This window comes from Phyllobates terribilis, unplaced genomic scaffold (assembly GCF_046119375.1).
Source record: "Phyllobates terribilis strain yellow unplaced genomic scaffold, ASM4611937v1 Scaffold_3__8_contigs__length_932513732, whole genome shotgun sequence".
NCBI lineage: Eukaryota > Metazoa > Chordata > Amphibia > Anura > Dendrobatidae > Phyllobates > Phyllobates terribilis.
Window position 1 is genome coordinate 682,436,255 of NW_027362763.1, and position 144,179 is coordinate 682,580,433.

Consider the following 144,179-nt stretch of genomic DNA (forward strand, 5'->3'; position numbering starts at 1 on the left):
GTACTATAGTAGTTATATTCTTGTACATAGGGACAATATTATAGTAGTTATATTCTTGTACATAGGAGCAGTATTATAGTAGTTATATTCTTGTACATAGGAGCAGTATTATAGTAATTATATTCTTGTACATAGGAGCAGTATTATAGTAGTTATATTCTTGTACATTGGAGCATTATTATAGTAGTTATATTCTTGACATAGGAGCAGTATTATAGTAGTTATATTCTTGCACATAGGGGCAGTATTATAGTAGTTATATTCTTGTACATAGGGGGCAGTATTATAGTAGTTATATTCTTGTACATAGGGGCAGTATTATAGTAGTTATATTCTTGTACATGGGGCAATATTATAGTAGTTATATTCTTGTACATGGGGGGCAGTATTATAGTAGTTATATTCTTGTATATAGGAGCAGTATTATAGTAGTTCTATTCTTGTACATATGGGCAGTATTATAATAGTTATATTCTTGTACATAGGGGGCAGTATTATAGTAGTTATATTCTTGTACATAGGAGCAGTATTATAGTAGTTATATTCTTGTACATAGGGGCAGTATTATAGTAGTTATATTCTAGTACATAGGGGCAGTATTATAGTAGTTATATTCTTGTACACAGGAGCAGTATTATAGTAGTTATATTCTTGTACATAGGAGCAGTATTATAGTAGTTATATTCTTGTACATAGGGGGCAGTATTATAGTAGTTATATTCTTGTACACAGGAGCAGTATTATAGTAGTTATATTCTTGTACATAGGAGCGGTATTATAGTAGAGATTTTCATGTACATAACCGTGCTTCCTCAATAGGTTCCTAGACTATCTCCCACCTCTTGCCCGGATTCTACTTCTACTCTTCAGTTAAAAAAAGGCCCCTAAACCTCGCTATGCCGCTGTACACACCATGATGTGTCGCTGTTGTAGTAAATCCTGCTCTCTGGCATTGACATCACAAAGATGTTGGGGGAAAGAATTTGAGGGTGTATGTGTTTGGGGGAGGTAATCAGGAGTAATAGGAGGGAGCTGACAGCCATTTAAGGTGTGCGGCCACCACTATAGTCTGTAGTTGCCCTGGCTAGTTTCTTCGGTCCTTTCCTTGCTTCTTTCATCCTCCTGGCACACCGATCAGGTGTAAATGTATTTTTTAGTGTCGGCCACTACATTTTAATAGCAGCTTGTGTTGTGAGAGGCGGCACAGTAATTGCTGGGTAATAAGGAGACCTCTTTGATTTTCTCAGGAGGATTCTCTCAGCTTTGAAATAGGATAAATTAATGAGACTCTGAGAAGGAAAACAAAATTAGAAGAGGAACATTATGATGAGTCTTCCTCCATGATGAGCGCTGGCTCCTCCGGCTCCGTGGGTCCAGACTTAAACAGTTTGGCAGCAGCGGTACCGCTGTCTCCTAACATTAGACGTATAAGAGGGGCTGGTTAATGGGGCGGGTAATGAACCAGGGCTGACGCTTTCTCAGAACCCTCCATAGTAGAAACTCCAACAGCAAACTGAGACCACACAGTATTAATCATCAGTGGGATATAAAGAGCGGTATTATATGGGATCCATATGGCAGTTTTATATGCACTCAGATATAATTTATATGCTGCGTATTACTTGGGCAATATATGTTAGTATTATTTGAGCACTTAATATGTTACAATTATTTTACCTCTATATGGCTGTATTATCTTAACACTATATAACAGTATCATCTTAGCACTATATGGCGGTTTATATTAACACGTTATGGTAGTATTATCCTAGCAATAAGTGGCGTTCTTATCTCAGCACTGTATGGTGGTATTATCTTAATACTATATGACAGCATGATCTTAACACTTCGTGGTAGGATTATCTTAGAAATACACTCATGGCTGAAAGTGTTGGCACTCTTGAAATTGTCCCAGAAAATAAAGTATTTCTCGCAGAAAATTACTGCAATTCCACATGTTTTGTTATACACATGTTTATTTCCTTTGTGTGTATTGGTACAACACAAAAAAAAAACAGAGAAAAAATGGCAAATTGGACGTAATTTCACACAAAACTCCAAAAATGGTCAGGACAAAATTGTTAACACCTTTCCAAAAATGTGGGTTTCAAGCAGGGTGTGAGGCAGTGGTGGAAGCTATATACGAGGATCGTTATCTGTCCCCCCAGGATGTGTCTGGAAACATACTGAACCCTCTGGAGAGCGTTGTAGTCACAGCCACAGCTGTGGTTACAACTCAAAATAAACGTAAGTGTGGACTGGGTCAAGTTATTTGACCACGTCAGATTTAGGTAAACCTGATATGGGCTTTTATTTTTGGAAAGATCTGTAGGAAGGTAGTGGGATGGATCTTTCCCTCCAGTTAGAGTATTGCTAGTGGCGCATGGGCACGATTCACATTTAAACCTGCAGGTAAGGGTTGGGTGTGTCAGTGTTGTTTTCCTGTGCAGCAGAGCTGGAGGTTCTGTCTGTGAGTCTGGCTGTGTGAGGTTGAACACAGACCAGAGCCAGAGATTTGGACAAAGCCGTTACACACCCGAGATTCCTACGATGGTGCAGGCGCCCACAGCATCAAACTGGATACAGACGTTCTGGATGCGATCCGGGTGATAAAGCTTTGAGTTTATTTTGTAAGTTGGCAAATAAAGCCCTTCATGGTGAACTTACTTGGGTCACTGCCTCGTTATCATGCTAGTGTGAAATCCTTACACATGTGATGCTCATTCAAACTCACGCGTAGCAAGTAACAGGTGTGGAAAATATTAAAATCACTCCTCAAACCAGATAAAAAGGATAGAAGTCCACTCAGCCTTTGCATTGTTTGTCGGTGGTGTGCCACACTAAGCATGGAGAACAGAAAGAGGAGAAGAAAACTGTCTGAGGACAATTTTTGGACAAACAAAATTGTTGAAAAATATCAACAATCTCAAGGTTACAAGTCCATCTCTAGACATCTTGATGTCTTGATGTTAATTTGTCCCCGGTGTGCAATATAATCAAGAAGATTAGCTACAGTGCCGTGGGTTGTAATCTCCCTGGAAGTGGATGGTAGAGAAAAATTGATGAGAGGTTGCAACGCAGGATAGTCCGGATGGTGGATAAGCAGCCTCAATCAAGTTCCAAAGAAATTCAAGCTGTCCTGCAGGCTCAGGGTGCATCAGTGTCAGCGCGAACTATCCGTCCACATGTGAATGAAATGAAACGCTATGGCAGGAGACCCAGGAGGACCTCACTGCTGACTCAGAGACATAAAAAAGATAGACTGCAGTTTGCCAAAATTCTTCTGGGAAAGCGTCTTGTGGACAGATGAGACCAAGATAGAGCTTTTTGGTAAAGCACATCATTCTACTGTTTACCGAAAACGGAATGAGGCCTACAAAGAAAAGAACACAGTACCTACAGTCAAATACGGTGGAGGTTCAAAGATGTTTATTGGTTGTTTTACTGCCTCTGGCACTGGGTGCCTTGACTGTGTGCAAGGCATCAGGAAACCTCTAGACTACCAATGGATTTTGGGTGGCACTGTAGTGCCCAGTGTCAGAAAGCTTAGTTTGCATCCTAGGTCATGGGTCTTCCAGCAGGACAATGACCCCAAACATACGTCAAGAAGCCCCCAGAAATGGATGGAAAAAAAGCACTGGAGAGTTCTGAAGTGGCAGCAATGAGTCCGGATCTATATCCCATAGAACACATTGAGAGATCTTAAAATTGCTGTTGGGAGAAGGAACCTTCACAAAAGAGAGACCTAAAGCCGTTTGTAAGAAGAGTCCAAGATCCCAGCTGAGAAGTGGAAGAAGCTGATGGTTAGAGGAAGCGATTGATTGCAGTTATTTATTCCAAAGGGCGCAACCAAATATGAAGTTGAGGGGGACAACAGTTTTGTCAGGCCCATTTTTGGGATTTTGTTTGTCCAATTTGCATTTTTTTCCTCTTTTTCTTAATACCATATGTCTGCATTCTTTTGACACTACATGGCTTTATTATCTTTACATTATATGGTGGTATTCTTTTAAAGCTATAAGGCTGTGCTATTTATCTGCTATACGACTGTATTATATTAGCACTATATGGTTGGACGATCTATACCCTGTATGATCTTTCCTTTTTGTAGCGGTATTATCTTAAAGGGGTTGTCAGAAACCTATCTCTATGACTTACCCTCCCCGGCTCCAGAGACGACTCTCCGCTGCTGTCCTGGTCTCTGTTGTTTGTCTTAATATTATTTAGCATTATTTTGTACTATATGGCTACATTAGCTTAGCACTATATGGCGGTAGTATCTTAACACTGAATGGAAGTATTGTCTTAGCATTATACGGCTGTATTATCTTAGCACTATATGGCTATTTTCTTAATATTACATGGCAGTATTATTACAACGCCATAAGTCTGTATTATCTCAGCACTATATGGCTATATCATGTTAACTACATGTCGGTATTATCTTAGTTTAAATTCCCAGTAAAACTGTTCAAAAATTGCTTTACTTTGATTGTTTCCTGTGGCTAAAACCGAGGACAATAAACAGCCCCCTTGCATCCCCTCTTCACCTTGCGCTGCTGTGCTGACCCCAGGGTTTTTCTGTTTGTTCAACTTTGAGTAAAGTAGTAATAAAAATATCTACTTTTTTCCCCCCTGGAAACCATCAACAAGCAGCTGATGTCCGATGTATAATTCTGTTTTACAGGGAAATGTCGGCCATCTTCTTCCCGGCGTCCATCTAGGAGTCCAGGATGCTTAATAATCAGGGATTTGTGCCGCCTTGGAAGACCCCAATATTTTATACCACCGCTGCGATGAATGATGCGACCGCTGCTCTGGCTGGATCCGTGGATTTCTCGCCATTTACAACAGACGCAATGAAATATCACAGAAACGATTTATTAAATACAAAAGAAAAGTTTCCACATTCAGGATTCAGTTTAAAAACATTAAAAATCACAAATCCCATGCGCTACTGACGTGAGGGCCGTACAAAACGCTATATACAGTTATATGTACACCGGGCAGCTTGGATACAGTACCACCGTACAGCTGAGAGCTTAGATACACTGACATAGTACAGCTGAGAGATTAGATGCACTGACATAGTACTTCTGACAGCTTTGATACACTGACATAGTACAGCTGACAGCTTAGATACACTGACATAGTACAGCTGACAGCTTAGATACACTGATTTAGTACAGCTGACAGCTTAGATACACTGACATGGTATAGCTGAGAGCTTAGCTACACTCCTGTAATACAGTTGACTGCTTAGATACAATGCCATAGTGCAACTGATAGCTTAGATACATCAACATAGTTCAGCTGTGAATTAGATGCACTGGCTATAATATACATATGAATTTAGATACACTGCTGTAATACAAGTGACAGCTTAGATACATTAAAATTGTATATCTAACTGTTTAGATACACTACCATAGTAAAGCTGACAGTTTAGGACACTGCTATAGTCTATTTTACAGCTTAGATACAATGCCATAGACTATCTGACAGCTTGTATACAGTGTCATAGTAAAGCTGTCAGCTTAGATACAGAGCCATAGTCTATTTGGCAGTTTAGATACAATGCCATAGTCTATATGACAACTTGGATACAGTGCCATAGTACAGCTGTAGGCTTAGATAGACTATGGCAGTGTATCTAATCTGTCAGCTGTACTATGGCACTGTATCCAAGCTGTCAGACTATGGCATTGCATCTAAAATGCCATATAGACTATAGCAGTGTAGACAAGCTATCATATCCCAGCTGTCAGATAGGCTATGACACTGTATCCAACTTGTCAGATAGACTATGACATTGTATCTAAACTCTCAGACTATGGAAGTGTACCTAAACTGTCATATAGACTATGACCATGTATATGACAGCTTAGATACACTGCCATAGTCTGAGAGCTTAGATACAATGTCATAGTCTGACAGCTTGGATAGTGTCATAATTTATATGACAGCTGGGATACGATAGCTTGGCTACACTGCTATAGTCTATATGGCATCTTAGATGCAATACCATAGTCTGACAGCTTGGATACAGTGCCATAGTACAGTTGACAGATTAGATACACTGCCATAGTCTATATGACAGCTTGGATACACTTCCATAGTACAGCTGACCGATTAGATACACTGCCATAGTCTGAGAGCTTAGATAGAATGCCATAGTCTATATGACAGCTTGGATACAGTGACATAGTACAGCTGTCAGCTTTGATAGACTATGGCAGTGTACCTAAACTGACAGCTGTACTATGGTACTGTATCCAATCTGTCAGACTATGACATTGTATCTAAGCTCTCAGACTATGGCAGTGTACCTAAGCTGTCATATAGACTATGACCGGTGTATCTGACAGTTTATATACACTGCCATAGTCTGAGAGCTTAGATACAATGTCATAGTCTGACAGCTTGGATACAGTGTCATAGCCTATCTGACAGCTGGGATATGATAGCTTGGCTACACTGCTATAGTCTATATGGCATCTAAGGTGCAATACCATAGTCTGACAGTTTGTATACAGTGCCATAGTACAGCTGACCGATTAGATACACTGCCAAAGTCTGAGAGCTTAGATACAACGCCATAGTCTATATGGCATCTTGGATACAATGCCATAGTTTGACAGCTTGGATACATTGCCATAGTACAGCTGACAGATTAGATACACTGCCATAGTCTGACAGCTGGGATCTGATAGTTTGGATACAGTGCCATAGTACAGCAGACAGCTTAGATACACTAAATGTTCCTTAAACTACAGAAATATAATAGAAAACCAGAATTGTAATGGGGAAAAACTGCAAAATCCATGTTATAAAAAACCCTCAGAAATTTCATTACAATCCTGTCAAATCTGCACTTTTTCACTGTGTGAATTCGGCCTTAGATGCGGATAGATTTGCCTTAGATACACGGCTATAGATCCCATGATGACTATTGGTCACGGGACGATCCCACATATCCACCATTATATTTGGGAATGTTGGGCAGTACTGTGAACCAGCAACCAATCACAGCGCAGCTTTCATTTTGTTAAAGCAACATAAGGAGTGAAAGCTGCGCTGTAATTGGTTGCTTTGAAGCCATGGTGACGCCCAGGACATTGTGCTCGCATTGTTCCCGGCCTTCCCCACATCTCGCCGCCTGGTACCAGACCTGACACATCCGCCATTGTGTCCGCAAGGGACATTCACTCCACGCAAAGCTCATGGGAAAGCGACTGCTCCCCACCGTCACCCAGTGACAGGAGCCGCCGCCTCCGCCATGACCTCAGTCCAAAATATACACCCAGAGCAGAGGAGCGAAGAGAGGGAGAGACTGCATCTAATGTAGACACAGGATGGGATTAGATACACGGCTCAGCAGGCAGTATCACACAGGATGGGATTAGATACACGGCTCAGCAGGCAGTATCACACAGGATAGGATTAGATACATAACTCACCAGCCAGTATCACACATGATAGGATTAGATACATAACTCACCAGACAGTATCACACATGATAGGATTAGATACACAGCTCAGTAGACAGTATCACACATCATAGGATTAGATACACTGCTCAGTAAACAGTATCACATAGAAATTGCTAAAAGGCTACTGAGCTATGTATCTAATCCTATCCTGTGTGATACTGTTTCTTTAGCTGGTGTATCTAAGCCTCTCAAGTGCGATACTGTCATCTTAGCTATCCAAGCCAATAATTTGTGATACTGCCTGCTGAGCTATGTATCTAATCCTATCCTGTGTAATGCTGTGCCCTAAGCTGGTGTATCTATGCCTCTCATGTGCGATACAGTCATGTCAGCAGGTGCATCTGATCCTCTTATGTGTTATACTGTCTGCTGAGCTGTGTATCTACACCTCTCATTTGATTCTATTTGCTGTATCTAAACCTTTTGTGTGCTGCTATCTGCTGTATCTAAACCTCTCCTGTGCTGCTATCTGCTGTATCTAAACCTCTCGTGTGTTACTATCTGCTGTATCTAAACCTCTCGTGTGCTACTATCTGCTGTATATAAACCTCTCGTGTGTTACTATCTGCTGTATCTAAACCTCTCGTGTGTTACTATCTGCTGTATCTATCTCTCGTGTGTTACTATCTGCTGTATCTAAACCTCTCGTGTGCTACTATCTGCTGTATCTAAACCTCTCGTGTGTTACTATCTGCTGTATCTAAACCTCTCGTGTGCTACTATCTGCTGTATCTAAACCTCTCGTGTGTTACTATCTGCTGTATCTAAACCTCTCGTGTGTTACTATCTGCTGTATCTATCTCTCGTGTGTTACTATCTGCTGTATCTAAACCTCTCGTGTGCTACTATCTGCTGTATCTAAACCTCTCGTGTGTTACTATCTGCTGTATCTATCTCTCGTGTGTTACTATCTGCTGTATCTAAACCTCTCGTGTGCTACTATCTGCTGTATCTAAACCTCTCGTGTGTTACTATCTGCTGTATCTAAACCTCTCGTGTGCTACTATCTGCTGTATCTAAACCTCTCGTGTGTTACTATCTGCTGTATCTAAACCTCTCGTGTGCTACTATCTGCTGTATCTAAACCTCTCATTTGATTCTATTTGCTGTATCTAAACCTTTTGTGTGCTGCTATCTGCTGTATCTAAACCTCTCCTGTGCTGCTATCTGCTGTATCTAAACCTCTCGTGTGTTACTATCTGCTGTATCTAAACCTCTCGTGTGCTACTATCTGCTGTATCTAAACCTCTCGTGTGTTACTATCTGCTGTATCTAAACCTCTTGTGTGTTACTATCTGCTGTATCTATCTCTCGTGTGTTACTATCTGCTGTATCTAAACCTCTCGTGTGCTACTATCTGCTGTATCTAAACCTCTCGTGTGTTACTATCTGCTGTATCTAAACCTCTCGTGTGCTACTATCTGCTGTATCTAAACCTCTCGTGTGTTACTATCTGCTGTATCTAAACCTCTCGTGTGTTACTATCTGCTGTATCTATCTCTCGTGCGCTGCTATCTGCTGTATCTAAACCTCTCGTGTGCTGCTATCTGCTGTATCTAAACCTCTCGTGTGTTACTATCTGCTGTATCTATCTCTCGTGCGCTGCTATCTGCTGTATCTAAACCTCTCGTGTGCTGCTATCTGCTGTATCTAAACCTCTCGCGTGTTACTATCTGCTGTATCTAAACCTCTCATGTACTGCTATCTGCTGTATCTAAACTTCTCGTGTGCTACTATCTACTGTATCTAAACCTCTCGTGTGCTACTATCTGCTGTATCTAAGCCTCTCATTTGTGATACCGTTTCCTAAACTGATGTAGAACTAACTTTAGTTCTTATATTGCGTTTAATCATCTTTTTTTTTGAACAACCTGGAGATGAGGCCCCGGTCGCTCCATGACTCGGGTACGACTATTCTGGGTGTCACCTCACCTGCACGTCTTGTACATTGTTACGCGGGTCGTTACATTATTATGACCGCCATCTTTAAGTTACAACGTTGCCCTCTGATTGGTTGAGATGCATCTCGGCTGTACATCACACCAAAAAGACCGTGCCCATTGGAGAGAGAGGATGTGCCTGTATACACAGGGCCGGCTCCAGGTGTCTGGGGGTCTTTGGATGCCTTTGGGTCCTGCGTCACAGACCATCAACTGCCCCGGTTTGTTATAATGTCATAATAAAAATGTACACTTGAAATTTTTGCTAAATTTTTAACAAAAGTCTGTTTGACAGCAAATAGAATTAACCTACGGGTTTTATGGCCAAACCGAGAGCGATGTTCTGTCCTGTACCCCAGGGACGTACAAATATCTCATATTTACAAGAAAAAACAATAAAAATTCCGGATCTTTACTATAGAAAGTTCTTTTGGAAACACAGAACATTCCAATATATTGGCTCCGAGGTCCATGTGAATAATGGCTGATGGACGTTTCCTTTGTGTCCTAAGGTTTGAGGATTCAATAAATGCCGAGGGCCATCACGACCCAAATGATACCGAGCCACACTCCAAATCATCATTGAATTTCTATCTCTTTCACCAATTAGTCCATACACAATCATGGAGTACAAGGAATGGACGTCTTGTGGGGGGAGGGGAATGGACGGCACCAAAATGTTTCCGAAAGTGAGTAGTGATACTGAGGCTACAATGACTGTGGGGGCAGCACGGAAAGTTCCTCCATGGTTGTTGTAGGTTCCAAGCGACCAACCTGGTATCTGTCAGCACAATACTGGTCTCCGGTATGGACATCCGCCATTGTGAGCGTCCTGCTCCGTGTTTTCTCCATTAATTTACAACTGTTCTAGAAAAAGACGTACGCATGGAAAAATGTCTCTGACCGATCCGACATGATGGATGTCGTGGTTACAGCTGCTGGGGAATGCCTTGTTCCTTATAGCCTGAAAATAAGAATATAAGAGGATTACTTTGGAAATGGTATAGATAGATACACTAGATAGATAGATAGATAGATAGATAGACAGACGGATAGATAGATAGATGATAGATAGACAGACGGATAGATAGATAGATAGATAGATAGATAGATAGATAGATAGATAGATGTCCTCAGGACACAGATATAGCTGAATATAATGGTGGAGCAGGGAACCAACAGGTCCTTCCTCTACCATTGAGTCTGTGTAAAGACAGAAAGTCCTGCAGGGACTTTTGGCCTCCTGACTGGCAGTGGAGAATAGGAGCAGAACACAAGCAAGGTGTGCTGGGTGAAGCTATGGTACTGGTTTAACATAAAATAAAAATTGCCATGTGTGTTCCTTTTTCTTATCATTCACAGTTACGAGGTAAGACAAAAACCATTGCCATTGCTCTTGGGCCCGCTGATAATCGGATCCACCTCTTTGTATACAGGATAACCCCCTATATAAGACTCTGGCCACCTACCTTGAGAGACTGTGAAAGAAGTGAAGCAGGGATATCATCAGAGACAAGCATGAAAAAGAGGAGAAAATATGGAAATTAAGAATACAAGCAAGGGAAATCAATCACTTACTCATGTAAGTCTATAAACTGGGGACCATGCTGCTAAGTGTCTTGTCCCAGGACCCATCTCCGGTTGATCACACAGGCCTTCAGTCACTTCTCTCTGTCTATTCAGGATCACACTATCCACTGCCTCTGTCTTCACTCACGTCAGGGACACCCACGTCACGTGGCTCTACTGACTAGGGTCTGCTTCTGTCACAGGCTGGGCCCTGTCTAACTTCCTGACAGGAAATTGTCTCTGTCCCTTCACTTTAGCCCCTCCCACTCTAGGCTAGTCCCAAACATTGACACTAACTCTCCATACTGTTGGGCAGAACATAATACCAACACTAATAACGCATATCACAATCCACAATATAAGATAAGATAAGATATACTTTATTTATCCCGGAGGAAATTGCGGTATCACAGCAGCAGAACACAGATCTCGAACATGACACATATGATAACATAACATTTGGAATGCTTTAGACATTGCTTTTCAGACATTTGTTAAACACCCCCATAGCTGTTGGAACAAACGATCTCCTGTATTTTTCCTTTTTACACCTTAGTTGTATTAGGCGATTGCTGAATGTGCTCTTCTGTTTCGCAAACAGTTCATAAAGCGGGTGTGTGTTGTTGCCCATTATAGCTCTGCACTTCTTCTTAATCCTATCCTCTACCACCTCTTCAAAAGTCCCAAGCTGTAGGCCCACCGTCGCGCTAGCCTTCTTGATAAGTTTGTTGAGCTTGTTGGCGTCAGCAACACGCACACTGTTACCCCAGCAAATTATTGCCGCAAAGGTGGCACTAGCCACAATGGATTGGTAGAACACCTCAAGCATTTTGCCACACACATTAAAAGACCTTAACTTCCTTAGGAAGTACAATCTACTCATCCCCTTCTTGTAGACCTTCTCCTTGTGGCACTTCCAGTCTAGCTTGCTATCCAGGTAAATCCCCAAATATTTGAAACTGTCCACCATCTCCACATCCTGACCGTCAATGGTAACAGGTAGGCATACCTTCTTGCACCTTCCATAGCTCATCACCAACTCCCTGGTTTTCTTAACATTTAGTTCTAGATGGTTAGCCTGGCACCATACTACAAAGTCCGCAACCACCCTTCACCATATATATACCATAACAGTATTCGTGTTCACGATGGGGAACGTGGGCAGTATGTCCATCTCCTTACATTTCCCCCTTCTTTAATGATGGCCGTCCTCGGCCGTCTGGAATCTGAAAGGCACCAATACATTTTACCGCACACAACATATGTTAGACATTATTGAGTCCTTTTTTTTTTCCAATAGCAACACAGACCCGGTCCTACTTGGTTAGGACCCTGGAACCGCGACCATCCAAGTCTTTTTTCTCTCTAACCCAGCACCTGTCGGGTTGATTTGGCCCGTTTTAGCAAGGGCCCTAAATCCAACACAACACGGCAAAGTCTGTCCCTTTAAGGATAGCCCTTTATGTCAATAGCACCGTCCATTGTCCCCCCATCAGTCCTTAGGATGGGGAAACTGTTCTTTTACTTCACTCCTGTCTACGAGACAGGCACACAGTCTCTTAGGGGCAACATTCATCCTGGATTGGGCTCAGTCCTTAACAGAGAGGGGTAGAACCCTCACGCGGCTTCAACGTCTCTCAATCCAGTAGGTGGAAGGAAGCACACAACTAACACTAATTAACAGACAACTCCAGCCATCCATGGCCATTACTGCAGGGAGTCCCAGACACGTGGGTCATAGATCCGCTAGAACTTTAGTCCTCCATCAACGTTAAGCTGCTCTCGTTAAAGGTAAAACTTGCACAACATGGGCTTTACCAACTTCTGACTCCGTTTCTTCTGTCTTTAACTGGTCCTCTGCCGACCTTGCTCAGACCAAGGTCTTCCCTGGCCCTGTTTTCTGCACGTACACCACCGAATGATTATCTTGGGCCACATAAACTGTGGTTGGGTTTGTCACAGTGACCGGCAGTCCCGTAGTCACTCTATCCGCAGCTCCTAACCCCTTGTCAGAACTGTGGAAGCTTCAGGCTGTCTCCTTGCCCTCATCCTCTATATGTGCCCTCGGACATGATGGAATAAGGGTTCTCACGCTGGTCACCTTTGTTCTTCAGTCCTGAGCTGCGCTGTCACTGACTGTTCCTCTGCTTCTGGCCCCATCCTTACTCGGGAGACAGTCACCGCATACCATCCCCGTGGACCATCTGTGAGCAGGTGACTTGAATGCAACAGCGGAGACACCAGGAGGAACAACAATCTACTGTTATTTAACAGATTAATGTGAACTAAAATTGTTGTTGGAGGAAGATTATCCAGAAACAGTATTCGCAAAATCAGATAATGAAGCAAATAATTATATATATATATATATATATATATATATATATATATATAAACTGAGAAAGATAATGAACAAAATACAATGAGGGATATGTAATGCACACAGGGGACTACAGTCCCATCTTATCCTAGCAGGGAGGTAGAGTGTTAACTACTATACTGGACAGTGGCAGTCTCTAGTCTCTAGGAATCTGGGCGGCTTTCTGGCCCCATCAGAAACTGCTGCTCTGACTTTTTGGGAAAGTCTATCAACTCTTTCTGTGCTGCCCTGGCTTCGGCTGGGCCCCCTCTGCTCGTGCCCGGTACCGTATGTCTCTGCCGGTAGTGACAGCTGGCCGATCCAGGTGTGAATCCCTGGCCGAGTATCCTCAGGGCTCCTGTGGCACTTGATCGCTGAAGCTCTTCTCTTGGGCCTGTATCGACAGGAGCTGATCCTTGGCCGCTGACCCGCGTCATCTGGGCTGGGAATCTTGATTGGTGTTGTTCGTCTGGGTCCCACTGATACACACGGCTGGGGACAGCTATCACAGCTACAGGGGCTGCAGCAGCACTCGCAGTCTCTTCCTCCAGCGCATGCTGGCTTTTTATCACCAGGGAGGGCTTCGTTACTATCACCTGACCTGGAGCACTGACTGAATTCGTCCCCCCTGCAACTTCTCTCTCCCTGATCAGTTCCACAGGGTTCTGTTCTGGTCTGGAAACCGCATGGTATGGCAGCGTTTTATCTCCGGTGTTCCGTACTCCTACACGTCTTCCTTGAGGAACTGAACCCACTCTCTGGGCTGTAAGCTTTGGACGTGGGAGGGGACCGCACCAGACGGAACGAGCATTCACATAAATGGTGTGTTTAGTGCGCTTCTCCTCCAGGAAGCCGTACCCTCTTCCTCAAAGAACAGGACTATTCCTCTTGTCATGACCAAATCCTCACCTCCAGGACCGTCCAGCCAGGCCTCCACCCATTCATCTCTTTTTTCTTATCTTGGATCACGCTCGCGATCGACTGTGCTTCACCTATATTAACTGTCTTCGCAGGAATAGGCGTTGTTTTGGGGGGCAGTAGGAGACTGGAGACCGGAATTTGGGCCTTTAGGGCTTACAGTTGCTTGGCCCTGCCATGGGGCGCAAGCCAAGTCGGGGTAAGGGGCCCGGCCTCTGACTTCCATCCTGCAGGATGGATGTCCCTCCACAGAGGGCTTGGTGACCTTCTCCGCCGAGCCACCCGGACTTTCCTCTCCTTCAGACCACAAGCCTCGAGCTCTTCTGTCCCAGCTGTAATCAAGGCCAGAAATGGCACCTCCCAGAATGATGCCTTCTCGTGTGACACCATCAATCTACTGTATAAGGAAGGAAGCGATCGCTCCCTCCATGGAGTCATCCTTCAACCTCTGCCTCACGACGCCCATCAAGTCCCGCAGCCAACCATGGCTTCTTCCTCCATTGGACATTGGACTGAGCATCAGATCTTCTCTCGCCATCACAACTCTTCACTCTGTCACCGTGCTGCTCTCTCAACTCACAGTAGACTAATGGTGCCGTCGTTCTCACTGCTCGGCGTCCTATGTCACTGCTTTGCCTTTCACTGGGTGGGGTTCTCTTCGGCTCACCATCCTGTTTGGTCTACACCTCTGCCCGTTTTCCTGGGTCACACCTCACTGGGCGGGCCTTTTCCTTCTACTTCACTTTATTGAGGCACGTCCTGCTGCGCGCTGGCACTTCCAGATACGACAATCCCCTCGGTAGAGGGCTGGATGGTTCTTGGCACCCTTTCGCACCTTCCATGCCCTCGATGGGCAGGACCTTCTTGTACTACTGCGCCAATATCCGCCATTTTAAAATTCATACAGACAGCGTAACGGTTGCCATTCTTCATGCAACTAGAGTCTTCCCCGCATCCCTTCATTCTTCCTGGTGCGAGACTTGATCCTGCTGACTACGCCAAATGTAACATGGCACGGGGTGGTAACCATGGTAGCCATCCATCTCCTTATAAGTGCACAAGGTCCATACATACATGGGGGGGTGGGGGGGAAGACCAAGACAGGCTGCACAGAGCCCGGACTCCAACCCCATCCATCACCTAGACCGGAGGTAGTGAGCCTGACCTCCCCTAACATCAGGGTCTGACCTCACAAATGCTCTTATGGATGAAGGGGAAAAAATGCCCAGACACCTCCAAAATCTTGTTGACTCAAACATTCAGCTCCCGCTCTTGTGGAAGGGATTTCTACAAGTTGTTAAAGTTGAATAGGAATTGATAAATAGTGACAACCAATATGGCCGCTATCGCAGGTACCTGGGAATATAGATATATGGCGGCTGCCTTGAGCCTCCAAGTTCTCAATCGCTGCGCTGCTCATATCATATGCGTTGCGGAGAGAGCGCTGTTTGTGCTTCGTCTGACAGAGATAATTACTTGAAGACTCCTTGTAATTAGCGGTAATCCGGTTATCAGCAGCATTAAGGAAAGTGCTGTCACATCACCGCGTGTTAATTGCCTTTTTTCCTTTGCAGGAAAGTCGCGCACATTACAGGACCGGATCTCGGTTTACAGCGTTCATTTACTCCAAATCCGAGCGATCATGAGCGGACGCAGCGAGAAACAGCAAAACGTATCCGAGAGTGAATGTTGTGATGCTTCATCGACTTTTAGGAGAGAATCTATGGGAAGACGTGCCGTGCCTCTGGGGGGCGCTGTGACAGGGAGGACCTTTATAAATGGACTCTCAGGGATGATGGCCATTGCTTTGGCCCTTTTAGTAGATTCGAGGAGGAGTGCACACATTGAGATCTGGGATACATTTACTTTGGGGTCCAGTCTGAATTTCTATGTGTTTTTTAACTTATTTTGGGTGGTTCCATTTTGATTTTGAGGTTTGGGGTCTTCTTTTTTGTTAGGGTTTAATCAAATTTATTTTGGGGTCTGAGTGTAAGGTATTTATCCATTTTGGGATCTGTATTTATTGAGGTCTGGGGTCCATTTATTTCAGGGTCTGGTCTAGAGTCTATATTTGTATCTCTGGTTTGGGGTCTGTATTCATATTTGGATTTTGCATTTTAGAATTTGGGGGTCTGTGTTTATTCGGGGCCCTACTTTGATGTCTTTACTGATTTTGGGGGTTTAATTTCTAGGGGCTTTTTTAGGGACTGCTCTGAATTTATTATGGGGTCTACTCTGATGTCTGAATTTATTTGAGTCTGTACTCATTTTGGGGTCTACAGATATTTTGATGTCTGGGTTTTATTTCTTTTGTAGTCTGGTCCATATTCTGAACTTACTTGGTGGTCTGGAATCTGTGTTTATTTGGGGGCCTGCATTTTGGAGTTTGGGGGTCTGCTTTTATATTGCGGCCATAGTATGAGGTTTGTTCTTTCGTGGTTTGGGGTCTTTTTTTTAGGATCTGATCTGAGTTTAATTTGGGAGTATAGGACATGTGTTCATTTTGGGCTCTAGGGTCTATTTGTATTCTGTGGCTCTTGTTTGGCGGTCCATTTCAGAGTTATATCGAGCGTCTTTTTTTGGGGGGGGATCTTAATTTATTTTAGGGTCTGGCAGCCAAATTTACTCAGAGTTCTGCAATTCAGAGTTTGGGGTCTGTACCTATTCTGGGTTGTTGCTTGTATTTATTTTGAGGTCCAAATTTACTTTGGGATCTGGGGTCTGTAATTCATTATTTGGGGTCAGTATCTGTTTCGGGTCAGCATTTACTTTGGGCTCTATACTTATTCTGGAGTCTGAATTTTCTTTGGCTTCTGTATATATTTTGGATTCTAGGATGTAAATACTTTGGTTGGAGGTCTGTGTATTGTTTTGGGGTCTCGTCTGATCCTATTTCTATTTTGGGGTCTAGAGTTCATATTTATTCTGGGGTCTATATCTTTTCGGAGTCTGAAACAACTTAGGTCTGTATTTATTCTGTGATGTGCAATTCGGGGTCTGGGAACCGTATCACCTATTGAGGGAATTCCGTTTTTATTTTGTGGTCTGGGGGTCCATATGTTGGATTATATTTTGGCTCTGGTCTGGGGTCTGCATACCTTTTGGTGTCTTTATATATTTAGGGCTGTGATCTATATCAATCTTTTCCCACTTATAACCGGCTTCTCAGAATCTCCCTCAAATTAAGTAATATTTTAGTTTATTGGGAACAACAGCTCTGGAGCACAAACTGCTGATCTAATGAGCTTTATATCGTGCATGCCAACAGGATAATCTAGGAGTTTCTGGTATCTTTAACATTTATCACAGGACTACAAGTCCCAGAATTCTCTTCCCAGGGCACGCTGGGACTTGTGCTCTTTTCGCAGTAGAGATGCCCGTAATCTGCCAAAAGACAAGATGCTGGAAAACATTTTTTTTTTTAAAAGAATTAATCTCCTGCCGTACCTTCTCTTAGATTTATTGTCATGACAACCAACATGGATGAAACAGTGTAAAATTAGATCTCTATGTTTGGTGGATCGCGTCCCCCCCCCGCTCCGGCGCTGGGCGGCAGCGAATAATTCCCAGCATTGATGTCAGAGACGGGATGTTACTGAATCCGCAGGAATGAGAAATAAAAAAAAAAATAAAGTCGAGGCCAAATACCAAGATTTACCCCCAACTAGACTACGATATGTCCCAACTCATCAATTTATTGCGGGGAGGGTCTGACTACTGAGGACCCCAAGCAACCTCAAGAAATGCCTTGCTAGAATGCAGCGGGGGTGGCACATGTTCACCCCTTTAATTACTGCCAACCCAGCAGCCTCTGATCATGCACTGCAGTGGTCTACCATTTCTTATGGTCGTGTTCATCCTGAGCCACCTGATTCACGAAGAGCAATATTGGACAGCGTTTAGTTATTAAAGTCTAGGCATAACTGGCTGCAATTATAGGGCCCAACAGCCGAGTGACAAGGGCAGGGCAAGGATTATTAAGGGTATTATTCCACAGGGTTCAGGTCTCATTGTTTGTGCATTTAATCAATTTACATAGTGGGTATAGCAGGGGAGACTCTTTTAATCAACATCTAATTGACTTTAGTACAATAGGCAATTAGCATAGTAACAAACACCATTGTTTTACCTGGAGTCACTGTCCTTCCCAGCCGAAGAAACACATACATTCACAAGTCAACGCAAACAGTTGAAGATCGCGAGCCCCAATGCAAAATCTCCAACAGGTCCCCCTACTATTACGGGTCTTTGGTTTTTTTGATTATGGGCCAAAATAACCTTCTTGAACTCTAGGGCTCTTCTGCACCCATTATAGTTACACCCCTGGGCCTTATAAATTCCTGCACCAGTCCCCAAAATTGCCAGCTGCAATGTCGTTATCAAAACCCACAAAACTGTCCCCACAAATGTCAGATAAATTATCCCTCCAAACCCTGTGCCCCCGCAAGTGCCAGTGTGTATACACATAACTACAGACTGGAGCAGCTGGCATAGGAACACAATGAGCCCTAGAATCCTATACAAATAATATAAATAAAACAAAAAGAATTCTTATTACGAAAACAAAGCAAAAAATAAATAAATAGAACCTCCCACAGAAAAAAAACTGGAGTAATATTATTGAAACAGGAACAAATAGAATAAATGAATCAATAAACAAAATACAATATATTTTTTATTAAAAATATAGTTATGAATATTACAACCATTCCTGCCAGCAGCCACCACTAAGGGGAGCTCCAACCTACATATTTATAAATCTAGCATTAAGTGCAATGGAAACTGTATTAATTTGTATGTAGTGAGCTCCCCCTAGTGGTGGCTGTATAAATCTGTATGTAGTGAGCTCCTCCTAGTGGTGGCTGTATAAATCTGTATGTAGTGAGCTCCCCCTAGTGGTGGCTGTATACATCTGTATGTAGTGAGCTCCCCCTAGTGGTAACTGCATAAATATGTATCTAATGAGCCCCCTTAGTGGTGGCTGTATAAATGTGTATGTAGTGAGCTCCACCTAGTGGTGGCTGTATAAATCAGTATGTAGTGAGCTCCCCCTAGTGGTGGCTGTATAAATCTGTAGGTAGTGAGCTCTTCCTAGTGGTAACTGCATAAATATGTATCTAATGAGCCCCCTTAGTGGTGGCTGTATAAATCTGTATGTAGTGAGTTCTCCCTAGTGGTGGCTGCTTAAATCTGTATATAGGGAGATCCACCTAATGGTGACTGTATAAATGTATGTAGTGAACTCCCTCTAGTGGTGTCTGTATAAATGTGTATGTAATGATCTCCCCCTAGTGGTGGCTGTATAAATCTGTATGTAATGAGCTCCCCTTAGAGGTGGTTGAATAAATCTGTATATAGTACGTGTGAAGACCCGGGGTCTTTCGTGGACGTAATACTACTCAGACAACACAGGGTGAGGGTAAAACAGCGTGGCAATACTTTATTGAACCATCAAACAAACAAGAAAAACATAGAACAGTCCCAGCAAATACCCAAGATGGTACAACATTACAGTCTCACCCTTCCGCTGGCCCGCCGGGAATAGAACAGTTGTGACTTTGGGACTTCCAAGGCTAACTACCTCAACCAGTGGCGGGTCCCCACAGACAGGAGGTAGCAGCAAGCTTAGGAAGCTGACAGTCCATCGAGATACAAGGCCAGGAGACCCAATGGTCCCACCTTGGCATCTCCAAGAGTTTCCATGGGGCCAGATGATCGGCTGGTCCCAATCTGGCTTCTCCGAATGTCTCCATGGGTTCTAGGTGACTGGAGGGTCCGACCTGGCAACCCCAAATAACATCCATGGGGCCAGGTGACTTCATCGTCCCAACCTGGTCTCCCCAAATGTATCCATGGGTTCTCTAATAGTTAATGGAGCAGATACATATCCTTCCAGTCAGGGTCTTGTACCCTTAGGCTGGAATCATGTAGAATCCAAATCTGTGTCTCTTTGGATGAAGCCATGCTACCAAGCTGATGGTCTGAAGAGAGTCTGATCTTTGATTCTCCTTGTAAAGTCTGCCCGCCACAGAGGCCTTGTTCCTTAAATAGTTCATATTTGTTCTTTCAAGTACACATCCACAGGGCAAGAATTAGGGAGGGTATTATTCCACAGAGTTCAGGTCTCATTGTTTGTGCATTTAATCAATTTACATAGTGGGTATAGCAGGGGGAGGGCTCTTTTAATCAACATCCAATTGGCTTTAGTGCAATAGGCAATTAGCATAGTAACAAACATCATTGTTTCACCTGGAGTGTCCTTCCCAGCCGAAAAAAAACACATACATTCACAAGTCAACACAAACACAATAGTGTATTTCTCTTGGCTTAACAAATCTAGACGTCTGGCTGATTAAGATTACAAGCTGTTTTGTCACAGTGAGCTCCACCTAGTGGTGGCTGTATAAATCTGTATGTAGTGAGCTTCCCTAGTGGTGGCTGTATAAATCTGTATGTAGTGAGCTCCCCCTAGTGGTGGCTGTATAAATCTATATGTTGTGAGCTCCACCTAGTGGTGGCTGTATAAATCTGTATACTGAGCTCCCGGTAGTGGTGACTGTATAAATTTATGTGCAGTGAGCTTCCCCTAGCGGTGACTGTATACATCTGTACGGAGTGAGCTCTCCCTAGTGGTGACTGTGTAAATCTATGTAGTGAGCTCTCTCCAGTGGTGTCTGTATAAATTTGTATGCAATGATCTCCCCCTAGTGGTGGCTGTATAAATCTGTATGTAATGAGCTCCCCTAGTGGTGACTGTATTAATTTGTGTGTAGTGAGCTCCCCCTAGTGGTGACTGTATACATCTGTATGTAGTGAGCTCTCTCCAGTGGTGTCTGTATAAATTTGTATGTAATGAGCTCCACCTAGTGGTGGCTGTATAAATCTGTATTTAGTTAGCTCCTCCTAGTGGTGGAGCTATAAATTATTGAGAGTGGCAAAAGCAGTATAGAGTGAGCAGATGGCCACATTCTGATAGGTATAACCTGCATGCAAAGTTAGGAAGGAAAATTGTTGGGTATCTGACACCGTCGTGTGGGATCGGTGATTTTTTTGAATATGCTTAAACAGCAGCTATGAAAAGACTTAGTTGTCTTTCCTTATTAGACAAATGTCCTGAGCCCCGTCGTATCCCTGTGGGGGGTAAACTAGAAGAGATCTTAGTAATGGGACACTCGGGGCTAATTAAAGGAGAAGTCTCTATTCAGACAGAAGGAAATGAGGCTCTGGGGAGAGAGATTTATCCATCTGCCTACGGCCTGCCCGTCTTTAGGGCACTATCGCTCTGTGTCTTGGGTAAAGGTAAAACACCAGATAGATGGAAAATAGGTCAACTTTATTTTCAGGAATGTAGAAATTATTCACTCCGCTGCAGCTCAGCATGGAACGAGTCTATGCCAGGCGAGCGAACCCCAGAGAGGGAATCTGTTACCCTCATGTTGACAAATAACAGGAAACAGCTTAAATTATGGAGACATTTTTTTCTTTCTATTTTTGCAATTTCTCCAAAAATCAGAAAATCTCATATATATGCTTTATAGAATGCAAATTTGGATTTTATATCTATCTATCTATGCAATCAAAATTATAAAAAAACAACATTGTAAATTAGATTTAATAGAAAAATGTATAAACTTGTTGCTGAGCCTAGCTGCTGTCCTAGAGATACAGAGATACAGCTAGAGTTCACATAGAAACACTGGCTACTCTACCTGGATGTGGCAGAAATAGGAAACTGTCACAGGCTGCAATCAAATCCCTGATGATGCAGGTGGTGAAAAACTCTTGGTGATGGATACAGTGAAGCATGGTGGTGGCTTTGTGATATCTTCAGTAAAGTATTCTGGAGGCATGGTGATGTCTACATTTAAGCATGGTGATGACTTCACGATGTTTACAGGGAAGCATGGTGGTGGCTCTTTGATCTCTACAGTGAAGCATGGTGGTGGCTTGGTCATGCCTATATTAAAACATGGTTGTGGCTCAGCGATACCTACAGTGAAGCATGGTGGTGGCTTGGTCATGTCTACAGCGAAGCACGGTGGTGGCTTGGCGATGCCTTTTTTTAAGTATGGTGGTGGCTCGGAGATGCCTACAGCGAAGCAGGATGGTGGCTCGGTGATGCCTACAGTGAAGTACGGTGTTGGCTTGGTCTTGTCTACAGTGAAGCATGGTGGTGGCTTGGTGATGTCTACAGTGAAGCATAGTAGGGGCTCAGCGATGCCTACAATGAAGCATGGTGGTGGCATGGCGATGTCTACAGTGAAGCATGGTGGTGGGTCAGTGATGTTCTGGGGCTACTTTGCTCCCTCTGGTGCTGGAAACCTGCTGCATGTAGAGGGTAAGATGGATTCAATCACATATCAGGAAATCCTTTAAGAAAACATCATGTCTTCTGTGAGGAGCTAAAGCTCAGGCGTCATTGACCTCCCAACAGGACCAAGATCCCCAGGATAATCCACAGTTCATAAACTTTTTTCTGGAAGGGGGCAAGTGTTTCTATTCTAGATGTGCCCACTATAAGGGGGCAGGTGGTTCATGTTTTTCCAGTTTATATATATTTTTTCTTTGGTCAGCCTTCCAATCAGGAATCAGGATCCTCATTGCCAAGCAAGAACTGAGATCATCTACAAAGAGTAATTCTCACTCTGGAGGACCCACTGTGTCCACATATTCCCTATTTCTCCTGTGGAGGCGCTGCAGAATAATTCAATACTTGCTGCAGTTTTCCTTCAGTAATTACCATGGATCGCTGGAGGTGACCGCAGGGAGACACCCTGAGATCAGCTCACTAGAAGTGGAAAGTAATAAAACTGCATTGTAAAAAAAGACAGAGAACCCCTTTAACTAGTCTGGAATATGTTAAGCACATTTTTTTGCAGACTCCCTCATGGTATCTGTGTTGTGACTCAACTGTCCAAACATATCCATGTCGGCCTGTCCCATAATATCCCTGCCACAGTGTATATAGTCCGTATACAATTCATACGTCCTGCCTGTGTAAATACTTCTGCCTCCAGCAGCTCCTGTATCTGACATGTTTACAGGACGGAGCCCGAGAGATCTAGAGGGTTTATAGAAAAGCTCAGCGAGCAATTATCCCGGACGCATTCTTCTAATAGGACACATAACTTCCCTATAGTAACCGACACAGCGCTCGATGCCAGATAAGTGCACTTAGTCTGGTCGTCTTGCATCTCGTTGATGGTTACATGTCTGGAAATCTTGCAAATTAGAGTCAAAATGATAAAACTTCATCTCCAGTGTGCTCCAGACCGCCTCACTTTCTGGGACAGGAAGCAGCTGTCTGATATATATTACTGTCAGCCGTATTACCTGCCATGTGTGGCTTTTACTGTCACCTGGTCACCCTCTCTCAAGACTCCCACTATGTGAGAACCCTCCTGTCCCTCTCGTTTTTTAGAGCATGGACAACAATCTGTTATCACTGCCGGGGTCAGAACCTTCATCAGTGAGGCAGGAAGTAGCTAACTTCTTCTCTCACCTAACTTTCAATATACAGTTTTCTAGCTGATGGCTTGACCAATGCAGAACAAGCTCTGAGTGACCAAAGCAGATTTCAAGATTGTTTACCCCCAACTGCTTTAGTTCCTAAAGTTCAGCACGATTGCCCCCTGATCGCCCCCAGATCACCACCAGCCATAACAGTCACATATGTCCAGATGGCTGGTCCTCCTATTGTATGGGATCCATCAACTCCTCTCGCCGCTCCATCCCTCCTGCTCACCTCTCTCTTATATATTATCAGCACCCCTGTTCATCCTGAGCCACCTGGTTCATGACTAGAATATCAGAACTGCTACAGAGAATAATTTCTTCTGTACTTACTTGCCAAAATGACCATGTCCATCCCCCAGAATATACTCATGATCCATCCGACCATAACAATCGCTGTGAGGATTTGGATGAGGGCTGCAGCTATATTCAGCCAGAACACGCAGCATATGTGACGGTCGGGGAGGTCGGTCCTGGCTCCGCATAACACAGTGAACGCCGAGACAAATGTCCCTGAAAGAGAAGAGAGAGAAGATCCCATATCACATACAGGGAATTACAAAGCGCCCCTTCACCTGCCATATTAGAAACAGTTTTTCTTGTCATTTCAGTTGCCACATAATACTACCATATATTTCCCACATAATACTGCCATATATTTCCCACATAATACTGCCATACATTTCTCACATAATACTGCCATATATTTCCCACATAATACTACCTTATAGTTTCCACATATTACCATATAGTTTCCACATACTACCATTCAGTTCCCATATAATACTTCTATATATTTCTTTCATAATAGTACCATTCACATAATACTGCTATAAAGTTTCCACATAATACTGCCACATAGTTTTCACATAATACTGCCATATAGTTCCTATATAATATTTCCATATGGCTTGAATATAATATTGCCATATAGTCCCTTCATAAAACTGCCATAGAGAAGAAAATAATCCGACCATAAAGTCCCAATACGTCAAATTAGGTGAAAAAATAATCACTTTTATTAAATTTATTAAAAATAATCAGTGGGACAGTCGGTAGAAGACGAAGAGAAGGAGAGAAGAAAATAATTCCGACCATAAAGTCCCAATATGTCAAGTTAGGTGACAAAATAATCACTTTTATTAAATACAGGTGACAACAAATGGATGACAAAACAATGACATAAAGGTGATTAAAAAGATATAAAAACAAGAGGCGCACACCCAGGGAGTATGCTGATATCTAGAAGGGAGAAATATAACCAGATGGATTGACTGAGTCTATGTGTGTAGAGCTGGAATGGAGTATGCAGACATATACAGTATCCGTACAAGAAGGGCTAGTGTATAGGACTAGAGGGCATAGGATCCAAATGTAGGAGTAGTGGTCTCATACTAAGCCAGAATATATAAAATGCTAGTGCATATATGTATAGGATCTCATGCATAATGGATGTACACGGCAAGACAAGCAATTATATTGTCAAATATGTGTCACAGTGATAGTAAAAAAGGCATGTTTTTTACTATCACTGTGACACATATTTGACAATATATTTGCTTGCCTTGCCATGTACATCCATTAGGCATGAGATCCTATACATATATGCACTAGCATTTTATATATTCTGGCTTAGTATGAGACTACTACTCTTACATTTGGATCCTATACCCTCTAGTCCTATACACTACCCCATCTTATACTATAAAGTTCCTACATTATACTGCCATATTGCCAACATAATACTACCAAACTAGAGATGATTCAGTAAATATTTGTCCAATGGCCAGGTTAGTATTCCATGACTGCTGGACAGGAGCCCTGCGGACCACCTTTTACCTGCCGGTATCCCTGGCTCTGCCTTTGATTAGCAGGGCTGGCACAACATCGCGTGAGGCACATACGATATCATGCCAGGTTGACTAATCAAAAGAGGAGCAGCGGATGCAGCAGGTAGGAGGCGGATCTCAGGGTTCAGTCCAGCGGCCACAGAGTACTGACTGCTGCACCAGGGTCCTGTGAATTTATTCGCTCATCTCTAGTGCTGTCATAATACCGCCATATAGTTTCTATATAAAATGCCATATAGTTCCCACATAATATTGCCAAAAATCTCTTCTCATAACTGGTGGCCATGCGGGATCAAAATGGCAATTATAGAACGTTTTATAACCTGCAGCTATAAAAGAAAGAAACCGACTAGTGACACCCGACGTTACAAACAGCTCCCCATATCTCAGCCTCCTGTAATCCCAAGTGTGTTAAATGCAGAGTCTGCAGCAGGTCCCACTCCTGCCATGAGCCATATATAAAACTGGTTACTTATTATATAGCCGAGACCCCCTCAGGCACCAGAGTCCAGGTGTGACCCCCAATAACAATGTCCCTGTGCCTTACTGTAAAAGTAGAACACGACCCATCAAATTAAATGGCGGACATGTCCACGTTTAGTTACTCACAGAAATCACGGCACATTCCTGGGGACCACATCTTATTTATTCCAAGCAGCTGCTAACGTCTCAGTTCATGGACTCAACTAACAATATTTCCAATTTACATGACTTAAAGGGGCTCGTCAGTGAACTACAGGGCTATCTGTGGGTGGAACTACTGGGCCATCTGTGGGTGGAACTACAGGGCCATCTGTGGGTAGTACTATAGAGGCATCCCCAACTGGAAACACATGGGGCAGGAACTATAGGGAATTTTGGGAAGCACTATAGGGGGTATTTATGGCTGGAAAAGAGAGACCTTTGGTTATAACAATGGGGGAATTTGTGGCTAGTACTATAGGGGCATCTGCAGTTGGAACTGTAGGGGTATAGTTCTATTATAGGTGCATCTATGGCAAAATCTATAGGGACATCTCTGTCTGGGGCATCTATGCCTGGAATAGAGGTATTTGTGGCTGGAACTATAGAGGCATCTGTGGCTGGAAAATAAATATCAATGGCTAGCACTATAGAGGCATTTGCAACTGAAACTTAGGGGCATCAGTGTCTGGAACTTTAAGGGCATCTGAGGCTAGTACTATAGGGTCATCTGTGGATGGAACTATAGGGGCCTTTGTGGCTAGTCCTATAAGGTCTTATGCAGCTGGAACTATAGGGGCATCTGCAGCTGAAACCATAGGGGAAACTATGGCTAGTACAATAGGGGCATCTTTGGGTAGCACTATTGGGATATTTATGGCAGGAAAAGAGGTACCAATGGTGCGAACTACAGGGGCATCTGTGGCCAGAAAAGACGTATCTATGGCTAGTACTACAGGGACATTTGTGGCTGGAAAAGATGTATCTATGGCTAGTACTATAGGGACATCTGTGGCTGGAAAATACATATCTATGGCTAGTATTATAGGGGCATCTGTGGCTGTAAAAAACGTATCTATGGCTAGTACTATAGGTGTATCTGTGGCTGGAAAAGATGTATCTATGGCTAGTACTAAAGGGGCATCTGTGGCTGGAAAAGAAGTATCTATGACTAGTACTATAGGGGCATCTATGGCTGGAAAAGATGTATCTATGGCTAGTACTATAGGGACATCTGTGGCTGGAAAAGACGTATCTATGGCTAGTACTATAGGGACATCTGTGGCTGGAAAAGACGTATCCATGGCTAGTACTATAGGGTCATCTGTGGCTGGAAAAGACGTATCTATGGCTAGAACTACAGGGACATTTGTGGCTGGAAAAGACGTATCTATAGCTAGTACTATAGGGACATCTGTGGCTGGAAAAGACGTATCTATGGCTAGTACTATAGGGGCATCTGTGGCTGCAAAAGATGTATCTATGGCTAGTACTATAGGGACATCTGAGGATGGAAAAAACTTATCTATGGCTAGTACCATATGTGCATCTGTGGCTGGAAAAGATGTATCTATGGCTAGTATTATAGGGGCATCTGTGTCTGGAAAAGAAGTATCTATGACTAGTACTATAGGGGCATCTATGGCTGGAAAAGATGTATCTATGGCTAGTACTAAAGGGACATCTGTGGCTGGAAAAGAAGTATCCATGGCTAGTACTATAGGGACATCTGTGGCTGGAAAAGACGTATCTATGGCTAGTACTATAGGGAGATCTGTGGCTGGAAAAGACGTATCTATGGCGAGTACTACAGGGACATTTGTGGCTGGAAAAGACGTATCTATGGCTAGTACTATAGGGGCATCTGTGGCTGGAAAAGACGTATCTATGGCTAGTACTATAGGGACATCTGTGGCTGGAAAAGATGTATCTATGGCTAGTACTATAGGGGCATCTGTGGCTGGAAAAGACGTATCTATGGCTAGTACTATAGGGGCATCTGTGGCTGGAAAAGACGTATCTATGGCTAGTACTATAGGAGCATCTGTGGCTGGAAAAGACGTATCTATGGCTAGTACTATAGGGGCATCTGTGGCTGAAAAAAAAGACGTATCTATGGCTAGTACTATAGGGACATGTATGGCTGGAAAAGATGTATCTATGGCTAGTACTATAGGGACATGTATGGCTGGAAAAGATGTATGTATGGCTAGTACTATAGGGACATCTGTGGCTGGAAAAGGCTTATCTATGGCTAGTACTATAGGGGCATCTGTGGCTGGAAAGTACGTATCTATGGCTAGTACTATAGGGACATGTATGGCTGGAAAAGATGTATCTATGGCTAGTACTATAGGGGCATCTGTGGCTGGAAAAGACATATCTATGGCTAGTATTATAGGGGCATCTGTGGCTGGAAAAGACAAATTGGTATAGAGGCTTCTGAAGCTGCAACTATAGAAGCAAAGTACTATAAGGGCACCTGCGGCTATGGTTCATCATTTTCGGAATTTCAAGATTTTCCTTTTATGTTTTGTGTTATTTGATTACGTTATTTTTTGTGCCAAATTCAAAATGACACATGTAGTGTTGAGGAATTTTGTGCAAATATTTTTTTGTCTCTCTGGTACCTTTTAGAGTAAAAACTTACACATAAAAGTAAGATTTGTACAAAAATTTCTGACAAGCATAAAATCCCTCCGGTTGTCGCCAATGATGAATTAACTGCAAACATTTGGATAACAAAAATGACGCCCACAATGGTGAACAAACGAAAGAACAGACAATCAAGTAGATAATAAACTAAAATAAGTGCAACTTAAAAAAAGAATTTGTTGAAACTCCCCCCCAAAAAACAGTCTCTTTTCCTTGCCCTCCAAAATCATTGCGTTCTTCTCTCGGACCATCGGCGTGTTAGTGTAAAGGATCCCACCCTGCGTGTCCGAGGTGTTACACACGGGGGCCGCGCATTTCTATATTTCAGTCTCACTGTGTGTAAAACACTGAATAATTAAATTAGTCAGAACTTTATTTGCATCAGTAATCCGCTACAACAAATTAATTACTGCAAATTAATTGGCAGAGAGATAGCAGAATATGATGGAAAAGCGACGCAATGAGCTGTAAATCACAGAAAGTACTGTGCCAGGGGAATGGGTAACACCGGACTGATGATTTCTATAGTAATGCCGGAGAAAACTCACTCCAGATGTTAGATAGTCGGCTATTAAAGGGGAACGCCACCTCTAGTTCTGATCTCATATCACAGAGAGAGGTGAGAATATAACGCCGGGTCATTAGCTGATTATGCAGCTCTTGGGGTCCCTGATCCCTTTTATAGTTTATATTATATGTCAATGGGCTCCAACCTGTGACTTTCCAGCTGTTGCAAAGCTACAACTCCCAATATGTCTTGCATGCTAGGAGTTGTAGTTTTGCAACACCTGTAAAGCCAGAGGCTGCAGACTACAGTCATAAGCGAATGAGAGAAGACAGGTGAATTAAGCAGCCACCGATTCCAGGACTTTTTACCTTTAAACTTTTGCTCTCAGTTCCTTTATTTTTAGGTTGTGGGTGGAGGTGCCCTTTAATACCCACCGGGATCGGGGATTGTAAATCTCTGTCTGCCGAGGCCTCTTTGTGCCCGGCTCCTTATATAAATATTTATCCGTATCTGCGCTGCTCTGCTTAACTATAACAAATCCTGACAAGCCTCGCACATCATCGGGGGGCTCCCGGACCTCTGCCCAGAAATATACCCAGATGAGACAATGCTCAGAATCCAAGCCACATCCTCAATGCAAATATACAGAGGGCACATGCGGGGGGGGTCACGCCCTGTCTGCATAGGGGACATGGGATACAATCTGCATATTATCCTTTTATTATAGGGGGTCACCCATATGGGAAAACGTTTCCCCTATAGAACGGTCCATGGAGAAATTTGTGACAAATCCCCAGTGCATTCACTTCACTCCATATTTATCAAATGCCGCATCTCAATGATACATTTGGGTTATATTACGCTGATGCAACTTTTTAACCATGTTTAGTACACAGTGTCAGATAATAAAGGGGAGACAAAGTGTCCAATGTCGCTCGTTCATGTAGAATATTTTTAGCCCAAATGACGACTTTTTTATACATGTTAAAATGGTTGCAACATAAATGTTTTAGTTCCACTTTTTTTTCTTAAAGACCGCGAAGACCTGTCTGTGACTTTGATATAGAATTTATAAATATGTGGTAGTTTACATCAAAAGTTTAACCATGTTCCCATTTTCCCTGCATTTTTAAGTTTTGGTTGTGGGGACAAACAAAGATGCCGTATCGAATGGCACAAAACAGTGATACCTGTGGAGTCCGCGTCTACAAAAAGGAAATGTCAGGAACTGTGCAAAATTTCGATTGTCCAAATGCAAAGATTAATGTCCCCAAATGTCTCTTTTAGACTTTTTTATAAATGAAGTTTCTGTGACGTCTCAATATTCCCAGCGCTGCCCCTTATTCTCCAGACTTCTGCCCCTTATTCTCCAGACTCCAGCCAATTTTTGTGGATTGACCACAGGTTCTCAATGGGACTGAGATCTGGGGTGTTTCCTGGACGTGGATCCAAAATGTCAATGTTTTGTTCACCGAGCCACTTACTTATCACATTCGTCCTGAGATATGGAGCTCAATGCTGGAAAATGCATCATTACCACATTGTCCTGGATGATTGGAGAAGTTGCTCTTGGAGGAGGTTTAGATCTTGTTATTTATTCATAGCCATGTTCTTTTTTTTTAAAAACTATTTTTTATTTGATGAAAACAGAAACACTTATATTCCATATCACCTTTCAATGTATCAGTTGCTTAAAAGTTTACAATGGTATACATCACATACATCTCGGAAAATAGCAAGTGAGCCCCTACATGGATGAGAAGCCCCCACACATGAATGGTCTCAGGAGGCTTTACTGCTGGCAGACACAAGACTCAGGGTAGTGTCACCTTTTCTTCTCTGGACAATCATTCCTCCAGATGCCCAAAACAATCTAAAGGGGCTTCATCACAGAAAATAACTTTACCCCCATCCTCTACAGTCCAATCCCTGAAGAATATCAGTCTGTCCTTGATGTTTTTCTTCGAGAGAAGTTACTTTTTTTGCTGCCCTTTTTGACACCAGAGGAGCCTCCAAAAGCCTTGGCTACCATGATTCCTGTGTCTACCAACAGTAAAGCATCCAGAGACCACTCATGTGTGGGGGCTTCACATCCATAGAGGGGGTCACTCAATATTGCCTAAGAACATGGCCATAAATAAAGAACGAGATTTAAATATCCTCCAAGAGCAACTTCTCCCATCATCCAGGACAATGTGGTGATGATGCTTTTTCCAGCACAATGGAGACCATGTCACAAGGCAAAAGTTATAACTCGGTGGCTCGGTGAACAAAACATTGATATTTTGGGTCCACAGCTGTGAAACTTTTGAGATCTCAGTCCCATTGAGAACCTATGGTCAATGCTCAAAAAGCAACAAACAAAACCAAGAAATTATGATAATCTCTGAACTCTGATGAGTAATGATGAGTGAGCACTAAAATGCTTGAGTGTTCGGTACTCGACACTCGGCCGGGTTTGAATCGAGTACCGAGTATAATGGAAGTCAATGGGAAACGAGCATTTTTCTGGAAGACCCTAAAAGGAGGGCTGGAGGGGGGGCAGGAAAATCGCTGAAATGGATGGAAGCAGCACTCAAATGGAATAGGAACAGCATGGGGAAGACGTCTGGATGCATCTCTGACTCCCAGGTCGCTGCTGGGATTTAAATAAATAATTTAAAAAAATCATGTGGGGTCCCCCCATTTTTGATAACCAGCCATGGTAAAGCAGACAGCTGGAGGCTGATATTATCAGGTTGGGAAGGTCCATGGATATTTGCCCCCTCCCAGCCTAAAAATATCAGCCCACAGCCGCCCCAGAATTGGTGCCTCCTTTAGCTGCGCCAATTCTGATGAATTGCTCGGCTCTTCCTGATTGCTCTAATGCGGTGGAAATTGGGGTAATATTTTTTGACATGATGTCAGCTGTATAGTATTAGCTGGCATCAAGCTAATTTTTCTTCAGAGCCGCTGGCTCATCGCTCGGCTCCATGAGACCCGGCGAGAGCGGTGATGACGTCAGTAATGTTAGTGCAGCCTGACCGAGAGTGACCTATGAAGCTTCATTCTCAGAACAAGGCTCCATAGGTTGTACTAGAGAATTGGTAGACGTCATGGGAAGGCCATACGTCAGAGCTGCGGAGTTAATGAATTAGTCAAGACTGCCTCTTGTCTTTATTTAATTCTCTCTTTAAATGTCTTTCAAGTTGCCATTTGTGGACTATGTTGGAATTCTTGGACTACTTCGGACCAGCATGGCATTTTTTTATTAATAAATTGGTAAACCAGGGAGTCGGGGAGTTTTTTCTTTTTTCAAATAAAATATTTTTGTGTGTGTGTTTTTTTTATTTTAACTTACTGGGTTAGTAATTGGGGTGTCTGATACACCCCTCTCTACTACTAACCCCTGGGCTTGATGCCAGCTGACACTACACAGCTGACATCAACCCCAAAAAATATTACCCCGATTGCCAACGCACCAGGGAAAATGGGAGGAGCCGGGCAAAGTGCCAGAACTGGCGCATCTAATGTGATGTGCCAATTCTGGGGTGGCTGAGAGCTGATATTTTTAGTCTGGGAAGGGACCAATTACCAAAGACCTTCCCAGCCTGTTAATATCAGCCCCCAGCTGTCTTCTTTACCTTGGCTGGTTATTATTATTTTCTAGAACAGTAATGCAATTCAAATTTCATATGTTTAATGTTTACATGTTTTAGCGTTAAAAAACTACAGAGTGCAACTTTATTTGTTAGTTATATACTGAGATGGCTACGCTTAGTATGCATCTGTTCAGACCAGTGTTCTGTTTGGAAGTGACGGTCAGTCTTTTGTTAGTTATCAAAAATAAGGGGTCCCCGTGTCATTTTTAAAAATTATTTATTTAATAGGTTTAAAAAAGTTATAAAGTTTATAATATTTAGGGGGGCGCAGACATTAATCTAAGCTCTCCCTCCTAGATCAACTCTCCCTGAACTGCTTCCTGGACACAGTGTGTCGAGCATCGCGTCACCGGTTCTTCTATAAGATCCGATCATGTGATGTGGCCGGCTAATTACAGTAATCACAGTAGCCAACATGGCTATGGCATTACCGTGTATAGCAGGCAATCCCCGCATATTTATTAGCTAACAGCTGCGAAACATGCGGGTCAGGGCCTCGATCTTGGCGCTCGAGCACCCGCAATACTTGATCGATAGTATTAATACATTATGGCGGCATTTTTAATGACAGTATTGTGCGGAAGAATTATTAATACAGTATGGTGGGATTATTTCTGACAGTATTGTGTGGATGAATTATTACCACAGTATGACAGCATTATTTATGACAGCATTGTGTGGAAGTATTATTAATACAGCATGGCGGCATTACTGATGACAGTATTGCGTGGATGTATTATTACCATAGCATGACCGCATTATTTATGACAGTACTGTGTGGTACTATTATTATTACAGTATGGCCGCATTATTTATGATAGTATTGTGTGGAAGTATTATTCATACAGTATGGCGGCATACACCAAGTAAGAAACTCTTCATCTCTCCCTCTATTCTCCCCATTCATCTCACCTCCTCCTCCAAATTATTCCTCAACATTCAATCCTGGATCTCCAAACACAGACAGCCACCTCATGCTCTCTCTTCCTCCCACCTGCTAACACTTTCTCTGCTCCTCCTCACTGCTGGAGATATCTCTCCAAATCCTGATCCTCCTCGCCATATCCCCACAGTCACTTCTACCTCCTATCCACGACCTTCCTCAAACTGTCGCAACCCTTCTAACCTCATACCCATCCAACTAATACCCACCTCCTCAGCTATACTAACAGGAGCTCTATGGAACGCTCGCTCTGTCTGCAACAAACTTTCCTTCATCCACGATCTTTTCATTACAAACAAACTCTCCTTCCTCGCCATCACCGAAACCTGGCTCACCCCCTCTGACACAGCCTCCCCAGCTGCCCTTTCATATGGCGGATTCCACCTTTCCCACACCCCCCGCCCCAATGGCAAACATGGTGGAGGCGTAGGTTTCCTCCTATCAGAACTCTGCGCTTTCACCAAAATCCCACTGCCACCCTCCGTTACACTCCCCTCTTTTGAGGTGCACTGTGTGCGCATCTATTCCCCCTCCAACCTCCAACTGGCCGTCGTTTACCGACCCCCAGGGCAAGCCACCACCTTCTTAGACCATTTCACTACCTGGCTGCTTCACTTCCTTTCCACTGACATCCCCACTATCATAATGGGTGACTTCAACATCCCCATTGACACTCCCCACTCGTCTGTCTCTAAGCTCCTATCCCTCACTTCCTCCTTTGGACTCACTCAATGGTCTTCCACACCCACCCACAAAGATGACCACACACTGGACCTCATCTTCACCCGCCTCTGTTCCCTATCTAACCTCTCTAACTCACCACTCCCTCTCTCTGACCATAACCTCCTCACATTCTCTACCCTCTCCTCTCCGGGTGCACAATCCCCACTCCACAAACTCACACACCCTCGCAGAAATCTCAAACACCTTGACCTACACTCTCTCTCTGAATCCCTCCTTCCTCTCACAGACATAAATTCCTTACACGATGCAGACGTTGCTGCTGCTTCATATAACACCACAATAGCTTCAGCTCTAGACTCGATCGCCCCTCTCACACACACCACACCTCGCACATTCAACAGGCAACCCTGGCACACTAAACTTACCAAAGAACTGCGCCGGGCCTCCAGGGTTGCGGAGCGGAGATGGAAAAGGTCTCACTCCATCGAGCACTTCATCGCATTCAAGCAATCCCTCACTAATTTCAAGTCCGCACTCACTACAGCAAAACAAACCTACTTCTCATCTCTCATATCCTCCCTATCTCACAACCCTAAACAGCTATTTAACACTTTCAACTCTCTCCTTCGTCCCCCAGCACCTCCTCCCTCTTCTCTCATCTCAGCCGACGACTTTGCCTCATTCTTCAAACAGAAGATTGACACCATCAGACAAAACTTTGGCCTAAAGTCCACGCAACCCCTCCTCATATCTACTCAACCCTCCTCCTCCAAACCCCACTTCTCCAACATTACAGAAGGTCAAGTCTCCTCTTTACTCTCCAAATCACACCTCACCACCTGCGAACTTGACCCAATCCCATCCCACCTCATCACTAACCTCACCACAGTCTTCATCCCAACCCTAACCCACCTCTTCAATCTATCACTAACAACCGGAGTCTTCCCCTCATGTTTCAAACATGCCGCAATCACACCCATCCTCAAAAAGCCCTCCCTTGACCCTTCCTCTCTGACCAGCTACCGCCCCATATCACTCCTCCCCTTTGCCTCAAAACTTCTAGAACAACATGTCCACCTTGAACTGTCCTCCCACCTCTCCTCCTGCTCCCTCTTCGACCGTCTACAATCTGGCTTCCGACCACATCACTCGACTGAAACTGCCCTGACCAAAGTCACCAATGACCTACTAAATGCCAAATCCAAGCAACACTACTCCATCCTCCTCCTTCTGGACCTGTCATCTGCCTTTGACACAGTGGACCATTCCCTCTTACTCCAGATTCTCTCATCTCTTGGCATCACGGACTTGGCTCTATCTTGGATCTCCTCATACTTAACAGACAGGACATTCAGCGTCTCCCACTCACGCACCACCTCCTCATCTCGCCCCCTATCTGTCGGTGTCCCCCAAGGTTCAGCTCTAGGACCTCTGCTCTTCTCCATCTACACCTTCGGCCTGGGACAGCTCATAGAGTCTCACGGCTTTCAGTATCACCTCTATGCTGACGACACACAGATCTACCTCTCTGGACCCGATATCTCCTCCCTACTAACCAGAATCCCACAATGTCTGTCCGCCATCTCATCCTTCTTCTCCGACAGGTTTCTAAAACTCAACATGGATAAAACAGAGTTCATCATCTTTCCACCCTCTCATTCACATCCCCCATCCGACCTATCCATCAACGTCAATGGCTGTTCACTCTCCCCAGTCCCACAAGCTCGCTGCCTTGGGGTAACCCTGGACTCTGATCTCTCCTTCAAGCCACATATCCAAGCCCTTTCCACCTCCTGCCGACTCCAACTCAAAAACATCTCCCGGATCCGTGCATTCCTCAGCAAAGACTCTGCAAAAACACTAGTGCATGCCCTCATCATATCCCGCCTCGACTACTGCAACCTCCTGCTCCGTGGCATCCCTTCCAACACTCTTGCACCTCTCCAATCTATCCTAAACTCTGCTGCTCGACTAATCCACCTGTCCCCCCGCTATTCCCCGGCCTCTCCTCTCTGTCAATCCCTTCACTGGCTCCCCATTGCCCAGAGAATTCAGTTCAAAACTCTAACCATGGCATACAAAGCCATCCACAACCTGTCTCCCCCATACATCTGTGACCTAGTCTCCCGGTACTTACCTGCACGCAACCTCCGATCCTCACAAGATCTCCTGCTCTACTCCCCTCTTATCTCCTCCTCCCACAATCGTATACAAGATTTCTCCCGTGCTTCCCCCCTACTCTGGAACTCTCTACCCCAACATATCAGACTCTCGCCGACCGTGGAAACCTTCAAAAGGAACCTGAAGACCCACCTCTTCCGACAAGCCTACAACCTGCAGTAAACACCACTGCACGACCAGCTCTACCCTCACCTACTGTATCCTCACCCATCCCTTGTAGACTGTGAGCCCTCGCGGGCAGGGTCCTCGCTCCTCCTGTACCAGTCGCTGACTCGTTTTGTTAAGACTATGTAAATGCTTTTGTTATGTATATCCCTATCACATGTAAAGCGCCATGAAATAAATGGCGCTATAATAATAAATAATAATAATAATAATACTGTGTGGTACTATTATTATTACAGTATGGCGGCATTATTTATGATAGTATTGTGTGGAAGTATTATTCATACAGTATGGCGGCATTATTGATGACAGTATTGTGTGGAAGTATTATTACCATAGTATGACAGCATTATTTATGATAGTATTGTATGGAAGTATTATTACCACAGTATGGTGACATTATTTATGATAGTATTGTGTGGAAGTATTATTACCATAGTATGACAGCATTATTTATGACAGTATTGTGTGGATGTATTTCTATTACAATATGGCAGCATTATTTATGACAGTATTGGGTGGAAGTATTATTACAGTATATCGGCATTATTTATGACGGTATTGTGTGGAAGTATTATTACCATAGTATGGCGGAATTATTTCTGACAGTATTGGGTGGAAGTATTATTATTACAGTATAGCGGCATTATTTCTGACAGTATTGTGTGGCAGTATTATTACAGTATGGCGGAGTTTTTTCTGACAGTATTGTGTGGAAGTATTGTTACCATAGTATGGCAGAATTATTTATGACAGTATTGTGTGGAAGTATTTCTATTACAATATGACAGCATTATTTATGACAGTATTATGTGAAAGTATTTCTATTACAATATGACAGCATTATTTCTGACAGTATTGTGTGAAAATATTGTTATTACAGTTTAGCGGCAGAATTTATGGCAGTATTGTGTGGGCATAGTGTGGAAGCATTTCTAACATCATACGATAAAGTGCACATATATCTTTAGAAGAGCAGCTGCCCATAGCAACAGATCACTTTTTAATATAAAATAATAACTTCACTGGTTGCTATGGGCGACTGCTCCACTTTTCTTTTTCTCCGGTTCTGGTACATCTCCCTGAGCGATTCTTCTTCTCCTCACTTTTTTTTGCACCGTTTGGATAATCGATATAAAGCGTTAATGCGGAACATAACAAATACATTAAGGAGCGAGGAGACGGGGCGATCCCCGGTGAAGGGGTCGTCCGCTCTGCGTTCTGCAGACTTTATTGCTTTCTCCTGGGCCTTTATGCAAACAGTGAAATAGGCCCCCACCAGCCATGCGCTAAGGGGCCCCTTCTTGCACCAGGACCCAGGTATGACTCCCACCTCTGCACCGCCTATAACTAAACCCCCATACTCACCCTACAATGAAAAATGATGGAGGCCTGTTCCGGATATGGCTGCCACCAGAGAGCAATAGCTTTACGTATAACCTATTTGTAGCGACTCTCTGAGCACAGAACTAAGTATTTCACTTCCTTCTCAGTAAATGGGTCTCTCCGCGCCCCAGTAATTAAGTCCACATATTTCCCAAATGTGTAAATAGCAAGACATTTATATCCGTTATACCAACACCCCGGTAATTTCTATCTGGGCAGCCATTATCCATAATTACATTCATTAGAAGATTAATTCCCCATGGAAATAAAAAAAACAAAACAACTTAGGAGCCTTCAAGGAGTCGCAGAGAAGCAATATTGGATGCAATGACTCCCGAGAGGCAGAAGCTGCAGAGCGGCCGGTGCGGGGTCTGCGCAGGATGATGGACTCTGTGTAATGGGGTCTGCGGCCATCCCGCTCCATCCTGCGATACTGCAACTGACAGGTCATTGCTCCCTCTCCTGAAATACTCTGTGCTCCCTGCTCCTTACAGTATCATGCACTATTGTTCAACCTATGTAATGCCACTATACGGACATATACAGCCCACGTAATACTGTCACTTAGTGCCAAAATAACTGACATACGCTGCACACATTATACTGCCATATAGTGCCAAGTAAATACAGCTCACATAATACTGCCATACAGAGCTAAATGAAAACTGCCACATACAGTCCAGTACTATGGTCATATTGCCATATGCAGCTCATATACTGCCATATAGCGCAAAATCATCACTGCCATATACAACCCATATAGTAACAATACATGGCCAAGATAATATTGCCATATACAGCCAAAATGATACTGTTAGGTAATGCCAAAACAACACTGCCATATACAGCACATACAATGATACCAACACAATGCCAAGATAACATTACTATAAAGAGCCCATATACTAACAAGTAGCAAGATAATACTGCCATATACAGCCCAGATGATACTTCCATGTGGTGACAAGGTGACACTACGATACACCACAGACAAAATACCACTACATAATTACAAGATAACAATGCCATATACAGCCCATATACTAGTACATAGTTAGCCAAGATAACACTGCAACATACAGTACATATAATAATGCTATATGCTGCCAAGATAACACTGCTATATACAGCATACATGATACCGCTATATAATGCCAACATAGCACTGGTACATACAGCACATATAAAACTGCTAGATAATGCCAAGATAACTCTGCCATATACAGCTCACATAATACCGTCGTATACTATCAAGATAACATTGCTATATACCACACACATAATACCAAGATAACATTGCTACGTACACCATATATAATACTAATATATAATGCCAAAAAAGCTCAGCCATATACAGCCCACATACAAATAATACAGTGCCAAGAATACACTGCTACATACAGCCCACATAATACCGCCATATAATGTCAAGTGCTATCTACAGTTTATAGTCAGCTACAGTATATAGTCTTCTCATCTCATGAGCGTGCAGACCTCGGCAGACATTCTCTGTGCGGTGACATCTTTTTCATGATCTGACCGGTTATCCAAGGTTCTTAGAGAAAAATAAAACATTTTTTATATTTTCCATGAAGTTATTTATTTTCCCTGAGGACGGTTTCAGGATCTGCAACTAGAGGCGGCACATTTCCATGTCTGCTCCCGATCAGCATCACGGATATATTCTGTGGACGCGCTACATTATTGGAGAATAATATTTATATTGTGCGGCCACCTGATCCTCTTATATATAATCACACAGTGGATTAACTGCAGAATGCAACAGCGCGTATCTCCATATTCATAACAACACCATTAACTCAGAGGCGCAGAGGATTTATATCACATGTTTAATCCGCACAAAACCATAACATCATCCACAAGATCCGAGTCCAGGTCCACACAAGTGACCGACCTGATCTAAACGTGTCGGCAATAGGAATCACACGTATGAGGGTCAAATGCAAACTACACAGTGATACGATCAATCACAGATACATGGATATATTCCACAGGACAGTATTATAGTAGTTATATTCCTGTACATAGGAGCAGTATTATAGTAGTTATATTCTTGTACATAGGGGGCAGTATCATAGTAGTTATATTCTGTACATAGGAGCAGTATTATAGTAGTTATATTCCTGTACATAGGAGCAGTATTATAGTAGTTATATTCTTGTACATAGGGGGCAGTATTATAGTAGTTATATTCTGTACATAGGAGCAGTATTGTAGTAGTTATATTCCTGTACATAGGGGGCAGTATTGTAGTAGTTATATTCTTGTACATAGGAGCAGTATTATAGTAGTTATATTCTTGTACATAGGGGGCAGTATTATAGTAGTTATATTCTTGTACATAGGGGGCAGTATTATAGTAGTTCTATTCCTGTACATAGGGGCAGTATTATAGCAGTTATATTCTTGCACATAGGGGGCAGTATTATAGTAGTTATATTCTTATACATAGGAGCAGTATTATAGTAGTTATATTCTTGTACATAGGGGACAGTATTATAGTAGTTATATTCTTGCACATAGGGGACAGTATTATAGTAGTTATATTCTTGTACATAGGGGGCAGTATTATAGTAGTTATATTCTTGTACATAGGGGACAGTATTATAGTAGTTATATTCTTTTACATAGGGGCAGTATTATTGTAGTTATATTCTTGTACATAGGGGCAGTATTATAGTAGTTATATTCTTGTACATAGGGGGCAGTATTATAGTAGTTATATTCTTGTATATAGGAGGCAGTATTATAGTAGTTATATTCTTGTACATAGGAGCAGTATTATAGTAGTTATATTCTTGTACTTAGGGAGCAGTATTATAGTAGCTATATTCTTGTACATAGGAGCAGTATTATAGTAGTTATATTCTTGTACATAGGGAGCAGTATTATAGTAGTTATATTCTTGCACATAGGAGCGGTATTATAGTAGTTATATTTTTGTAAATAGGGGGCAGTATTATGGTAGTTATATTCTTGTACATAGGGGACAGTATTATAGTAGTTATATTCTTGTACATAGGGGGCAGTATTATAGTAGTTATATTCTTGTACATAGGGGACAGTATTATAGTAGTTATATTCCTGTACATAGGGGGCAGTATTATAGTAGTTATATTCTTGTACATAGGAGCAGTATTATAGTAGTTATATTCCTGTACATAGGGGGCAGTATTATAGTAGTTATATTCTGTACATAGGAGCAGTATTATAGTAGTTATATTCCTGTACATAGGAGCAGTATTATAGTAGTTATATTCTTGTACATAGGGGGCAGTATTATAGTAGTTATATTCTGTACATAGGAGCAGTATTATAGTAGTTATATTCTTGTACATAGGGGGCAGTATTATAGTAGTTATATTCTTGTACATAGGGAGCAGTATTATAGTAGTTATATTCTTGTACATAGGGGCAGTATTATAGTAGTTATATTCTTGTACATAGGGGGCAGTATTATAGCAGTTATATTCTTGTACATTGGGGGCAGTATTATAGTAGTTATATTCTTGTACATAGGGGGCAGTATTATAGTAGTTCTATTCCTGTACATAGGGGCAGTATTATAGCAGTTATATTCTTGCACATAGGGGGCAGTATTATAGTAGTTATATTCTTATACATAGGAGCAGTATTATAGTAGTTATATTCTTGTACATAGGGGACAGTATTATAGTAGTTATATTCTTGCACATAGGGGACAGTATTATAGTAGTTATATTCTTGTACATAGGGGGCAGTATTATAGTAGTTATATTCTTGTACATAGGGGGCAGTATTATAGTAGTTATATTCTTTTACATAGGGGCAGTATTATTGTAGTTATATTCTTGTACATAGGGGCAGTATTATAGTAGTTATATTCTTGTACATAGGGGGCAGTATTATAGTAGTTATATTCTTGTATATAGGAGGCAGTATTATAGTAGTTATATTCTTGTACATAGGAGCAGTATTATAGTAGTTATATTCTTGTACATAGGGAGCAGTATTATAGTAGCTATATTCTTGTACATAGGAGCAGTATTATAGTAGTTATATTCTTGTACATAGGGAGCAGTATTATAGTAGTTATATTCTTGCACATAGGAGCGGTATTATAGTAGTTATATTTTTGTAAATAGGGGGCAGTATTATGGTAGTTATTTTCTTGTACATAGGGGACAGTATTATAGTAGTTATATTCTTGTACATAGGGGGCAGTATTATAGTAGTTATATTCTTGTACATAGGGGACAGTATTATAGTAGTTATATTCCTGTACATAGGGGGCAGTATTATAGTAGTTATATTCTTGTACATAGGAGCAGTATTATAGTAGTTATATTCCTGTACATAGAGGGCAGTATTATAGTAGTTATATTCTTGTACATAGGGAGCAGTATTAAAGTAGTTATATTCTTGTACATAGGGGCAGTATTATAGCAGTTATATTCTTGTACATTGGGGGCAGTATTATAGTAGTTATATTCTTGTACATAGGGGGCAGTATTATAGTAGTTATATTCCTGTACATAGGGGCAGTATTATAGCAGTTATATTCTTGTACATAGGGGGCAGTATTATAGTAGTTATATTCTTGTACATAGGAGCAGTATTATAGTAGTTATATTCTTGTACATAGGGGACAGTATTATAGTAGTTATATTCTTGTACATAGGGGACAGTATTGTAGTAGTTATATTCTTTTACATAGGGGCAGTATTATTGTAGTTATATTCTTGTACATAGGGGGCAGTATTTTAGTAGTTATATTCTTGTACATAGGGGGCAGTATTATAGTAGTTATATTCTTGTATATAGGAGGCAGTATTATAGTAGTTATATTCTTGTACATAGGAGCAGTATTATAGTAGTTATATTCTTGTACATAGGGAGCAGTATTATAGTAGTTATATTCTTGTACATATGAGCGGTATTATAGTAGTTATATTTTTGTAAATAGGGGCAGTATTATAGTAGTTATATTCTTGTACATAGGGGACAGTATTATAGTAGTTATATTCTTGCACATAGGGGGCAGTATTATAGTAGCTATATTCTTGTACATAGGGGGCAGTATTATAGTAGTTATATTCTTTTACATAGGGGCAGTATTATTGTAGTTATATTCTTGTACATAGGGGGCAGTATTATAGTAGTTATATTCTTGTACATAGGGGGCAGTATTATAGTAGTTATATTCTTGTATATAGGAGGCAGTATTATAGTAGTTATATTCTTGTACATAGGAGCAGTATTATAGTAGTTATATTCTTGTATATAGGAGGCAGTATTATAGTAGTTATATTCTTGTACATGGGGCAGTATTATTGTAGTTATATTCTTGTACATAGGGAGCAGTATTATAGTAGTTATATTCTTGTACATAGGGGGCAGTATTATAGTAGTTATATTCTTGTATATAGGGGCAGTATTATAGTAGTTATATTCTTGTACATAGGGGACAGTATTATAGTAGTTATATTCTTGTACATAGGAGCAGTATTATAGTAGTTATATTCTTGTACATAGGGAGCAGTATTATAGTAGTTATATTCTTGTACATAGGAGCGGTATTATAGTAGTTATATTTTTGTAAATAGGGGGCAGTATTATAGTAGTTATATTGTTGTACATAGGAGCAGTATTATAGTAGTTATATTCTTGTACATAGGAGCAGTATTATAGTAGTTATATTCTTGTACATAGGAGCAGTATTATAGTAGTTCTATTCTTGTCCATAGGAGAGGATAGACGTGTGCTTGTGAGCTCTCAGCAGGGCGGAGGCATGGCTTCTGACCCAGGTGGAGGGGAGGGGAGCTGGGCTGATGATCCAGGGAAAGCCCCTGGTTTGGAGTCTGGCCTGCAGTCTGCATCTGATGGTAATGGAAAGCTGGAGATGGTGGCTGGTGAGTCTTCTAAATCTGCTTGTTATGTTGGAGGATTAAATGCTAAAGTTACAAGGCAAAGTATATTTAAGCTGGAATTGCATATCAGCAAACTAAAAGAAGAAATTAAGAAAGAGACTGATCCTAAGGTAAAACTGATGAAGTGCGAGTGTCTGGATGATTGCAGCCGAGAGCTGCTGATCAGGAAAGAAAAACTGGAGAAAGGTTTAAACTCTGTGCCCAGAAAGGAGACTTGGGCTAAAGAGAAAAAAAAAGAATCCAGAGCCCAGACTGTGAGCAGAAAACGCTTTATTGGGAATAAGGACATTAAATATAAAACTGTGTACAGCATTGTGGAGCAAGGAAGCCCAGTGAGAAGTGCAGCGCTGATATCAGGGGCACAATGTGAGGGGTCCGAGACACCAGAAAGTGCTGCAGAGGAAAGTGTGCCAGCAAACGAGGGGTTAACTGCAGTGACCTCTGTATGCAGCAATGAAGTGAGCTCAGCTGCTGAGAGTGAGAAAGAAAGTGCACCCTGTACTGATACTGTGAGTGAGACCCGCTCACTGGTGCTAGTGAATGTTTGTCTACAGCGGATAATACAAATGTTATAATGGACTCTGAACCATCCATGTCAGTGAATGGAGACAATACTGTGCAGCAATCAGTGGTGATGGACTCTATGTCATGTGTGTCAGCGGATGGAGACCACACTGCAGTGGTAATGGACTCTGACAATACTGTGCAACAATCAGTAGTAGATCTGGGTGTTGTTGCAGCACAGTCAGGTGTCAGTAATCATGGAGCTAGGGAGAGCTCCAGCACTAATCCTCCAGCAGCGATGGAGATCTCCAGCACTGATCCACCTGCGGCTGGTGAAAGCTCCGGCACTGACCCATCTGCGGCTGGTGAAAGCTCCGGCACTGACCCATCTGCTGACCATCAGTTCAGGAGACTGTTCTCTAATGTCACCAGACCAGTGAACCCCCCGCCTCAGAGGAGAAACGCAGTCAGGATAAAATACACAGGACCAGAGGAGAACATCCCATCCAGAATTTACATTGGGAAAGTTCTCCTAAAAGACTTCATGAAGTTCAATGCGTCTGAGGTCTACGCTCTGATCCATATCCCATCCAGCAGGATCTATGACATCAGCTTTAAGCTCCAGTGTGATCTGGAACATCTATAATGACACCAGAGAAGATGAGATCTGGGATCACCTCCATTGTATCCAGCTGTCTAAGCCGCAGGAGATAACTGCCACTGTCCTGTTCCAGTCTGAGGTGGTGGCGGTGGCGGATCTGCAGCACTGGCTGAACCGGCAATGCATAGTGAGAAGTCATCCCGACAAGATCTATGATGAGGAGCAGATATGGAATGGAGGATATACAGTGAAAATCCAGCTGATACAAGAGAGCGGTGTAACCAGACATCTGCCGCACTCCTTCTACCTGGGCTCAGAGAGGGGGATCTGCTACTACCCTGGTCAGCCACGTCTGTGCCATAGATGTGGGGGCCGCCACCTCGCCATAAACTGCTCTCGTATCACATGCTCATTATGTGGACAGTCAGGTCATACAAAGGACAAATGCACAGGACCCGTCATCTGTAATCTGTGCTCAGAACCAGGGCATACGTTCCGGGATTGCCGGCATGCAGAACACAATAAATATAATGGCCAGACCTCCTCAGAAGTTATTCAGGAAGATGTCACCAGAGGTTCTGATGTCCCAGAAGCTGGTATGGATGAGGACAGAAGTGACATTATCAGTGAACCTGCTCCAGAGTCTCATGTATTAACGGATGCTGCACTACTAGGACCACCAGCCACTGAAGAACCACCTAAAGGCCCACCAGCCACTAAAGAAAGACCTAAACCGCCATCAGCCAATATAATAAGACCTAAGCTTCGATCAGCCACTAAAGTAGGGCCTAAAATGCCAGTTGTTAAAGAGAGGCCTAAGGTGTCCAGAAAGCCTGTCACCAAACCAACCAAGCATCAGCCCAGTACATCTGTAGAAGCAGTTAGTCTGCCTGCACTGTCCAGTGTGGATGAGGAAGGCTTTGTGACCGTAAAAAGAAAAAATGCATCTGTGGATCCCACCAGAAAAGTCACAACAGTACAGAAAACCTCTGAGCCTCCAGTGCTGGCGATAAGTCCTGGACCTTACAATGTGCTGGGAGAAGACCAAGATGAAGAGTCACAAATGGAGCAAAGTCCTTCATGCGTCCTCGAAAACGTCTCTGATGAGGGGGATCCTGACCCTCCCGTGTCCACAAAGAGATGGGGCACTACAGGTGACAGCAGTGGAAGGAGGAAGAAGACCAAAAAGTCTTAAGTGATCAGGATGCGGCTGAGAATAAACTCCATTAATGTGAACAGTGTGAGGACTGTGAGCCGGCGGCAGGCGATTTACCAGCGTTTGTCTGACGAGAGATCTGACGTCTTCTTCTTGCAGGAGACGTATTTGAAGAGCAATGCTCATGTGTATGCAGCCAAGAGAGACTGGAGACTTGGGCCGTCATACTGGTCCTTCGGTCTGGAGAGAAATGACGGTGTGGGGGTCCTCTTTAATACCATGAATGTCCAGGTGGACAGAGTCCTGGAGATCTGTCCGGGTCGCTGTCTGATGCTGGACTTTACATTGGACTCCATCCATTATAGAGCGATAAACATTTATGCTCCGCAGACCAGGAAAGAGCGGAGGGAACTATTTGACCACATGAAACCATATTGCTTTACATCTAAAGTATTTATATTGTGTGGGGACTTTAATAATGTGTCCTGTAATGTGGACAGATCCAGCAGTCATAAGCAACTAAGATATGATGAGACGTTCCTTAATAATATAGTCCAGCAGGCCCACCTAGTAGACCCCTATGGGTCTCATCATACCAGTAAGACGTACACTTACCATAAGGGTGGTAATGCCAGTAGGATAGACCGGGTGTATATAAAGAGGGAGGTGAGATGCTCTCAGTACAGGATCAGCCCCCTGGAGTATTCGGACCATTGTATGGTGAGTGTGACGCTGGATCTGGCCCAAGCTGTGGTCTGTGGAAAGGTACTGGAAGGTGAACAGCTCTGTAGTCCAAGATCCTCGGTTCAGAGAGGCCTTCACCACATTCTATAATGAACGTAGGACCACCCAGTGTATGTGTGATGACACAGCCGAGTGGTGGGAGATCATGAAGAGTGACATCAAGCAGTTTATTATACGAGCAGCCAGGAGACGTAGTAATATGGATTATATGAGATACACAGCCCTGAGACTGCACCTCAGCCGGCTATACAGCAGGATGAATGGTGGTGAGGAGGTGGACGGACGGAGCGTCAGCCATATAAAGCAGCGGATGAGGGAGTTGCAGTACGATCGCCTCAAGTCTCTCAAGGCGGAGGGACAGTTTGATAGTTGGGGCGTCCATAACCCAGATCCCTTTATTGCTTGTAAGAACAGGGTTAGTAAGAAGCTGATCACTGGCTTGTTAGATGAGAATGGGGTGGAGCAGTCAGAGCCGGAGAAAGTCCACAGGATCATTGGGGGTTATTATAGAGATCTGTATAAAGGGGCTCATATTGATAAGGATGACATTAAAGCCTATCTGAAGGGGGTGTCCCTACCAACGTTAGACCCGGTGCAGGCAGATAGTATGGCCGATCCCATAACTGAGGAGGAGGTGAAGAGGAGCATTGACTCCTTAAAGTCCAACAAGAGCCCAGGACTGGACGGCCTGACCAGCGAGTTTTACAAAGAGTTCAGGGACTTGTTGGCTCCGGACCTGGTGCAGGTTTATAATGATTGCCTCTCTGCAGGGAAGCTCCTACAGTCCCAGTATAGATCTGTTTTGGTTCTCTTAGCAAAGAAGGGAAATCTAAAAGATGTAAAGAACTGGCGTCCATTGTCTTTGCTAAACACTGACTATAAAATCCTGGCCAAGATCTTGTATTATCGGCTGAGTGAGGTGGCGGGTGAGCTGATCATCGCCAACCAGACGTGTGGTGTGAAGGGTCGGACGATAGAGGACTCATTGCTGCTGGTGAGAGAAGCTGTGACGTACATTAAGCAGCACAATGTGGGGGCGTATATTGTGGGCTTAGACCAGAGTAAAGCCTTTGATAGAGTCCATCATGACTACCTGCAGGGCCGGCCTTAGGGTATATGGCGCCCTGTGCGAAATCCCTCTTGGCGCCCCCCCCCAAAGAAAAAAAATTAAACTCATGTAGGTGAAAACAACAAGTGCATTTTTTATTAATCAAATGATCAAGTAATAACAAGCAACAAAAGTTGAAAAGTTTTAAAGCCGCCACCACGATAAGGTAGACTCTTCTGGCAGGGCCCTACTCTAACCTATTAAAATTTTCTTAAAATATCCAATACTCTTTTTAGATATATTTTTATTTAGTTTTCTTTAAGGGAATGTGTCATATACATTTTTTTTTAAAAATGACCAATAATACCACATACAGGGAATACTGCCACACCATGACCAGACCACATATTACCACAACATAGTGACCGAATAATACCACACAGAAGGGGGAAAAACTGCCACACCATGACCAGACCACATATTACCACCACATTACTAATATTACCACCACATTACTAATATTACCATAAGTGTCATTATGCACGGGAGCTCTATACATGGTATGTATAATGTAAGTGTCCAGGTAATCTAGTGATCACCAGTGACATTATACACAGGAGCTCTGTATATAGTGTCAGTGTACAGGTAATACAGTGATCATCAGTGACATTATACACAGGAGCTCTGTATATAGTGTCAGTGTACAGGTAATACAGTGATCACCAGTGACATTATACACAGGAGCCCGGTACATAGTATATAGTGTAAGTGTACATGTAATACACTGACTCACTGGTGACGTCTCTAGGTGAAGTCCTTCAGCTACGCTTTTCTCCTTCATCCAGCACAGACCGCCATTACGTCTTCCAGCCAGGACTCGTCTCTGCATAAAATAACACAGTTATCTAGAGCACATTCCCCAACTTCTACATTACGCAGCTGAATACAGACGTGTATCCACCATCAATATATGGTTAGTTATTATACAACCTACCATTCCAAATATAAATTGTAATCCACCACGGTGCCCCCATTAACTGTAAATAGGCACTTAATATATAATTTAATTAGAACCTCTACTCTTTCCGCCAATTTGTTACCAGTTACACTCCTGCATCCGCAACGCCCCCTACTCTATACTTCCTGCTCCCCGCATTCATTATTTACATGCACCCCCTGCCCCAATTCATTATATCATGTCCTGCTCTCCCCACCCCATCATCATTTACTGTCCCCCACCCCACATTCATTATGTGCAGCTCATTATCCCCCTACTCCCAATTCCCCCATGTGCAGCTCATTTTCTCCCAATTCCCCCATGTGCAGCTCTCACCCCCCCATGTGCACATCTCTCATCCCCCTCCCCCACATGTGCCCCTCTCTCATCCCCCTCCCCCACATGTGCACCTCTCTCATCCCACTCCCCCACATGTGCACCTCTCTCATCCCCCTCCCCCACATGTGCACCTCTCTCATCCCCCTCCCCCACATGTGCACCTCTCTCATCCCCCCCATGTGCACATCTCTCATCCCCCTCCCCCACATGTGCACCTCTCTCATCCCCCTCCCCCACATGTGCACCTCTCTCATCCCCCTCCCCCACATGTGCACACCTCTCATCCCCCTCCCCCACATGTGCACCTCTCTCATCCCCCTCCCCCACATGTGCACCTCTCTCATTCCCCTCCCCCACATGTGCACCTCCCATTCCCCCCACTCCTAGTAAATTGTATTTAAAAAAAAAAAAAAACTTGTTATACTTACCCCCATGCGATCCCTGCAGAATCCTCGTCCAAATCGATGACACCAGGTTCTCCTGACTTCCGGTCATGTGACGGTGCCGTCACATGACCGGAAGTCAGAGAAATCATGACAGAGATGTTCCGGCCCCGGCGCTTAGCATGGGGCCGGGGGCCCCATGAGGAGAGAGACACACAAGAGGGGGGCCCCCAAGGGGGCCCCTACCGGCCGGGCCCCATACTGGAGTCAGGGCAGTCATGCCCTGATGGCGGCCCTGCTGGAGGCTGAAGGGGCCCCCTCTCCCTCGGGGCCCCCGTTCAATGAACCGGCTGCACGGGCGGTAGTTCCGCCCCTGTGTGTGAGGAGGAGAGAGTGCAGCGCGCCCGGGTCCCGGCCGGACATTTCAGAGCAGAGAGGGGGCGCCGGCGCCTGAGCACAGAAGAAACGCTGGGCGCTCCCTCTCTGCTCTTCCATAAGAAAAATACCGACGGGGAGGGAGCCAGCGCAGCGCCCCCCTTCACTCTCAAGTTTGAGGCGCCCTGTGCAGTTGCACAGCTGGCACGCCCCAAAGGCCGGCCCTGACTACCTGTACCAGGTGTTGTTACACTATGGCCTCCCGGTGCGGTTTGTGCAGTGGCTGCAGGTTCTGTATAAGGAGGCTGTAAGCCTGCCGCTGATTAATGGTCACTTGACCGAGCCCTTCAGGATCATGTCAGGGGTGAGGCAGGGCTGTCCTCTCAGCCCATTGTTGTATGTTTTCAGTCTGGATCCTTTCCTCAGAAAAGTGCAGGATCATAGAGGTTTCACAGGGCTGAGGTGTCGCCTGCAGAGTACAGTGGAGGATGTAAAGTTCTGCGCCTATGCGGATGACGTGTCGGTGGTGGTGTCGTCTAGAGATGACTGTGCGGCTCTACAGCAGGAGATCACAGCCTTCTCCAATGTGTCTAACTCCTCTGTGAACATGGAGAAGAGCGAGGCGTTGTGGTTGGGGGGTGACAGTGATGTCTTCTCTGTGCCCTTCAGAACAGTTCAGGGTCAGATAAAGATTTTGGGAGTAGTGTTTGGAGCTGTAGATGATGGGAAGGTGAACTGGGAGGAGAAGCTGGTGGTGTGTGAGCAGAAGGTGCAGAGCTGGAGACACTGGAAGCTGACGTATCTGGAGAAGGTCCGCCTGCTGAAGACCTTCATGCTCCCACTCTTCCTCTATATCAGTGTGGTGTTCCCGGTGCCCGATGCGTTACTCCCCAGACTTACCAATGTCTTCTTTCACTTCTTGTGGGGTAACAGAGTGAATGTGGTCAGGAGAAACATTGTCTATCTCCCCCATAAGGAGGGTGGTCTCTCCATGCCCTGTCCTGAGCTCTTCTTTAATCTCATGTTTCTTATGAAGAATTTCTCTTTTTGTAAGAATTCAGAGAAGACGCCATGGTCTTGTTTGTTTAAGGGCCAGATCCAGCAGTTTGTGTCCGTGTGGTCGGTAGGGGACCCCATCAAGAGAATCTCAGGCCGACTAAAGAATAATGTTTCTTGGTATGGTGTCCATGTAATAAGTAAGGTTATTAGATGGAGGATCCTCTATGAGGACGTCAGGCAGCTCAGTAGGAAGGAGTTGTATAAGAACGTGCTGTCATCTCACTTTAGTGTCCATGTACAACTGAGGGGTGCCCCAAGTCTAGATGTAAAACAGGCTGCAAAAAACGTCCTAGATCCCAGAGTTCCCACTCATATGAGAGATGTGGCGTGGCTGGGGCTCCATGCTAAGATGTACGTCAGAGACAACCTAAAGTGCAGGAATGTATCAGGCAGATCCTGTCCTAGAGAAGAGTGCCCCCATATACAGGAGACTATGGAGCATCTGCTTCTAGAGTGTCCCTTCAGTATGCAGGTATGGGAGTGTGTGTCCTTGTCCCTAAAGTTACCGCACCTGGTGGGACAGTCGTATGGTCAGCTGCTGTACGGAGACTTCCAGCCTGAGCTCAGGGCGTATAACCGAAGTTCACTATATGTAATAAATGTGGTGACCATCTATCATCTGTGGTGTGCACGGTGCTGCCTGCTCATCAATAAGGAGGTCCTGTCCTGTGATAGTGTCAGGTATAAGATCCTGGAAAGTCTCAAGTCAGTGTATAAGAAGGACATAAAGATTAACTCAGGTAATGTGAACTGGAGGAACATTCATGTGGCGGGATTTATCAATGTTATCTAATATTATTGTGTAAGTGATGTAACAACACAGTATTTATTTTCTTTAATATTTATTATTTTGTGATTTTAATGTAATTATTCTGTAATATTTGGTTGTCAGTTTTAAATAAAAAGATCATTATAGTAGTTATATTCTTGTACATAGGGGGCAGTATTATAGTAGTTATATTCTTGTACATAGGAGCAGTATTATAGTAGTTATATTCTTGTACATAGGGGCAGTATTATAGTAGTTGTATTCTTGTACATAGGGGGCAGTATTATAGTAGTTATATTCTTGTACATAGGAGCAGTATTATAGTAGTTATATTCTTGTACATAGGAGCAGTATTATGGTAGTTATATTCTTGTACATAGGAGCAGTATTATAGTAGTTATATTCTTGTATATAGGGGGCAGTATCACAGTTATATTATTTATAAGGACCAGAATTGTTATTTAGTATCTCAAACATTTAGTTGGTTTGTCAGTTTAAAGATAAATCCATTTTTATTGACAAAGTACAACGTATCTTACTCAATTGTATAGACAGCCTTTATCATGTAATATAGAGATGTTTACTTCTCTGCAGATGTTAATTTCAGTCATTTCTGGAGTTGCCCTTTAATCCATCTGTGTGTGAATTCTCAGCCAAGGAAAAGTAGGCTGCCCAAGATGGATAGAAGGAAGTGCAAGGAGCCGTCCACTCGTCATATCAGTAATATCTCTCCAGGAATAGATTGTGTCGTGAGCCATTTTCAGTGCAACAGATTGTTCTGTAGGAAGCCAACATCCCAGCGAACGCCAAACCAAAAGGCAACGCCATTCACCCACATTAGAAACTGCCCATTTCCAGTATGAGCCCAGCCAGAAGGGTGAGATTCCTGCACCCACCGCACAGAATGGGAACATTTATCCCAATCAGTAAACTATTGGACAAAATGAACATCAGCCATGAAGTGTCACTGATCTGAGAGCGTCCATGGAAAGAGAAGCTGTGGAGCCCGTGCCCAGTTACTCTGCGCATCCAAGCATTCCTAGAAAAGGCCCCACCAAATGTCACAGAGACATTAGTGATGAGGGCAATGCCATATGTTCCATCGTCACTTCATTAAATACAGCTTCTCTTAAAGGGGCATAAAATACAGAACACACCATAGGGATATACAAGAGTGGAAAGATGCAAAGATTAAACTTATAAGTTATTATTTTTCATTTTAAAGTCACTTCCATAAATTTTCAGCTTGCATATGTGACTTTGTATATATTTCTCCCTGTATCCAAAATATAACTACTATATTACTGCTTCCAATATAAGAATATACAGGGCCTTAAAAAGTCTTCATACCCCATGAACTTCTCCACATTTTTTCACATTACACCCACAAACTTAAATGTATTTTATTTGGATTTTCTGTGAATTCAACACAAAGTAACAAGTATTTGTGAAGTGTAAAATAAATGATACATGGTTTTCTAAATATTTTAAAAATATTAATCTAAAAATTGCAATGTGCATTTGTATTCAGCACTCTGTAGTCTGATAACCCTAAATAAAATCCAAAGGGACCAATCGCCTTCAGAAGTCACATAATTTGTAAATTAAGGCCACAAATGTATAATTTATTCTCAGTATAACTACAGCTGTTCTGTTAAGGCCTTGAGGATATTAGGGATCAAACAGCATCATGAAAACCAAGGAGAACACCAGACAGGTCAGGGATAAAGTAGTAGAGTAAAGCAGGGTTAGGTTATAAAAAATAGCCCAAGCTGTGAACATCTCATGGAGCACTGTTCAATCCTTCATCCACAAATGGAAGGAGTATGTCACAACTGGAAACCTACCAAGACATGGCTGTCCACCTAAACCGACATCCCAAGCCAGGAGCGCACTAATTAGAGAAGCAGCCAAGAGGCCCATGGTCACTCTGGAGGAGCTGCAGAGATCCACAGCTCAGGAGAATCTGCCTACAGGACAACTATTAGTCGTATACTCCACAAATCTGGCCTTTATGGATGAGTGGCAAGAAGAAAGACATTTTTGAAAGCCGTAAGAAGTTCTGATTGCAGTTTGCAAAAAGTTGTGTAGGGGACACAGCAAGCATGTGGAAGAAGGATCTCTGGTCAGATGAGACCAAAGGAGAACTTTTTGGGCTAGATGAAAAATGCAATGTGTGGCAGAAAATTGACACTGCACATCACTCTGAAAACACCATCCTCACCGTCACACATGGTGGTGGCAGCATCCTGCTGTGGGGAGGATTTTCTTCAGCAGGGGCAGGAAAGCTGATTATATCTGATGGGAAGATGGATGGAGCTAAACACAGAGCAATCCTGGAGGAAAACCTGGCAGAGAATGCAAAAGCCTTGAGATCGGGGAGTAGGTTCACCTTCAATCAGGACAACGACCCTAAACAGCCTGCCAGAGCTATAATGGATGGTTTATATCAGAAATTTTAGTTTTAGATTAGAAATAGAATCAGTCATCCTTAAAAAAAAAAGGCTCAAGCTCAGAATTTTGAGCAGTTTTTGAATAAAATGTTATTATCTGCTTTCCTACCAGACAGTTAAATTAGCATCACAATAATTTGTCCCGACATTTTGTTGTACATTTTGTCATCTTTTTTAGCTCCTTTGTCCAATTCATCATTCCAGACCTCATTCCAGACAGAGAGTGCAATATTGTTTAATTAATAGAGAATTAATTAATTTGGAGTTTTGACATTATTTAGCAGAGTGTTCCTCTAATTATGACCTGAACGCCTCCTTATTAGTCACTGTTCATATTTTATTTCACAGAAATGAAGTTTGATACAGACGAATGTAATATTTCACTGTATACTTGGGAACACCGATGGATCAGAAAATTAACTTTAGCAACCAGTGTCAGGCAGCTGCTCTAAGCCAAGGGTTTGAAATTTTGGAAAGCCATAGAGGTAGAGGATGAAAAAGTAGCTACACCCTTCCATCCATCTATCTTACATTTACTGGCTGGAAAATATTCAAGTGACTTTTCCAATGGCTTGTAATATGTATGTTCAATGAATCCAGGGGTTATGACATCGTCCGCCTGAGATTTGACAAGGCTACAGAGCATCATATACAATCATATAACTATAACCCTCAGCATCCTCAAATGTTAGATCTATATGTCATTCTGCACTTCATTGCTCTGGTCCTTTATGGCCCCTGATGTCACTATACAATAGACTGATGGTGAGAACAGCCGCAGTGTAGGTGAAGCATAGTCCTATTGACATGGAAAATGACTTAGCAATAGTAGTAATTAAACTTCAGCAGCCAATGCTAGGCAGCTGCCATCAAGCTGCATAAAAAATGGGATGCATCAAAATGTTTCTAATTAAACACGGTAAAATAATAGAATTATCTTTATAAAAATCTTTACTCTGACTGGACGGTATACGCAGTGCACAGCAGCAATTGCAAGTGAACCCTTTAAGAAGGCAGGGAGATGACGAGGATGATTGCCATTTTGTCAGTTGTCAGAAATAGAGAGGCACTGAGTTTGATGGGAGCAGCCTGTGTGCTCAGTTTGGAGGGAGCAGCCTGTGTGCTCAGCCTGGAGGGAACAGCCTGTGTGCCCAGCCTGGAGGGAGCAGCCTGTGTGCCCAGCCTGGAGGGAACAGCCTGTGTGCCCAGCCTGGAGGGAGTAGCCTATGTGCCCAGCCTGGAGGGAGCAGCCTGTGTGCCCAGCCTGAAGGGAGCAGCCTGTGTGCCCAGCCTGGAGGGAGCAGCCTGTGTGCCCAGCCTGGAGGGAGCAGCCTGTGTGCCCAGCCTGGAGGGAGCAGCCGGTGTGCCCAGCCTGGAAGGAACAGCCTGTGTGCCCAGCCTGGAAGGAACAGCCTGTGTGCCCAGCCTGGAAGGAACAGCCTGTGTGCCCAGCCTGGAAGGAACAGCCTGTGTGCCCAGCCTGGAAGGAACAGCCTGTGTGCCCAGCCTGGAAGGAACAGCCTGTGTGCTCAGCCTGGAGGGAACAGCCTGTGTGCCCAGCCTGGAGGGAGCAGCCTGTGTGCCCAGCCTGGAGGGAACAGCCTGTGTGCCCAGCCTGGAGGGAGTAGCCTGTGTGCCCAGCCTGGAGGGAGCAGCCTGTGTGCCCAGCCTGAAGGGAGCAGCCTGTGTGCCCAGCCTGGAGGGAGCAGCCTGTGTGCCCAGCCTGGAGGGAGCAGCCTGTGTGCCCAGCCTGGAGGGAGCAGCCGGTGTGCCCAGCCTGGAGGGAGCAGCCGGTGTGCCCAGCCTGGAAGGAACAGCCTGTGTGCCCAGCCTGGAAGGAACAGCCTGTGTGCCCAGCCTGGAAGGAACAGCCTGTGTGCCCAGCCTGGAAGGAACAGCCTGTGTGCCCAGCCTGGAAGGAACAGCCTGTGTGCCCAGCCTGGAAGGAACAGCCTGTGTGCCCAGCCTGGAAGGAACAGCCTGTGTGCCCAGCCTGGAAGGAACAGCCTGTGTGCCCAGCCTGGAAGGAACAGCCTGTGTGCCCAGCCTGGAAGGAACAGCCTGTGTGCCCAGCCTGGAAGGAACAGCCTGTGTGCCCAGCCTGGAAGGAACAGCCTGTGTGCTCAGCCTGGAGGGAACAGCCTGTGTGCCCAGCCTGGAGGGAGCAGCCTGTGTGCCCAGCCTGGAGGGAGCAGCCTGTGTGCCCAGCCTGGAGGGAGTAGCCTGTGTGCCCAGCCTGGAGGGAGCAGCCTGTGTGCCCAGCCTGAAGGGAGCAGCCTGTGTGCCCAGCCTGGAGGGAGCAGCCTGTGTGCCCAGCCTGGAGGGAGCAGCCTGTGTGCCCAGCCTGGAGGGAGCAGCCGGTGTGCCCAGCCTGGAAGGAACAGCCTGTGTGCCCAGCCTGGAAGGAACAGCCTGTGTGCCCAGCCTGGAAGGAACAGCCCGTGTGCCCAGCCTGGAAGGAACAGCCCGTGTGCCCAGCCTGGAAGGAACAGCCCGTGTGCCCAGCCTGGAAGGAACAGCCCGTGTGCCCAGCCTGGAAGGAACAGCCCGTGTGCCCAGCCTGGAAGGAACAGCCCGTGTGCCCAGCCTGGAAGGAACAGCCCGTGTGCCCAGCCTGGAAGGAACAGCCTGTGTGCCCAGCCTGGAAGGAACAGCCTGTGTGCCCAGCCTGGAAGGAACAGCCTGTGTGCCCAGCCTGGAAGGAACAGCCTGTGTGCCCAGCCTGGAAGGAACAGCCTGTGTGCCCAGCCTGGAAGGAACAGCCTGTGTGCCCAGCCTGGAAGGAACAGCCTGTGTGCCCAGCCTGGAAGGAACAGCCTGTGTGCCCAGCCTGGAAGGAACAGCCTGTGTGCCCAGCCTGGAAGGAACAGCCTGTGTGCCCAGCCTGGAGGGAGCAGCCTGTGTGCCCAGCCTGGAGGGAGAAGCCTGTGTGACCAGGCTGGAGGGAGCAGCCTGTGTGCCCAGCCTGGTGGGAGCAGCCTGTGTGCTAAATCTGTAAGGAGCAGCCTTTGTGCCGAGTCTGAAGGGAGTAGCCAGAATGCTCAGACTAGAGGGAGCAATCTTTGTGCCCAGTTTGATGAGAGCAGCCTGTGTGCCCTGCTGGGAAGGAGCTGTCCTTGTGCCCTGTCTGGAAGAAGCAGTCCTTGTGTTCAGTTTGGAAGGAGCAGCCCTTGTGCCCAATCTGATGGGAGCAGCCAGATTGCCTAGCCTGCAGGAAGAAGCCATAGTTTCCAGCCTGGAGGGAAAAGCTGGTGTGCCAAGCCTGGAGGGAGTAGTAAAAGTGCCCAGCCTGAAAGGAGTGGCCAGAGTGCCCACAATGGTGGGAGCAGCCAGAGTGCCCAGCCTGGAGGGAGCAGATAGAGTACCCAGCCTGGAGGGAGTGGTCAGGGTACCCAGCCCGGAGGGAGCGGCCAGAGTGCCCACAATGGTGGGAGCAGCCAGAGTGCCCAGCCTGGAGGGAGCAGATAGAGTACCCAGCCTGGAGGGAGTGGTCAGAGTACCCAGCCCGGAGGGAGCGGCCAGATTGCCCACAATGGTGGGAGCAGCCTGAGTTCCCAGCCTGGAAGGAGCAGCCTGTGTGCCCAGCCTGAAAGAAGCATCCAGAGTGCCAACAATGGAGGGAGCAACCTGAGTGCCCAACCTGGAGGGAGAGAAGCCAGAGTTCCCGGCCTGGCAGGAGCAGCCTGTGTGCCCAGCCTGGAAGACGCGGCCAGAGCGCCAACAATGGTGGGAGCGGCCTGAGTGCCCAGCATGCATGGAGCAGCCAGACGATCCAGCCTGGTGGGAGTGGTCAGAGTGCCCAGCCTGGATGGAGCAGCCAGAGGATCCAGCCTGGAGGAAGGGTCAGAGTACCCAGCCTGAAAGGAGAAGACAGAGGATCCAGCCTGGAGGAAGGGTCAGAGTACCCAGCCTGGAAGGAGAAGACAGAGGATCCAGCCTGGAGGGAGTGGTCAGAGTACCCAACCTGGAAGGAGAGGACAGAGTGCCATGAGTGCACTGTAGACAGGCTAAATGGGTGCCTTGTTGGGGAGCAGAATGCCATGACAGGTACAGGTGGTGAGGAAGGTACAATGAGTGAGATTATTAAGTCTCTGCAAGGAAACCATCATCTACAGATTTCTGGAGCAAGAGAGGAGACTGTTTAGAGACTGATGTGACTCTGTAAGGATAAAGAACCGACAAGCTGTGCACCTTCCTGTGATACAATGTGATTCTGGACTGTTAATGGACATTCTGTACCTCCACGTGCAGCCGCTCACAGGTCACACAGTGAACCGTGCACCTTGCAGGAGTACAGGAGGGTCCCATCTGTTGTGTTGTCCTTCTATTAATCATGGAGATATGACATCTTGAGACAGGGAGTCTCCAATCACCAACTTCCTACTACTGTCACATCCAGGACACCATCACCGTATGTGCAACGTGAGCATCTGCAGGTTGGCACAGGAGATAATGTGGCACAGCAACCCCAACACAGCAGTCCCAACACAGCAGTCCCAACACAGCAGCCCCAACACAGCAGCCCCAACACAGCAGCCCCAACACAGCAGCCTGAGTATAAGAATCATTTCAGACCTAGAGAAACATGACGAGAGCTCTGTAATCATGGTCCAATCCCAAAAAAACAGTAGACGTTTCGGCCAGTCAGTGGCCTTCATCAATACAATCTATAAGCATAAATGGACACCATAGATTATAATATGAAATTACAAAAATAAAGGAACAGATCAAAATTGTATAGTGATCATGCGCCGGCATTGAGAACATGCATAAAACATAGCATAATAACAATGAGGAAGCTTCAAAAGTGACACATACCAGGTGTGGATTGGAGTGAATCCAGAGAAACAGGCAAGTGTCACTGGGAGTACAGGTAAGTCCTGTGGGAGGATGTAAGTCAAAGTGAGTAACCAGAGCTCACAATACTAATAGGGGGTGCCGCATACTGTCCTATTGGGGTGTACCTGTGCGTCCTGGAAGTGGTCCTACGATTCCAACGCGGAGTCCACCGCTAGTTGTGGGAGGAGTGACCTCATGGGTTCGAAATTGCCGCTATTTATAAACCCTGAGGTTGGGGAGGGCGTGATTGACGTCGCCAGTGAGGTGAGTGGAACGCACCCAGCAACGTTGCTGTATGTGTGTGCGTTCCACAGAGAACCGGAAGTGACGTTTCCGGAAGTGACGTCACCGGATACGCGAAAACCGGAAGTCAAGTGCGTTCCACGTATAAGGACTTGCGTTCCACCAGGGAAAAGGAAGAGGAGGGGAGCTTGAGAAGCGATTTTTTTTCAAAGCAGATATGTGGAGAACAAATCGCTTAGACAGGGTGCATTGTGCTTGGGTGGTCCTGTGTCCAGGTGGCAGGATGAGACATGTGGAGGTGACATCAGAGGAATATACAAAGAATATGTTTATCTGAAACAAAGTACACAATCATTAGAAGAATATCAATGGTGTATCACATAAATAGTATAACCAATCACTGTGTTTCAAATGAAGGATAATAGGTCGTAATCTCTGTTGAGGCCCCTGGGGGTAAGGGATTGTAATTCGTGTATCCAAAACGCCTCCCTCTGTTTGAGAAGGCGTACACGATCTCCGCCCCTACGCGGTGTTGAAACCTGCTCTAGTATTTGGAATTTGAGTTGTGAGATTTGATGACCTGCTGAGTGGAAATGGAATGGAATGGGTAATAACAGGTTCTTGCAGCGGATAGTCGATTTATGTTTAGAGATACGATCTCTAATCGGTTGCGTAGTTTCCCCAACGTAAATAAGACCGCATGGACATTTAATCAGGTAGACAACGAATGACGTGTCACATGTGAAATAGTCCTTGACCTTATATCTCTTCCCAGACAGTGGGTGGTGAACAGTATCACCTTGTAACACATTGTTACATTGTCTACATTGCAGGCAGGGAAAGGTACCGGTTCTGGGGTTCTGGAGGAACCTCTGTCTAGGACCTAAATTCTGGCTTCCTATGTCTGCCCGTATAAGGCTATCTCTCAGGTTTGTGGATCGTTTGAAGCACGGTAAGAATGGTGTCTGAAAAGAGGGGATGTCTGGATAACCTGTACTCAAGATGCCCCAGTGTCGTCTGATAGCTTTATGGATTAAATATGCATATGGGTGATAGGTATGTACAAAAGGGATGCGGTCTCTCATAGGCGGATTAGGACGCTTAGGTTTTTGGAGGTTCGGATTCCAAATGGATGTGGGATATCCCCTTTGTACAAATTTGTCCTTCATCTCCTGTAATCTTGTTTGTTTAAGATGATCGTCAGTGACGATTCTTTCAACCCTTTTGAATTGCGACTGGGGAATGGAGCGTTTCATAGTCATGGGATGATTGCTAGTGAAATGCAATAGGCTATTGCGATCAGTGGATTTAGAGAACAGGTCTGTGGTGAGGTTGCCATATTGATCTTTCATAACCTTGGTGTCCAGGAAGCTCACATGATCCGGGTCATGGGTCAATGTGAAGTTGAGGTTGGGCCAGGCTGTATTGATATCCAAAAAAAATGTCATTAGGGAGTCTTGTGGGCCCACCCATATGCAAAAAATGTCGACTATATATATTTTCCAGACGATTGCAAATTGTTGAAATAGTGCATGGGGATAGACGACATCTTGTTCAAAAGCGGACATATAGCAATTTGCATATGGGGGGGCCACATTTGACCCCATTGCGGTCCCCCTGACTTGGAGGTAATATGTATCTTGGAATAAAAAGAAATTCTGCGTAAGAACTATGTGTAGGAGGTCAATGCAAAGGTTGGAAACCCTGGAGTCGATATGAGAAGATTCTAGTAAGCGTTGGGCCGTAACGATTCCATGTTCATGTGGTATGGAGGTATACAGGTCTTTTACATCCAGAGATACTAGTATTGCTTTGGATGGAACCTGTCCAATGTCGCGTAGGCTCTGTAGAAAAGCCCCTGTGTCAAGGAGGTAAGACGGACTGCGTTGGGTTAACGGTGTCAGGACCTTCTCTAAAAAGATTGAGAGGGGGGAGAGTAATGAGTCCGTTGAGGCTACTATAGGCCTGCCCGGAGGATGTTGAAGATTCTTGTGTATTTTTGGCAGGATATAAAAAACGGGGATGATGGGGAATTTTTTAATCAAAAATGTACTCGTCTTGGAGTCAATTACTCCCGCCCTCTGATAATTCTCTATGGTTGTTCGAATAAGTGTCGTTAAACGTGATGTGGGGTCACATGGTAGGGGACGGTATGTAGTGGTGTCACCCAATTGTCGTTCTACCTCACTAATATAGTCGATTTTATTCATGATGACAATAGCACCGCTCTTATCGGCAGGTTTGATAATTAAGGATTTATTATCTTGGAGATCCCTCAGAGCTTGCTGATCTAATGGTGTAAGATTCCCTGCCTGCAATGTAGACAATGTAACAATGTGTTACGAGGTGATACTGTTCACCACCCACTGTCTGGGAAGAGATATAAGGTCAAGGACTATTTCACATGTGACACGTCATTCGTTGTCTACCTGATTAAATGTCCATGCGGTCTTATTTACGTTGGGGAAACTACGCAACCAATTAGAGATCGTATCTCTAAACATAAATCGACTATCCGCTGCAAGAACCTGTTATTACCCATTCCATTCCATTTCCACTCAGCAGGTCATCAAATCTCACAACTCAAATTCCAAATACTAGAGCAGGTTTCAACACCGCGTAGGGGCGGAGATCGTGTACGCCTTCTCAAACAGAGGGAGGCGTTTTGGATACACGAATTACAATCCCTTACCCCCAGGGGCCTCAACAGAGATTACGACCTATTATCCTTCATTTGAAACACAGTGATTGGTTATACTATTTATGTGATACACCATTGATATTCTTCTAATGATTGTGTACTTTGTTTCAGATAAACATATTCTTTGTATATTCCTCTGATGTCACCTCCACATGTCTCATCCTGCCACCTGGACACAGGACCACCCAAGCACAATGCACCCTGTCTAAGCGATTTGTTCTCCACATATCTGCTTTGAAAAAATCGCTTCTCAAGCTCCCCTCCTCTTCCTTTTACCTGGTGGAACGCAAGTCCTTATACGTGGAACGCACTTGACTTCCGGTTTTCGCGTATCCGGTGACGTCACTTCCGGAAACGTCACTTCCGGTTCTCCGTGGAACGCACACACATACAGCAACATTACTGGGTGCGTTCCACTCACCTCACTGGCGACGTCAATCACGCCCTCCCCAACCTCAGGGCTTATAAATAGCGGCAATTTCGAACCCATGAGGTCACTCCTCCCACAACTAGCGGTGGACTCCGCGTTGGAATCGTAGGACCACTTCCAGGACGCACAGGTACACCCCAATAGGACAGTATGCGGCACCCCCTATTAGTATTGTGAGCTCTGGTTACTCACTTTGACTTACATCCTCCCACGGGACTTACCTGTACTCCCAGTGACACTTGCCTGTTTCTCTGGATTCACTCCAATCCACACCTGGTATGTGTCACTTTTGAAGCTTCCTCATTGTTATTATGCTATGTTTTATGCATGTTCTCAATGCCGGCGCATGATCACTATACAATTTTGATCTGTTCCTTTATTTTTGTAATTTCATATTATAATCTATGGTGTCCATTTATGCTTATAGATTGTATTGATGAAGGCCACTGACTGGCCGAAACGTCTACTGTTTTTTTGGGATTGGACCATGATTGTAATAAACTTTCACATTTAATATACCTTGAGTGCCGAGGTTATTTACTACATTACGGGTTAGGCCCCTACTCGAGCACCTCTCCCCATCGGTGGTGCGGTAATATACTCCTATTTGATAGCTCTGTAATAGCATATGGAAGAGTAAGGCTATGTTCACATGTTGCGTTTTTTGCAGCGGTTTTTTTTCTGCACCGCAAAACCAGAGTTTTTGCTGTGTTTTTACTGGCGTTTTTTTCATTAATTACAGAATGGATGAAAAACGCTGCAAAAACACTGAAAGAACTGACATCCTGCAGACATGAAAAATGCTCAGTAGGTCAAAAAACACAAGAAAAACAAACAAACATGTACATGAGATTTTTAAAATCACTTTTGCAGCTAAAAAAAATGCTGCAAAAATGCCACATGTGAACATACCCTAAGGGCTGATAATGATTTAGGAGCTTGTGGTTTATAATCTGTTCTCTACAGGTGCTGACTTTCTGCTGAATGCGTGCTGATACACGGCAGCTAACCTAAACAAGCAGAGCTGCAGGTTAAAGCATGAGGAAAGAACAGCAGCCTCAGTGTAGGACGAGACAGATGATGTTGTGAATATGAATATCTATCATCTATCTATTGTCTGTCTACAATGGCTTGTGAAAGTATTTATCCCCCTTGGCTTTTTCCCTATTTTGTTACATTACAACCTGTGTTTAAATATTTTTGTAATCTGATTTGTGTCCTAAATTGGTGAAGTGAGAAAAATATAGGGATAAATTACATTTATGGGATCAAATAACAAAAAATTGGCATGTGCATATATATTATATATATTCACCCCTTTTGCTATGAAGCACCTAAAAATTTCTGGTGCAAGCAATTCCCTTGATAAGTCCCATTCTTAGTGATAGGACGTTCACCTGTGTGCAATCTAATGTCACATGTCTGTCAGTATATACACTATACCTTTTCTGAAAGGAAACAGAGGCTGCAACACCATTAACAAGAGGCACCACTAACCAAACAACACCATGAAGACCAAGGAGATCTCCAAACACCACCATGAAGACCAAGGAGATCTCCAAACACCACCATGAAGACCAAGGAGATCTCCAAACAACACCATGAAGACCAAGGAGATCTCCAAACACCTCCATGAAAACCAAGGAGATCTCCAAACAACACCATGAAGACCAAGGAGATCTCCAAACAACACCATGAAGACCAAGGAGATCTCCAAACAACATCATGAAGACCAAGGAGATCTCCAAACAACACCATGAGCACCAAGGAGATCGCCAAACAACACCACGAAGACCAAGGAGATCTCCAAACAACACCAGGGTTGTGTTATAAAAATTTCCCAATCTCTGATGATCCCCGGAGACCACCAAATCTATTATCATCACATGGAAAGAACACGGTACCACAACAAACCTGCCAAAAGAGGGCGCCCACCAAACCTCTCAGCCCGGTCAAGGACGGCAGTAATCAGAGAGGCAGCACAGGGACCAAAGGTAACCCTGAAGGAGCTGCAGAATTACCAATCAGAGACTGGAGTATCTGTCCATACAACCGCAATAAGCCATACACTCTGTAGAAGTGGCCTTTATGGAAGAGTGGCCAGAAAAATGCCTTTACACACAAAAATTGTAAGGCTCGTTTTGAGTTTGCCAAAAGACATGTGGGAGACTCCCCAAATGTATGGAGGAAGGTGCTGTGATCAGATGAGACCAAAATTGAACTTTCTGACCACCAAGATAAACGCTATGTCTGGTGCCAAACCAACACTGCTCATCACCCCAAGAACAACATTACCACAGTGAAACATGGTGGTGGCATCATGCTGTGGGGATGTTTTTTGGCAGCAGCTACAATGAAAATGGTCACAGTCGAGGGGAAGATTGATGGTGCGAAATACAGGGATATTCTTGAGCAAAACCTGTTTCAGTCTGTCAGTGATTTGAGACTGGGACGGAGGTTCACCTTCCAACAAGACAATGACCCAAAGCATACTGCTAGTGACGGGCGAGCACTTAAATGCTCGGGTACTCGTTGCTCGGGTCGAGCACATTGGAATACTCGGGTGCTCGACCCGAGCAACGAGCCTAATGTACACTACCGTTCAAAAGTTTGGGGTTATTTAGAAATATTATTTTTGAAAGAAAAGCTCATTTTTTTTTCAATGAAGCTAACATTAAATGAATCAGAAATCCACTCTATACATTGTTAATGTGGTAAATGACTATTCTAGCTGTAAACATCTTGTTTTTATTGTAATATCTACATAGGTGTATAGAGGCCCATTTCCAACAACCACCACTCCAGTGTTTTAATGGTACATTGTGTTTGCTAACTGTGTAAGAAGGCTAATGGATGTTTAGAGAACCATAGAAAACCCTTGCACAAGTATGTTAGCCCAGCTGAAAATGGTTTGTCTGATTTGAGAAGCTATAAAATTGACCTTCCTTTGAGCTAGTTGAGAATCTGGAGCATTACATTTGTTTGTTCTATGAAACTCGCAAAATGGCCAGAAAAAGAGAACTTTCATGTGAAACTCGACAGTCTATTCTTGTTCTTATAAAATGAAGGCTATTCCATGCGAGAAATTGCCAAGAAACTGAAGATTTCCTACAACAGTGTGTACTACTCCCTTCAGAGGAGAGCACAAACAGGCTCTAACCAGAGTAGAAAGAGAAGTGGGAGGCCCCGCTGCACAACTGAGCAACAAGACAAGGACATTAGAGTCTCTAGTGTGAGAAATCGACGCCTCGCAGATCCTCAACTGGCAGCTTCATTAAATAGTACACGCAAAACGCCAGTGTCAACGTCTACAGTGAAGAGGTGACTCCGGGATGCTGGCCTTCAGGGCAAAGTGGCAAAGAAAAAAGCCATATCTGAGACTGGCTAATAAAAGGAATAGATTAATATGGGCAAAAGAAAACAGACATTGGACAGAGGAAGATTGGAAAAAAGGTTTATGGACAAAAGAATCAAAATTTGAGGTGTTTGGATCACACAGAAGAACATTTGTGAGACGCAGAACAACTGAAAAGAGCTGGAAGAGTGCCTGACGCCATCTGTCAAGCATGGTGGAGGTAATGTGATGGTCTGGGGTTGCTTTGGTGCTGGTAAAGTGGGAGATTTGTACAAGGTAAATGGGATTTTGAATAAGGAAGGCTATCACTCCATTTTGCAACGCCATGCCATACCCTGTGGACAGCGCTTGATTGGAGCCAATTTCATCCTACAACCGGACAATGACCCAAAGCACACCTCCAAATTATGCATGAACTATTTAGGGAAGAAGCAGGCAGCTGGTAGTCTATCTGTAATGGAGTGGCCAGCGCAGTCACCAGATCTCAACCCCATTGAGCTGTTGTGGGAGCAGCTTGACCGTATGGTACGCAAAAAGTGCCCATCAAGCCAATCCAACTTATGGGAGAGGCTTCAGGAAGCATGGGGTGAAATTTCTCAAGGTTACCTCCGCAAACTAACAGCTAGAAGCCAAAGGTCTGTAATGCTGGAATTGCTGCAAAGGGAGCATTCTTTGACGAAAGCAAAGTTTGAAGGAGAATATTATTCTTTCAAATAAAAATCATTATTTCTAACCTTGTCAATGTCTGGACTATATTTTCTATTCATTTTGCAACTCATTTGATAAATAAAAGTATGAGTTTTCATGGAAAACACAAAATTGTCTGGGTGACCCCAAACTTTTGAACGGTAGTGTAAGTTTATTGGAAACTCCAGCATTTTTCAGGCGGTTCCCCCCGGCGGTCTGCAGAGGGCCTAAAAATTGCCCAAATCGATGGGAACCGAGCTCAAATGACATGGGAACAGCATGGGGAAGACTCAGGGAAGCATTTCTGACCCCCAGATCACTGCTGTCAACAACGTTGTCAGAGTATTACGCCACTTTTATGGACTCACAATAAAACATACAAAAACGAAACCAAAATGGATTTTCCTGGGAAATATGTTAAGGAACATCCTTTCCAGGGTAATGACTTGTATATAAGGCAAAATAAATAAACAAAAACACTCCTCCACACCTTGGGCTATGTTCACACGTAGCGTTTTTGATGCATTTTTGCACTTTTGCATTGCTTTCAACCGTGACAAATGCATTCACCGGGAAATGTCATTTTAACATTTTACAACCTTATCTGGCCATGTCTTGCGTGAGATATCATCAGACACATCCTGTTTCATTTATGAAGGAGGGACTCTGAAAGTCACAAAGCCTATTTTTATAGGGCCATCAGGTGGCCTTTACTATTTTTAAAGGGCCAGCAGTTGGCCCTCAGTATTCTTAGAGAGCCATCAGCCGGCTATGTTTTATTGTTCCCTTGTTCCCATTACTAAAGAGTGGGTCTCCTATACTGTTATTGTGTGTGCAGTGAGTGTCAGGGCTGCCCAAAATTTGGACGCACCCCAATACCACTTTGAAAATTTGGCCGCACCCCAATACCCCTTTGAAGAGACTTAGAGGAGGGCTTCCTGAAAACAATGTTCCCATTATTAGGAAGTGGGTCTCCCATTGTGTTTGCCTATGCAGTGAATGCAAGGGTTGCCAAAAATTTGGAGGCACTCCAATGCCCCTTGGAAATTGAAAATATTTTTTTACGGGCATCATAAACACCCTTTAAAAAATTTATGTGGGTGTTGCATCACCGACCACGGTCACCCTGGTGATATGGTGGTGGAGGATGAGGAGAAGGAGGCAGACTAGAGCAAATAGCCAAAATCAGGAAGCATATACCCATATGTGGGTGTTAAGAGGTGCATGGGAATACACCTCCCAAAAAAAGACACTGGATTTGAGTTTATGCTACGCTGCTAAAATGCAGTGGTGTTGAGAATTCTGGCCCAATCCAGCCCTTGTTCATTTTTATAAGAGTCAGCCTGTCAGCATTTTCAGTTGACAGGTGGATGCGTTTATCAGTTATAATTCCACCAGCGGCACTAAAAACCTGGTCTGATAAAACGCTGGCGGCAGGACAGGCCAGAACCTCCAAGAGCCAGTTCAACTCCCTCAGCATCTTCCTAAACTTTGCACTCCTTGTGAGAATACCCCGCGTCTCAGGGCCTGTGCGATGGAAGGGGCTGAGAAAACTCTCCCAGAACTTTGACAGTGTTTCCCTGCCTCTGCTGGATTGGAGTTGTGTCTCTCTCGCCTGTACTCCTTGGTTGTCCAACGAACTGTGCCCTATGCCGCCAGCGTTTTCAGATGGAAATTTTTTTAATAGTTCCACAACAAGGGCCTTCTAGTACAGACCCATTTTTGTAGACCTGTCCGCCTCAGGAATAAGAGATATAAAGTTCTCCTTGTAGCATGGGTCTAGAAGTGTCACCAACCAGTAATGACTGTCATCCAAAATTTTGAGAACGCGAGGGTCATGGGAAAGGCAGTGTAACATAAACTCAGCCATGCGTGCCAGACTACGAACAGGCAAGACTTCCGTGTCCGCACCAAGAGGATGACTGACCATGCTCCCCTCCACCTCTCTGTCCTCTGGCCATCCACGCTGAACAGACGGTATGACAGTTGTGCAGATAGTACCGTCTATAGCACATGAAACTAGCTCCTGTTCTTCCTCCTCCTCTTCCTCATTGTCACCCAATCCACGTTGGGATGAGATGAGGCTGGGCTGTGTGTAATCACCCTGTATGGTTCCTTGCTCCATCTCATCGTGCTCCGCCTGCAATGCATCCTCTTTGATTGTGAGCAGAGAGCATTTCAGAAGACAGAGAAGCGGGATGGTGATGCTAATTATGGTGTCATCGCCGCTCACCATCTTGGTGGAGCCCTCAAAGTTTTGGAGGATGGTACATATGTCTGACATCCATGTCCACTCCTGAGGTCTTATGTGTGGAGTCTGAACTGAATACCGACGGCCTTGTTGATGCTGGTACTCAACAACTTCCCTCTTCTGCTCACAAATCCTTCCCAACATCTGCAGTGTAGAGTTCCAATGCGTGGGGACATCACACACCAGTCTGTGAGCCGGAAGCTGCAAACGCTGCTGAAACACGGCAAGGGCGCCGGAAGCTGTAGTTGACTTTCTAAAATGGGCACACAGGCGGCGTACTTTAACAAGCAGATCCGGCAGCTCCTGGTAGGATTTGAGAAACCACTGAACCACGAGGTTAAGCACATGGCAAGGCATGGTACGTGTGTGAGCTCGCCTCGCCTCAGAGCCGCCACCAGGTTCCGGCCATTGTCACACACGACCATGCCTGGCTGTAGGTTCAGCGGTGTGAGCCACAGATCTGCCTGCTCTTTCAGAGCTGTCCACAACTTTTCACCGGTTTGTCACCTAAGCATATTAGGTTCAGCACAGCCTGTTGCCGCTTGGCCGAGGCAGTGCTGCAGTGCTTCCAGCTTGTGACTGATGTGGTCATTTCGGAGATGGAAGCTGAAGAGGAGGAGGAGGCTGAGGAGGATGAGGTGCAGGAGCTGTAGACTGTGGGGCAACCCTGATTGACCTAGGGCCCGCAGTCAGGAGGACGTGTTCCGTCCCAAGGTCCGACTTGGTCCCAGCTTCCACTATGTTAACCCAGTGTGCCGTCAGCGAGATGTACTATCCCTGCTCACAAGCACTTGTCCACGTGTCCGTGGTTAAGTGGACTTTCCCGGTAACTGCGTTGTTGAGGGCACGGATAATGTTTTGGGACACGTGCTTGTGTAATGCGGGGATGGCACACCGGGAGAAATAGTGGCGGCTGGGGACCGAGTACCGAGGGACGACTGCTGCCATCAGATTGCGGAATGCTTCTGTCTCCACGAGCCTAAAAGGCAGCATTTCAAGCTCAAGCAGTCGTGAAATATGGGAATTTAGTAGTGTGGCCTGTGGGGCGTTGGCTGTGTATTTGCGCTTGCGTTCTATGGACTGGGGCATGGACAACTGAACGCTGCGCTGGGACAAGGACGTGCTTTCTGATGGTGCTACTTGAGAGTGTGCAACGACAGGTGCGGGGCAGGAGGCATCTTCACATGCACCATGGACAGGGGATTGGCTTGCATGCACAACAGCGGAAGAGGCAGTGGTGCAACCCGCAGACACTGTTCCTGGACCCTGGGGTTCGGCCCACAAAGTCTGGTGCTTTGCTGCCATCTGTCTGATCATGCGGGTGGTGGTCAGGCTGCTAGTTTTGCCACCCCTGCTGATGCTGGCCTGGCAGGTGGTGCAAATGCCCTTTTTGGGGTTATCGGCAGAGTCTTTAAAAAACAACCAGACTCGGGTAGACCTAACAGTTGTACTGGCAACTTCCTTCATGTTGGTGTTACGGGGAACGGTTGCCTGCCTTCTGTCTGCGGCCACCACACGGTTTCTTACTGCCTGCTGGGGTGCTCTGCCTTCTTCCCTCTGTGTGCTGCTGTCCTCGTTCTGCATGTCCTCCTGCCAAGTTGGGTCAGTTACTATATCATCCACCACCTTGTCTTCCACTTCCGCAGCCTGGTCCTCCTCCTGACTTTCTGGCAATTGTGTCTCATTATCGTCCACCTCTTGTGACACTTTTCCACTGTCGCCTTCATGTGACCGTGGCTGCTCAAATATTTGGGCATCACTACATGCGATCTCCTCTTGCCTAGCTGCAAGTGGACCGGGCGAGAGGCCCGAATCTATTAATGGAAAAGTGAACAGCTCTTCGGAGTGTCCAAGTGGGCGATCAGTTGTCTCCGGCACTCGGCATGGTGGGAGGAAGGAGGATCAGGGTGAGGAATATGCAGTCCAGACTCACGGCTACTTAGACTTGACCATGTGGAAGACAGGGTGGTAGTGGTGGTGGTGGCAAAGTGACTGGAAGCATTACCTGCTATCCAATCAACAAAATTTTGACACTGCTCTGTGTTCAATAGTGGAGTGCTGCAGTCCCCTAGGAATTGGGACAGGAAGGTCGGGCGAGAAGATGTGGGTGTTTGTTGTGGCCCAATTTCAGCTTGCCCACGGCCTCGGCCTCTGCATGCACCATCATCACCATCACGTCCAGTTCCCCATCCCTTGCCACGTGCGTTGCCCATTTAAAATGGAGGACAATATCTTCCACGCTCACTACAAATGGCTGAATTTGAGCGCTAAAGAGCGCCAAACTTGCAGGGAGGAGACCCGAGCTCCCGCCGAGCAACCCCGGAAATACTCGGCGAGCGCCGAGCATCTCGAGCAGTGAGATGCTCGGGCGAGCACTGAGCAGTAGCGAGCATGCTCGCTCATCACTACATACTGCTAGAGCAACACTCGAGTGGTGTAAGGGGAAACATGTAAATGTTCTAGAGTGGCTGAGTCACAGCCCAGACCTTAATCCAATTGAGAAACTGTGGTCAGAATTGAAAATTGCTGTTCACCAGAGGAAATCATCTAACCTGAAGGAGCTGGAGCAGTTTTTCCTTGAGGAATGGGCAACAATCCCAGTGGCAAGATGTGGAAAGCTCATAAGAGGCTTATCCAAAGCGACTTGCAGCTCTAATTGCCACAAAAGGAGGCTCTACAAAGTACTGAATTTAGGGGGTGAATAGTTATGCACACTGACGTTTTCAATTATTTTGTCCTATTTGTTGTTTGCTTCACAATAAAAAGAAAACCAAATGTTCACAGTTGTAAGCATGTTCTTTACATGGACTGATGCAAACCCTCAAAAAAAAACAGGGAAATTCCAGGTTGTGAGGTAGCAAAACACGAAAAAATGCCAAAGGGGTGAATACTTTCGCAAGCCATTCTATCTATCCGCAGCATTATTGTTTCTTTTTTTTTACTTTAGTATATTTGCTTTTTTCCCTCTCGGCTGTTCCCTTTACATGATAGAACGAACGCTTTTGCTGTAGATATTTCTCCTCTTTCACAGAGAAAATCCTGTAAATAATGAATAAATAGGAAATTTACAGATCCGTCTGAACAGATTACATCCTCACTCTCCGCCCGCTATAATTCTCGCAAAGTCTCCTCTGGAAGTGAATGGTTGCGCTCCCTTGTCTCAAACAATCTGAATGGAGATTTCCAGAGGCTGACAGCGGCCGTGAAAGTGTAAAAAAAGAGAATAAAAATGTGACAGGAGGAACGTTGTGCTGCTCACGGCTCCTCACAGAGGATGGAAACACCTGAACACTGAGGAGGAAAGTGGTGCTGCTCACGGCTCCTCACAGAGGATGGAAACACCTGAACACTGAGGAAGAAAGTGGTGCTGCTCACGGCTCCTCACAGAGGGTGGAAACACCTGAACACTGAGGAGGAACGTGGTGCTGCTCACGGCTCCTCACAGAGGATGGAAACACCTGAACACTGAGGAGGAAAGTGGTGCTGCTCATGGCTCCTCACAGAGGATGGAAACACCTGAACTCTGAGGAGGAACGTGGTGCTGCTCACGGCTCCTCACAGAGGATGGAAACACCTGAACACTGAGGAGGAACGTAGTGCTGCTCAAGGCTCCTCACAGAGGATGGAAACACCTGAACACTGAGGAGGAAAGTGATGCTGCTCATGGCTCCTCACAGAGGATGGAAACACCTGAACACTGAGGAGGAACGTGGTGCTGCTCACGGCTCCTCACAGAGGATGGAAACACCTGAACACTGAGGAGGAAAGTGGTGCTGCTCACGGCTCCTCACAGAGGATGGAAACACCTGAACTCTGAGGAGGAACGTGGTGCTGCTCACGGCTCCTCACAGAGGATGGAAACACCTGAACACTGAGGAGGAACGTAGTGCTGCTCAAGGCTCCTCACAGAGGATGGAAACACCTGAACACTGAGGAGGAAAGTGATGCTGCTCATGGCTCCTCACAGAGGATGGAAACACCTGAACACTGAGGAGGAACGTGGTGCTGCTCACGGCTCCTCACAGAAGATGGAAACACCTGAACTCTGAGGAGGAACGTGGTGCTGCTCACGGCTCCTCACAGAGGATGGAAACACCTGAACACTGAGGAGGAACGTAGTGCTGCTCAAGGCTCCTCACAGAGGATGGAAACACCTGAACACTGAGGAGGAAAGTGGTGCTGCTCATGGCTCCTCACAGAGGATGGAAACACCTGAACACTGAGGAGGAACGTGGTGCTGCTCACGGCTCCTCACAGAGGATGGAAACACCTGAACACTGAGGAAGAAAGTGGTGCTGCTCACGGCTCCTCACAGAGGATGGAAACACCTGAACACTGAGGAGGAACGTGGTGCTGCTCACGGCTCCTCACAGAGGATGGAAACACCTGAACACTGAGGAGGAAAGTGGTGCTGCTCATGGCTCCTCACAGAGGATGGAAACACCTGAACTCTGAGGAGGAACGTGGTGCTGCTCACGGCTCCTCACAGAGGATGGAAACACCTGAACACTGAGGAGGAACGTAGTGCTGCTCAAGGCTCCTCACAGAGGATGGAAACATCTGAACACTGAGGAGGAAAGTGATGCTGCTCATGGCTCCTCACAGAGGATGGAAACACCTGAACACTGAGGAGGAACGTGGTGCTGCTCACGGCTCCTCACAGAGGATGGAAACACCTGAACACTGAGGAGGAAAGTGGTGCTGCTCATGGCTCCTCACAGAGGATGGAAACACCTGAACACTGAGGAGGAAAGTGGTGCTGCTCATGGCTCCTCACAGAGGATGGAAACACCTGAACACTGAGGAGGAACGTGGTGCTGCTCACGGCTCCTCACAGAGGATGGAAATACCTGAACACTGAGGAGGAAAGTGGTGCTGCTCATGGCTCCTCACAGAGGATGGAAACACCTGAACACTGATGAGGAAAGTGGTGCTGCCCATGGCTCCTCACAGAGGATGGAAACACCTGAACACTGAGGAGGAAAGTGGTGCTGCTCATGGCTCCTCACAGAGGATGGAAACACCTGAACACTGAGGAGGAAAGTGGTGCTGCTCATGGCTCCTCACAGAGGATGGAAACACCTGAACACTGAGGAGGAACGTGGTGCTGCTCACGGCTCCTCACAGTGGATGAAAACATCTGAACACTGAGGCGGCCATTTATGGGGGAACCATGGATAATTAGAGGGGGTCCACGGAGTCTTTAACTAAAGGGGGTCTATAAGCTCTATAATTAAAGGGAATCTAAAATGTCTACAATTAAAGGGGGTCCTACGGAGTCTATTGTTAACCCCTTCCTGGCCAGGCGATTTTTCATTTTTGTGTTTACGTTTTTTCCTCCCCTTCTTCCAGGAGCCCCTAACTTTTTTTTATTTAGTCATATGAGGGCTCGGTTTTTGGCGGGACGAGTTGTAGAATTTGACTGACACCATTCACTTTACCATATAATGTGCTAAAAATTAGGGGGAAAAAATTCTAGGTGTGGTCAAATCCCAGAAAAAAAAAGCAATTTTGCCATTGTTTTTAGGGTTTTCTTTCTACGATGTTCATCGTGCGGTAAAAATGACTCGGTAATATGTTTCTCTGGGTCTATACGATTATGGCGATACCAAACTTATAACTTTTTTTTATTTAAGTAGTAAAAAGAAATGTGGGATTTTCCGAGACTTTTCTATTTTCCCTTTGAAGAAGTTGTGTGAAAGCATATTTCATCCTGGAAAGCGTTTTCATCTTTTTTCATTGATACTTTTTTGGGGGCAGATATAAAATTTTGATAGCTTTATTTTCTTACAAATTTTTAGGGAGGAGTAGAAGCATAAGAAAACTGCAATTCTTGCATTTTTTTTTCTTATATCACCATATAAGAATTTTTTTTTCAATAAATCACACTTTTACAAATGGGGCAAAAACAAACATGTTTTTTTTAAAGTTCCTCTAGCAGAAAAATGGCGCACAGATCACCATAAAGACCTAATGAGGAGCTAATCAGCGCCAAATATTGAACAGCTTTAATATTCAAGGGTTTGTCCCATAAAAGTCCACCACTGCTAGAAAACCTTAGTCTTTGATTCTTCATCTAAATAGATCCAAACTCTGTGTTTCTTAATTTCCTAATATATTTTTATAGCAGTGATAGCTTTGGTTTAATGATACAGAGCTCCAAATCCCAGGCATAGACTTAAAATTTAATTATAAAAATTGCGTTACCTGCAGCCACCACTAGAGGGAGCTCACTAGTTTACTGCATACAACTCACACATTGGAGATTACACTAAAACATTAGTAACCTGAGCTCCCTCTAGTGGTAAACTGTATAATTTATATCATTGTTCAAGGTGAGCATAAGTTTCAAAGCAAACCTGCTATTTCAGACTTGCTTTTTAGAATAAGCTGCCATGTATGTGTGTGTGTGTGTGTGTGTGTGTGTGTATGTGTATATGATGAATAATACAATTTCTGGCCATTATATAACTTGCATGTTTCACAAGTTTTCCATTAGATGCCTCTTATACACAACACCCACAGACATGAGGGATTCCTGATCTCCTTTCTCTGTGCAACACATGTTCAGCAGCAGCACCAGCATGGAGGACATTATACAAAAGTACTGAGCAGTGTAACTGTGATTCCAAACAATGGAGTGAGATAAAACACTTACTAGCTGTTATGATGTCTCCCTTACACAGAACACACATGAAAGATCTCTGCTCTTAATCCCTTATTTAGTACATAGACAAAAGCAAAAGCAGCATTGAGGACAATATACATCAGTATTGAGCAGTGTAGAAGCAAATCCAGCACTAGGGTGAGATAAAACACTTAATAGAAAGCAGTAGCTCCATCTCTATGTGTTTCTCTGCCTGTGCTACTCTGCTACTCCCTTCTACTCCCGTTTCCCATTGACTTTAATAGGCAGCTGTAACATGACCCCTAAGTGAAATGCCAGTGTCTTTTTTCCCATCTATTTTGATCACTATGGATTTTTACGTTTTTTCAGAGCGAATGATGAGTTTAGGAAGCAGGAGGGAGGGGAAGACGTGGCTCATAAGTGGAGAAAGAGGCAATTTTTTCTGATATACTACAAAGTTTGTCATATTTGCTTTTACTAGTGATCTATGAAAAGTTTCTTGACCATTTACTTTCACAATTTCTGGCTTTTTCTCCGCTCCCTTAATTTTCGTCTATTCATACCAGTGTAATGACGATGGCAGTAGAAAAGCTGCCGCATGGAATCACTACCTAGTGCCGAGCGTCTTCCCTGACACTTTCTATCGCGTGCGCTCATTCCCCCACCGACTTCTGCTCTCTGCCAACTCCAAATGTCATTTTTAGAACTGACGAGAGATCTGCAATCTGCTCAGCCAGAAAGGCTGCAAAAGGCAACCTGTGCCCTATCCATTGCTGTCTACCTCTACATCCACACTCATGACACTACTAGTCTCAGCATGCCCTATTAGCCTTTCTGAATTTATTATGGCAGAGCAGGATTTTTTTTAAAGGGGGTTTCTAAGATTGTCCATGACACAGGACAGAATAATCCTCCTCCACCCTCTATTTATCTACATGTATTATAAAATAAAAAAAAAACATATACTCTCCTCCCGGACCGGTGCAGTCAATCAGTGGCTGCTGATAGGCTGCAGCGCTCATGAGACATAACAAGGTCACATGATTGATAGAACATCGCTGGTCTGGAAGTGGTCTGGTCTGGTATGCTATGATCTGGCCAGCTTCAGAGCAGCACTTTCCAAACTCTATGTCAAACAGCTTGTAAGTGCTGCGCTCCTTGCCTAGGGGACTGGCCACCACTGACAGACTGCAGAGGGTGGTCGGTAACCTTAGTAACAAGTAGTAAACTATAAAATTAAAATTACTTCCAATCTTGAGGAAGGACATTTTTAATAAGAAGTAAATTACAAAGTTGCTTGTTTTTAGAAGCTTTTTGCAATTTTATCTGGTGAGTAGAGATGTGTTCGGTTGAAAACTTCGAGCACGGACTTCTCCCGGAAGTCTGTTTTATTGTCGGGACGAGAGAGAGAATTTTCCAGTTCCAAAGTTCGGCTCTCCATTGTTTTCAATGGGGTTTGGGTTCAAGTTTGGGTACAGTACTGGTACCCAAACTGAACTTTGGACTAAAGTTCGGATTGGATACCAGAACCTGAACTTCCCCGGGTCTGCTCATCCCTAGCAGTGAGCTTCCCTTAGTGACTGCAAAATTTAAAAAAAAATGGTTTTCATTCATCTAAGTCATTCCAGAACTACTTAGAGGGGGGATTTGTGGTGACCCCCTTTAAGTTTGCCCATGCACACCAGGGAAAGAGATAGATGGGGATCCAAGAATTTACCCGATAGTTTCTGAAAATCCCATTGACTTGAATGGAGAGCGAGCTTGTAATTGCCTGATCTGAGCAAATATGGTTATATGGGGGTCCCAGAGGTGGTGCCCCGAAACAGCAACCATTAATGATATACATAGTGTACAAGAAAAACCATCATCTTCCCTAGTAATGAGAATAGCAATGCAAACCGTAATATTATGACAATTAGGAGGTTCTGCAGCAGCTGTGTCTTTATAAATAACCATAGTTACTTCCATAGGAATCTTAAAGGAGCAGTGACCCAGCTCCCCCCCTGCAGTTACCCGCGAGTCATATATGGATGCTGCTCTTCAGCACCAGTTCTGTGAAGCCCCCGAATCCCGGCAGTAATATCACCATTTATAGGCAGGAGGCGCCGCTGGATCCAGCTGTGTGCGCTGCTTATACTGTTTATATATTAATGCCGTACACACAGCACCGGATCAGACACTTCATCCATACAGATAATCCCGGCTGATTACACGTTCAGCATCAATAAGTAATGGCTGCGCCGCTGATCTCTTGTCAGGTGTAATGAGCTGAATGTGTCCGGGACGCGGCGGCCATTCATCAGGGGTAAAGTCCCTCCGTCCCTTCAGATTGGGAGCTGATTAGTAAAATTCTTCATTCAATAGTTGTGCTGTCAGTGCTCCCGGGATGGAAAACGCCGAGGAATACGGGATTATTAATCTGATCACAAAGCGGAAAACTACTTAACACTTCATCTCCTGGATCCTCAGTCTGTTCCAAATATTTCTTCTAGATGATTAATGTCTTATTTATTAACTGAAGGAAAAGTGATACAATGTATCAGTGTTATCAGTATCATGTATACATTATATCCGGGTGTGACATTGTGCCATTGTGTGTGACATTGTGTCAGTGTGCGACATTGTGTCATTGTGTGTGACATTGTATCAGTGTGAGACGTGTCATTGTGTGTGACATTGTGTCAGTGTGAGACATTATGTCAGTGTGACATTGTATCAGTGTGTCACATTGTGTAATTGTGTGTGACATTGTGTCAGTGTGAAACATTGTGTCAGTGTGTGACATTGTATCAGTGTGTGACATTGTGTGCGACATTGTATCAGTGAGTGACATTGTATGTGACATTGTATCAGTGAGTGACATTGTATCAGTGTGTGATATTGTATCAGTGTGTGTGACAATACATCGGTGTGTAACATTGTATCAGTGTGAGACATTGTGTTTGTGTGTGATGTTGAATCAATGTGCTTGACATTGTGTCAGTGTGTGATATTGCATTAGTGTATTAGTATTGTATTAGTGAGTGGCATAGGGTCAGTATGAGACATTGCATGATTGTGTGAAATTGTGCCAATGTGTGACATTTTATCTCTGTGTGTGACATTGTATCAGTGATATCAGGGTATCCGTGTGTAGGGATGTCCTGATCCTTCCTTCACAGCAGATGTTGAGGAAAGAATCTCCAGGCGTGTTATATTTCAACATGCTCAGTCATTTATTCCCAGTGGACTCCTCTGGCAACAGCTTATTCTGCCCTCCTCATTGAAAGTATCTGCATGCTGAGGTTGCATGTGTGCAGCTGAGTGTCCTTTTGTGTAGCTGAGGGTGCATTTGTGTAGCTGAGTGTGCATGTGTGTAGCTGAGTGTCCTTTTGTGTAGCTGAGGGTGCATTTGTGTAGCTGAGTGTGCATGTGTGTAGCTGAGTGTGCATTTGTGTAGCTGAGCGTGCATGTGTGTAGCTGAGTGTGCATGTGTGTAGCTGAGAGTGGATGTGTGTAGCTGAGCGTGCATTTGTGTAGCTGAGGGTGCATGTGTGTAGCTGAGAGTGGATGTGTGTAGCTGAGAGTGGATGTGTGTAGCTGAGCGTGCATTTGTGTAGCTGAGAGTGGATGTGTGTAGCTAAGCGTGCATTTGTGTAGCTGAGGGTGCATGTGTGTAGCTGAGTGTGCATGTGTGTAGCTGAGAGTGGATGTGTGTAGCTGAGAGTGGATGTGTGTAGCTGAGTGTGCATGTGTGTAGCTGAGAGTGGATGTGTGTAGCTGAGAGTGGATGTGTGTAGCTGAGCGTGCATGTGTGTAGCTGGGCGTGCATGTGTGTAGCTGAGCTTGCATGTGTGTAATTGAGCATGCATGTGTATAGCTGAGCATGCATGTGTGTAGATGAGTGCATATGTGCAGCTGAGGGTGCATGTGTGTAGCTGTGCGTACATGTGTGTATTTAAGCGTACATGTGTGTAGTTGAGCGTTCATATTTGTCACTGAGCATGCAGGTGTATGGTTGCGCATGCATGTGTGTAGTTGAGTGTACATGTGTGTAGCTGAGCGTGCATTTGTGTAGCTGAGGGTGCATGTGTGTAGCTGAGTGTGCATTTGTGTAGCTGAGCGTGCATGTGTGTAGCTGAGTGTGCATGTGTGTAGCTGAGCGTGCATTTGTGTAGCTGAGGGTGCATGTGTGTAGCTGAGAGTGGATGTGTGTAGCTGAGAGTGGATGTGTGTAGCTGGGCGTGCATTTGTGTAGCTGAGAGTGGATGTGTGTAGCTAAGCGTGCATTTGTGTAGCTGAGGGTGCATGTGTGTAGCTGAGTGTGCATGTGTGTAGCTGAGAGTGGATGTGTGTAGCTGAGAGTGGATGTGTGTAGCTGAGTGTGCATGTGTGTAGCTGAGAGTGGATGTGTGTAGCTGAGAGTGGATGTGTGTAGCTGAGCGTGCATGTGTGTAGCTGAGCGTGCATGTGTGTAGCTGAGCGTGCATGTGTGTAGCTGAGCTTGCATGTGTGTAATTGAGCATGCATGTGTATAGCTGAGCATGCATGTGTGTAGATGAGTGCATATGTGCAGCTGAGGGTGCATGTGTGTAGCTGTGCGTACATGTGTGTATTTAAGCGTACATGTGTGTAGTTGAGCGTTCATATTTGTCACTGAGCATGCAGGTGTATGGCTGCGCATGCATGTGTGTAGTTGAGTGTACATGTGTGTAGCTGAGCGTGCATTTGTGTAGCTGAGGGTGCATGTGTGTAGCTGAGTGTGCATGTGTGTAGCTGAGCGTGCATTTGTGTAGCTGAGGGTGCATGTGTGTAGCTGAGTGTGCATGTGTGTAGCTGAGAGTGGATGTGTGTAGCTGAGCGTGCATTTGTGTAGCTGAGAGTGGATGTGTGTAGCTAAGCGTGCATTTGTGTAGCTGAGGGTGCATGTGTGTAGCTGAGTGTGCATGTGTGTAGCTGAGAGTGGATGTGTGTAGCTGAGAGTGGATGTGTGTAGCTGAGAGTGGATGTGTGTAGCTGAGCGTGCATGTGTGTAGCTGAGCGTGCATGTGTGTAATTGAGCATGCATGTGTATAGCTGAGCATGCATGTGTGTAGATGAGTGCATATGTGCAGCTGAGGGTGCATGTGTGTAGCTGTGCGTACATGTGTGTATTACAGCGTACATGTGTGTAGTTGAGCGTTCATATTTGTCACTGAGCATGCAGGTGTATGGCTGAGCATGCATGTGTGTAGTTGAGTGTACATGTGTGTAGCTGAGCGTGCATTTGTGTAGCTGAGGGTGCATGTGTGTAGCTGAGAGTGGATGTGTGTAGCTGAGAGTGGATGTGTGTAGCTAAGGGTGCATGTGTGTAGCTGAGCGTACACGTGTGTAGCCGAGCGTGCATGTGTGTAGCTGAGTGAGCATGTGTGTAGCTGAGCGAGCATGTGTGTAGTTGAGAGTGCATGTGTGTAGCTGAGCATGCATGTGTGTAGCTGAGTGAGCATGTGTGTAGTTGAGAGTGCATGTGTGTAGCTGAGCAAGCATGTGTGTAGTTGAGAGTGCATGTGTGTAGCTGAGCATGCATGTGTGTAATTGAGCTTGCATGTATATAGCTGAGCATTCATGTGTGTAGCTGAGTGCATATGTGCAGCTGAGGGTGCATGTGTGAAGCTGAGCGTACATGTGTGTATTTGAGCGTACATGTGTGTAGTTGAGCGTGCATATTTGTCACTGAGCATGCAGGTGTATGACTGAGCATGCATGTGTGTAGCTGAGCGTCCATGTGTGTAGCTGAGCGTGCATGTGTGTAGCTGAGCGTACATGTGTGTGGCTGAGCGTACATGTGTGTGGCTGAGCGTACATGTGTGTAGCTGAGCGTGCATGTGTGTAACTGAGCGTGCATGTGTGTAGCTGAGCATGCATGTGTGTAGCTGAGCGTGCATGTGTGTGGCTGAGCGTACATGTGTGTGGCTGAGCGTACATGTGTGTGGTTGGGCGTACATGTGTGTAGCTGAGCGTGCATGTGTGTAGCTGAGCGTGCATCTGTGTAGCTGAGCGTGCATCTGTGTAGCTGAGCATGCATGTGTGTAGCTGAGCATGCATGTGTGTAGCTGAGCGTGCATGTGTGTAACTGAGCGTGCATGTGTGTGGCTGAGCGTACATGTGTGTGGCGGAGCGTACATGTGTGTGGCTGAGCGTACATGTGTGTGGCTGAGCGTACATGTGTGTGGTTGGGCGTACATGTGTGTAGCTGAGCGTGCATGTGTGTGGCTGAGCGTACATGTGTGTGGTTGGGCGTACATGTGTGTAGCTGAGTGTGCATGTGTGTAGCTGAACGTACATGTGTGTGGCTGAGCATACATGTGTGTGGCTGAACGTACATGTGTGTGGCTGAGTGTACATGTGTGTGGTTGTGCGTACATGTGTGTAGCTGAGCGTGCATGTGTGTAGCTGAGCGTGCATCTGTGTAGCTGAGCATGCATGTATGTAGCTGAGCGTGCATGTGTGTAACTGAGCGTGCATGTGTGTGGCTGAGCGTACATGTGTGTGGCAGAGCGTACATGTATGTGGCTGAGCGTACATGTGTGTGGTTGGGCGTACATGTGTGTAGCTGAGCGTACATGTGTGTAGCTGAGCGTGCATGTGTGTGGCTGAGCGTACATGTGTGTGGTTGGGCGTACATGTGTGTAGCTGAGCATGCATGTGTGTAGCTGAGCGTACATGTGTGTGGCTGAGCGTACATGTGTGTGGCTGAGCGTACATGTGTGTAGCTGAGCGTGCATGTGTGTAACTGAGCGTGCATGTGTGTAGCTGAGCATGCATGTGTGTAGCTGAGCGTGCATGTGTGTAGCTGAGCGTGCATGTGTGTGGCTGAGCGTACATGTGTGTGGCTGAGCGTACATGTGTGTGGTTGGGCGTACATGTGTGTAGCTGAGCGTGCATGTGTGTAGCTGAGCGTGCATCTGTGTAGCTGAGCGTGCATCTGTGTAGCTGAGCATGCATGTGTGTAGCTGAGCATGCATGTGTGTAGCTGAGCGTGCATGTGTGTAACTGAGCGTGCATGTGTGTGGCTGAGCGTACATGTGTGTGGCGGAGCGTACATGTGTGTGGCTGAGCGTACATGTGTGTGGCTGAGCGTACATGTGTGTGGTTGGGCGTACATGTGTGTAGCTGAGCGTGCATGTGTGTGGCTGAGCGTACATGTGTGTGGTTGGGCGTACATGTGTGTAGCTGAGTGTGCATGTGTGTAGCTGAACGTACATGTGTGTGGCTGAGCATACATGTGTGTGGCTGAACGTACATGTGTGTGGCTGAGTGTACATGTGTGTGGTTGTGCGTACATGTGTGTAGCTGAGCGTGCATGTGTGTAGCTGAGCGTGCATCTGTGTAGCTGAGCATGCATGTATGTAGCTGAGCATGCATGTGTGTAACTGAGCGTGCATGTGTGTGGCTGAGCGTACATGTGTGTGGCAGAGCGTACATGTATGTGGCTGAGCGTACATGTGTGTGGTTGGGCGTACATGTGTGTAGCTGAGCGTACATGTGTGTAGCTGAGCGTACATGTGTGTAGCTGAGCGTGCATGTGTGTGGCTGAGCGTACATGTGTGTGGTTGGGCGTACATGTGTGTAGCTGAGCGTGCATGTGTGTAGCTGAGCGTACATGTGTGTAGCTGAGCGTACATGTGTGTGGCTGAGCGTGCATGTGTGTGGCTGAGCGTACATGTGTGTGGTTGGGCGTACATGTGTGTAGCTGAGTGTGCATGTGTGTAGCTGAGCGTACATGTGTGTGGCTGAGCGTACATGTGTGTGGCTGAGCGTACATGTGTGTGGCTGAGCGTACATGTGTGTAGCTGAGCGTGCATGTGTGTAGCTGAGCGTACATGTGTGTGGCTGAGCGTACATGTGTGTGGCTGAGCGTACATGTGTGTAGCTGAGCGTACATGTGTGTGGCTGAGCGTACATGTGTGTGGCTGAGCGTACATGTGTGTGGCTGAGCGTAGATGTGTGTGGCTGAGCGTACATGTGCGTGGCTGAGCGTACATGTGCGTAGCTGAGCGTACATGTGCGTGGCTGAGCGTACATGTGCGTGGCTGAGCGTACATGTGTGTGGCTGAGCGTACATGTGTGTGGCTGAGCGTACATGTGCGTAGCTGAGCGTACATGTGCGTGGCTGAGCGTACATGTGTGTAGCTGAGCGTACATGTGTGTGGCTGAGCGTACATGTGTGTGGCTGAGCGTACATGTGCGTAGCTGAGCGTACATGTGCGTAGCTGAGCGTACATGTGCGTGGCTGAGTGTACATGTGCGTGGCTGAGCGTACATGTGTGTAGCTGAGCGTACATGTGTGTGGCTGAGCGTACATGTGCGTAGCTGAGCTGGGAAGAGTAGTTGCTGACTGCTCCAGTATGTTGTGGGCAGTGTAACTAATATCAGAGAAATCTGCGCTACATTGTCACCATCTATTCAGTAACAATATTAATATAATCTGTATCACTGTGTAATGTGTGAAAGCTGAATCAGTCTTATTAATAGAGATGTGTGTAGCCTTGTATCCTGCCACATAGCATCAGTCATACCAGATTGCTACACTGTATTAGGGCCTGTGCACATGTTGCAGATTTTCTGCATTTTTGTCTCCTTTTTTTTTGCTCAGATTTGTCACAAATCCTGAGGGATTTCCTAGTTCCAACAAAGTGAATGAGATTCCTGAAGTCTCATACACACGTTGCTTATTTGTGCCTTGCAGATTTATATTTGCAGCTCGTCAATTCATTCAGCGTTTTTGCTGTAGATTTCACCCGATACTAATGAGCGGGGGAGAATCTTCACTATAAAAAGGCATGTAAAAAACCCAACAAAATACATCAAAAAGGCTTATTTTAGGTTGTGTTTTTCCTGCCAAGAGATGCAGAAATATTTCTACACCAAATACTTAATGTGTGCACATAGCCTTGGTCTTCAGTCATGTCTGTTGTCTTGACTATACACAGTTGTTAATGAAGTCCAGTGTGTGTATATCAGTGTGAGACATTGTATCAGGATATGTGTATGAGACATTGTGTCAGTGTGTCATATTGTGTCAGTGTGTGATATTGTGTCAGTGTGTGATATTGATGCTGTTCCACATGGATGATATCAGAATAACATTGTATTACATTGTATCAGCAGTAGTAATGCTCAGTTCTCATCCTGTAGTATATGCATCCCTGGGGTACCTGCCATATCTCTGGGCTGTCCAGCATGTCTCTTATGATTTGGGGCTACTTTGTTGTAATGTCGGCAATACTTGTCTTAGGAGCATTGAGTGAGATTGTTGTGAATGATATAAAAGTATATGTGCTAATATTGTATCAGTGAGAAGAGAGGTCTAGTATGTAACAACATCACAGTAGGAGTCTGTTACATTATATCAGTGGGATATGTTGTATCAGAAATATAATCGTTACATTGTATTGTGTATTTAGAATATGGATATACTACTGAGTATCAGTATGTATGATATGTCTATCAGTGTGCTACAAACTATCAGTGTTACATTGTATCCATCATATAATAGTATCAATGAGCTACACTATATCAGATATATGTTACAGTGTATCAGATATATCAGTGTGCTACATCGTATCCGTTACATTGTATCAGTTAGATTGTGTCAGTTACATTGTGTCAGTACTATAGGTATGAGTTTGCTACAATGTATCACTGGTGTTCTGTTATCAGGGAGCTTCTCTCAGTGACAGCAGATTGTTACATTCTATTAGTAAACATTGGAATAAACACGGATTTCACATTGAAATAAACTTTCCAGATAACAGGTGGGAAAGTGAGAGCCATGAGCAGCAGATGCCGGGCTCCTGACCACCAGCCGGGCAGTGCCCCCCAGAGCAGAGCAGACAGACACTTACCCAGCCCTGGTACAAAAGTATTAAGGAAGAGGCAGATGACAGCCACCGGGAAAGGCATGTAGGGGATTGCAGCTCGGAGGGGTCCCTTCTTCTCTCGCACTTGTACGACCACCCCACTGGCTGCGGTGCCCTTCTCTATGGTGTCCCCTTCCTTGACATCCATGCTCCCTGGCTCTGTACACTCCGATCAGATGTGAGTCCCTGAAGTTGGAGGAGGGTTGTGGGGTCAGATGGCGACAGAGTGCAGGGAAGAGTCTCCTGTCTCTCTCCTTTCTCCTCCTCCTCTGCTGCCTCTGTTCTCCCTCCTCCTCCTCCCTCAATCCTGGTGGTGAGAACGCAGCTTCGCACACCGACATGACTACAACCCCCAACATGTGGAACATGACTTCTACTACTCCCAACAGGTGCAGCATGACTACTACTACTCCCAACATGTGCAACATGACTACTACTACTCCCAACATGTGCAGCATGACTACTACTACTATCCCCAACATGTGCAACATGACTACTACTACTCCCAACATGTGCAGCATGACTACTACTAGCCCCAACATCTGCAACATGACTACTACTACCCCCAATATGTGCAACATGACTACTACTATCCCCAATATGTGCAACATGACTACTACTATCCTCATCATGTGCAACAAGACTGCTACTACCCCCAATATGTGCAACATAACTACCACTATCCTCAACATGTGCAACAATACTACTACTACTACCCCAAACATGTGCAACATGACTACTACTATCCTCAACAAGTGCAACATAACTACTACTACCCCCAACATGTGCAACATGACTACTACTATCCCCAACATGTGCAACATGACTACTACTACGTGCAGCATGACTACTACTACCCCAACATGTGCAACATGACTACTACTACCCCCAACATGTGCAACATGATTTCTACTACCCCCAACATGTGCAACATGACTACTACGATCCCCAACATGTGCAACATAACTACTACTACCCCCAACATGTGCAACATGACTAGTACTACCACCAACATGTGCAACATGACTACTACTACCCCCAACATGTGCAACATGAGTACTACTACCCCCAACATGTGCAACATGACTACTACTGTCACCAACATGTGCAACATGACTACTACTGTCACCAACATGTGCAACATGACTACTACTAACCCCAACATGTGCAACATAACTACTACTACCCCCAACATATGAAACATGACTACTACTAACCTCAACATGTGCAACATGACTACTACTACCCCCAACATGTGCAACATGACTACTAATAGCCCCAACATATGCAACATGACTATTGCTACCCCCAACATGTGCAACATGGCTACTACTATCACCAACATGTGCAACATGACTACTACTAACCCCAACATGTGCAACATGACTACTACTATCCCCAACATGTGGAACTCATCCTAAAGGGATTAGGGTTATCTATCTATCATATTAATTTAATATCTGTCAACTTAATTATTAAACTACAGGCATCACTACAGTTTAGTGCTCATCAAGACGTGGGTTTTTCACATACTAGTTCTATCTATGACTTTCAAGGATAGAACTTGTACCCATTATAGTCTATGGAGCTATTCACATATCTGTGTATTCAGCAGTCTGTACAAAATCACAGAGACATTTCGGATATTGGATGTCTCAGATCAATCTCGCCAATTCAAATGTATAAGTCCGAGATAAAAAAATCAAGTGGGGCTCAGATGCCATTTTTGTGCTGTTTGTTTTTCATGGGCTGTTTCACAGGAGAGAAGCCAGAGAAATCATTTTTTTTGCCCCGAATGTGAAAAACTGATGAAACTGTGATGGTTAAAACTGACAAATGTGCCAAGCAATCTGATCAGAATGAATGAAGATTGGATCATTTTTTGGCTTACAAGAAAAATCAACTGATGTGTGAAAGAGCCCTAATGATGAGAAAGTAGGAGTTTATTCACCCCTATCTGTGCACATGGGTAACTAAACCCTCACTTTTCCCTGTTAGGCTAGGTGCGGACCAGTGTATTTTTTGTTTTCTGGGAAAATCAGATCAGTTATGGTAATCCACTCTGATTTTCTTGGATGAGGAGAAGTCTGAGGCGATTTCCACGGACAGACACAAAGAAGAAGATGGAGACATTTTTTTCTCCGTCTTCCCCATTGTGTCAGTATCGTATCAAACTTAGACATGCTGAGATATTTTACTCGGACTGACTCTGTCAGAGGAAAAAATCTGACTTGCATTGCCCCATAGAATAACATTGGTTCGAGTCCGATCTGATGTTTTGAGGAGGAAGAACCTAGAGAAGATAAGGTGGAGATCTTCATGAAGGATGCAACATTATTCAGACCCTATTCCAGCCCATAAAACAGACTCTAAATGGATGAGATAGACCCTCCTGAGTCTAGCAGTGTATTTGACAGCTATGGTAGCAATAAGGCTCCAGGGCACCTAGACGACATGACACTGTCTTCTTCTGGAGTTTTTATTCTTCCTATAAGTCATCCTGATTTTATATCTCTGCTGTGTACCGGTCCCACCAGACGGACACATTCCGGAACGTCTCATGTCGGGATTCGCAAGTCAACGCAAATGAAGGAGAATCTTATTAAATCTGCGCCATCATGTCACTACGTCGTCTTTCTGAACACTCCCTGTATCTCTGGTTCATAAGTGATCATCAAGGTGTCATAAAACTATAAAATAAGTCAACATAATTATGTTTTATGTCAGAAACGAGAATTTTGTGTATTATAAGAAAAAAACATACTAACCGCATCCATAGACCTCAGCCTCACCCCAAACATCACTAACCCACATATCTTACTACTACAGATGTGATCAACACCAAACCGCACAAACATTACATGTGATGAGCAGAGGGATAATGTGTCATATTTCGCATGACTCCAAGGAAGACAATGGAAAATATAATAGATTTGTGGTTAAATAGATAATATATATATTTATTTATTTTACTCACTTATATAGCGCCATTAATTTCACAGTGCTTTACAGACATTATTGTCACTGTAACCATCGGGGCTCACAATCTAAATTCCCTATCAGTATGTCTTTGGAGTGTGGGAGGAAACTGGAGAAACCGGAGGAAGCCCACAGGAACACGGAGAGAACATACAAACTCCTTGCAGATGTATATATGACAGATAGATAATAGATAGATATATACAGGCACATCTCACTAAATTAGAATATCATCAAAAAGTTAATTTATTTCAGTTCTTCAATACAAAAAGTGAAACTCCTATATTATATAGAGTCATTACACACAGAGTGATCTATTTCAAGTGTTTATTTCTGTTAATGTTGATGATTATGGCTTACAGCCAATGAAAACACAAAAGTCATTATCTCAGTAAATTAGAATAATTAACAAAAACCACCTGCAAAGGCTTCCTAAGCATTTAAAAAGGTCCCTTTGTCTGTTTCAGTAGGCTCCACAATCATGGGAAAGACTGCTGACTTGACAGATGTCCAGAAGGCAGTTATTGACACCCCCCACAAGGTTCCAGAGTCTGGAGGAAGAGTGGAGAGGCCACAATCCAAGCTGCTTGGGGTCTAGGGTGAAGTTTCCACAACCAGTGATGGTTTGGGGGTCATGTCATCTGCTGGTGGAGGACCACTGTGTTTTATCAAGACCAAAGTCAGCGCAGCCGTCTACCAGGACATTTTACAGCACTTCATGCTTCCCTCTGCCGACAAGCTTTTTGGAGATGGAAATGTCATTCTCCAGCAGGACTTGGCACCTGTCCACACGGCCAAAAGTACCAATACCTGGTTTACACAACAACAGTATCACTGTGCTTGATTGGCAGCAAACTCGCCTGACCTTAACCCCATAGAGAATCTATTATAGAGAATCTATGGGGTATTGTCAACAGGAAGATGAGAGACCCCAGACCCAACAATGCAGACGAGCTGAAGGCTGCTATCAAAGCCACCTGGGCTTCCATAACACCTCAGCAGTGCCACAGGCTGATCACCTCCATGCCACATTGCCGCATTGATGCAGTAATTGATGCAGAAGGAGCGCGACCAAGTATTGAGGGCATTTACTGAACATACATTTCAGTAGGACAACAATTCAGATTTTAAAATCATTTTTCAAGCTATTATAAAATATTCTAATTTACTGAGATAATGACTTTTGTGTTTTCATTGGCTGTAAGCCATAATCATCAACATTAACAGAAATAAACACTTGGAATAGATCAAGTACCCACATTACTGGATTGGTGCTGCTTTGTTGTTAACTTTTTGTTAGATAGATCGATATGAAATTGATAATAAATAGGTCAGAAAGCCTCTATATAGAGACTAAACAAAAGCAGCAGAAAAAAGAAAAATCCAGCATCCGTAGTAGAAAAGGCAAGTATATTAAAACATGACTTTTATTGCGAACATGGAAAAGAGGGAAAAAAATGTTGCACGAAGGGCATACTGGGGGGGGTAGGAAGAAACACAGGTCTAAAACAGAAGAATTTTTTTTACAGGACCCATTGCTGGATATTATATATTTTTTCATACTATAATATTGCCCCTATGTAGAAGAATATAACTACTATAATACTGCTCCTATGTAGAAGAATATAACTACTATAATACTGCCCCCTATGTAGAAGAATATAACTACTATAATACAGCTCCTATGTAGAAGAATATAACTACTATAATACTGCTCCTATGTAGAAGAATATAACTACTATAATACTGCCCCCTATGTAGAAGAATATAACTACTATAATACTGCCCCCTATGTACAAGAATATAACTACTATAATACTGCTCCTATGTAGAAGAATATAACTACTATAATACTGCTCCTATGTACAAGAATATAACTACTATAATATGGCCCCTATGTAGAAGAATGTAACTACTATAATACTGCCCCCTATGTAGAAGAATATAACTACTATAATACTGCCCCTATGTACAAGAATATAACTACTATAATACTGCCCCCTATGTACAAGAATATAACTACCATAATACTGCTCCTATGTACAAGAATATAAGTACTATAATACTGCTCCTATGTAGAAGAATATAACTACTATAATACTGCCCCCTATGTAGAAGAATATAACTACTATAATACTGCCCGGTATGTACAAGAATATAACTACTATAATACTGCCCCCTACGTACAAGAATATAACTACTATAATACTGCCCCCTATATACAAGAATATAACTACTATAATACTGCTCCTATGTACAAGAATATAACTACTGTAATACTGCTCCTATGTACAAGAATATAACTACTATAATACTGCCCCCTATGTACAAGAATATAACTACTGTAATAGTGCTCCCTATGTACAAGAATATAACTGCTATAATACTTCTCCTATGTACAAGAATATAACTATTATAATACTGCCCCTATGTACAAGAATATAACTATTATAATACTGCCCGCTATGTACAAGAATATAACTACTATAATACTGCTCCTATGTACAAGAATATAACTACTATAATACTGCTCCTATATACAAGAATACAACTACTATAATACTGCTCCTATGTGCAAGAATATAACTACTATAATACTGCCCCCTATGTACAAGAATATAACTACTATAATACTGCTCCTATGTACAAGAATATAACTACTATAATATTGCCCCCTATGTACAGGAATATAACTACTATAATACTGCTCCTATGTACAAGAATATAACTACTATATTACTGCTCCTATGTACAAAAATATAACTACTATAATACTTTCTCTATGTATAAGAATATAACTACTAAAATACTGCTCCTATGTACAAGAATATAACTACTATAATACTGCCCCCTATGTACAAGAATATAACTACTATAATACTTTCCCTATGTATAAGAATATAACTACTATAATACTGCTCCTATGTACAAGAATATAACTACTATAATACTGTCCCATACGTACAAAAATATAACTACTATAATGCTGCCCCTATGTACAAGAATATTACTACTATAATACTGCCCCTTATGTACAAGAATATGACTACTATAATACTGCCCCCTATGTACAAGAATATAACTACTAGAATACTTCTCCTATAAACAAGAATATAACTATTAGAATACTGCTCCTATGTACAAAAATATAACTACTATAATACTGCCCCTATGTACAAGAATATAACTACTATAATACTGACCCCTATGTACAAGAATATAACTACTATAATACTACTCCTATGTACAAGAATATAACTACTATAATACTGTTCCTACGTACAAGAATATAGCTACTATAATACTGCTCCGATATACAAGAATACAACTACTATAATACTGTCCCCTATGTACAAAAATATAACTACTATAATACTGCTCCTATGTACAGGAATATAACTACTATAATACTGCTTCTATGTACAAGAATATAACTAATATAATACTGCTCCTATATACAAGAATACAACTACTATAATACTGCTCCTATGTACAAGAATATAACTGCTATAATACTGCTCCTATATACAAGAATACAACTACTATAATACTGCTCCTATGTACAAGAATATAACTACTATAATACTGCCCCCTATGTACAAGAATATAACTACTATAATACTGCTCCTATGTACAAGAATATAACTACTATAATATTGCCCCCTATGTACAGGAATATAACTACTATAATACTGCTCCTATGTACAAGAATATAACAACTATATTACTGCTCCTATGTACAAGAATATAACTACTATAATACTTTCCCTATGTATAAGAATATAACTACTAAAATACTGCTCCTATGTACAAGAATATAACTACTATAATACTGCCCCCTATGCACAAGAATATAACTACTATAATACTTTCCCTATGTATAAGAATATAACTACTATAATACTGCTCCTATGTACCAGAATATAACTACTATAATACTGTCCCATATGTACAAAAATATAACTACTATAATACTGCCCCTATGTACAAGAATATTACTACTATAATACTGCCCCCTATGTACAAGAATATAACTACTATAATACTGCCCCCTATGTACAAGAATATAACTACTAGAATACTTCTCCTATAAGCAAGAATATAACTACTAGAATACTGCTCCTATGTACAAAAATATAACTACTATAATACTGCCCCTATGTACAAGAATATAACTACTATAATACTGCCCCCTATGTACAAGAATATAACTACTATAATACTGCTCCTATGTACAAGAGTATAACTACTATAATACTGCCCCTATGTACAAGAATATGACTACTATAATACTGCCCCCAATATATAGAATATAGCTACTATAATACTGCCCCTATGTACAAGAATATAACTACTATAATACTGCCCCCTATGTACAAGAATATAACTACTATAATACTGCTAATATGTACAAGAGTATAACTACTATAATACTGCCCCTATGTACAAGAATATGACTACTATAATACTGCCCCCTATGTACAAGAATATAACTACTCTAATACTGCTCCTATGTAGATGAATATAACTACTATAATACTGCCCTTATGTACAAGAATATAACTATTATAATATTGCCCCTTATGTTCAAGAATATAACTACTAGAATACTGCCCCCTATGTACAAGAATATAACTACTCCAATACTGCTCCTATGTACAAGAATATTGCTACTATAATACTGACCCCTATGTACAAGAATATAACTACTATAATACTGCCCCCTATGTACAAGAATATAACTACTAGAATACTTCTCCTATATGCAAGAATATAAATACTATAATACTACTCCTATGTGCAAGAATATAACTGCTATAATACTGCTCCCTATGTACAAGAATATAACTACTCTAATACTGCCCCCTATGTACAAGAATATAACTACTATAATACTGCCCCCTATGTACAAGAATATAACCACTATAATACCGCTCCTATGTACAAGAATATAACTACTATAATACTGCTTCTATGTACAAGAATATAACTACTATAATACTGCTCCTATGTACAAGAATATAACTACTATAATACTGCCCCTATGTACGAGAATATAACTACTGTAATACTGCCAGTATGCACAAGAATATAACTACTATAATACTACTCCTACGTACAAGAATATAACTACTATAATACTGTTCCTAAGTACAAGAATATAGCTTCTATAATACTGCTCCTATATACAAGAATACAACTACTATAATACTGTCCCCTATGTACAAAAATATAACTACTATAATACTGCTCCTATGTACAGGAATATAACTACTATAATACTGCTTCTATGTACAAGAATATAACTACTATAATACTGCTCCTATATACAAGAATACAACTACTATAATACTGCTCCTATGTACAAGAATATAACTGCTATAATACTGCTCCTATATACAAGAATACAACTATTATAATACTGCTCCTATGTACAAGAATATAACTACTATAATACTGCCCCCTATGTACAAGAATATAACTACTATAATACTGCTCCTATGTACAAGAATATAACTACTATAATATTGCCCCCTATGTACAAGAATATAACTACTATAATACTGCTCCTATGTACAAGAATATAACTACTATAATACTTTCCCTATGTATAAGAATATAACTACTAAAATACTGCTCCTATGTACAAGAATATAACTACTATAATACTGCCCCCTATGTACAAGAATATTACTACTATAATACTTTCCCTATGTATAAGAATATAACTACTATAATACTGCTCCTATGTACAAAAATATAACTACTATAATACTGTCCCATATGTACAAAAATATAACTACTATAATACTGCCCCTATGTACAAGAATATTACTACTATAATACCGCCCCCTATGTACAAGAATATAACTACTATAATACTGCCCCCTATGTACAAGAATATAACTACTAGAATACTTCTCCTATAAGCAAGAATATAACTGCTAGAATACTGCTCCTATGTACAAAAATATAACTACTATAATACTGCCCCTATGTACAAGAATATAACTACTATAATACTGCCCCCTATGTACAAGAATATAACTACTATAATACTGCTCCTATGTACAAGAGTATAACTACTATAATACTGCCCCTATGTACAAGAATATGACTACTATAATACTGCCCCCAATGTATAGAATATAGCTACGATAATACTGCCCCCTATGTACAAGAATATAACTACTATAATACTGCCCCCTATGTACAAGAATATAACTACTCTAATACTGCTCCTATGTAGAAGAATATAACTACTATAATACGGCCCTTATGTGCAAGAATATAACTATTATAATATTGCCCCTTATGTTCAAGAATATAACTACTAGAATACTGCCCCCTATGTACAAGAATATAACTACTCCAATACTGCTCCTATGTACAAGAATATTGCTACTATAATACTGCCCCCTATGTACAAGAATATAACTACTATAATACTGCCCCCTATGTACAAGAATATAACTACTAGAATACTTCTATATGCAAGAAAATAAATACTATAATACTGCTCCTATGTACAAGAATATAAATGCTATAATACTGCTCCCTATGTACAAGAATATAACTATTCTAATACTGCTCCTATGTACAAGAGTATATGTACTATAATACTGCCCCCTATGTACAAGAATATAACTACTATAGTACCGCTCCTATGTACAAGAATATAACCACTATAATACCGCTCCTATGTACAAGAATATAACTACTATAATACTCCTTCTATGTACAAGAATATAACTACTGTAATACTGCTACTATGTAAAAGCATATAACTACTATAATACTGCCCCCTATGTACAAGAATATAACTACTGAAATAATGCTCCTTATGTACAAGAATATAACTGCTGGAATACTGCTCCCTATGTACAAGAATATAACTGCTAAAATACTGCCCCCTATGTACAAGAATATAACTACTATAATACTGCTCCTATGTACAAGAATATAACTACTATAATACTGCCCCTATGTACAAGAATATAACTACTATAATACTGCTCCTATGTACGAGAATACAACTACTATAATACTGCTCCTATGTACAAGAATATAATTACTATAATACTGCTCCTATGTACAGGAATATAACTACTATAATACTGCTCCTATGTACAAGAATATAACTGCTATAATACTGCTCCTATATACAAGAATACAACTACTATAATACTGCTCCTATGTACAAGAATATAACTACTATAATACTACCCCCTATGTAAAAGAATATAACTACTATAATACTGCTCCTATTTACAAGAATATAACTGCTATAATACTGCTCCTATGTACAAGAATATAACTAATATAATACTGCCCCCTATGTACAAGAATATAACTACTATAATACTGCCCCCTATGTACAAGAATATAACTACTATAATACTGCTCTTATGTACAAGAATATAACTACTATAATAGTGCTCCTATGTACAAGAATATAACTACTATAATACTGCTCCTATGTACAAGAATATAACTACTATAATACTGCCCCCTATGTAGAAGAATATAACTACTATAATACAGCTCCTATGTAGAAGAATATAACTACTATAATACTGCTCCTATGTAGAAGAATATAACTACTATAATACTGCCCCCTATGTACAAGAATATAACTACTATAATACTGCCCCCTATGTACAAGAATATAACTACTATAATACTGCTCCTATGTAAAAGAATATAACTACTATAATACTGCCCCCTATGTACAAGAATATAACTACTATAATACTGCCCCCTATGTACAAGAATATAACTACTATAATACTGCTCCTATGTACAAGAATATAACTACTATAATACTGCTCCTATGTAGAAGAATATAACTACTATAATACTGCTCCTATGTAGAAGAATATAACTACTATAATACTGCTCCTATGTACTAGAATATAAGTACTATAATATGGCCCCTATGTAAAAGAATGTTACTACTATAATACTGCCCCCTATGTAGAAGAATATAACTACTATAATACTGCCCCTATGTACAAGAATATAACTACTATAATACTGGCCCCTATGTACAAGAATATAACTACCATAATACTGCTCCTATGTACAAGAATATAAGTACTATAATACTGCTCCTATGTAGAAGAATATAACTACTATAATACTGCCCCCTATGTAGAAGAATATAACTACTATAATACTGCCCCCTATGTACAAGAATATAACTACTATAATACTGCCCAATACGTACAAGAATATAACTACTATAATACTGCCCCCTATATACAAGAATATAACTACTATAATACTGCTCCTATGTACAAGAATATAACTACTGTAATACTGCTCCTATGTACAAGAATATAACTACTATAATACTGCCCCCTATGTACAAGAATATAACTACTGTAATAGTGCTCCCTATGTACAAGAATATAACTGCTATAATACTGCTCCCTATGTACAAGAATATAACTACTATAATACTGCCCCTATGTACAAGAATATAACTATTATAATACTGCCCGCTATGTACAAGAATATAACTACTATAATACTGCTCCTATGTACAAGAATATAACTACTATAATACTGCTCCTATATACAAGAATACAATTACTATAATACTGCTCCTATGTGCAAGAATATAACTACTATAATACTGCCCCCTATGTACAAGAATATAACTACTATAATACTGCTCCTATGTACAAGAATATAACTACTATAATATTGCCCCCTATGTACAGGAATATAACTACTATAATACTGCTCCTATGTACAAGAATATAACTACTATATTACTGCTCCTATGTACAAAAATATAACTACTATAATACTTTCCCTATGTATAAGAATATAACTACTAAAATACTGCTCCTATGTACAAGAATATAACTACTATAATACTGCCCCGTATGTACAAGAATATAACTACTATAATACTGCTCCTATGTACCAGAATATAACTACTATAATACTGTCCCATATGTACAAAAATATAACTACTATAATGCTTCCCCTATGTACAAGAATATTACTACTATAATACTGCCCCTTATGTACAAGAATATAACTACTATAATACTGTCCCCTATGTACAAGAATATAACTACTAGAATACTTCTCCTATAAACAAGAATATAACTACTAGAATACTGCTCCTATGTACAAAAATATAACTACTATAATACTGCCCCTATGTACAAGAATATAACTACTATAATACTGCCCCCTATGTACAAGAATATAACTACTATAATACTACTCCTATGTACAAGAATATAACTACTATAATACTGTTCCTACGTACAAGAATATAGCTACTATAATACTGCTCCGATATACAAAAATACAACTACTATAATACTGTCCCCTATGTACAAAAGTATAACTACTATAATACTGCTCCTATGTACAGGAATATAACTGCTATAATACTGCTCCTATATACAAGAATACAACTACTATAATACTGCTCCTATGTACAAGAATATAACTGCTATAATACTGCTCCTATATACAAGAATACAACTACTATAATACTGCTCCTATGTACAAGAATATAACTACTATAATACTGCCCCCTATGTACAAGAATATAACTACTATAATACTGCTCCTATGTACAAGAATATAACTACTATAATATTGCCCCCTATGTACAGGAATATAACTACTATAATACTGCTCCTATGTACAAGAATATAACAACTATATTACTGCTCCTATGTACAAGAATATAACTACTATAATACTTTACCTATGTATAAGAATATAACTACTAAAATACTGCTCCTATGTACAAGAATATAACTACTATAATACTGCCCCCTATGTACAAGAATATAACTACTATAATACTTTCCCTATGTATAAGAATATAACTACTATAATACTGCTCCTATGTACAAGAATATAACAACTATATTACTGCTCCTATGTACAAGAATATAACTACTATAATACTACTCCTATGTGCAAGAATATAACTGCTATAATACTGCTCCCTATGTACAAGAATATAACTACTCTAATACTGCCCCCTATGTACAAGAATATAACTACTATAATACTGCCCCCTATGTACAAGAATATAACCACTATAATACTGCTTCTATGTACAAGAATATAACTACTATAATACTGCTCCTATGTACAAGAATATAACTACTATAATACTGCCCCTATGTACGAGAATATAACTACTGTAATACTGCCAGTATGCACAAGAATATAACTACTATAATACTACTCCTATGTACAAGAATATAACTACTATAATACTGTTCCTAAGTACAAGAATATAGCTACTATAATACTGCTCCTATATACAAGAATACAACTACTATAATACTGCTCCTATGTACAAGAATATAACTGCTATAATACTGCTCCTATATACAAGAATACAACTACTATAATACTGCTCCTATGTACAAGAATATAACTACTATAATACTGCCCCCTATGTACAAGAATATAACTACTATAATACTGCTCCTATGTACAAGAATATAACTACTATAATATTGCCCCCTATGTACAAGAATATAACTACTATAATACTGCTCCTATGTACAAGAATATAACTACTATAATACTTTCCCTATGTATAAGAATATAACTACTAAAATACTGCTCCTATGTACAAGAATATAACTACTATAATACTGCCCCCTATGTACAAGAATATAACTACTATAATACTTTCCCTATGTATAAGAATATAACTACTATAATACTGCCCCCTATGTACAAGAATATAACTACTAGAATACTTCTCCTATAAGCAAGAATATAACTGCTAGAATACTGCTCCTATGTACAAAAATATAACTACTATAATACTGCCCCTATGTACAAGAATATAACTACTATAATACTGCCCCCTATGTACAAGAATATAACTACTATAATACTGCTCCTATGTACAAGAGTATAACTACTATAATACTGCCCCTATGTACAAGAATATGACTACTATAATACTGCCCCCAATGTATAGAATATAGCTACTATAATACTGCCCCCTATGTACAAGAATATAACTACTATAATACTGCCCCCTATGTACAAGAATATAACTACTCTAATACTGCTCCTATGTAGAAGAATATAACTACTATAATACTGCCCTTATGTACAAGAATATAACTATTATAATATTGCCCCTTATGTTCAAGAATATAACTACTAGAATACTGCCCCCTATGTAAAATAATATAACTACTCCAATACTGCTCCTATGTACAAGAATATTGCCACTATAATACTGCCCCCTATGTACAAGAATATAACTACTATAATACTGCCCCCTATCTACAAGAATATAAATACTAGAATACTTCTATATGCAAGAAAATAAATACTATAATACTGCTCCTATGTACAAGAATATAACTGCTATAATACTGCTCCCTATGTACAAGAATATAACTACTCTAATACTGCTCCTATGTACAAGAATATATGTACTATAATACTGCCCACTATGTACAAGAATATAACTACTATAATACTGCCCCCTATGTACAAGAATATAACTACTATAATACTGCTCCTATGTAAAAGAGTATAACTACTATAATACTGCCCCTATGTACAAGAATATGACTACTATAATACTGCCCCCTATGTACAAGAATATAACTACTCTAATACTGCTCCTATGTAGATGAATATAACTACTATAATACTGCCCTTATGTACAAGAATATAACTATTATAATATTGCCCCTTATGTTCAAGAATATAACTACTAGAATACTGCCCCCTATGTACAAGAATATAACTACTCCAATACTGCTCCTATGTACAAGAATATTGCTACTATAATACTGACCCCTATGTACAAGAATATAACTACTATAATACTGCCCCCTATGTACAAGAATATAACTACTAGAATACTTCTCCTATATGCAAGAATATAAATACTATAATACTACTCCTATGTGCAAGAATATAACTGCTATAATACTGCTCCCTATGTACAAGAATATAACTACTCTAATACTGCCCCCTATGTACAAGAATATAACTACTATAATACTGCCCCCTATGTACAAGAATATAACCACTATAATACCGCTCCTATGTACAAGAATATAACTACTATAATACTGCTTCTATGTACAAGAATATAACTACTATAATACTGCTCCTATGTACAAGAATATAACTACTATAATACTGCCCCTATGTACGAGAATATAACTACTGTAATACTGCCAGTATGCACAAGAATATAACTACTATAATACTACTCCTACGTACAAGAATATAACTACTATAATACTGTTCCTAAGTACAAGAATATAGCTTCTATAATACTGCTCCTATATACAAGAATACAACTACTATAATACTGTCCCCTATGTACAAAAATATAACTACTATAATACTGCTCCTATGTACAGGAATATAACTACTATAATACTGCTTCTATGTACAAGAATATAACTACTATAATACTGCTCCTATATACAAGAATACAACTACTATAATACTGCTCCTATGTACAAGAATATAACTGCTATAATACTGCTCCTATATACAAGAATACAACTATTATAATACTGCTCCTATGTACAAGAATATAACTACTATAATACTGCCCCCTATGTACAAGAATATAACTACTATAATACTGCTCCTATGTACAAGAATATAACTACTATAATATTGCCCCCTATGTACAAGAATATAACTACTATAATACTGCTCCTATGTACAAGAATATAACTACTATAATACTTTCCCTATGTATAAGAATATAACTACTAAAATACTGCTCCTATGTACAAGAATATAACTACTATAATACTGCCCCCTATGTACAAGAATATTACTACTATAATACTTTCCCTATGTATAAGAATATAACTACTATAATACTGCTCCTATGTACAAAAATATAACTACTATAATACTGTCCCATATGTACAAAAATATAACTACTATAATACTGCCCCTATGTACAAGAATATTACTACTATAATACCGCCCCCTATGTACAAGAATATAACTACTATAATACTGCCCCCTATGTACAAGAATATAACTACTAGAATACTTCTCCTATAAGCAAGAATATAACTGCTAGAATACTGCTCCTATGTACAAAAATATAACTACTATAATACTGCCCCTATGTACAAGAATATAACTACTATAATACTGCCCCCTATGTACAAGAATATAACTACTATAATACTGCTCCTATGTACAAGAGTATAACTACTATAATACTGCCCCTATGTAGAAGAATATGACTACTATAATACTGCCCCCAATGTATAGAATATAGCTACGATAATACTGCCCCCTATGTACAAGAATATAACTACTATAATACTGCCCCCTATGTACAAGAATATAACTACTCTAATACTGCTCCTATGTAGAAGAATATAACTACTATAATACGGCCCTTATGTGCAAGAATATAACTATTATAATATTGCCCCTTATGTTCAAGAATATAACTACTAGAATACTGCCCCCTATGTACAAGAATATAACTACTCCAATACTGCTCCTATGTACAAGAATATTGCTACTATAATACTGCCCCCTATGTACAAGAATATAACTACTATAATACTGCCCCCTATGTACAAGAATATAACTACTAGAATACTTCTATATGCAAGAAAATAAATACTATAATACTGCTCCTATGTACAAGAATATAAATGCTATAATACTGCTCCCTATGTACAAGAATATAACTATTCTAATACTGCTCCTATGTACAAGAGTATATGTACTATAATACTGCCCCCTATGTACAAGAATATAACTACTATAATACCGCTCCTATGTACAAGAATATAACCACGATAATACCGCTCCTATGTACAAGAATATAACTACTATAATACTCCTTCTATGTACAAGAATATAACTACTGTAATACTGCTACTATGTAAAAGCATATAACTACTATAATACTGCCCCCTATGTACAAGAATATAACTACTGAAATAATGCTCCCTATGTACAAGAATATAACTGCTGGAATACTGCTCCCTATGTACAAGAATATAACTGCTAAAATACTGCCCCCTATGTACAAGAATATAACTACTATAATACTGCTCCTATGTACAAGAATATAACTACTATAATACTGCCCCTATGTACAAGAATATAACTACTATAATACTGCTCCTATATACGAGAATACAACTACTATAATACTGCTCCTATGTACAAGAATATAATTACTATAATACTGCTCCTATGTACAGGAATATAACTACTATAATACTGCTCCTATGTACAAGAATATAACTGCTATAATACTGCTCCTATATACAAGAATACAACTACTATAATACTGCTCCTATGTACAAGAATATAACTACTATAATACTACCCCCTATGTAAAAGAATATAACTACTATAATACTGCTCCTATTTACAAGAATATAACTGCTATAATACTGCTCCTATGTACAAGAATATAACTAATATAATACTGCCCCCTATGTACAAGAATATAACTACTATAATACTGCCCCCTATGTACAAGAATATAACTACTATAATACTGCTCTTATGTACAAGAATATAACTACTATAATACTGCTCCTATGTACAAGAATATAACTACTATAATACTGCTCCTATGTACAAGAATATAACTACTATAATACTGCCCCCTATGTAGAAGAATATAACTACTATAATACAGCTCCTATGTAGAAGAATATAACTACTATAATACTGCTCCTATATAGAAGAATATAACTACTATAATACTGCCCCCTATGTACAAGAATATAACTACTATAATACTGCCCCCTATGTACAAGAATATAACTACTATAATACTGCTCCTATGTAAAAGAATATAACTACTATAATACTGCCCCCTATGTACAAGAATATAACTACTATAATACTGCCCCCTATGTACAAGAATATAACTACTATAATACTGCTCCTATGTACAAGAATATAACTACTATAATACTGCTCCTATGTAGAAGAATATAACTACTATAATACTGCTCCTATGTAGAAGAATATAACTACTATAATACTGCTCCTATGTACTAGAATATAAGTACTATAATATGGCCCCTATGTAAAAGAATGTAACTACTATAATACTGCCCCCTATGTAGAAGAATATAACTACTATAATACTGCCCCTATGTACAAGAATATAACTACTATAATACTGGCCCCTATGTACAAGAATATAACTACCATAATACTGCTCCTATGTACAAGAATATAAGTACTATAATACTGCTCCTATGTAGAAGAATATAACTACTATAATACTGCCCCCTATGTAGAAGAATATAACTACTATAATACTGCCCCCTATGTACAAGAATATAACTACTATAATACTGCCCAATACGTACAAGAATATAACTACTATAATACTGCCCCCTATATACAAGAATATAACTACTATAATACTGCTCCTATGTACAAGAATATAACTACTGTAATACTGCTCCTATGTACAAGAATATAACTACTATAATACTGCCCCCTATGTACAAGAATATAACTACTGTAATAGTGCTCCCTATGTACAAGAATATAACTGCTATAATACTGCTCCCTATGTACAAGAATATAACTACTATAATACTGCCCCTATGTACAAGAATATAACTATTATAATACTGCCCGCTATGTACAAGAATATAACTACTATAATACTGCTCCTATGTACAAGAATATAACTACTATAATACTGCTCCTATATACAAGAATACAACTACTATAATACTGCTCCTATGTGCAAGAATATAACTACTATAATACTGCCCCCTATGTACAAGAATATAACTACTATAATACTGCTCCTATGTACAAGAATATAACTACTATAATATTGCCCACTATGTACAGGAATATAACTACTATAATACTGCTCCTATGTACAAGAATATAACTACTATATTACTGCTCCTATGTACAAAAATATAACTACTATAATACTTTCCCTATGTATAAGAATATAACTACTAAAATACTTAACCTATGTACAAGAATATAACTACTATAATACTGCCCCGTATGTACAAGAATATAACTACTATAATACTGCTCCTATGTACCAGAATATAACTACTATAATACTGTCCCATATGTACAAAAATATAACTACTATAATGCTGCCCCTATGTACAAGAATATTACTACTATAATACTGCCCCTTATGTACAAGAATATAACTACTATAATACTGCCCCCTATGTACAAGAATATAACTATTAGAATACTTCTCCTATAAACAAGAATATAACTACTAGAATACTGCTCCTATGTACAAAAATATAACTACTATAATACTGCCCCTATGTACAAGAATATAACTACTATAATACTGCCCCCTATGTACAAGAATATAACTACTATAATACTACTCCTATGTACAAGAATATAACTACTATAATACTGTTCCTACGTACAAGAATATAGCTACTATAATACTGCTCCGATATACAAAAATACAACTACTATAATACTGTCCCCTATGTACAAAAATATAACTACTATAATACTGCTCCTATGTACAGGAATATAACTGCTATAATACTGCTCCTATATACAAGAATACAACTACTATAATACTGCTCCTATGTACAAGAATATAACTGCTATAATACTGCTCCTATATACAAGAATACAACTACTATAATACTGCTCCTATGTACAAGAATATAACTACTATAATACTGCCCCCTATGTACAAGAATATAACTACTATAATACTGCTCCTATGTACAAGAATATAACTACTATAATATTGCCCCCTATGTACAGGAATATAACTACTATAATACTGCTCCTATGTACAAGAATATAACAACTATATTACTGCTCCTATGTACAAGAATATAACTACTATAATACTTTACCTATGTATAAGAATATAACTACTAAAATACTGCTCCTATGTACAAGAATATAACTACTATAATACTGCCCCCTATGTACAAGAATATAACTACTATAATACTTTCGCTATGTATAAGAATATAACTACTATAATACTGCTCCTATGTACAAGAATATAACAACTATATTACTGCTCCTATGTACAAGAATATAACTACTATAATACTACTCCTATGTGCAAGAATATAACTGCTATAATACTGCTCCCTATGTACAAGAATATAACTACTCTAATACTGCCCCCTATGTACAAGAATATAACTACTATAATACTGCCCCCTATGTACAAGAATATAACCACTATAATACTGCTTCTATGTACAAGAATATAACTACTATAATACTGCTCCTATGTACAAGAATATAACTACTATAATACTGCCCCTATGTACGAGAATATAACTACTGTAATACTGCCAGTATGCACAAGAATATAACTACTATAATACTACTCCTATGTACAAGAATATAACTACTATAATACTGTTCCTAAGTACAAGAATATAGCTACTATAATACTGCTCCTATATACAAGAATACAACTACTATAATACTGCTCCTATGTACAAGAATATAACTGCTATAATACTGCTCCTATATACAAGAATACAACTACTATAATACTGCTCCTATGTACAAGAATATAACTACTATAATACTGCCCCCTATGTACAAGAATATAACTACTATAATACTGCTCCTATGTACAAGAATATAACTACTATAATATTGCCCCCTATGTACAAGAATATAACTACTATAATACTGCTCCTATGTACAAGAATATAACTACTATAATACTTTCCCTATGTATAAGAATATAACTACTAAAATACTGCTCCTATGTACAAGAATATAACTACTATAATACTGCCCCCTATGTACAAGAATATAACTACTATAATACTTTCCCTATGTATAAGAATATAACTACTATAATACTGCCCCCTATGTACAAGAATATAACTACTAGAATACTTCTCCTATAAGCAAGAATATAACTGCTAGAATACTGCTCCTATGTACAAAAATATAACTACTATAATACTGCCCCTATGTACAAGAATATAACTACTATAATACTGCCCCCTATGTACAAGAATATAACTACTATAATACTGCTCCTATGTAGAAGAGTATAACTACTATAATACTGCCCCTATGTACAAGAATATGACTACTATAATACTGCCCCCAATGTATAGAATATAGCTACTATAATACTGCCCCCTATGTACAAGAATATAACTACTATAATACTGCCCCCTATGTACAAGAATATAACTACTCTAATACTGCTCCTATGTAGAAGAATATAACTACTATAATACTGCCCTTATGTACAAGAATATAACTATTATAATATTGCCCCTTATGTTCAAGAATATAACTACTAGAATACTGCCCCCTATGTAAAATAATATAACTACTCCAATACTGCTCCTATGTACAAGAATATTGCCACTATAATACTGCCCCCTATGTACAAGAATATAACTACTATAATACTGCCCCCTATCTACAAGAATATAAATACTAGAATACTTCTATATGCAAGAAAATAAATACTATAATACTGCTCCTATGTACAAGAATATAACTGCTATAATACTGCTCCCTATGTACAAGAATATAACTACTCTAATACTGCTCCTATGTACAAGAATATATGTACTATAATACTGCCCCCTATGTACAAGAATATAACTACTATAATACTGCCCCCTATGTACAAGAATATAACTACTATAATACCGCTCCTATGTATAAGAATATAACCACTATAATACCGCTCCTATGTACAAGAATATAACTACTATAATACTGCTTCTATGTACAAGAATATAACTACTGTAATACTGCTACTATGTAAAAGCATATAACTACTATAATACTGCCCCCTATGTACAAGAATATAACTACTGAAATAATGCTCCCTATGTACAAGAATATAACTGCTGGAATACTGCTCCCTATGTACAAGAATATAACTGCTAAAATACTGCCCCCTATGTACAAGAATATAACTACTATAATACTGCTCCTATGTACAAGAATATAACTACTATAATACTGCCCCTATGTACAAGAATATAACTACTATAATACTACTCCTATGTACAAGAGTATAACTAATATAATACTGCTCCTACGTGCAAGAATATAGCTACTATAATACTGCTCCTATATACGAGAATACAACTACTATAATACTGCTCCTATGTACAAGAATATAATTACTATAATACTGCTCCTATGTACAGGAATATAACTACTATAATACTGCTCCTATGTACAAGAATATAACTGCTATAATACTGCTCCTATATACAAGAATACAACTACTATAATACTGCTCCTATGTACAAGAATATAACTACTATAATACTACCCCCTATGTAAAAGAATATAACTACTATAATACTGCTCCTATTTACAAGAAAATAACTGCTATAATACTGCTCCTATGTACAAGAATATAACTACTATAATACTGCCCCCTATGTACAAGAATATAACTACTATAATACTGCCCCCTATGTACAATAATATAACTACTATAATACTGCTCTTATGTACAAGAATATAACTACTATAATACTGCTCCTATGTACAAGAATATAACTACTATAATACTGCTTCTATGTAGAAGAATATAACTACTATAATACTGCTCCTATGTACAAGAAGATAAGTACTATAATATGGCCCCTATGTAGAAGAATATAACTACTGTAATACTGCCCCTATGTAGAAGAATATAACTACTATAATACTGCCCCCTATGTAGAAGAATATAACTACTATAATACTGCCCCCTATGTACAAGAATATAACTACAATAATACTGCCCCCTATGTACAAGAATATAACTACTATAATACTGCTCCTATGTAGAAAAATATAACTACTGTATTACTGCTCCTATGTACAAGAATATAACTACTATAATACTGTTCCTATGTACAAGAATATAACTACTATAATACTGCTCCTATATACAAGAATATAACTACTATAATACTGCCCCCTATGTACAAGAATATAACTACTATAATACTGCTCCCTATGTACAAGAATATAACTACTATAATACTGCCCCCTATGTAGAAGAATATAACTACTATAATACTGCTCCTATGTACAAGAATATAACTACTATAATACTGCTCCTATGTACAAGAATATAACTACTATAATACTGCCCTCTATGTACAAGAATATAACTACTATAATACTGCTTCCTATATACAATAATATAACTACTATAATACTGCTCCTATGTACAAGAATATAACTACTATAATACTGCTCCTATGTACAAGAATATAACTACTATAATACTTCCCCCTATGTACAAGAATATAACTACTGTAATACTGCTCCCTATGTACAAGAATATAACTGCTATAATACTGCTCCCTATGTACAAGAATATAACTATAATAATACTGCCCCTATGAACAAGAATATAACTATTATAATACAGCCCGCTATGTACAAGAATATACTACTATAATACTGCTCCTATGTACAAGAATATAACTACTATAATACTGCCCCTATGTACGAGAATATAACTACTGTAATACTGCCAGTATGCACAAGAATATAACTACTATAATACTACTCCTATGTACAAGAATATAACTACTATAATACTGTTCCTACGTACAAGAATATAGCTACTATAATACTGCTCCTATATATAAGAATACAACTACTATAATACTGCTCCTATGTACAAGAATATAACTACTATAATACTGCCCCCTATGTACAAGAATATAACTACTATAATACTGCTCCTATGTACAGGAATATAACTACTATAATACTGCTTCTATGTACAAGAATATAGCTACTATAATACTGCTCCTATATACAAGAATACAACTACTATAATACTGCTCCTATGTACAAGAATATAACTGCTATAATACTGCTCCTATATACAAAAATACAACTACTATAGTACTGCTCCTATGTACAAGAATATAACTACTATAATACTGCCCCCTATGTTCAAGAATATAACTACTATAATACTGCTCCTATGTACAAGAATATAACTACTATAATACTGCCCCCTATGTACAGGAATATAACTACTATAATACTGCTCCTATGTACAAGAATATAACTACTATATTACTGCTCCTATGTACAAGAATATAACTACTATAATACTTTCCCTATGTATAAGAAGATAACTACTAAAATACTGCTCCTATGTACAAGAATATAACTACTATAATACTGCTCCTATGTACAAGAATATAACTACTATAATACTGCCCCCTATGTACAAGAATATAATTACTATAATACTTTCCCTATGTATAAGAATATGACTACTATAATACTGCTCCTACGTACAAGAATATAACTACTATAATACTGATCCATATGTACAAAAATATAACTACTATAATACAGCTCCTATGTACAAGAATATAACTGCTATAATACTGCCCCTATGTACAAGAATATAACTACTATAATACTGCTCCCTATATATAAGAATATGACTACTCTAATACTCCTCCTATGTACAAGAATATGACTACTATAATACTGCCCTCTATGTTCAAGAATATAGCTACTAGAATACTTCTCCTATAACCAAGAATATAACTAATAGAATACGGCTCCTATGTACAAAAATATAACTACTATAATACTGCCCCCTATGTACAAGAATATAACTACTATAATACTGCTCCTATGTACAAGAGTATAACTACTATAATACTGTCCCTATGTACAATAACATGACTACTATAATACTGCCCCCAATGTATTGAATATAGCTACTATAATACTGCCCCATGTACAAGAATATAACTACTATAATACTGCCCCCTATGTACAAGAATATAACTACTCTAATACTGCTCCTATGTAGAAGAATATAACTACTATAATACTGCCCTTATGTACAAGAATATAACTATTATAATATTGCCCCCTATGTTCAAGAATATAACTACTAGAATACTTCTCCTATATGCAAGAACATAAATACTATAATACTGCTCCTATGTACAAGAATATAACTACTCTAATACTGCTCCTATGTACAAGAATATATCTACTATAATACTGCCCCCTATGTACAAGAATATATCTACTATAATACTGCCCCCTATGTACAAGAATATAACTACTATAATACTACTCCTATGTACAAGAGTATAACTACTATAATACTGCTCCTACGTGCAAGAATATAGCTACTATAATACTGCTCCTATATACGAGAATACAACTACTATAATACTGCTTCTATGTAAAAGAATATTACTACTATAATACTGCCCCCTATGTACAAGAATATAACTACTATAATGCTGCCCCCTATGTACAAGAATATAACTACTATAATACCACTCCTATGTACAAGAATATAACCACTATAATACCGCTCCTATGTACAAGAATATAACTACTATAATATTGCATCTATGTACAAGAATATAACTACTATAATACTACTCCTATGTACAAGAATATAACTACTATAATACTACTCCTATGTACAAGAGTATAACTACTATAATATTGCTCCTGCGTGCAAGAATATAGCTACTATAATACTGCTCCTATATACGAGAATACAACTACTATAATACTGCTCCTATGTACAGGAATATAACTAATATAATACTGCTCCTATGTACAAGAATATAACTGGTATAATACTGCTCCTATATACAAGAATACAACTACTATAATACTGCTCCTATGTACAAGAATATAACTACTATAATACTATCCCCTATGTACAAGAATATAACTACTATAATACTGCTCCTATTTACAAGAATATAACTGCTATAATACTGCTCCTATGTACAAAAATAAAACTACTATAATACTGCCCCTATGTACAAGAATATAACTACTATAATACTGCCCTCTATGTACAAGAATATAACTACTATAATGCTGCCCTCTATGTACAAGAATATAACTACCATAATACTGCCCTCTATGTACAAGAATATAACTACTATAATAATGCCCCCTATATACAAGAATATAACTACTATAATACTGCTCCTATGTACAAGAATATAACGACTGTAATACTGCTCCTATGTACAAGAATATAACTACTATAATACTGCCCCCTATGTACAAGAATATAACTACTATAATACTGCTCCTATGTACAAGAATATAACTAATATAATCCTGCCCCCTATGTACAAGAATATAACTACTGTAATACTGCTCCCTATGTACAAGAATATAACTGCTATAATACTGCTCCCTATGTGCAAGAATATAACTACTATAATACTGCCCCTATGTACAAGAATATAACTATTATATTACTGCTCTCTATGTACAAGAATATAACTACTATAATACTGCTCCTATGTACAAGAATATAACTACTATAATACTGCCCCTATGTACGAGAATATAAATACTGTAATACTGCCAGTATGCACAAGAATATAACTACTATAATACTACTCCTATGTACAAGAATATAACTACTATAATACTGCTCCTACGTACAAGAATATAGCTACTATAATACTGCTCCTATATACAAGAATACAACTACTATAATACTGCCCCCTATGTAAACGAATATAACTACTATAATACAGCTCCTATGTACAAGAATATAACAACTATATTACTGCTCATATATACAAGAATATAACTACTATAATACTTTCCCTATGTATAAGAATATAACTACTAAAATACTGCTCCTATGTACAAGAATATAACTACTATTATACTGCCCCTATGTACAAAAATATAACTACTATAATACTTTCCCTATGTATAAGAATATAACTACTATAATACTGCCCCCTATGTACAAGAATATAACTACTATAATACTGCTCCTATGTACAGGAATATAACTAATATAATACTGCTCCTATGTACAAGAATATAACTGCTATAATACTGCTCCTATATACAAGAATACAACTACTATAATACTGCTCCTATGTACAAGAATATAACTACTATAATACTATCCCCTATGTACAAGAATATAACTACTATAATACTGCTCCTATTTACAAGAATATAACTGCTATAATACTGCTCCTATGTACAAAAATAAAACTACTATAATACTGCCCCCTATGTACAAGAATATAACTACTATAATACTGCCCTCTATGTACAAGAATATAACTACTATAATGCTGCCCTCTATGTACAAGAATATAACTACCATAATACTGCCCTCTATGTACAAGAATATAACTACTATAATAATGCCCCCTATATACAAGAATATAACTACTATAATACTGCTCCTATGTACAAGAATATAACTACTGTAATACTGCTCCTATGTACAAGAATATAACTACTATAATACTGCCTCCTATGTACAAGAATATAACTACTATAATACTGCTCCTATGTACAAGAATATAACTACTATAATCCTGCCCCCTATGTACAAGAATATAACTACTGTAATACTGCTCCCTATGTACAAGAATATAACTGCTATAATACTGCTCCCTATGTGCAAGAATATAACTACTATAATACTGCCCCTATGTACAAGAATATAACTATTATATTACTGCTCTCTATGTACAAGAATATAACTACTATAATACTGCTCCTATGTACAAGAATATAACTACTATAATACTGCCCCTATGTACGAGAATATAACTACTGTAATACTGCCAGTATGCACAAGAATATAACTACTATAATACTACTCCTATGTACAAGAATATAACTACTATAATACTGCTCCTACGTACAAGAATATAGCTACTATAATACTGCTCCTATATACAAGAATACAACTACTATAATACTGCCCCCTATGTAAACGAATATAACTACTATAATACAGCTCCTATGTACAAGAATATAACAACTATATTACTGCTCATATATACAAGAATATAACTACTATAATACTTTCCCTATGTATAAGAATATAACTACTAAAATACTGCTCCTATGTACAAGAATATAACTACTATTATACTGCCCCTATGTACAAAAATATAACTACTATAATACTTTCCCTATGTATAAGAATATAACTACTATAATACTGCCCCCTATGTACAAGAATATAACTACTATAATACTGCCCCCTATGTACAAGAATATAACTGCTATAATACAGCTCCTATGTACAAGAATGTAACTGCTATAATACTGCCCCTATGTACAAGAATATAACTACTATAATACTGCTCCTATGTGCAAGAATATAACTACTATAATACTTCTCCTATGTACAAGAATATAACTACTATAATACTGCCCCTATGTACAAGAATATAACTACTATAATACTACTCCTATGTACAAGAGTATAACTACTATAATACTGCTCCTACGTGCAAGAATATAGCTACTATAATACTGCTCCTATATACGAGAATACAACTACTATAATACTGCTCCAATGTACAAGAATATTACTACTATAATACTGCCCCCTATGTACAAGAATGTAACTACTATAATACTGCCCCTTTGTACAAGAATATAACTACTAGAATACTTCTCCTGTATGCAAGAACATAAATACTCTAATACTGCTCCTATGTACAAGAATATAACTACTATAATACTGCCCCCTATGTACAAGAATATAACTTCTATAATACTGCTCCCTATGTACAAGAATATAACTACTCTAATACTGCTCCTATGTACAAGAATATATCTACTATAATACTGCCCCCTATGTGCAAGAATATAACTACTATAATGCTGCCCCCTATGTACAAGAATATAACTACTATAATACCGCTCCTATGTACAAGAATATAACCACTATAATACCGCTCCTATGTACAAGAATATAACTACTATAATACTGCTTCTATGTACAAGAATTTAACTACTATAATACTGCTACTATGTAAAAGCATATAACTAGTATAATACTGCCCCCTATGTACAAGAATATAACTACTGTAAGACTGCTCCCTATGTACAAGAATATAACTGCTGTAATACTGCTCCCTATGTACAAGAATATAACTGCTATAATACTGCCCCCTATGTACAAGAATATTACTACTATAATACTGCTCCTATGTACAAGAATATAACTACTATAATACTGCCCCTATGTACAAGAATATAACTACTATAATACTGCTCCTACGTGCAAGAATATAGCTACTATAATACTGCTCCTATATACGAGAATACAACTACTATAATACTGCTCCTATGTACAAGAATATAATTACTATAATAGTGCTCCTATGTACAGGAATATAACTACTATAATACTGCTCCTCTGTACAAGAATATAACTGCTATAATACTGCTCCTATATACAAGAATACAACTACTATAATACTGCTCCTATGTACAAGAATATAACTACTATAATACTGCTCCTATTTACAAGAATATAACTGCTATAATACTGCTCCTATGTACAAAAATATAACTACTATAATACTGCCCCCTATGTACAAGAATATAACTACTATAATACTGTCCTCTATGTACAAGAATATAACTACTATAATACTGCCCTCTATGTACAAGAATATAACTACCATAATACTGCCCTCTATGTACAAGAATATAACTACTATAATACTGCCCCCTATATACAAGAATATAACTACTATAATACTGCTCCTATGTACAAGAATATAACTACTGTAATACTGCTCCTATGTACAAGAATATAACTACTATCATGCTGACCCCTATGTACAAGAATATAACTACTATAATACTGCTCCTATGTACAAGAATATAACTACTATAATACTGCTCCTATGTACAAGAATATAACTACTATAATACTGCCCCCTTTGTACAAGAATATAACTACTGTAATACTGCTCCCTATGTACAAAAATATAACTGCTATAATACTGCTCCCTATGTGCAAGAATATAACTACTATAATACTGCCCCTATGTACAAGAATATAACTATTATAATACTGCTCCTATGTACAAGAATATAACTACTATAATACTGCCCCTATGTACGAGAATATAACTACTGTAATACTGCCAGTATGCACAAGAATATAACTACTATAATACTACTCCTATTTACAAGAATATAACTACTATAATACTGCTCCTACGTACAAGAATATAGCTACTATAATACTGCTCCTATATACAAGAATACAACTACTATAATACTGCCCCCTATGTACACGAATATAAATACTATAATACAGCTCCTATGTACAAGAATATAACTACTATATTACTGCTCCTATGTACAAGAATATAACTACTATAATACTTTCCCTATGTATAAGAATATAACTACTAAAATACTGCTCCTATGTACAAGAATATAACTACTATAATACTGCCCCCTATGTACAAGAATATAACTACTATAATACTTTCCCTATGTATAAGAATATAGCTACTATAATACTGCTCCTATGTACAAGAATATAACTACTATAATACTGTCCCATATGTACAAAAATATAACTACTATAATACAGCTCCTATGTGCAAGAATATAACTGCTATAATACTGCCCCTATGTACAAGAATATAACTACTATAATACTGCTCCCTATATACAAGAATATGACTACTATAATACTGCTCCTATGTACAAGAATATGACTACGATAATACTGCCCCCTATGTTCCAGAATATAACTACTAGAATACTGCCCCCTATGTACAAGATTATAACTACTCTAATACTGCTCCTATGTACAAGAATATTACTACTATAATACTGCCCCCTATGTACAAGAATATAACTACTATAATACTGCCCCCTATGTACAAAAATATAAATACTAGAATACCTCTCCTATAAGCAAGAATATAACTACTAGAATACTGCTCCTATGTACAAAAATATAACTACTATAATACTGCCCCCCATGTACAAGAATATAACTACTATAATACTGCCCCCTATGTACAAGAATATAACTACTATAATACTGCTCCTATGTACAAGATTATAACTACTATATTACAGCCCCTATGTACAAGAATATGACTACTATAATACTGCCCCCAATGTATAGAATATAGCTACTATAATACTGCCCCCTATGTACAAGAATATAACTACTATAATACTGCCCCCTATGTACAAGAATATAACTACTCTAATACTGCTCCTATGTAGAAGAATATAACTACTATAATAATGCCCTTATGTACAAGAATATAAGTACTAGAATACTGCCCCCTATGTAAAAGAATATAACTACTCCAATACTGCTCCACGTACAAGAATACTACTACTATAATATTGCCCCCTATGTACAAGAATATAACTACTATAATACTGCCCCCTATGTACAAGAATATAGCTACTAGAATACTTCTCCTATACGCAAGAATATAAATACTATAATACTGCTCCTATGTACAAGAATATAACTGCTATAATACTGCTCCCTATGTACAAGAATATAACTACTCTAATACTGCTCCTATGTACAAGAATATATCTACTATAATACTGCCCCCTATGTACAAGAATATAACTACTATAATACTGTCCCATATGTACAAAAATATAACTACTATAATACATCTCTATGTACAAGAATATAACTGCTATAATACTGCCCCTATGTACAAGAATATAACTACTATAATACTGCTCCTATGTACAAGAATATAACTACTATAATACTGTCCCATATGTACAAAAATATAACTACTATAAAACAGCTCCTATGTACAAGAAAATAACTGCTATAATACTGCCCCTATGTACAAGAATATAACTACTATAATACTGCTCCCTATATACAAGAATATGACTACTATAATACTGCTCCTATGTATAAGAATATGACTACGATAATACTGCCCCCTATGTTCCAGAATATAACTACTAGAATACTGCCCCCTATGTACAAGATTATAACTACTCTAATACTGCTCCTATGTACAAGAATATTACTACTATAATACTGCCCCCTATGTACAAGAATATAACTACTATAATACTGCCCCCTATGTACAAGAAAATAACTACTAGAATACCTCTCCTATAAGCAAGAATATAAGTACTAGAATACTGCTCCTATGTACAAAAATATAACTACTATAATACTGCCCCCTATGTACAAGAATATAACTACTATAATACTGCCCCCTATGTACAAGAATATAACTACTATAATACTGCTCCTATGTACAAGATTATAACTACTATATTACAGCCCCTATGTACAAGAATATGACTACTATAATACTGCCCCCAATGTCTAGAATATAGCTACTATAATACTGCCCCCTATGTACAAGAATATAACTACTCTAATACTGCTCCTATGTAGAAGAATATAACTACTATAATACTGCCCTTATGTACAAGAATATAAGTACTAGAATACTGCCCCCTATGTACAAGAATATAACTACTCCAATGCTGCTCCTACGTACAAGAATACTACTACTATAATACTGCCCCCTATGTACAAGAATATAACTACTATAATACTGCCCCCTATGTACAAGAATATAGCTACTAGAATACTTCTCCTATATGCAAGAATATAAATACTATAATACTGCTCCTATGTACAAGAATATAACTGCTATAATACTGCTCCCTATGTACAAGAATATAACTACTCTAATACTGCTCCTATGTACAAGAATATATCTACTATAATACTGCCCCCTATGTACAAGAATATAACTACTATAATACTGCTCCTATGTACAGGAATATAACTACTATAATACTGCTCCTATGTACAAAAATATAACTACTATAATACTGCTCCTATGTACAAGAATATAATTACTATAATACTGCTCCTATGTACAAGAATATAATTGCTATAATACTGCTCCTATGTACAGGAATATAACTACTATAATACTGCTCCTATGTACAAGAATATAACTGCTATAATACTGCTCCTATATACAAGAATTCAACTACTATAATACTGCTCCTGTGTACAAGAATATAACTACTATAATACTACCCCCTATGTACAAGAATATAACTACTATAATACTGCTCCTATGTACAAGAATATAACTGCTATAATACTGCTCCTATGTACAAAAATATAACTACTATAATACTGCCCCCTATGTACAAGAATATAACTGCTGTAATACTGCTCCCTATGTACAAGAATATAACTGCTATAATACTGCCCCCTATGTACAAGAATATAACTACTATAATACTGCTCCCTATATACAAGAATATGACTACTATAATACTGCTCCTATGTACAAGAATATGACTACGATAATACTGCCCCCTATGTTCCAGAATATAACTACTAGAATACTGCCCCCTATGTACAAGATTATAACTACTCTAATACTGCTCCTATGTACAAGAATATTACTACTATAATACTGCCCCCTATGTACAAGAATATAACTACTATAATACTGCCCCCTATGTACAAGAATATAAATACTAGAATACCTCTCCTATAAGCAAGAATATAACTACTAGAATACTGCTCCTATGTACAAAAATATAACTACTATAATACTGCCCCCTATGTACAAGAATATAACTACTATAATACTGCCCCCTATGTACAAGAATATAACTACTATAATACTGCTCCTATGTACAAGATTATAAGTACTATATTACAGCCCCTATGTACAAGAATATGACTACTATAATACTGCCCCCAATGTATAGAATATAGCTACTATAATACTGCCCCCTATGTACAAGAATATAACTACTATAATACTGCCCCCTATGTACAAGAATATAACTACTCTAATACTGCTCCTATGTAGAAGAATATAACTACTATAATACTGCCCTTATGTACAAGAATATAAGTACTAGAATACTGCCCCCTATGTAAAAGAATATAACTACTCCAATACTGCTCCTACGTACAAGAATACTACTACTATAATATTGCCCCCTATGTACAAGAATATAACTACTATAATACTGCCCCCTGTGTACAAGAATATAGCTACTAGAATACTTCTCCTATACGCAACAATATAAATACTATAATACTGCTCCTATGTACAAGAATATAACTGCTATAATACTGCTCCCTATGTACAAGAATATAACTACTCTAATACTGCTCCTATGTACAAGAATATATCTACTATAATACTGCCCCCTATGTACAAGAATATAACTACTATAATACTGTCCCATATGTACAAAAATATAACTACTATAATACAGCTCTATGTACAAGAATATAACTGCTATAATACTGCCCCTATGTACAAGAATATAACTACTATAATACTGCTCCTATGTTCAAGAATATAACTACTATAATACTGTCCCATATGTACAAAAATATAACTACTATAAAACAGCTCCTATGTACAAGAATATAACTGCTATAATACTGCCCCTATGTACAAGAATATAACTACTATAATACTGCTCCCTATATACAAGAATATGACTACTATAATACTGCTCCTATGTATAAGAATATGACTACGATAATACTGCCCCCTATGTTCCAGAATATAACTACTAGAAAACTGCCCCCTATGTACAAGATTATAACTACTCTAATACTGCTCCTATGTACAAGAATATTACTACTATAATACTGCCCCCTATGTACAAGAATATAACTACTATAATATTGCCCCCTATGTACAAGAAAATAACTACTAGAATACCTCTCCTATAAGCAAGAATATAAGTACTAGAATACTGCTCCTATGTACAAAAATATAACTACTATAATACTGCCCCCTATGTACAAGAATATAACTACTATAATACTGCCCCCTATGTACAAGAATATAACTACTATAATACTGCTCCTATGTACAAGATTATAACTACTATATTACAGCCCCTATGTACAAGAATATGACTACTATAATACTGCCCCCAATGTCTAGAATATAGCTACTATAATACTGCCCCCTATGTACAAGAATATAACTACTCTAATACTGCTCCTATGTAGAAGAATATAACTACTATAATACTGCCCTTATGTTCAAGAATATAAGTTCTAGAATACTGCCCCCTATGTACAAGAATATAACTACTCCAATGCTGCTCCTACGTACAAGAATACTACTAGTATAATACTGCCCCCTATGTACAAGAATATAACTACTATAATACTGCCCCCTATGTACAAGAATATAGCTACTAGAATACTTCTCCTATATGCAAGAATATAATTACTATAATACTGCTCCTATGTACAAGAATATAACTGCTATAATACTGCTCCCTATGTACAAGAATATAACTACTCTAATACTGCTCCTATGTACAAGAATATATCTACTATAATACTGCCCCCTATGTACAAGAATATAACTACTATAATACTGCTCCTATGTACAGGAATATAACTGCTATAATACTGCTCCTATGTACAAAAATATAACTACTATAATACTGCTCCTATGTACAAGAATATAATTACTATAATACTGCTCCTATGTACAAGAATATAATTGCTATAATACTGCTCCTATGTACAGGAATATAACTACTATAATACTGCTCCTATATACAAGAATATAACTGCTATAATACTGCTCCTATATACAAGAATTCAACTACTATAATACTGCTCCTGTGTACAAGAATATAACTACTATAATACTGCTCCTATGTACAAGAATATAACTACTATAATACTGCTCCTATGTACAAGAATATAACTGCTATAATACTGCTCCTATGTACAAAAATATAACTACTATAATACTGCCCCCTATGTACAAGAATATAACTGCTGTAATACTGCTCCCTTGTACAAGAATATAACTGCTATAATACTGCCCCCTATGTACAAGAATATAACGACTATAATACTGCTCCTATGTACAAGAATATAACGACTATAATACTGCACCTATGTACAAGAATATAACGACTATAATACTGCTCCTATGTACAAGAGTATAACTACTATAATACTGCTCCTACGTGCAAGAATATAGCTACTATAATACTGCTCCTATGTACAAGAATATAACTACTATAATACTGCCCCCTATGTACAAGAATATAACTACTATAATACTGCTCCTACGTACAAGAATATAACTACTATAATACTGCTCCTACGTACAAGAATATAGCTACTATCATACTGCTCCTATATACAAGAATACAACTACTATAATACTGCCCCCTATGTACACGAATATAACTACTATAATACTGCTCCTATGTACAGGAATATAACTACTATAATACTGCTCCTATGTACAAGAATATAACTATTATAATACTGCTCCTATATACAAGAATGCAACTACTATAATACTGCTCCTATGTACAAGAATATAACTACTATAATACTGCTCCTATATACAAGAATACAACTACTATAATACTGCTCCTATGTACAAGAATATAACTACTATAATACAGCCCCCTATGTACAAGAATATAACTACTATAATACTGCTCCTATGTACAAGAATATACCTACTATAATACTGCCCCCTATGTACAGGAATGTAACTACTATAATACTGCTCCTATGTACAAGAATATAACTACTATAATACTTTCCCTATGTATAAGAATATAACTACTATAATACTGCTCCTATGTACAAGAATATAACTACTATAATACTGTCCCATATGTACAAAAATATAACTACTATAATACAGCTCCTATGTACAAGAATATAACTGCTATAATGCTGCCCCTATGTACAAGAATATAACTACTATAATACTGCTCCCTATATACAAGAATATGACTACTACAATACTGCTCCTATGTACAAGAATATGACTGCTATAATACTGCCCCCTATGTTAAAGAATATAACTACTAGAATACTGCGCCTATGTACAAGAATATAACTACTCTAATACTGCTTCTATGTACAAGAATATTACTACTATAATACTGCCCCTTATGTACAAGAATATAACTACTTGCTCCTATGTACAAAAATATAACTACTAGAATACTGCCCCCTATGTACAAGAATATAACTACTGTAATACTGCTCCTATGTACAAGAATATTACTACTATAATACTGCCCCCTATGTACAAGAATATAACTACTATAATACGGTTCCTATGTACAAGAGTATAACTACTATAATACAGCTCCTATGTACAAAAATATGACTACTATAATACTGCCCCCAATGTATAGAATATAGCTACTATAATACTGCCCCCTATGTACTAGAATATAACTACTTTCATACTGCCCCCTATGTAGAAGAATATAACTACTCTAATGCTGCTCCTATGTAGAAGAATATAACTACTATAATACTGCCCTTATGTACAAGAATATAACTATTATAATATTGCCCCATATGTTCAAGAATATAACTACTAGAATACTGCCCCCTATGTACAAGAATATAACTACTCCAATACTGCTCCTATGTACATGAATATTACTACTATAATACTGCCCCCTATGTACAAGAACATAACTACTATTATACTGCCCCCTATGTACAAGAATATAGCTACTAGAATACTTCTCCTATATGCAAGAATATAAATACTATAATACTGCTCCTATGTACAAGAATATAACTGCTATAATACTGCTCCCTATGTACAAGAATATAACTACTCTAATACTGCTCCTATGTACAAGAATATGTCTACTATAATACTGTCCCCTATGTACAAGAATATAACTACTATAATACTGCCCGCTATGTGCAAGAATATAACTGCTATAATATCGCTCCTATGTACAAGAATATAACCACTATAATAGCGCTCCTATGTACAAGAATATAACTACTATAATACTGCTCCTATGTACAAGAATATAACTACTATAATACTGCTCCTATGTAAAAGCATATAACTACTATAATACTGCCCCCTATGTACAAGAATATAACTACTGTAATACTGCTCCCTATGTACAAGAATATAACTGCTGTAATACTGCTCCCTATGTACAAGAATATAACTGCTATAATACTGCCCCCTATGTACAAGAATATAACTACTATAATACTGCTCCTATGTACAAGAATATAACTACTATAATACTACTCCTATGTACAAGAGTATAACTACTATAATACTGCTCCTACGTGCAAGAATAGAGCTACTATAATACTGCTCCTATATACGAGAAAACAACTACTATAATACTGCTCCTATGTACAAGAATATAATTACTATAATACTGGTCCTATGTACAGGAATATAACTACTATAATACTGCTCCTATGTACAAGAATATAACTGCTATAATACTGCTCCTATATACAAGAATTCAACTACTATAATACTGCTCCTGTGTACAAGAATATAACTACTATAATACTACCCCCTATGTACAAGAATATAACTACTATAATACTGCTCCTATGTACAAGAATATAACTGCTATAATACTGCTCCTATGTACAAAAATATAACTACTATAATACTGCCCCCTATGTACAAGAATAAAACTGCTGTAATACTGCTCCCTATGTACAAGAATATAACTGCTATAATACTGCCCCCTATGTACAAGAACATAACTACTATAATACTGCTCCTATGTACAAGAATATAACGACTATAATACTGCACCTATGTACAAGAATATAACGACTATAATACTGCTCCTACGTGCAAGAATATAGCTACTATAATACTGCTCCTATGTACAAGAATATAACTACTATAATACTGCCCCCTATGTACAAGAATATAACTACTGTAATACTGCTCCCTATGTACAAGAATATAACTGCTATAATACTGCTCCCTATGTACAAGAATATAACTACTATAATTCTGCCCCTATGTACAAGAATATAACTATTATAATACTGCCCGCTATGTACATGAATATAACTACTATCATACTGCTCCTATGTACAAGAATATAACTACTATAATACTGCTCCTACGTACAAGAATATAGCTACTATCATACTGCTCCTATATACAAGAATACAACTACTATAATACTGCCCCCTATGTACACGAATATAACTACTATAATACTGCTCCTATGTACAAGAATATAACTACTATAATACTGCTCCTATGTACAAGAATATAACTATTATAATACTGCTCCTATATACAAGAATGCAACTACTATAATACTGCTCCTATGTACAAGAATATAACTACTATAATACTGCTCCTATGTACAAGAATACAACTACTATAATACTGCTCCTATGTACAAGAATATAACTACTATAATACAGCCCCCTATGTACAAGAATATAACTACTATAATACTGCTCCTATGTACAAGAATATAACTACTATAATACTGCCCCCTATGTACAGGAATGTAACTACTATAATACTGCTCCTATGTACAAGAATATAACTACTATAATACTTTCCCTATGTATAAGAATATAACTACTATAATACTGCTCCTATGTACAAGAATATAACTACTATAATACTGTCCCATATGTACAAAAATATAACTACTATAATACAGCTCCTATGTACAAGAATATAACTGCTATAATGCTGCCCCTATGTACAAGAATATAACTACTATAATACTGCTCCCTATATACAAGAATATGACTACTACAATACTGCTCCTATGTACAAGAATATGACTGCTATAATACTGCCCCCTATGTTAAAGAATATAACTACTAGAATACTGCCCCTATGTACAAGAATATAACTACTCTAATACTGCTTCTATGTACAAGAATATTACTACTATAATACTGCCCCTTATGTACAAGAATATAACTACTTGCTCCTATGTACAAAAATATAACTACTAGAATACTGCCCCCTATGTACAAGAATATATATCTACTGTAATACTGCTCCTATGTACAAGAATATTACTACTATAATACTGCCCCCTATGTACAAGAATATAACTACTATAATACGGTTCCTATGTACAAGAGTATAACTACTATAATACAGCCCCTATGTACAAAAATATGACTACTATAATACTGCCCCCAATGTATAGAATATAGCTACTATAATACTGCCCCCTATGTACAAGAATATAACTACTTTCATACTGCCCCCTATGTACAAGAATATAACTACTCTAATGCTGCTCCTATGTAGAAGAATATAACTACTATAATACTGCCCTTATGTACAAGAATATAACTATTATAATATTGCCCCATATGTTCAAGAATATAACTACTAGAATACTGCCCCCTATGTACAAGAATATAACTACTCCAATACTGCTCCTATGTACATGAATATTACTACTATAATACTGCCCCCTATGTACAAGAACATAACTACTATTATACTGCCCTCTATGTACAAGAATATAGCTACTAGAATACTTCTCCTATATGCAAGAATATAAATACTATAATACTGCTCCTATGTACAAGAATATAACTGCTATAATACTGCTCCCTATGTACAAGAATATAACTACTCTAATACTGCACCTATGCACAAGAATATGTCTACTATAATACTGTCCCCTATGTACAAGAATATAACTACTATAATACTGCCCGCTATGTGTAAGAATATAACTGCTATAATACCGCTCCTATGTACAAGAATATAACCACTATAATAGCGCTCCTATGTACAAGAATATAACTACTATAATACTGCTCCTATGTACAAGAATATAACTACTATAATACTGCTCCTATGTAAAAGCATATAACTACTATAATACTGCCCCCTATGTACAAGAATATAACTACTGTAATACTGCTCCCTATGTACAAGAATATAACTGCTGTAATACTGCTCCCTATGTACAAGAATATAACTGCTATAATACTGCCCCCTATGTACAAGAATATAACTACTATAATACTGCTCCTATGTACAAGAATATAACTACTATAATACTACTCCTATGTACAAGAGTATAACTACAATAATACTGCTCCTACGTGCAAGAATAGAGCTACTATAATACTGCTCCTATATACGAGAAAACAACTACTATAATACTGCTCCTATGTACAAGAATATAATTACTATAATACTGCTCCTATGTACAAGAATATAATTACTATAATAATGCTCCTATGTACAGGAATATAACTACTATAATACTGCTCCTATGTACAAGAATATAACTGCTATAATACTGCTCCTATATACAAGAATTCAACTACTATAATACTGCTCCTGTGTACAAGAATATAACTACTATAATACTACCCCCTATGTACAAGAATATAACTACTATAATACTGCTCCTATGTACAAGAATATAACTGCTATAATACTGCTCCTATGTACAAAAATATAACTACTATAATACTGCCCCCTATGTACAAGAATAAAACTGCTGTAATACTGCTCCCTATGTACAAGAATATAACTGCTATAATACTGCCCCCTATGTACAAGAATATAACTACTATAATACTGCTCCTATGTACAAGAATATAACGACTATAATACTGCCCCTATGTACAAGAATATAACGACTATAATACTGCTCCTATGTACAAGAGTATAACTACTATAATACTGCTCCTACGTGCAAGAATATAGCTACTATAATACTGCTCCTATGTACAAGAATATAATTACTATAATACTGCCCCCTATGTACAAGAATATAACTACTATAATACTGCCCCCTATGTACAAGAATATAACTACTGTAATACTGCTCCCTATGTACAAGAATATAACTGCTATAATACTGCTCCCTATGTACAAGAATATAACTACTATAATACTGCCCCTATGTACAAGAATATAACTATTATAATACTGCCCGCTATGTACATGAATATAACTACTATAATACTGCTCCTATGTACAAGAATATAACTACTATAATACTGCCCCTATGTACGAGAATATAACAACTGTAATACTGCCAGTATGCACAAGAATATAACTACTATAATACTACTCCTACGTACAAGAATATAACTACTATAATACTGCTCCTACTTACAAGAATATAGCTACTATCATACTGCTCCTATATACAAGAATACAACTACTATAATACTGCCCCCTATGTACACGAATATAACTACTATAATACTGCTCCTATGTACAGGAATATAACTACTATAATACTGCTCCTATGTACAAGAATATAACTATTATAATACTGCTCCTATATACAACAATGCAACTACTATAATACTGCTCTTATGTACAAGAATATAACTACTATAATACTGCTCCTATATACAAGAATACAACTACTATAATACTGCTCCTATGTACAAGAATATAACTACTATAATACAGCCCCCTATGTACAAGAATATAACTACTATAATACTTCTCCTATGTACAAGAATATAACTACTATAATACTGCTCCTATATACAAGAATACAACTACTATAATACTGCTCCTATGTACAAGAATATAACTACTATAATACTGCCCCCTATGTACAGGAATGTAACTACTATAATACTTCTCCTATGTACAAGAATATAACTACTATATTACTGCTCCTATGTACAGGAATATAACTACTATAATACTGTCCCATATGTACAAAAATATAACTACTATAATACAGCTCCTATGTACAAGAATATAACTGCTATAATGCTGCCCCTATGTACAAGAATATAACTACTATAATACTGCTCCTTATATACAAGAATATGACTACTACAATACTGCTCCTATGTACAAGAATATGACTGCTATAATACTGCCCCCTATGTTAAAGAATATAGCTACTAGAATACTGCCCCCTATGTACAAGAATATAACTACTCTAATACTGCTTCTATGTACAAGAATATTACTACTATAATACTGCTCCTTATGTACAAGAATTTATCTACTAGAATACTGCTCCTATGAACAAAAATATAACTACTAGAATACTTCTCCTATATGCAAGAATATAACTACTAGAGTACTGCTCCTATATACAAAAATATAACTACTATAATACTGTCCCCTATGTACAATAATTTAACTACTATAATACTGCCCCCTATGTACAACAATATAACTACTATAATACTGCTCCTATATACAAGAGTATAACTACTTTAATACTGCCCCTATGTACAAGAATATGACTACTATAATACTGCCCCAATGTATAGAATATAGCTACTATAATACTGCCCCCTATGTACAAGAATATAACTACTATAATACTGCCCCCTATGTACAAGAATATAACTACTATAATACTGCTCCTATGAAGAAGAATATAACTACTATAATACTGCCCTTATGTACAAGAATATAACTATTATAATATTGCCCCCTATGTTCAAGAATATAACTACTAGAATACTGCCCCATATGTACAAGAATATAACTACTCCAATACTGCTCCTATGTACAAGAATATTACTACTATAATACTGCCCCCTATGTACAAGAATATAACTACTATAATACTGCCCCCTATGTACAAGAATATAACTACTAGAATACTTCTCCTATATGCAAGAATATAAATACTATAATACTGCTCCTATGTACAAGAATATAACTGCTATAATACTGCTAGTATGTACAAGAATATAACTACTAGAATACTGCCCCCTATGTACAAGAATATTACTGCTCTAATACTGCTCCTATGTACAAGAATATTACTACTATAATACTGCCCCCTACGTACAAGAATATAACTACTATAATACCGCTCCTATGTACAAGAACTTAACCACTATAATACCGCTCCTATGTACAAGAATATAACTACTATAATACTGCTCCTATGTAAAAGCATATAACTACTATAATACTGCCCCCTATGTACAAGAATATAACTAATATAATACTGCTCCTATGTACAAGAATATAACTACTATAATACTGCCCCCTATGTACAAGAATATAACTACTGTAATACTGCTCCCTATGTACAAGAATATAACTGCTGTAATACTGCTCCCTATGTATAAGAATATAACTACTGTAATACTGCTCCTATGTACAGGAATATAACTACTATTATACTGCCCCTATGTACAAGAATATAACTACTATAATACTACTCCTATGTACAAGAATATAGCTACTATAGTACTGCTCCTACGTACAAGAATATAGCTACTATAATACTGCTCCTATATACGAGAATACAACTACTATAATACTGCTCCTATGTACAAGAATATAACTACTATAATACTGCTCCTATGTACAGGAATATAACTACTATAATACTGCTCCTATGTACAAGAATATAACTGCTATAATACTGCTCCTATATACAAGAATATAACTACTATAATACTGCTCCTATGTACAAGAATATAACTACTATAATACTACCCCTTATGTACAAGAATATAACTACTATAATACTGCTCCTATAGACAAGAATACAACTACTATAATACTGCTCCTATGTATAAGATTACAACTACTATAATACTTTCCCTATGTATAAGAATATAACTACTAAAATACTGGTCCCTCTGTACAAGAATATAACTACTATAATGCTGTCCCGTATGTACAAAAATATAACTACTATAATACAGCTCCTATGTACAAGAATATAGCTGCTATAATACTGCCCCTATGTACATGAATATAACTACTATAATACTGCTCCCTATATACAAGAATATAACTACTATAATACTGCTCCTATGTACAAGAATATGACTACTATAATACTGCCCTTATGTACAAGAATATAACTATTATAATACTGCCCCCTATGATCAAGAATATAACTACTAGAATACTGCCCCCTATGTACAAGAATATTACTGCTCTAATACTGCTCCTATGTACAAGAATATTACTACTATAATACTGCCCCCTATGTACAAGAATATAACTGCTATAATACTGCTCCTATGTACAAGAGTATAACTACTATAATACTGCCCCTATGTACAAGAATATAACTATTATAATACTGCCAGTATGCACAAGAATATATCTACTGTAATACTGCTCCTATGTACAAGAATATAACTACTATAATACTGCTCCCTATGTACAAGAATATAATTACTATAATACTGCCCCTATGTACAAGAATATAACTAATATAATACTGCCCCCTATATACAAGAATATAACTACTATAATACTGCCCCTATGTACAAGAATATAACTACTATAATACTGCTCCTATATACAAGAATATAACTACTATAATACTGCTCATATGTGCAAGAATATAACTACTGTAATACTGCCCCCTATGTACAAGAATATAAGTACTAGAATACTTCTCCTATATGCAAGAATATAAATACTATAATACTGCTCCTATGTACTATAATATAACTGCTATAATACTGCTCCTATGTACAAGAATATAACTACTATAATACTGCCCCCTATGTACACGAATATAACTACTCTAATACTGCTGCAATGTACAAGAATATTACTACTATAATACTGCCCCCTATGTACAAGAACATAACTACTATAATACTGCCCCCTATGTACAAGAATATAACTACTATAATACTGCCCCTATGTACAAGAATATAACTACTATAATACTGCCCCCTATGTACAAGAATATAACTACTATAATACTGCTCCTATAGACAAGAATACAACTACTATAATACTGCTCCTATGTACAAGAATACAACTACTATAATACTGCCCCCTATGTACAAGAATATAACTACTAGAATACTTCTCCTATATGCAAGAATATAAATACTATAATACTGCTCCTATGTACAAGAATATAACTGCTATAATACTGCTCCTATGTACAAGAATATAACTACTATAATGCTGCCCCCTATATACAAGAATATAACTACTCTAATACTGCTCCTATGTACAAGAATATTACTACTATAATACTGCCCCCTATGTACAAGAACATAACTACTATAATACTGCCCCATATATACAAGAATATAACTACTATAATACTGCCCCTATGTACAAGAATATAACTACTATAATACTACTCCTATATACAAGAATATAACTACTATAATACTGCTCCTATGTGCAAGAATATAACTACTGTAATACTGCCCCTATGTACAAGTATGTAACTACTAGAATACTTCTCCTATATGCAAGAATATAAATACTATAATACTGCTCCTATGTACAAGAATATAACTGCTATAATACTGCTCCTATGTAAAAGAATATAACTACTATAATACTGCCCCCTATGTACACGAATATAACTACTCTAATACTGCTGCAATGTACAAGAATATTACTACTATAATACTGCCCCCTATGTACAAGAACATAACTACTATAATACTGCCCCCTATGTACAAGAATATAACTACTATAATACTGCCCCCTATATACAAGAATATAACTACTATAATAGTGCCCCTATGTACAAGAATATAACTACTATAATACTGCTCCTATATACAAGAATATAACTACTATAATACTGCTCCTATGTGCAAGAATATAACTACTGTAATACTGCCCTCTATGTACAAGAATATAACTACTAGAATACTTCTCCTATATGCAAGAATATAAATACTATAATACTGCTCCTATGTACAAGAATATAACTGCTATAATACTGCTCCTATGTACAAGAATATAACTACTATAATGCTGCCCCCTATGTACAAGAATATAACTACTCTAATACTGCTCCTATGTACAAGAATATTACTACTATAATACTACCCCCTATGTACAACAACATAACTACTATAATACTGCCCCCTATGTACAAGAATATAACTACTATAATACTGCCCCCTATGTACAAGAATATAACTACTATAATACTGCCCCCTATGTACAAGAATATAACTACTATAATACTGCTCCTATGTACAAGAGTATAACTACTATAATACTGCCCCTATGTACAAGAATATAACTATTATAATACTGCCAGAATGCACAAGAATATATCTACTATAATACTACTCCTATGTACAAGAATATAACTACTATAATACTGCTCCCTATGTACAAGAATATAATTACTATAATACTGCCCCTATGTACAAGAATATAACTACTATAATACTGCCCCCTATGTACAAGAATATAATTACTATAATACTGCCCCTATGTACAAGAATATAACTACTATAATACTGCCCCCTATGTACAAGAATATAACTACTATAATACTGCTCCTATATACAAGAATATAACTACTATAATACTGCTCCTATGTGCAAGAATATAACTACTGTAATACTGCCCCCTATGTACAAGAATATAACTACTAGAATACTTCTCCTATATGCAAGAATATAAATACTATAATACTGCTCCTATGTACAAGAATATAACTGCTATAATACTGCTCCTATGTACAATAATATAACTACTATAATACTGCCCCCTATGTACAAGAATATAACTACTATAATACCGCTCCTATGTACAAGAATATAACCACTATAATACCGCTCCTATGTACAAGAATATAACTACTATAATACTGCTCCTATGTACAAAAATATAACTACTATAATACTGCTCCTATGTAAAAGCATATAACTGCTATAATACTGCCTCCTATGTACAAGAATATAACTACTGTAATACTGCTCCCTATGTACAAGAATATAACTGCTGTAATACTGCTCCCTATGTATAAGAATATAACTGCTATAATACTGCCCCCTATGTACAAGAATATAACTACTATAATACTGCTCCTATGTACAAGAATATAACTACTATTATACTGCCCCTATGTACAAGAATATAACTGCTATAATACTACTCCTATGTACAAGAATATAGCTACTATAATACATGTCCTACGTACAAGAATATAGCTACTATAATACTGCTCCTATATACGAGAATACAACTACTATAATACTGCTCCTATGTACAAGAATATAATTACTATAATACTGCTCCTATGTACAGGAATATAACTACTATAATACTGCTCCTATGTACAAGAATATAACTGCTATAACACTGCTCCTATATACAAGAATACAACTACTATAATACTGCTCCTATGTACAAGAATATAACTACTATAATACTACCCCCTATGTACAAGAATATAACTACTATAATACTGCTCCTATGTACAAGAATATAACTACTATAATACTGCCCCCTATGTACAAGAATATAACTACTATAATACTGCTCCTATGTACAAGAATATAACTACTATAATACTGCTCCTATAGACAAGAATACAACTACTATAATACTGCTCCTATGTACAAGAATATAACTACTATAATACTACCCCCTATGTACAAGAATATAACTACTATAATACTGCTCCTATGTACAAGAATACAACTACTATAATACTGCCCCCTATGTACAAGAATATAACTACTATAATACTTTCCCTATGTATAAGAATATAACTACTAACATACTGGTCCCTCTGTACAAGAATATAACTACTATAATGCTGTCCCATATGTACAAAAATATAACTACTATAATACAGCTCCTATGTACAAGAATATAACTGCTATAATACTGCCCCTATGTACATGAATATAGCTGCTATAATACTGCTCCCTATATACAAGAATATAACTACTATAATACTGCTCCTATGTACAAGAATATGACTACTATAATACTGCACCCTATGTACAAGAATACAACTACTATAATGCTGCCCCTATGTACAAGAATATAACTACTATAATACTGCTCCTATGTACAAGAGTATAACTACTATAATACTGCCCCTATGTACAAGAATATAACTATTATAATACTGCCAGTATGCACAAGAATATAACTACTATAATACTACTCCTATGTACAAGAATATAACTACTATAATACTGCTCCTACGTACAAGAATATAGATAACTATAATACTGCTCCTATAAACAAGAATATAACTACTATAATACTGCTCCTATGTACAAGAATATAACTACTATAACACTGCTCCTACGTATAAGAATATAGATAACTATAATACTGCTCCTATAAACAAGAATATAACTACTATAATACTGCTCCTATGTACAAGAATATAACTACTATAATACTGCTCCTATGTACAGTAATATAACTACTATAATACAGCTCCTATGTATAAGAATATAACTACTATAATGCTGCTTCTATATACAAGAATACAACTACTATAATACTGCTCCTATGTACAAGAATATAACTACTATAATACTGCTCCCTATGTACAAGAATATAACTACTATAATACTGTCCCATATGTACAAAAATATAACTACTATAATACTGACCTCTATGTACAAGCATATAACTACAATAATACTGCCCTCTATGTACAAGAATATAACTACTATAATACTGCCCCCTATGTACAAGAATACAACTACTATAATACTGCTCCTATGTACAAGAATATAACTACTATAATACTGCCTCCTATGTACAAGAATATAACTACTATAATACTTTCCCTATGTATAAGAATGTAACTACTAAAATACTGCTCCCTATGTACAAGAATATAGCTACTGTAATACTTCCCCCTATGTACAAGAATATAACTGCTATAATACTGCCCCTATGTACAAGAATATAACTACTATAATACTGCTCCCTATATACAAGAATATAACTACTATAATACTGCCCCTATGTACAAGAATATAACTACTATAATACTGCCAGTATGCACAAGAATATAACTACTCTAATACTGCTCCTATGTACAAGAATATAACTACTATAATACTGCCCCCTATGTACAAGAATATAACTACTATAATACTGCCCCCTATGTGCAAGAATATAACTACTATAATCTGCCCCCTATGTACAAGAATATAACTACTATAATACTGCCCCCTATGTACAAGAATCCAACTACTGTAATACTGCCCCCTATGTACAAGAATCCAACTACTATAATACTGCCCCCTAGTACAAGAATATAACTACTATAATACTGCTCCCTATGTGCAAGAATATAACTACCTAAATACTGCCCCCTATGTACAAGAATATAACTACTTTAATGCTGCTCCCTATGTGCAAGAATATAACTACTATAATACTGCCCCCTATGTACAAGAATATAACTACTCTAATACTGCTCCTATGTACAAGAATATATCTACTATAATACTGCCCCCTATGTGCAAGAATATAACTACTATAATACTGCCCCCTATGTACAAGAATATAACTACTATAATACTGCCTCCTATGTACAAGAATATAACTACTATAATACTGCCCCCTATGTACAAGAATCCAACTACTGTAATACTGCCCCCTATGTACAAGAATCCAACTACTATAATACTGCCCCCTAGTACAAGAATAGAACTACTATAATACTGCCCCCTATGTACAAGAATCCAACTACTATAATACTGCCCCCTATGTGCAAGAATCCAACCACTATAATACTGCCCCCTAGTACAAGAAAATAACTACTATAAAACTGCCCCCTATGTACAAGAATATAACTACTATAATACTGCCCCCTATGTACAAGAATATAACTACTATAATACTGCCCCCTATGTACAAGAATCCAACTACTATAATACTGCCCCTATGTACAAGAATATAACTACTATAATACTGCCCCTATGTACAAGAATATAACTACTATAATACTGCCCCCTAGTACAAGAATATAACTACTTTAATACTGCCCCCTATGTTCAAGAATATAACTACTATAATACTGCTACATACTATACGTACAATAAAATGTAATACTGATCCCTTTATATTGAGAATAGCTAAGTGATGCAATGCTTTCCTTTGGATTGTCCACGTCTTTGGGAGTTTTGCTGAAGTGATATAAATTTAGAATTTTCCCGGTTGGATATTAGAGACATGATGGAGTATTGCTCCCGGCCGGATTACACCAAAGCTTTAATTAGCGCCTGACTGCATCTAACACACACACAGGGATTGGGAGAGGTTTCCCCGTCTTGCAGTCAGAGCTTTCATCCTCTCCTATTACCAGCCTGGTCTCGGGCTGCCAGGACGTGACTCGGGCGTTTGATGCCAGCGGCCCGGAACCTGTGAGCAGCTCGTCTATATTGGTTGATACAGTTACTGGGTCGCCTCCTGTAGTTTGCTCGGGCTTCATATAGTGGAGCAATGATCAGGATCTCTCGGGGCCGTCTCCACAGTGAGAGGTTGTAGCTGTTGATCCTCGACTGTCTCCTGGGTAATTAACATATGGAAAATGACGGGATTGTGCGAGTATTCCTTGAGGACCGGCGCCATATATGTAACGAAACTGCACCGACGAGCAACAAGGTTTCCTACATCTGAGTAGTGATACACTGGGAAAATGGGCAAAAAGATTTATCTGACTCTGAGAAGTCACGGATTGTTCCCAGTCTCCAGGGGACGCAGCTCCTGAGATTCTCCGATTTTGGGGCGATCACAGAACAGCAAATAATAATAATCACCAGGAGCAAAAAACAAGAGAGAAAGACGCAAAAAAACACCACGTGGAGCCATTATCACCCAGTGCTGCCATATTCCAGAGCCGCAGCCTCCCTGGAGGCCAGAAGTACAAGATGTTCAGTGCTCAGAGACATGGCCGAGGTGAGGAGGCCGAGCCCGACCACCACTGAGCAAGACACAGAAGCACAAGGTGCTGTCACGCACAGTGTGGGAAAGACTAAGTGCAACACGAAGGGATGAGGGGAGGGAAGCGCAAACGCTAGGGAAAGGGGGAGTGGAGACCCCTAGGCAGATATAATATCACCATACGTGTCTTACCGTTCCTATATAGGTTCCACACCTATCGCCAAACATGAAACCTAATCCCTGTATATCTCTAGAGCTAGGCACTGGATAGGGAGGAGGGGTGAGCACTGGTCAGTCCCCACTATAAACTTAAGACAACAAGGGAGACAAACAAAGGGGGGAAAACTTAGCTTGAGCAGACACCAAAGAGAAAACACCAAAGAGAGGAAGCTAACCGACTGCTATTGCTCCAAGCCGTCACAAGGGAAAATGAGAATATAACTGTCGACTCCCTGAAGCAGACTGGGAGTTTATAAACACCCAGACCAGCAGGAGGGAGGTTGTCGCTAGGTCCAAAAGTAAGGATTATAAGGCATCTGCAATGCCAAACGCAGTGACCTTCTGCAGCCAGATCCAGAGCAACTATCTGTTACATCTAACACACCCGTGACAGGTGCTCAGTGCTCATGTGGCGCCCCTGCGGGTTCAGTCGCCACAGAGGTACTGCATCTCACCCAGAGGTGTGGTATCTCACTCTCAGGTAAGGATAGAGTGCTGCCCGGGACCCTAACACCCGCATCCAACACTACACTACTCCAGACCAGCTGGAGGGGCAAGATGTGTCGCGCTTCCTGCTGAGCCCTGACCCTGGTTGGAGTGGGGGGAACCAAAGTAGGGGGAACCATGTAGTGGGTGTGGGTGGAGGACGTAGATCAGGGGAGCACTTGTTAGAAGTGGTATAAAAGAGGGAACCATCTTGGAAAGACAGGTCAGTCAGACAAGGCAGCCTGAGAGGGGAAGTAGTGGGAGCAGGAGCACTGCAGGAGCTCTGCTCGGGAGGAGCGCCTAGCAGAGAGGCTCAAGACTGAGAAGGAGAGGAGGAAGGAGAGAGGAGCAGGAGAAAGGCTCCAGGAACGTGAAAGGGATCCCAGGGGTACGGGCAGTGCTGGAGGCCACCCGTACGCCCGAATCTGCCAGGCGGTGGAGGGATCGAGCTGCAGAGGGGACCGGTCCCTAATCAGTGAGAATTACAAAGTTCAACTGGAAACCGGAGGCTTCTGTGTTTTCAGGGTGCAGTTCCCACATCCGCACTCAAGTCGCCAAAAAGGTAACCACATAGGATCCAGGGAACTCCAGGTTGCCCAGAAAGATCCGAGGATACCGGCTTGGGACATTGTTTGGCGAGGCGCAGTGCAAGAAGGGTGAGAGCCAGAGCAGGAAGACGGCTGAGAAGGGCATATAGAACGGGGTCCTGTCAGACACTCTTGAAACACCTGGGAGTTTGCTGAACCACTGCCCGGTGAACGCAGCGCGACGTGGGAGGTCGTAATCCGGAAAGTGTAACCTGAGGAGCTTAACAACTGTGAGTAAACTCTGAAGACTGCACCCCACTGTCTCTGTGAATTACTGCTACGCCATCACCCCCTGCACTACACCGCACCACAACTGCTACAGCAACATCCATAACATCTCAGCACAGCCCTGGAGCTAAGCTCTACCTGTGGAGAGCTAAACTAACTCTGCTGCATTCACACCAGCTCCAGAGGACCTGCTCCCTAGCGGCGGCTCCCTTTAGCCGCATACCACAGGAGGCGTCACAAACTGTTTATAAAAACTATAAATCCCCTGTAAATAACCCCTTTTATTGACCGCCACTGTGACATCTCCCCTAGCAACGACCGGCCCGGCACTGAGTACCCCACGGCCCAGGGGGCACGTCACTCAGAAACATAGCCAAGGTGAGGAGGCTGAGCCCGACCACCACGGAGCAAGACACAGAAGTACAAGGCGCTCAGTGCTCAGACACGGCCGAGGTGAGGAGGCTGAGCCCGACCACCACTGAGCAAGACACAGAAGTGCAAGGTGTTCAGTGCTCAGACACGGCCGAGGTGAGGAGGCTGAGCCAGACCACCACTGAGCAAGAATCAGAAGTACAAGGCGTTCAGTGGTCAGAGACACGACCGAGGTGAGGAGGCTGAGCCCGACCACCACTGAGCAAGACACAGAAGTACAAGGCGTTCAGTGGTCAGAGACACGACCGAGGTGAGGAGGCTGAGCCCGACCACCACTGAGCAAGACACAGAAGTACAAGGTGCTGTCACGCACAGTGTGGGAAAGACTAAGTGCAACATGAAGGGATGAGGGGAGGGAAACGCAAATGCTAGAGAAAGGGGGAGTGGAGACCCCTAGGCAGATATAATATCACCATATGTGTCATACCGTTCCTATATAGGTTCCACACCTATCGCCAAACAGGAAACCTAATCCCTGTATATCCCTAGAGCTAGGCACTGGATAGGGAGGAGGGGTGAGCACTGGTCAGTACCCACTATAAACTTAAGACAACAAGGGAAACAAACAAAGAGGGGAAAACTTAGCTTGAGCAGACACCAAAGAGAAAACACCAAAGAGAGGAAGCTAACCGACTGCTATTGCTCCAAGCCGTCACAAGGGAAAATGAGAATATAACTGTCGACTTCCTGAAGCAGACTGGGAGTTGATAAACACCCAGACCAGGGTGTGTCAATCAGAGCAGGAGGGAGGTTGTCCCTAGGTCCAAAAGTAAGGATTATAAGGCGTCTGCAATGCCAAACGCAGTGACCTTCTGCAGCCAGATCCAGAGCAACTATTTGTTACATCTGACACACCCGTGACAGGTGCTCAGTGCTCATGTGGCGCCCCTGCGGGTTCATTCACCACAGAGGTACTGCATCTCACCCAGAGGTGTGGTATCTCACTCTCAGGTAAGGATAGAGTGCTGCCCGGGACCCTAACACCTGCATCCAACACTACACTACTCCAGACCAGCTGGAGGGGCAAGCTTCCTGCTGAGCCCTGACCCTGGTTGGAGTGGGGGGAACCAAAGTAAAGGGAACCATGTAGTGGGTGTGGGTGGAGGATGTAGATCAGGGGAGCACTTGTTAGAAGTGGTATAAAAGAGGGAACAATCTTGGAAAGACAGGTCAGTCAGTCAAGGCAGTCTGAGAGGAGAAGTAGTGAGAGTTGGAGCTATGCAGAGGTGAGGAGGCTGAGCCCGACCACCACTGAGCAAGACACAGAAGTGCAAGGTGTTCAGTGCTCAGACACGGCCGAGGTGAGGAGGCTGAGCCCGACCACCACTGAGCAAGACACAGAAGTACAAGGCGTTCAGTGCTCAGAGACACGGCCGAGGTGAGGAAGCTGAGCCCGACCACCACTGAGTAAGACACAGAGGTACAAGGTGCTCAGTGCTCAGAGACAGGGCTGAGGTGAGGAGGCCAAGCCAGACCACCACTGAGCAAGAATCAGAAGAACAAGGTGTTCAGAGACACAGCCGAGGTGAGGAGGCCGAGCCCGACCACCACTGAGCAAGACACAGAAGTGGAAATGTCAAGACTAGGCCAAGAAATATCTGATACAGATTGTTCACAGGTTTTATGGACTGATGAGATGAGAGCAACTCTGGATGGAGCAGATGGAGGGGCCATGGCTGGATCAGTACCAGGCACAGACCTCCATTTCCCCTCAGACGCCAGAGAGGTGGAGGTGGGCACTGCTGTGGACTGGACTTATTAAAGATGAGCTTGTTGGATCTTTTCAGGTAGAAGATGGATCATAATCACCTCCCAAACCTCCTGCCAGTGTTTAGAAGATACGGTACTTTCTTCCAGCTGTGGAACCAAAAGTAAGTGAGAGGTGCGGCTGCCGCTTTCTTCCTCTTCATTGCTAATTCATCCGAAGGCGAAGACAGAGACACCACTGCTGATAGGGCTAACGTGTCATGTGAACCCTTGGATCGCGAGTGCCGACACCGCTGGAACGGCCCCCGGCACGGGAAGTGAGAATAGGTGTTTTTATTTTCACGGAGGCTAACATTCATATCAATAAGGGGTTGTCCTAGTGTTGGATGAAGAATAATGACCCGGCCCCATCATCACCCGACCTAAATGGGAGAGTTCTGATGAAAGAGAACAGTCCCCTCTCTGATCAGTGTTTGGGGATGTGGTTGGTGCTGCCCAAAAAGGTGAAGAACCGGACAGACTCCATGAATGGAGCTTATGACTATTACTGAGAAGAAGGGCGGCCATATTACTATATTACCACATTGGTCACTGAGATTTTTTTGAAATGTTAGAAATGTATTTTGCACATTCTGAGCTGTTTGATTCTTATTCTCACTGTAAATAAACAAAAATTGTCACCATCCTTATCATTTCTGGCTTTCTGTTATTCTCACTGTAACAGATGAAAATAAACAATTAACATGGAAAATTTCCATTTTTCATTTAGTTTCTTAATAACTTTGCACACAGAAATATTCATCTAAGAAAAAAACGCTCTTCTACTTTCTTCAATATTCAAGTTTCATGTTTATTAATCATTTGGAGATGTTAAAATTAATCAAAAAAATACAAATTGCCTAATAATTGTGCACATAGTGTATTCTTTTACATAGTAGTTAAACAGTATTCTTGTACATAGGAGCAGTATTATAGTAGTTATATTCTTGTACATAGGAGAAGTATTATAGTAGTTATATTCTTGTACATAGGGGCAGTATTATAGTAGTTATATTCTTGTACATAGGGGGCAGTATTATAGCAGTTATATTCTTGTACATAGGGGGCAGTATTATAGTAGTTATATTCTTGTACATAGGGGGCAGTATTATAGTAGTTATATTCTTGTACATAGGGGGCAGTATTATAGCAGTTATATTCTTGTACATAGGGAGCAGTATTATAGTAGTTATATTCTTGTACATAGGGAGCAGTATTATAGTAGTTATATTCTTGTACATAGGGGCAGTATTATAGTAGTTATATTCTTGTACATAGGAGAAGTATTATAGTAGTTATATTCTTGTACATAGGGGGCAGTATTATAGCAGTTATATTCTTGTACATAGGGAGCAGTATTATAGTAGTTATATTCTTGTACATAGGGAGCAGTATTATAGTAGTTATATTCTTGTACATAGGGGCAGTATTATAGTAGTTATATTCTTGTACATAGGAGAAGTATTATAGTAGTTATATTCTTGTACATAGGGGCAGTATTATAGTAGTTATATTCTTGTACATAGGGGGCAGTATTATAGCAGTTATATTCTTGTACATAGGGAGCAGTATTATAGTAGTTATATTCTTGTACATAGGGGGCAGTATTATAGCAGTTATATTCTTGTACATAGGGAGCAGTATTATAGTAGTTATATTCTTGTACATAGGAGCAGTATTATAGTAGTTATATTCTTGTACATAGGGGCAGTATTATAGTAGTTATATTCTTGTACATAGGAGAAGTATTATAGTAGTTATATTCTTGTACATAGGGGCAGTATTATAGTAGTTATATTCTTGTACATAGGGGGCAGTATTATAGCAGTTATATTCTTGTACATAGGGAGCAGTATTATAGTAGTTATATTCTTGTACATAGGGAGCAGTATTATAGTAGTTATATTCTTGTACATAGGGGCAGTATTATAGTAGTTATATTCTTGTACATAGGGGGCAGTATTATAGTAGTTATATTCTTGTACATAGGGGCAGTATTATAGTAGATATATTCTTGTACATAGGGGGCAGTATTATAGTAGTTATATTCTTGTACATAGAAGCAGTATTATAGTAGTTATATTCTTGTACATAGGGGCAGTATTATAGTAGTTATATTCTTGTACATAGGGAGCAGTATTATAGTAGTTATATTCTTGTACATAGGGGCAGTATTATAGTAGTTATATTCTTGTACATAGGGGCAGTATTATAGTAGTTATATTCTTGTACATAGAAGCAGTATTATAGTAGTTATATTCTTGTACATAGGGGCAGTATTATAGTAGTTATATTCTTGTACATAGGGGGCAGTATTATAGCAGTTATATTCTTGTACATAGGGAGCAGTATTATAGTAGTTATATTCTTGTACATAGGGGGCAGTATTATAGCAGTTATATTCTTGTACATAGGGAGCAGTATTATAGTAGTTATATTCTTGTACATAGGGGGCAGTATTATAGCAGTTATATTCTTGTACATAGGGAGCAGTATTATAGTAGTTATATTCTTGTACATAGGGGCAGTATTATAGTAGTTATATTCTTGTATATAGGAGCAGTATTATAGTAGTTATATTCTTGTACATAGGAGCTGTATTATAGTAGTTATATTCTTGTACATAGGAACAGTATTATAGTAGTTATATTCTTGTACAAAGGAACAGTATTATAGTAGTTATATTCTTGTACATAGGAGCTGTATTATAGTAGTTATATTCTTGTACATAGGAGCAGTATTATAGTAGTTATATTCTTGTACATAGAGTGCAGTATTATAGTAGTTATATTCTTGTACATAGAGGGCAGTATTATAGTAGTTATATTCTTGTACATAGGAGCAGTATTATAGTAGTTATATTCTTGTACATAGGAGCAGTATTATAGTAGTTATATTCTTGTACATAGAGTGCAGTATCATAGTAGTTATATTCTTGTACATAGAGGGCAGTATTATAGTAGTTATATTCTTGTACATAGGAACAGTATTATAGTAGTTATATTCTTGTACATAGAGGCAGTATTATAGTAGTTATATTCTTGTACATAGGGGGCAGTATTATAGTAGTTATATTCTTGTACATAGGGGCAGTATTATAGTAGTTATATTCTTGTACATAGGAGCAGTATTATAGTAGTTATATTCTTGTACATAGGGAGCAGTATTATAGTAGTTATATTCTTGTACATAGGGGCCAGTATTATAGTAGTTATATTCTTGCACATAGGGGGCAGTATTATAGTAGTTATATTCTTGAACATAGGGGGCAGTATTATAGTAGTTATATTCTTGTACATAGGGGGCAGTATAATAGTAATTATATTCTTGTACATAGGAGCAGTATTATAGTAGTTATATTCTTGTCCATAGGGGGCAGTATTATAGTAGTTATATTCTTGGACATAGGGGGCAGTATTATAGTAGTTATATTCTTGTACATAGGGAGCAGTATTATAGTAGTCATATTCTTGTATATGGGGCAGTATTATGGTAGTTATATTCTTGAACATAGGGGGCAGTATTATAATAGTTATATTCTTGTACATAGGGGGCAGTATTATAGTAATTATATTCTTGCACATAGGAGCAGTATTATAGTAGTTATATTCTTGTAC

The 144,179-nt window shown here is 40.2% G+C and overlaps 1 protein-coding gene across 1 annotated transcript; it reads right to left on the reverse strand.

The window, feature by feature from the left end:
• Positions 1-4,865: 4,865 nt before the first annotated feature.
• Positions 4,866-85,966, reverse strand: STUM (stum, mechanosensory transduction mediator homolog). Its single transcript, XM_073671838.1, has 3 exons — positions 85,626-85,966; positions 24,126-24,305; positions 4,866-10,397 (listed from the first exon to the last, which is right to left on the reverse strand). Exons 1-3 carry the CDS (start codon positions 85,786-85,788, stop codon positions 10,363-10,365), a joined length of 378 nt encoding a protein of 125 aa, XP_073527939.1. The 5' UTR covers positions 85,789-85,966; the 3' UTR covers positions 4,866-10,362.
• Between the last annotated feature and the right edge of the window lie 58,213 nt (positions 85,967-144,179).

Coding starts and splice junctions, on each gene's coding strand:
- STUM (XM_073671838.1), bottom strand. CDS start 85,788: ATGGATGTCAAGGAAGGGGACACCATAGAGAAGGGCACCGCAGCCAGT. Junction 24,306..85,625: donor TACTTTTGTACCAGGGCTGG/GTAAGTGTCTGT, acceptor CTTCTCTTTCAG/GGACATTTGTCTCGGCGTTC. Junction 10,398..24,125: donor GGACATGGTCATTTTGGCAA/GTAAGTACAGAA, acceptor TCTTATTTTCAG/GCTATAAGGAACAAGGCATT.